The 140,548-nt window shown below is 44.8% G+C and overlaps 1 protein-coding gene across 1 annotated transcript; it reads right to left on the reverse strand.

Moving 5' to 3' along the window:
• Positions 1–11,733: 11,733 nt before the first annotated feature.
• LOC147625810 (chaperone protein dnaJ 15-like) lies at positions 11,734–97,314 on the reverse strand. Its single transcript, XM_086817379.1, has 11 exons — positions 96,750–97,314; positions 64,767–64,890; positions 64,583–64,665; positions 64,127–64,238; positions 63,916–64,020; positions 54,407–54,457; positions 54,218–54,307; positions 27,165–27,273; positions 26,924–27,072; positions 26,734–26,787; positions 11,734–12,289 (listed from the first exon to the last, which is right to left on the reverse strand). Exons 1-11 carry the CDS (start codon positions 96,926–96,928, stop codon positions 12,080–12,082), a joined length of 1,266 nt encoding a protein of 421 aa, XP_086673505.1. The 5' UTR covers positions 96,929–97,314; the 3' UTR covers positions 11,734–12,079.
• Between the last annotated feature and the right edge of the window lie 43,234 nt (positions 97,315–140,548).

Below are 140,548 nucleotides of genomic sequence, written 5' to 3' on the forward strand. Positions count from 1 at the left end.
AGAATAGGGAAACTCTCTACTAGACTGCCTGATATAAGAACCCTAGCCAACTAAAATAGCCCTAGCCATTGACACATGTCCGAACTCCCCTGAACCGCCCGACTCCCGCCTAGTCCCACTGGTGTCCTGACACAAGATCTCTATACCTCCTTTTCTTAGGGAGGGTCTCATCCACCTCATTCATGAGGGTGGTGGTGATAAGACTAATGTTGCCCACAATGGAGGCCTATCACATTGCTTGGGACTGCATACAAAATTCTTGCCAAGACAGTAAGCACGAGATTGTAGCCAATGTTACAAATAGTCATGCATGACACACAAAACAAACTCCTCCAAGGAACAAGCATTTTTTATAACATCTTTTCCTTTTGGGAGGTGGTAGAGTGGTCCAAGGCAAGTAATCAGCCTTTGGCAATTTTGCTACTTGAATTTGAGAAAGCCTATGATAGGGTGGATTGGAACTTCTCAAAGGGTAATCCCGCACGCATGGCATTTTCTCAAGATTAGATTAGAGGTGTCTCTTGCCTTTATAGTGAGGCTCACATCACTACGTTCTCTTGTAGAGGTTGAGGTTAGCGCTTCCACATTTCTCGCTCCGTATGGCACGACTGCCGCTTAGCTCCACAATTGTATCTCGTTGTTGCGGAAAATTTGAGCATTTTCCTTTTCTCCAATGCTAGAGTATCTGGATTAAGATTTCCACTATGCACAAAGGAGGAGATTTTGGAATCTAAGTTATCTAATGATAAAGCAATGTTTCTTGAGGCATCTTACTCGTGTCTTTTCTCATTTCACAATGCCTTGGAAGAGTTTTGTCTAGCAGCAACCAAAGGCCTTTATAAATTAGCATGTCATCGGATTTTGGGTCACTTGAGAGGATTGATTGGGGCACAAATGTTGGCTTCACATTGATTGAGAGACGACACACTACCAGATATCGTGGATGCCATGTCTAGATAGACATTAACCTGCCCAACAGGTTGCCCCAGTACTCTTGAGCATAAAGAGAATCTCCTTCATTGGAGCTCCAAGAAGCTCGATCTAACATCTAGAGCCATGATGGTAAACCATGTGTTGCTTGCCACAGCTTGGTATGTCACTTCTTGTTGGTGTTATGTATAGTAGATGCATTCGATAGTTCCATAGGGTGATCCACAAGTTCTTATGGTCAAGACTTGAAGGCACATTAGATACCATGGCCAGAGTTTCTTGGGGAACTATTATCCTTCCCAATGAAGGGGGATTGGACATCATCGATCTAGAAATCCAATGCAAAGCTCTTCTTTGCAAGTAGGTGGAGCATTCCTTTGTCCTAGAAGGATTTCTTCAAGTACCATTTTCTTACATGTGTTTGTGAGAGCGGTGATTGGAGGCACGGCACAAGTTTTATTTTCTCTAAGGTAGATTACCATCCCCCATCCTTCCACTGGTTTTTTCCATTATCCAGGCTATGCGGATATTTTTATGTCATAGAGCCCCAAGCTCAATAGATGAGGTTTACAAGAAACCCATTATGTGGAACGACCTTATCATAGATGATCTTGGCAGAGCCCTAGGTAGAGTAGGGTATATACAGTGGTGGCCAAGCTTGGTGAGATACACAATGCAACAGTACTAACTGGAAGAATTTTATGAGTCTTGCAGATGATGAGAGAGAGGCGTCTACCTAGCATCTCAAAGGGAGTCACCGAAAGATTACAGGCTGCGTCATAATACTAGTCCTGCAAATGTGATTAGTACATCACATAAAGACAAAGAGAAAGTGGTTGAGCCCCTAAGTATGCCTGGCATTTCTGCAAGGCATTCTCATGTTGGTGGACAGTCTAGTGGCTCAGAGATGAGCCTTGATGAGGATCTTGGGATACCAGCTATGAGAACACCTGGTGTAAAGAAGGCTATGGAAGCCATGAATGCAAAGCTGCGAAAATCTGGGAGAGTGAAGAATTTTGTGCAGAGGTTTACCTATGATGGTTATGTGGCACATCACTATGGATACATCGCAAAAGTTGTATAGGTTGTAGAGCCCACATACATTGATGAGGCTGTTGGAAATGCGTGTTGGGAGAAAGCTATGGATGAGGAAATGAATGCACTATATGGAAATGAGACTTGGGATTTAGTGCAATTGCCTGAAGGTAAGAAAGCCATTGGATGCAAGTGGGTGTACAAAGTAAAACATAACAGTGATGGAAGCATAAGCAGGTACAAGGCTAGATTGGGAGCCAAAGGATATGCACAGACATATGGCATTGATTATGAGGAAACTTTCAACCCAGTTGCCAAGATGGCAACAGTGAGAGTTGTGATAGCAGTGGCTGCGTCAAAGCAATAGTCTTTACATCAGATGGATGTAAAGAATGCATTCTTGCATGGGGATTTGCAAGAAGAGGTGTAAATGTTGCAGCCACCTGGTTACGAGGATGTGAGTCACCCCGAGCATGTTTGCAGGTTGAAGAAAGCCTTGTATGGCTTAAAACAAGCACCAAGAGCATGGTCTGACAAGATTTCTGAATATCTTATCACTATTGGCTTTCATGTAGCCAATGCAAATTTCTCGCTGTATGTGAGACACAGTGATAGAGGGGTTGTGCTTGTTGTCATCTATGTAGATGACATGATCATTACTGGGGACCATGATGCAGAGATCTTTGATGTAAAGATCTTGCTTAGACAGAAGTTTGAGATGAAGGATCTGGGGGAGCTCAGATATTTCTTGGGCATTGAGGTGATTAGGTCACCACATGGTATTGGATTACTGCAGAGACAGTATGGCTTGGACATGTTGTCCAAGTATGGTATGACATGCTATAAGCCTATCTCAGTGCCATTGGACATATTATCCAAGTATGGTATGACATGTTGTCCAAGTATGGTATGACATGCTGTAAGCCTATCTCAATGCCATTGGATCAGAATGGCAAGTTGAGTGTAGATTCAGGAGAGATTTTGGAGGATCCTACTATGTATAGGCGCATAGTAGGAAGCTTGATCTACATGACGATCACCAGGCCAGATTTGAGCTATGTTGTTGGGTTGGTGAGTCAGTTTATGCAGGTTTCTCGGAAGCCGTATTTGGATGCATTGAGACGCATACTGAGGTATGTGAGGTCTACTTTGCATTGTGGACTATTCTATGAAACTGGAACAGAGATATGTGTACATGGATACACAGATGCTGATTGGGCTAGTAGTATCTCAGATAGAAGATCTACTAGTGGCTTCATGGTTTCTTTGGGGAGTGCTGCTGCTGTGACTTGGAGCAGCAAGAAGCAGCCTACGGTTGCTCTATCCAGTACTACAGAGGCCGAGTACAGAGGTACTGCTATGGCAGCATGTGAAGTAGCTTGGTTGAGAAAGCTACTTACAGATTTGGGTCTATCAGTGGATAGACAAGTTGTCATTTTCTATGACAACATTAGCAGTATACAGTTGGCCAGGAACCCAGTTTTTCATGCTCGCATGAAGCATATAGACGTCCACTACCATTTTGTCAGAGAGAAGGTTTTGGTAGGAGCCACAGATTCAGGGCTTCGCTTGGTGTACATGAGATGGAGTTGAGCTCGAGGGGGAGTGTTGAGATATCGAGCTCATCTAGTGAGGCGGTGGACACTGATGACCCACCTGGGGGATAGGCCCCACACTTACACCACTGGCATGGTTGGTGAGATCATGGGTGATATGCGGCCAGTGGGATGACAGGCTGTGTGACAGCCATTCTAGAGACTGGCATAGTTATAGCACCAGCTCATTTAGTTGGGTTCTTACTATAGAGAACCCTAGTATGTATTTGGTTGAATACTTTTTCATATTGTGTGTACTCGTATCTTTGTATATGGTGTGTTGAGTGTTGTGTGAAGAAGAAGAAGATTTTCAGCCTCTCACCTTGTGTGTTCTCTTTTAGGGTTTTGTGAGTGTGTGTGTGTGCTTGCAAGAGCTCAAGCTCTCTTCTCCCTTGCATCTTTTCAGTTTGTGCATTAAGGCTTCTATATTCAATTGACTTGGAGCTCCCATAACAACAACAGGGAACAACCTATCACTCCTAGACTCACATTATCTATACATGAAGTACTTCACTCTAGGGTTTAAAACATGGTGCTTGTGTGCGTCTTATTCATCTTTTGCGAGAATCGATTGCAAAATCATTGATGTCTTTTTGTTATTACAAAGAGTATTGTATGTTGCTTTTCTACCATCAAGGTTTTTAAACTTTTCTCACTCTTCATCTCTATGAGCTTTACATCATAGTTTGCCATTTGCCATCTGGCACAAGGTCCCCCTTGACTTTTGGAACCACACATAAAATAAGTAGAAGCCACATGCCTTGAGAAAGAAGACCGAATGAAGATAAGACTCTTTGATATAGAATGACATATATGTTGTTTGAATTAATTTTCCTTAGAACATAGAAGTTAATTGTCTTAAAGGGAAGAAGCTAATTGCTTTGCTTGACATGAAACTTCTCAAGTGTGTACTTTGGATAACATATGTCTACATTTTAATTGCTTTGCTTGACATGAAACTTCTAAAGTGTTTACTCTAGATAACATAAGTCTACATTTTGTATAGTAAGCTTGTAGATACCCAAATCCTTTGTGCTCCTTTCCACTCCCTTAAGCAATGATACATTATCTTAGATGGAGTTGGGCATCTAGGATAAAAGGGATCCATGCCATAAATATATCTGCAATGGTTGGTGCCGAGAGAAGTAGGAAATCTAGCTTCTGATATACGAGTGCAAGAGTGTCTACCAAAATCTCTTTTGAATGGGGGGTAATGTCATACGCCTCCCACAGCAGTGAGGTCTAACTGTGGGAACTCTCTCAGTTTGTCCAAGCATGAGTAGCTTGGCGTTATTCATAGTGTAGTTGGAGAAATGTATGGTTCTCATAGGGTTAGTCACATCAGTTCATTTCGACTCACTAGGGTCCCAATGTAGATATCGAACATGTTAGCACACCATAGGTATTCAATCATGGAGCTATGGAGGATGTAATCTCTCCATGATTGTGGGTTGTGAAGAAGAGAGAGAAGAAAGCTTGAGCACACAATGAAGAGCGAATTGGGCAAATACAAGATGATTGTATTATGTTTGAGATGAACAAGCCACCAAGTACAATATCCTTTTATAGGCATCAAACCCTATCTTTTTGACTCTAACTGAGAGGTAGTTCACACCTATAGTGTTCACACCAAGTTGTGCCCATATCCCTAATGTCACATGGTATTTTAGTGTATTTTCAACTCTAGTTAATGTTATTATCCTTGGCTACTATAATGTCAATGCTAGCTCTAGTTATTGTTTACAATGCTATTTATGATGTGACCATCCTAGTGCTTATAGGTCTTACTCATGGTGGTTTACAATGCGCGTTATGATGACAAATGCTAGACATCTAGTTATGATTACATTTCACCTAGAATAGAGGGGTGACCATACGTGGGTTGGCCTTCGTTGGTTTAGGAAGCCACCTATGACTTTTATAACATCAAGGCTTTTCAACAATTCTAAAAAGTCCAAAAGATTCAAATTTTAGGGAACAACCCGAGCAAAGAACCCTTGACTCAACATATAAACTGAATAACGGGAGAATCCTCCCTCAATGGCCAAAATGCTAATGAAGATCTTTTTGATGTAGATCATAATAAAGGGAGAATCCCCTCTCAATGACCAAAATGTTGATGAAGATCTTTTTGATGTAGCTCATAATGTCGATGTAGCTCTTGATCTTCTTTATGTCATTGTAGAGATGTAGCCCTTGGTCTTCTTCATTCTTTATTTCATCGTGTAATGAAATCCATGTATGCAAAGATGGATCATGTTCTTAATGTGTTCATGAAGCCTAACATGATGATGATGCATATCCCTTTCAGATGATAATGCATTAAATTTGCTTAAAGGGGTCTTAGCCTTATCAATGGCCAGTGTCTTGCCCTTCTATAATTGATTTATGATCATGATTTATGAGTTACATGAAGCACTCAAGCTCAAAATCCCTTTGTCCCAAACAATGCTAATACAAATTTATACTTGATTTTGGATTAACAAATTGACCCTTCAAATCAAGGGAAAAAATTGATTTGATGCTTTACAAAGGTTTAGCAAAACTTGAATGTGAGATATGAACCACTAATGGCCCTAAAAACCTCATATGATTAGTACTAATCAAGTTATTAGTAAAAGTAAATTTTTATTAATTGTGTAAAAAATACCATGATTTGTAGAGTAGTGTCGGAGGGAGAAATCAAGGGGCTTTTTCATGATGAAGCTTTGGAAAGCTATAACAAGTCCCCAAATGGTGGCATTGAATCCTTAATAGTCTAAAAATATTACGATTAGTATTGATTAAACATTGATTAGTAGAGATAATTGATTGTTTGTAGTGCATAAGAAGAGGTTGCCTTGGAGTGTAAAATTGAATCACCAAATGATGGGGCTTTTGCAAAGTAAGCATAAACCAAGTAATAACAGCTCCCATTAATGAGTTTTAAACTCATACACATAAGATTAACAACTCTTAATTAAGGTTAATCTCATCTTTATCAAAAATGCTAATGTTTGAGTGTCCATGCTTGAATCAACTGTTGTAGACCTCTAATAAAAAATTGGATTGCACCGGCATGTTTGCCACCATCGAAAACTCCCAAAGCCGAGCAAAATTAGGCCGGTTTGCATCCATTGACGTGCTACATTGATTTTTTTCCAAAATGTTACGTTTTGCTAATCGTTTGCTCAACTTGGTGTGAACACTCTAGGTGTGAACTACCCCTTAGTTAGAGTCAAAAGATAGGCTTTGATACTTATAAAAGGATATTGTACTTGGTGACTTATTCATCTCAAACATAATACAATCATTTTGTATTTGCCTAATTTGCTCTTCATTGTTGTGCTCAAGCTTCCTTCTTCTCTCTTCTTCAGACTCCACAATTATGGAGAGATTTCATCCTCCATAGCTCCATGATTGATCATAGCCCAGATCTATGCTCTTTCATCTTGATTAGCTTCAACTTATCATTCACACTAACGTGGATAATCTTTTTTTCTACCCTTTTTGACAACATGGTCATCTCCTTCTCTACCCATGGGAAGTGGAGGATGTATATCTCCCTCCACACACTATGATTAGCCAAGCCACAATGTGAAGCACCTCCACCACTCTAGGCACATCCCCTAGAAACTTCAAGTGGTTGGATTTGCGCATGGTCGCTCCCTATAGATCTACTGAACCATACGTCCGTATCCCCAAGTCACATGGTATTTTGGTGTATTTCTAACAGATAGGGCATCCACCATATAGCCATAAGTGGCATGAGTAACCATAAGTGGGAAAGGGTTAGTAAACCAACGCTTCCCAGAGCAACCCACTACTCTCATTGGATAGATCACAGAGTCCGATGTAATCACTTGTACATCACATCTCTCCCTTTGCCATCTAGACTGAATGGAGTAGAAGGCAACATTCCTCCTTTGAATTTTGGGATCCCAAAACTTGAAGGAGCATGCTCGTCCTAGAAAAAACTCCCAACCACAAGTGATAATACTTATGTAAAAATATACCAATGATCTAGTGGGTTAGGTATAGTTGCATCAATCTATGCCACTCCATGGTCTATCAACTGAACCACTAGATGAGGACTCTCCTGGTCCACTCAAAGACTGTGATTGCTGACTTGTATTCTGTGCAACCACATTTCCACTCACATCAGCCCCAACAACTTCTTTTTCAGCAGCATACCAGCAGCTCATCTCATCAAAAACAACATCCTTGCTTACCCTCAACTCACGTGTAGCAGGGTTATAACACCTGTATCCCTTCTGCTCAAGGGAATACCAAATAAACCCACATTTTTCAGCTTTTGGATCCAGCTTAGTTCTCAGCTCATCTAGCACATGCACATATGCAATGCATCCAAAGACTTTCAGATGAGACAAATCAGGTTTTCTTCTCTGGAGTTCCATCATGTATGGGCTGCAGTTGGAGTCCTGTTCATGATGTAAACTGCTGTAGAAACAGCCTCAGTCCAATAGCTATGCGGCATATTCTTCTCTCCCATCAATGCTCGCGCAATCTCAGCAATGTGCCTCTTTTTCCGCTCAGCAACTCCATTTTGCTGCGAAGTGTATATGCATGTAAACTGTCTCCAAATACCATTCTTCTTCAAAAATTCAAAGAACTCATTGGAGAAGTACTCTCCCCCTCCATCTGACCTTAGGCACTTTACATATGTTCCTCTTTGCTTTTCAACGATAACTCTGAAATTCTGAAAATGAGTGAACACCTCACCCTTCTCCTTCATGAAGTATACCCACACTTTCCTTGTGTGGTCATCAATAAATGTCACATAATACCTGTAGCCTCCCATAGACATGGTCTTCGTAGGACCCCATACATCTGAATGCACAACATCTAGTGCATTTTTGCTCACATTTCTGTCACGTGAAAATACATGCTTTATTTGCTTTCCAAATTGACATGCTTCACATATTTTCTGCATACCTTCAACTTTAAACTTTGACAGCCCTATCACAATTCCTTTAGTCTACATAGACTTCATTCTCTGCACATTCACATGTCCAATTCTTTTATGCCAAATGTCTGTGTGCAACAATTCCTGAACCATTTACAAACATCGCAGCACTCACTTCAGGCATGTTTACATTCATTGTAAACATTGTGTCCACTCCGTTATCTTTTGCAACAACCAACCTGCACTTGTCTTTAAAGTCTTCAACATAACAACCATCAAAATTCAACCGAACCTGCAAACCCAGCTCAATCATCTGGCCAACTAAAACCAGATTCTTTGTTATGTTCGAAACATGAAGTACATCTCCAAGGTACTTCACTTTGCCATCCTGCATAGACAATGACACATCTCCAACATGGACAATTGGATGAGCAGTGTCATCCCCTGTTTCCACAAAACCTGGTCTTTCAAGGTTTTTCATCTCCTTGAACCACTCCCCATGACTTCTCATGTGATTCGAAGCACCTGAATCAACGTACCATATATCATCTTTATGTGCTGCTTCAACATTTTCAGACATGGCATTAACGACATGCTGCATAACAAATAACCTTTCATTATCCTCATTGTTTCTGTTCAAGGATGCATAGTTATTTTGGTGAAATTTTCCATTTTGCATGTCAGCCTGCTTCTTATAACAATCTGCCTGCACATGTCGAGGCTTACCACAATAAAAGCATCCACGTGTATCATTATACTACCTTTGACAATTTCCACGACCTCTTTGACTCCTGCCTCTGAATTAGCCTCTTCCACCTACGTGTTGTGAATTCTGAGACTGTTGTTGCTGCTGCTGGCCATAATTCTGATTACCTGTTCGGCCACCTCCTTGGCCGCGTCCACGACCTCCTCTACCTCGTCCTCTTCCTGAACTTGTGTAAAAGCCTGTTGCTCTGAACTGTTTTTGTTTTGTGAAGACTGTTGGTCTTTACCCAAGCTCTTCTCTTCTATAATCAACAGACACCAAATCTGTGAAATTGGGAATGTTTTCCTAAGTCTGAATAGACGTCTTGGATGCCTTGTATTGTGGCCCGAGACCACGTAGACAGACTTCCAACTTATCATCATCATCTACTGAAAAGCCAATAGATGCAAGGGATTCCACAATACCCTTTATCTTCAATGCATAGTTATTCACAGACACTCTTTTTCTCCACAATATGAAGTTCATTCTTCAACTGTATCTTGCGTGCCTTGGTATTCGTTTCATAGAGTTTTACCAAGGTGTCCCACGTCTCCTTGGGAGACTTGGCATCCTGTATGTGCCCAATCATGGTGTCATGTATACTGATAGAGAGCCAATACATAACTTTTCTGGCTCCTTGGTTCCAATCCTTGAAGTCTTTCACATCTGCAGCAGTCGAATTGATCTCCGGTATCTCCGGTACCTCTTCATGCTCACCTTCTATGTAGTCCCAATAACCCTTTCCCATCAAGAAATTCGTCAACCTAATCTCCAAGCATGGAAGTTGTTCTTATCAAGCTTCCCAGCAACAATCTGATTTATGCCATCATTTGACATCTTGTCAGACACACAAATTTACCAAAAACAACACTTTGGTTTGTCTTGCACAAACTGCTGTATTTTTTGCAGCGGTATTGTAGTAGACTCAAATGTCACAACCAGTAACCTCAATGTGCATACATACACCCAATGACAACTGTTGACCTCCTTGCAGTACACACAATGTCTGCACAACCAATCTGTCTTCCTGCAGTTCTTAAAACAGAGTTCTGCATAGAAACAATGACTTACCCACAGTGCTCGAAATCGCCTGCTTTTTGAAAAACGGAGATCCTAACACGCCGAAAACGCGTTTTTGGCCCGAAAAATATCGTCATAGTTGCCCTGTAGCTTTACTCCCGCAAAAAAAGCTCCTTAATCAAAGATCTTTTGTTGGTGCCTCCCGTAGAGCTCTCGAACAAGGATGTAGTCGTCGCCAACACAAATAAGAAAGAGTAGATGAAGCTCTTACTCTCGTACTGCTTCATGTGTTTCTCTTGCTTGCAGCTCAACCCTTAGCATGAACCAGGCTCTGATACCATGAGAAGATGCAGGGAAAAAAAGAGCTTAAGCTCTTGCAAACACACTCATAAAACCCTTAAAAAAATTACACACGATGAGAGGCTGAAAATCTTCTTCTTCATACAACACTCAACACACCATATACAAAGATAAGAGTACACACAATATGAAAAAGTATTCAACCAAATACATACTAGGGTTCTCTATAGTGTGAACCCAACTAAATGAGCTGGCGCTATAACTATTCCAGTCTCCACAAAGGCTGTCATACAACCTGTCATCCCACTGGCCATGATCTCACCAACCATGCCAGTGGTGTACGTGTGGAGCCTATCCCCCAAGCAAGTCATCAGTGTCCACCACCTCACTAGATGAGCTCGATATCTCAACACAAACTATCATTGATTCTTTTCCACATCCCTTCAATAGACATAACCATTACGTACCCATGGCACCGTAGCACAACATAGATATTCAGTGATTGCCATGTCTATCAATGAGGGGTTTATGAGATGGAGGAACTAATGCAAATATGGTGCATATAGTGATTTCATGGGTTTGTGAGCAATGATGGTTAGGATAGTATGCAAAAAAATGATTGTAAGAGAAATGCAGCTATGGTGGAGATCATCTGCGCATTCAAGCGATTTGGCAAACCGATGCATCTAAACCTTACAACCCTTATGGCGATCTAAGCTAGCATGTGAAAGTGGGCTACCTTGTAAGTTCGCAATAGCAAAAAAGAGTAGCCGAGACTTCATAGTTGGGAAGAGTACTCAAGACAATTTCATATTAGATTTCAAATAATTTCATTGGATGACAATAAGCATATATTCAGAAGATGTGCAGTGATCTACACTATCCAAGAGGACCTGTACCTTAGTGTTGGGGTGGGAGGGATTGGGAAGCATAAGCATTTTCTCTTCATCTTTCACAGAGCCAAAAATATGGTGAAAATTGCCAAAATTTACACTTTTTTTGCATTTTTTCCAATCAGCTAACGATCTCAACCGACCATTTTGAATTTCCAATTGGCCGAAGTTAAGCTGAGGCACACCTTTCCCGAAAACTGTTGTACCTTGGTGTAGTGTTATGTTTGCCAACAAGAATGATGCCATGATTTTGTATACTGATGGGTTATCACATGTAGCTCTTTGTCAAAAGGAATGGCAATGATTCTGTATACTGAAGGGTTACCATGTAGCTCTTTGTCAAAAGGAATGGCAATGATTTAGCATGATACATTGATCCTTGGGTAGCCGGTGTTGTCCTAGTATCTAAGTACATTAATAGTCTTTACAAAACCCCACCAATTTATAGAGTGATTACTTGATACCTTTAAATCAAATCCTTTTTCTTTTAATCAATATTTCTCATCAATACATGCCAGTTGAAAGATTGTGGCTCCAGCATCCACCGGCAACATGATGTAAGGTGAGTGCTTTGTTAAACTTGGTTCTTCCAAAATATCTGCCAAGAATAAAGCAGTCTTGGAAAAGTAAAGATACATGCATAGTAAATGCATCATTAGGTCTTCTTTTCAGCTTTAAAAGTGAACCACTTCTTCTTATGTGATCTTTCTTTGTCTGAATGCATCTCTTCTTTGTACAACGGAGAATCTCCTTTTGTGTCCTCGTTTGAAAGCTTCATGTTAGTACTGCTCATGCTTCTTTTCAGAAGCGAAGAGCACGAAAAAGACGACTGAACCATATCCCGTTGTTTCAGCAGCTCGTCAAGCTGCAAACAAGCACATGTGAGAGAACTAAGTAAGATAAATAGTAGATACTGTTAGAACATGACATTAACCTTAAACAACTGGAAAATCCACTACTTTTACCAGCCCTAATGAGTGTACAGTGAGGACTTACAGCAGCAGTTTCCAGCAGTGTGCTCTCTCTGAAGCCACCCAAAAAGGTGCCTGGATAAGATCTCACATGGAATGCCCCCCAAGTCAAGTCTGAGGAAGCAGGCTCCCTCAATCTCAACTGGAAGGCAAGCTGTGAGCTTCATTACCTGCAGAGCTAAAACAAGGACCATTGAGACAGGACAAGCGCTGGCAGTCCACTCGTCGAGGACAGTCCATTGAGAGCTATCGTACTGGATAGAGCATCATCAGGTGCACCTGAGTGATTAATAGGACCAAAAGACAAGTGCATTAATCTAATGGAAGACTCTAGTCATGGGCTAATGGGGAACATGTTGTCAAGGGCTAGCACCACAAATAGAGCATCATAAAGTATGGCCTACCCATGACAGAATGAAGAACCCAGGTAACAGCATGGCACATTTGGTGCAACATGCCACAGATCATCGAGGCCATCCCTCCAACAAAGATGGTGAGCAGAATTTGGACCTGTCATTCATTGGTGGTGCTAGGAGTGGATACAGGGTGACAAGCAGCACTTGAGAATCAAAGGGTGATCTTAAGAACCTGGGACACTGACGGAAGGGACGACTGCTTGGAACGGAGGGACGCCAAAACGGGACGACGGACAGGCGACGGGAACGGCAGGGGACGAACGGACGTCCCCTAAGAGGCGTTTCTCACAGGGGACGGCGACGGGGACGCCTCAGGAACAGGGAAGCCGGTGGGGGACAGTTCTGTGAGGGGACGGCAAGGAGCCGTTTGCATGTTTTTCTGCCGTTGCGCCCGCCGTTTATAGCCGTTGCAGTCGCATTTCCAGCTGTTTCCAGCCGCCGCTTGCTTGGGCCTTGGCCCTTGAGCCTTTGAGGCTTGGCCCTCTCTCTCTCTCTCTTGCCCTTGAGGCTTGCCTCTCTCTCTTGCCTATCTATATAAGAACAAGCCTCTACAAGGCTACAAGCACACACAACTCTCAAGCTTTCAAGCTTCTTCTAGCTTCCAACTTCCAAGTTCCAAGCCTCTCACACAAGGCCCCCGGGCTGCCGCCCTACTATCTAGACTCTCTCTCTCTCTCTCTCTCTCTCTCTCTCAAGCCTCTTGAGTCTTGAGTCTTCCAACTTCCAAGCCTCTAGGCTCTAGGCCTCTCTCTCTCTCTCTCTCTCTCTCTCTCTCTCTCATTCCTCAAGGCTCAAGAGTCAAGCCATCTTCAACCATGGCATCCTCCTCACGTGCCGGGACTTCCCGTAGAAGGACAACGGGATGGATATGGTGGGAGGAGGTTAACTACACCCCATCCGCTCTTGGAGGCGGTTCTCGGCCATGGGTATGCAAGCTTTGCCCGTACCGGCGAACGGGTGGCGCCAAAAAAGTGCGAGCCCACCTCTTGCATGAGAGTGGGCATGAGGTGAAGTTTTGCACGAATATCACGCCCGAGAAGAGACGGGAACTTCTTGACAAGCTTAGCGTCTACGAGGCGGTCGAAGCGACAAGAAGGACACCACGAGTGGCCGTGGATCCCGCGACGATGGGGAGAGGAACTCAAGCCTCTACAATGGAGCCATGTGGTGGATCGGGATCATGCACACCATCACCTTCACCATCAAGTCGGAACCACGACGCCGGCACCCTCCATCTCCACGGCCTCTCAACCATTACGTGGCCCACGACGACAATCTACACTTGGGGAGAATTGGAACCTCAAGTTGAAGGAGAAGGTGGATATGGCGGTGGCCCGCTTCTTCCACGACCACATTGCCTTTCAAGCGGCTAGGTAAGTGCAATCGATCATTGCCAATTCATCATTCATGTTTTCATCATCCTAGTCCCCTTCTCATTAGTAAATTACTTTCTTGAATAGGTCGGAATACTTCAAGGTCATAGTTAAGAAGATTAGGGAGTATGGCTCAATCTATACGCCCCCCTCATCTGAGAGCTTGCGCACTACATTGCTCGAGAAGGAGAAGCGCATTGTAGAGCAAGCGGCCGACAACACAAAGCGGCAATGGGAGAGGAACGGAGTCTCCCTCATTGTGGATGGACGGAGTGACACCCGCAAGAGGAGTATTCACGGCATGGTTACATATTCCCGCGGAGAGATGTACTTCATCTCATCTCATGATGCATCCAGCACTGGGAAGAGCCCGGATGTGCTTGCGGCGGAGTGGGCTACCACCATGGAGATCGTTGGCCCCGAGCATGTAGTGGGCTTTGTTGCGGATGGGGAGCCTTCCAATAGGGCGGCGGGAGCTATTCTCCAAGGTATGTATGGACATGTCACGGTGTCCTTTTGTATGGCTCATTGCCTAAACAACCTCCTCAAGGACATCCGAGCATTACCATGGATCAACCCGCTCATTGAGGAGGCCAACACCATGGTCTCCTTTGTCCTCAACCACCAAAGACTTCGGCCTGAGTTCAACAAGAGGTCCTGTCTCTCTCTCCTCAAATATTCCGACACCCGGTTTGCCTACAACTTTCTCATGTTGGGCCGGTTGAAGGATTGTAGTGGTGCTTTGAGGGGGCTTTTCCTTAGCGACGAGTTTGTCGCCATGCAAGAGTCCCATACAAACACTGGCCAAGAGTGTAGGCTACGGGCGGATGACACCTCTTGGTGGGAGCGTGTGAAGACCACAGATGCTATGGTGAGGCCCGTAGTCCACCTATTGAGGATTGTAGACGCTATGCAACCATGCATAGGCAAGGTCTACGAGGCCATGGATCGCATGATAGAGAAGTTAAAAGACTTCATGCCTGACGAAGACAGATACGCATGCCTTGTGTCTAGGAAGGTGGAATTCCTACTACTCTCCATTGCATGCAGCAGCTTATGTAGTGGACCCAGAATTCCAAGGCAACAAGCAGGAGAGCGACCGGGAGGTGAGCGCTGGATGGAGGATCATCTTGTGCCTGATGCATCGGTTAGGCGCAAGATCAGGGACCAGCTTTCGATGTACAGGTCATTTCATGGCTCCTATGGCTATCATGATGCACAGGTTGACCGCTCCAAAGTTGGTGCTGCTCTATGGTGGGAGGACTTTGGTTCAAATGGACCGGAGCTGCAGCAGCTTGCCATCCGCATACTTAGCCAGGCCGTCAACTCCTCTTGCTTGGAGCAACTTTGGAGTACCTACAGCCACATTGCCTCTAGGAAGAGGAACCGACTCGGGGTAGAGCGTGCCAATGACCTTGTCTTCGTCAGCGCGAACTTGCGAATGCTTTGCAAGAGCGTGACCAAGAAGACAGATTCCTTCACCGAGTGGGAGATGAGTCAACAAGAAGAGCAACAAGAGGATGAGGTGCAAGAGCAGCATGGCAGTGAGGATGAGACTGAGGATGAGCTTGATGCTTCTTTGACACAAGCTACCCATGACCATGAGGTGAGCACTTCACATGGATGATCATTCATGGATCATGATTCATGGGCCTTACTACTTAGCTCTAGCCTCTAGCCTCTAGTCTTCAGCACTTTTTTGTCATTGACTCATTTGAGTCCGTCCATGTGTTCTGCCTCCTTACGGCTTAGTCCTGACTCGTGACTCTTGAGTCATGACTCATTTTGTATCTACTTAATTATTAATATGACTCAAAAGCTTACCATTTTAGTGTAAATTTGTGCTCATTTCGATGTACTTCCAAAGTAGAATAAGTGTAGAGTAGAAAATTTTAAAAAAAAAGTATTTTTTTAGTGCCGTTCCCTCCCCCGTCCCCGTTCCCTACTTATGGCCGTCCCCCGTCCCGTCCCCATCCCCGTCACCGTCCCCCGTCCCTTGTGACTATGCAAGTTCCACGTGAGTAGAGACCCCCAGGGAGTCAGCACTGGTGCTCTGGCTCAAGCCTCACACATGGATGGTGTGACACACCTGCACACTAGCAAAACCCAGGCTAGGCAGCCCGCCATCAAGGATGAGTTGCCCAAAGTCATTGAACGGGGTAGTGGACAAGCCAGACAGGCAGTGGGGCAGAGCTGGTCAAGCAGGCCGACCAGCAAAGGAGGGGGGGGGTGGGGTGGGCGCTAAATTGCACTATAAATAGGCCCCTCCCTCCTTCCCTCGTTCAATCAATTAGGCCTCCTCCTTCAACTAGGGCAGCTAGAGAGGGCGCGATCTTTCAGCTGGCCGCTCTTAGAGGGAGTTAACATCGGGGCAAGCCTTGTGTGTGTGTATGTGTGTGTGTGTGTGTGGGGGGGAGAGAGAGAGAGAGAGAGAGAGAGAGAGAGAGAGAGAGAGAGAGAGATCAACCACACTGGAGGCCCTCCGTGCCATGATGGGTGCTCCAAGCCCGTAGCAAGGAATGCCCTGGTTCCACATGTGGAGAAATGTTGCACGCCTCTACTGAATCCTATCGGAATTGCCCCAATAGGGCGCCCCCATCTAATAGAATGTGCAACGGAAGAAGGGAAAGTGGAAACACAGGAGAGAGAGTGAGAGAGAGAGATGGAGAGGAAACACAGGTGAGAACCTGCTCTCAATATCATCATCCAAAGGAATACAGGTCCCGAGCAAGAGGGGAGAAAACCTCGTATGTGAGGTACTGCAGCAAACAATGCTAAGCAAGCAGTGAGAAATGAGGGAGGCAAGCCAGCTATATATATGCCCATATGACGACTAGGGAATAAATCCTCCACGACTGGGAAAAATACCTAAGACTGCATAAAATGGGGAATAATATGGGAAATCATATGTGAGGGGTGACCAGCCCCTCTAGCTAACATGGTCAGCCCTAGAGGGTAAAATAGGACACCAAACAAGAAGCCAGCAAGAAGGCGATGATGTCTTTAACACCATCTCCCTCGAAGAGTGTGATGTCCAACCGTCCATAGGCCAAACAATGCATGGGGGGGGGGGGCTTGTGTACAAGAACCGTCGATAGCCTTGTGGCATCTGGCACGCCAAATATGCAAGGCGAAGATGCTAATGATGAGCTCCCAACACTGATACTTGGGAAGTGTCGAAGCTGGAGGGCAAGGCCAATGCCATCCTCCCCCGCCTCAGTCACCCAGGCCACTGCCCCACGTGACGAAATGAAGGGTGTTGGCCTTGGAATTGAATAGACAGAGGATCTGCCACAATCTGTTGTGCCTGTGAACAGACCCAAAGGCAGTGTTTCAGAGCCCTCTGTGGCACCCACACCAACTGCATAGTGCGGGCTTCCCTGCAACAACCAGCCAAGTACAGACTGTGAGGCTGTGGTGAGCTAGGAGCCACAAGAAGAGGGTCATCTTTCACAACCGAGAGCTCTCCCACAACCGCCGAGAGAAAACCCCCATCGAAGTGCTGTTGTGAAATGCGACGACCCGTCTCGCCGTCTACCAAAAAAAGGCGATGCCACGTAACTTCAGTTTGCTGTGGGGATCTTGCTGCTACCACTCACTGGGATCCTGCATAACTTTGGTTTTGCTGAGGGGGTCTCGCTACTACCACCTGCCGCCGGGATCCCGCTAGCGCCAGCCAAGCGGCAATTCTCCCAAAGCCACAGACATCATGAAGGGTTGTCTGCAACTTTGAAAGGATAGGGATCAATGTGCCATCGTGGGTCATGGAAACTGTTGGGTTAGGCTTACCCCTAATATGCAGGACATGGGGGCAAAAAACAGCACAGAGAAATGAAATGATATATTAACGTCTCTAAGAGGCCATAATGGCCTATGAGACCAAAACTGAGAGTACATGTGAAGTTGGTGTCTCATCAAAGAGAAAAACCAAATGCAACTGAAAAGTACAATAAACTGACTGTCTTACAGTTATAAGAACTATAAGTAAGACTCCTAGATGATATGAGTAGAAAATACTGGAAAATGTATATCAAGTAGATCCATGTATGCTGATCAGTTGAAGTGCTGCCCTCTCCTGAGATCAAATATCTCTGCCATGGGGCTGTCTAGAATGGAGAGGTCGTAGAAGCGAGGTAGGTGCCTCCGATGCTGAGCAATAATGACTCTGATCTGGTGATGGTGAGGATGTCGTGGTCGGGATCCTGGTGGGCATGGCCGACGAGCATGACATAAGACGACTGCTCTATCAATGGTGACTCCCTGGGAGCGTGGTTGGTGCCCTGATGGCCCGATGGAGGAGGTATCAGGAGAAGCGTGGGCTGGGCTACTGGTGCTGGTGCTGGTGCTGGTGCTGGTGCTGGTGCTGGTGCCGGTGCCGGTGCCGGTGCCGGTGCCGGTGCCGGTGCCAAAGAAATTTATCAGGATCCTCTGTCTAGGTGCATCATCGCTCGGTCTCCTGTCTACCAAGAGGGTCTCTCTGTGTCTCCTGAGCTCAAGTAGGAACAATCCCAAGCATCTCTGATCCTCAAACTCCATGACCCTACGTAACGGCCCAAAACCCTCTCGGAAGAGGCAGTGATATCTCCCTCGGATCTCATAATATAATGTACATCGGCAAATGTAGTGCTCCTCTGTCTCTGCCTCTTGGTAGCATAGCTGACAAATGCAGTCATCCGAGATCTAATGCACATATCACCCTATCTCAATCCGCAGCTGGTGTGATGAGGTCCGGATCTGTCCAATGGCACAATGTATCCCATGTGATAGGTGTACATCCATGTACGCCGGGCGGGTGATAAAATCATATGGTGAGAGGTGTAGAAAATGGCTCTTGTCATGAGCCATTTTCATGCCTAAGGGCTCAAGGGGACTAGTCCATGTCATCTTTGTGTCCACTATGACGATATCCATCCTAATCACGCAGTTCTTCTCTGAGCGGGTGAGATCCAAAAATGGACAATCCAAGCTGTACTGAAAGGGTGGTAGTGCCTCTATCCGCAAACCATGTAGGTCAAACCATGATCTCATCTAAGCATACGAGCAATGAGTATCTCCATCCTCTACCAACTGTATGGATGAGGTCAATGCCAATCGGGAGTACCTCTACTGAGGGAGCTCCCATAACCGCTGTAAAAAGATAATTGCCTGGAATAGGGCCTCGGTCACTACTGGTGCGGCACCCAGCTTAGCCCGAACAATCTCATGTGGTACCGATGATTTTCTCCAAATCATGTGGGCAATCATCATAATCAGTGGCCTCTCCATTTGCCAACATCCCTCATCCGTCCCTCTCTAAGATCTGTGATGTATGTTGGGCCCCCAAATTGGAGCTCCGTACAAGAGGGTCAGTGTGACAAGTGCAGCAAATAGCCACAATTTGGTGCGCGGCTCTTGAAACTGTATGTGTGCACACTGCCTCTCAAGTGCCCCCAAGGGTACATGCCCTCCAGCTAATCTAGCTGATGCTGCCTCCTTCAGGGAGAAATACGGTCCACTGAAAGTAACTCCCAAGTAGACATATGACCTGACGTACTCAACCGCCTCCCCTCGGAAAGTGAACTGAGGCTCTATCTTGTCACCCATGCATGTGTGGTGTTAAACACCATAACCTTGGTTTTCCAAAGGTTCACTGTCAGATCTCTATCCGCACAGAATGCCTGTAATGCATCCAGATGTCTATGTAATACCTCCGGAGAGTCTGAGATTAGAACAATATCATCAGCATATAACAAGATGGGTATCAACCATAGTCACATGGGACACGAAATGGGGACGGGGAACGGGGATGGAAAAGATTGAGAATGCCATTCCCTGTGACTATAGAGTGACATGGGACGGGAATGGGAACGGGAAGATGCTGCCATCCCCAACATTCCCAAGTCTAAAAATGACCATTCCCTGTGACTATGGTATCAACACCCCTGCCAAGCATGCCCCTGGGCCTCCCAATCTGTCTACATAACCAGAGACCACATCAATGTGCAGTCCAAAGAGGGTGGGTGATAGCGGGCATCCCTACTTCACTCCTATCATGATGGTCACCATATCGGACAGTCTGCTTGGAGCTCGGACTCTACCTGTCACAGACTCATACAAAGCATATATCCCCCACTGCATATCCTCAGGTACCCCAATGTCATGCAATCTGTGCATAAGCATGGCACATGGTACGGTATCCAAGGCTTTGCAGAAGCCCACAAAGCAGTCGTATATCCTTCTCTTCTGTGCCTTGCCCTCTTCAATAAGTGCCCGAAGTGTCAGTATGTGATCCAAGCTAGTAAATCCTCTCCTAAAGCCGGCATGTCCTCCTTGTGCTCGATGACCATGCCTCTCTGCCTAGCGGCTCAGCTCCGACTCCAATATAGAGCCATATAGTTTGGCCAAGTAATCACCAATCATGATCATCCTATAGTTGCGTGGTACCATGGAGTCCCCACTCTTAAAGAGTGGTACAATGATATGCTCTGTCCAGCTTGCCGGGAAACCCTCACAAATGGTACGATTAAACACACGTATATTCGGAGCCAAAGTATCGCGCGCATATGAGAAGTGCTCTCCAACTAGCCCATCATGATCCTATGCCTTTCCATTCTGTATCCTGTCTATCGCATCTAGCACCATCCCCATAGTAAAAAAGGTGCTGCTAGCCGGTCTAGCTCCCAGTGGAGGGGGGGTGGGGGGTTGTCCTGGTGCATCATATAGCTCTCTAGCATAAGCATGCCATGCCTCACGTGCAGTAATCAGAGTACCAGGTTGTCTCTCCTGTAACTTCTTCCACGCCCTCTTGTTGTCCTTCCCCAAGAAGAGTTGGTAGATCTCCTCCTCTAACTTTGCCAGGTAGGCTCGTTTCTTCCTCCACACAAGGCGCCGAAAGATCATCCTGGCATGTCTATGCGTGAGTCACAATGGCAATCTCACACTCTAGTTGTGCCCGTTTCTCACGACACTCATCATCATACCAACTGTTTTGTGGGGCAGTGCTACGAGGGGGTTGGGGGGGGGGGATGGAAGGGATCATAGTGCAAGGAAACGCATATGAGGCGGATGCATATAGTATACCTACCAATCCTCTCGTAATCTCATCCAGAGGGCTATGCAGGTCTAAAGCAAAACAAGCCATTAGATATTGCATCTCGGTAAACCCCAACTGTCTCACGTGTACACTGATATCTCAAGTACCTAGGTAGATGAGTGGCTGGCCCATCTCTCGAGGATCTACCTACTAGTGTGAAACTCGGGTATGCACGATCGGCTGCTATGCCAATGGGCCGACTGGAAATCGTGAAACCCCGCACATCAGGTATCAATAAAGGAGATCCCATCGAGTAGTCCACTGTGCTCGCTCCCCCTTTAGAGTTCCAGTGTGTGAGAGCATCTGATCCCTGCCATCTCGATAGGCCATTGTATATGACCAACCCATGCGCACTCCCGAGTGTGAGAAAATGCCTACCATAATCTGTAATCTCCCCCTCATCCTGTGCTGATCTCTGCAACCCTACATTCTCTGCCGTGATCTCTCGGTACATAGCCTCCTGAGTAACATACAACTCTGTGTGCTCTATGCCTGTACGTGCATTAACATCTCCCAATAGTAATATGTCTCCCATGCTGGAAAACCTCATGATATCATCATATAGTGGCGTATAGGGCGACTCTCTTGATGGTGCAAACCTGGAGTGGACTGGGGGAAAGTAGCATACCGCCACATATCGCTCGCGGAGTTCCTCTCCGCATACTAGGACCCACATGTACCTCGCATCTGCATCTTTATGTACCACATGTATTTTGTCACGAAGTTCCTCCCTGAAAAGTATGGCCACTCCTCCAGATCCTCTGGTACCTACTGTGAGTGGCTGAGGGTGGAACACTGATTCCCATCTCTAACCCCCCATGTCAAGAAGCCTCTTGTTTGTGCACTGATGGGTCTCCGTATACATAGCAATATCACAGTGTCTGAAAGTATCCTCAAAGTATCCTGCATCTGTTCTAAGGGCTCCATTGCAATTCCACACCGTGAATCGCACGGTCTCATAGGCCACGCACCGTCAAGCGGGCCTCCTCTCCGTAATGATGACTCAACCATCTCTGTATACCGCCCATTTCCCCTCTTTCCTTTTCTCCCTTAAGGGCCATCCTTTTGGAGAGGAAGGCCTTTTCTTCTCCAAGTCACCAAACCTGATGATCAATATCTTCGCCCCGGTTTCATCTTTGCCTACTCGCCATGCTCCAATAATGGGTACATTAGTGGCTCCAATTTTTGTTGCAAGAGCTTTTGCATCCTCTTGGGGATTTTCCTTATGTTCCCAACCAACTACACGACATGTAAGGCACGTGCCCGTCTCTTGGCTTCCTCTTCCAATGTAGCATTCATCACCTCTACTTTATTGACTAGTGTATCCTTCTGCTTTTTTACTACTTCAATCCATGGGCTGACTTCTTCAATTTGTTTCTTTGTGGCACTGGCAATTTCAGCCCATGAATGCATTTCCTTCTCACCGGCAGCCACTTTTGCCTTACATGATTCCAAAGTGTTTTGCATTTCTGTGATGTCTTTTTCGCAGTCAGCCATACATGTCTTCAAGGTGCCTTCGTACAATGCGACCGTTGTGCCAATCTCCCGGAGCATGTCATCCTTCCATTTCTGCATCTCTTTTTTCATTTCCGTGTGCATCAAGGCTTGGGCAGATTCCATCTCAACCCGTACTTGGGCTTGCATTTCTCCCTTCAATTGGACATATACCTCTTCCTTCAGCGTTTCGTATATCACTTTCTTTTGGGCATGCATTTGCTCAGTCCATTCCTTTCCAAGCTCCTATCGCATGGTGCTCATCTTTGTCCTTATGTGCAACTGTATCTCCTCATAAAGAGCCTCATCTCGGCGGGCCATCTTTGCAAGCCTTCGTGAGCTAGGGGACATGATCCCTTCCCTCAATCTTCTTTGTGGCGGTAGGCATTTGGTGCCTTCATGGGGGTGTGAAAGATTGTTTCACCATCATGTTCTCCCTCTTGGGATTGAGACATGTTTCCCCCTAGTTGCTACCTTGGGGGCCTGAGCAAGGGTGGGCGGGAAAAGGGAGGCGGCTGCCTATGCAAAGAGCAGAGCAGAGAGGCGCGCACAGAACAGACAAGCGAACGCACAAAGCAAGCAGGCACGCTGCAAGCAAGGGGGTGCGCACAGAGCAGAGCAAAGAGGCAGACAGAGGCACGTAGGTGCGCACAAAGCAGAGAGGCGGACTACGTCATGGGTGCGCAAAAATGAAATGAAATGAAATGTTATATTAACATCTTCAAAAGGCCATAATGACCTATGAGACCAAAAAGTTACATCATGGTGGATCTAATACAATGTCTGGATAAAAAACCAGAAAATGAAAAATAAAGATGATACTACTGGCACAAAGCAGAGAGAGAGAGAGAGAGAGAGAGAGAGAGAGAGAGATTAAGCATCTACTAAAGACCCAATGGGCCAATGAGACCAAAGTGATACAATAATGTCCATGGCATATCTCATCATGGAATGGAAAATAAAACAAAAAGAAAACATAAACATAGCTATCTCACAGGGGTGATACAAAACTGTCCATGGAAACTCAACATGGAATACTAAGAACATAGAGAGAGAGAAATGAAATGAAATGTTACATTAAGCAGATCTGCAATGTTCTCATGTGTAGGACAATAAATCAAACAGATCTCCCATGCATGTAGCCTCTCTAACATAGGGATAATCTATCTCTATGTGCTTGGTGTGATTCTGTGCTACGGCCATAGCACTCACTCTATCATTGAGAATGGGAGTGGGTGTTCGTTGACTCCCACGAAGATCTGCCATCAATCTCCTCAACATACGCACTCAATTGTAGTAGTGAAAGCTTCCCTATGCTTCAGATGAAGATGTAGCCACAATAGGTTGCTTTTGCTCTGCCATGATATGGATGAGCTTCCAAGGATACGGTGTCCTTTAACACCGGGTGTTCAAGGACAAAAAGCCCTTCAATATAGAAGGTAAAAGTGCCCCTTATAAGCCCATGTTCACACCTAGCACTACCGCTATGAGTTTTCCTACAAAACTAACTACCCTTACCGTTGGGGGAGAGGGGTAGTCCTCGTCAAATATGATGCAACTAGGTAGCAAGCGGCCAAAGTTCCCAACTGTGTAAGCCATCTGGGGCAATCCCCTGTGCATGGCAAAGACCACCAAGGAGGAGACAACATGCCACAAGAAGAAGAAAACTACCCATTCTGGACCGAGTGGGGAGGCTAAGGAGGTTGCCACTCCGGTGGAATGGCGGAGTCGATGGTGAGGCTCCACAAGGGGTTGGGGGGGGGGTGGGGGGGCGCTCTGAAATGGAGCCAAGAGCCCACTGTTTGGGCAGGACCCTGGGCAGAGGCAGCCCCATGCTATGTGCGAGTGTGCTCCTTGGTAATGACCAAGGGGAGGCAAGTAAGAGCATTCCCCCTGCCAAAGATGCTCCTCACAAGAAATCTGCTCTTGAAAGAGTGAGGGGCGAAGGGCCTCCCAAAAGAGGCTGGTGGCAAACTTGTCACCAAAAGATGGGCTAATCTTGCAGAGAGGAGCCGTTGAAGAACCACCTGATCCCGGGCAAAATTGTCCTCCACAGGAAGGGGTTCCGGCTCATGAAGGAAGTAATTCCTTGGTTCTCCTCTTGGCTGAAGGCCACGGACACAGGGACAATGAGCTTCCCTAGAAGGGCTCAGCTCTGGGTCGCAGGATCGATGATGCCAAGACCTCCCCTGTGAGGGGGCCAAACAATGATTTGCCTGTGCAATTGAACTTTGAAGGCAGGAATCAATAGAAGACAGCCAACATTTGGAAATAGCAGCATCTTCCACTTCTTCTAACTAAGCATTGATCTCTTTCTACTTCCAAAAAGCCTTTTCTACATGTTGTATAATTTGGCTTGCGCTCTTGGAGTTAATGCAAGTATAGTACTTGTGTGTACTTGTGTATGATTGTGTTTTGCAAGTCTTCCTTGTATTTCTCTATCTGTTAACACTTACATAGCACCAAGAGGTCTTCATTTGGTATCAAAGAGCCAAGGGTTCTTGTAAAATTTTCTTTTCCAAACAACCTGTGTGTGTTGTCTACCTGATTAGGGTTCAGCCCATGGAATCAAGAGAGCATAATTAGGGTTTGAGGTAAGTTACTTCTGGGCTTCTTTGCTGATTTCCAAGCTTGTACGCTTTCCTCATGCTAACAGATTAGCAGATGCCTTGGCTTGTATGCTGTCTGCCCCACATAGCCAGATAGCAGTCTTTTGGCAACACAAGTTGCAAAAACAATAAAAGAATTGGGATAGTACAAATCCAGGGACACAACACCAACACCAAAAGGGAAAGGATAATTCCAACAAAGGAGCTGTTAAGGCCACAGTAGGTAAAGACAGGCAAGAGGATAAAGTTTCCAGCCATGTATGTTCACATCCATAAGAGGTGCTTGGTGGAGAGTCTTCAACATCATTGGCGGCTTCTTCAACTAGCGTGGCACCAACAAGAACAGGTCAGTTGATGTGTCTTTCACCAGAGGCAGAAGCAGGTTTCATGAATGCTGATAAGGCAATGGCCACAGTTTTTCCTTCAATCTATCAAAGTTTCTTTCTATTTCCTTGAATATGTTCGACAGGTTGGTGTCCATCGTGAGGACTGAGCATTGAGCATATAGTTGGTGGAAGTTGGTATGACCATACATGGCCAAGGAAGTGCAGGTGGATAAAGGTTCAAGTCAAGTCGGTAATGAGGGGTGTCGTCTACCCTTTTGTCTCTTTTATCTCACAAGTGTGTTGGATTTGGCAAAGAGGGGTTTAGTGATCCATCTGAGCAGATATTCTGGTGGCTTAACATGTTTTCGTGACTTTGGAAGGGGTCTATTAATATTGTTCTCATCAGAATTCTCATCAAGTGCCAATTATTCATCAGGAGGTGCTAGACCACTGGTAGGTACTTCATCAAGAGGTGCTTGATTGCAAATTTTGTCAGAAGATACATTTGCAAGTTCTTGTGTTAATAAGGTGAGCACAGACACAAAGTAATCTGACAAAGCTTCGAACATCTAGTACCTTGAGTGAGACAGAATTGGATTTTTTCAGTTCTTGTGAGTGGCACCCGTAACAGCAGAGGACAACTAGAACTCTAGTGGGGAGAATGCAACACACCTGCAAGCTAGCAAAGCCCAGGCCAGGTAGTAGCCTTCGTGAGGAAGGGGATTCCAAATTCCAATAGGTGTTGGCAAGGTAGCAGACTGGCTAGACAGGCAACCGGGCAGGCCACAACACAGTTGCGAAGGCTAGACAGGCATCTAGGCAGGCCAAACAAGGTAGCCAAGCAAGTCCAGTACAAGTCCAAGGGAAGCCCCAATTTCTAGTCCTGGGCTGGTCCAGCAGGCCAACCAGCAGGGGGGGGGGGGGGGGGGGTGGGGAAGGCTCCCTCCATGGCTGGCTGCTCTCAGAGGGAGACTAAAAAGAAAACATGCATTGTTCACCCCATACAAATAGCAAAACATTAACTTTGATTATCAAAAAGAGAACGTACTTCCTGTTTCTCTTGTGTATATTTGTTCGTGACAGCTTGGAAACGAGCTAGCACCTGCTATTCCAAGCACATATTCAAAAGCCAAATCAATGTGGGTCAAACAAGCACAACATCACTTCACCACAAAAGCCCACTCTGGCCCTCAAGAGGTGACAATATTAAAAGAACAGGGAGAAACTTGAATTCGCACTTCTTTATATTCTGCCTCGAATTCGTGTAGCACATTTTGCTTCCTCAGCATTTGTGCTTCCACCTCTTTGAGTTTTTCCTTTGAATCTATGAAATCTTGTGCACAGATAGCCTCAATGGTGTAGCTGGCACTCTTGAAGAAGTTGTCACCTGATTTAAGAAGCAAAAAATGCCTTGAATAAGCTCAAGACATAACAAATTCAAGATCCAAAAGAACAAATACAACAGGCTAGAAGAAGTACCGTATACAGCAAAGATATGTGTCCCTCCTCTTAGAGTTAAAACCTCACATGGTTGAAGACCTTCCAGCTTTTTGAAAAAAGCAGCATCTGGGTCTTTTGCCATGGCCATCTGCACAACATTGGTAGTTTGTTAGTAAAAAAATAGTGGTGGGCTCGTGCACCTCTCTCTCTCTCTCTCTCTCTCTCTCTCTCTCTCTCTGGGGGGAGCACCACTTCAGCACAGCAGAGGCAGGGTCAGGACACAGCCGCATCCACATCCAATGGGGTCACTCTTGAGCGTGCCTCTCAGCTATGTTGAGACAGACGCCCTAGACCTTGGGGTATCCGTAGCAAATCCAGATGGCATGGGAAGATTAGAGAGATCATCACAAATTACCAGCAGATACCCACCCGATGGATCCGGGTAACTACAAGACTGTGATGGTAGGCCACACATTGGCCAAACTTTATGGGTCGGTCATTGAGCATGAGCTCAGTAAATTGGCAGATATCTCTGGATTCAGAGCTACTGTGGGCGGGCTGATTTCTGCTGAAACCACTCCACTCTTGATCATATCTTCACACTCAGGAGTCTCATAGAGGAGGCGAAGGCACAGAGACGTAGATTATAATGCTGCTTTGTGGATTTCCTCAAGGCATTTGACAATATGCCTTGCGACAAACTTATGCAGAGATTGCAGACACTTGGGGTACCATCAGAGATGATACGGGGGATTGTTGCTTTGTATGAGAGAGTTGTGGGTCGTGTGCGATGCCCACGCGGACTATCAGAGGAGCTTGCTAGCACTATTGGTGTTAAGCAAGGATGTCCATTATCTCCCACCTTGTTTGGATTATACATTGATGAGCTAGCAGATTTTGTGGGCAAGGGGGGGGGGGGGGGGGGGGCGCAGTGGATCATCTTTGGGAGATCTATATGTAGCTTTGATGCTTTACGCAAACGATGTAGTACTTGTCTCGGATACATAGCAAGGGTTACAGCGGCACGTGGATGCCTTGGGAGAGTTTTGTAATCAGAGGGGCCTGACGGTCAATCTTGATAAAACCAAGGTTATGATTTTCAATACCACGAAGCAAGGGCGAGAGACCACCCACATCATATACCAAAACAGATTTGATAAAGAGCTTGGATCTCACTGTAGACGTGTGGATGTAGTGACTTCGTATGTATATTTGGGTGTCACGTTTACTAGCCTAGCGGGGAGGTTCTCCATGAGACAGGCAGCTCAGGACGGTAGCCAGAGGGTATGCAACTTTAGCTTTACTTGAGAGGCAATGTCACCAGGCGCATTTTCAAGAACCCCGTACAAAGGGATGGCTTTTTCATACCATGGTCACACCAGCCTTGATGTATGCATCCCCCATCTGGGCTCCAGGACTATCAGCAAGCGGATGGCGAGGTTTAGAGCACCCACAAACACTTATGTTCTCACGGATGATTCATAGTAAAACCTCGACGCCACATGAGATAGTTTTGGCAAAGTTTGCATCTTCGCCCATGCTAGTGGAGGCACTCTTTCAGACAATGACATTTATTCAGCGAGTTAGGCACATGCCCCCAGATAGATTACCGAGACAGGCCCTAGAGTCATCAGAGCGAGTAGCAACATCAAGGCGACAGCCATGGTAAGCAGAGGTTTTACAGTGGTTTTCACTCATGGGATGAGTATGGACAGGCTCCCTCCGTTTCAGTATGATGAGGACCATCCGACCATGAGACTCTCCCGTGTGGAGAGGAACCGATTGATACGTCACAATTTGATACAGCTATACACACATCATAAATGGATTGATCCTCCACAGCCTCTTCCTGTGAAGAGGCAGCCCTACCACGATCATTTCTTACAGCTCACAGAGGATGGGTTTATGCAAAGACCGGGGTACATGGATGTATATATGTCTCATGCCATGCGCACTACTATTGGGCAGCTTTGGGCATCTTCACACACTCTAGAGATAGAGGCAGAGAGAGCTATAGGAGCCCCGAGGGAGACGTATCTGCAAATTGTGCCACAGAGGTGGAGACAGAGGAGCATTATGTTTGCCATTGCCCAGTATACTATGAGATTCGGGGGAGATACCACTGTCTTTTCAAGGAGGGATTTGGTCCACTCGGCAGAGTTACGCAGTTTCATGATCAGAGATGCTTGGGGGGATTTTTGATGGAGTTACGACGTCATAGAGAGTGGCTATTACAGCAGCTCCCACAGCAGAGGGATACTACATCTCAGACACGGATCACTACCTTCTTCCAGCCACTTAGTGGTGGGACATCCTCCACAGCTCCTTCGGTCCAAACCCGGGTCACTCGGAGACGCACTATCTCTACATCTACTAGTAGAGGAGTGACATCAGCCCGAGCGAGAGAGCTACGATCCAAGAGACGTCCCCACTCACCTGGCCCTCGCTCCCCAGGTCTCCACCAGACACAGATTGATGAGGTCTTGAGGAGACATAGCAGAGAGAACAAACCCCAGATTGATCTAGCACAGATTGGGAGATATCTTGCCCCTAACACGATGTATGACATCCTACACCCAGTCATTGGCACCGATTGGAGCTAGATGCTTTATTGGATGTATTTACCCCCCCGCCTCCCACCCACCCCACAGTAGTTAACCAGAGCCCTGTATGTGATTTATCTCCACATTATAGAGTACTTTGTACTTTTTTTTCTTTTGTATCCATTTGATGTCCATTGAGCCATGATGATGATGTACACAGGTTTTGTCTCATAGGCCGTTTTTTGGCCTTTAGAAGACGTTAATAAAATCTCTCTCTCTCTCTCTCTCTCTCTCTCTCTCTCTCTCTCTCTCTCTCAGAATCACACACGAGTAAAAAAGAGAAAGGAATATGCTGAAACCATTGACAAATCACTCAGAATCACACACAAGCTGAGTTGGACTGATGTAAAAGAAGCTATACTATCAGCGGCACACTCACTATTGGGCAAAAAGAGTAAGAAGAGATGCATCAAAGGGCTGCCACACAATAAATGGTTCGATGAAGAATGTAAGGAAGCCAGGCTGAAGCTTAAACAAATGCAAAATGGTGATGAACGTATGGAAGCTGAAAGGCATTTTCACGCACTCACCCGTAAAAAAAGGAGGAAATACCTGTTGGATAAAGAGTGGGAGGATGCAACTGAATTTGCCAAAAATCCAAGAGGTACATGGAGAGGCACCAAAGGGAAGAAAACTGATATAATGGGAGATTTCACTGAGGATGAAATGCTCCAATATGTCAAAAAAGTGTACACACACCCGCATGCTCCACCCATGGTCACAACCACAGTCCACCTCCATGATGAGGCATTTTTCTCATTAGAAGATGTGAAGGAAGGTTTAAAGAAAATGGCTAATGGAAAGGCCGCTGATACACTACACCTCAATGCTGAGCTAATCAAATGGACAGAAGAGAACACACAAAAATGTATTGCCCACCTACTGAATGATGCAATTGTTAATTGTTTTCCGCCAGATTGGCAAGAGAACTGGATTAAACCTATATATAAAGGAGGAGATCGAAACCAGCTTACCAACTATAGAACCATAATGGTTGGATCCACTATGGCGAAGCTATTTAGCACAATAGTTGAGAGCAAACTCAGTTTGTGGACAAAAATGCACAAAAAAAGAGCCATTGGACAAGCTGGTTTCCGAAAAGACCACAATACTGCGGATCATCTGGTCAGTGAAGAAGACAATGCTCAGAAATACATAAGCATGCCTATTCCCGCCAATGCAAGGAGAGGTCTTGCACTTATCCGGACTATGTCACACACTCGAGATTGAAAAAGGAGCATGGAGCAATATCCCAAAAGAGAAAAGACTATGCAAAGTATGCACTTTGGGAGCAATGGAGACGGAGGAACATGTCCTTTTAACATGCCCACAATATGACCACATAAGAAAGGACTTTAGTACCATTCTAGAAGGATATCATGACTTGGTGGATCTGCTCACACATGCCAAGCTTGCTGCTGTAGGCATTTATATCACCAAGATTCTTAAACATCATGGCTACCTTACAGCACAATGCGACCATACGACAAGCTCCATATCACTCCCATGAAGGGAGAAGGCTTTGTATTTCCCTCCAATGAAGGGAGGAGGCTTTGTTTTTTTTTTTTGTTTCTTACAGCTTTGTAATAATTTCGTGGAGGTCCCATGGGCCGTTTATCGGCTCCCAGAGGACGATAATACATTCTTCTTCTTCTTCTCTCTTATAGGCCCATTGGGTCTTTAGTAGACGCTTAATATATCTTTCTTTCTTTCTTCTGTTTTTTCCCCTTTTCTTCCTTTTGATTTTGCATCAACTTTTGCCCAGCCACCCTATCATTACCCTAAACCACACTATGTGGTGCTGACTCATGCAAGCGCTCATTAGCTGCAAGATGGCGACTTCCCACCCCATCACACGCAATAGCAAAAGAAACAGAGTGTATGGTAAACTAAAGAAAATGATTCATAAACTGGATACCCACATTACAGAACCCCAAACATTAATTGGCTCCAATAGTGAAGGAGGGCTTACAAATGGTTAAGGAAGGTTTCCTACAGCAACAAGGCTTTTGGGCCTTAAAAACGAATTACAAAAACAAGCAGAGGAAATGGCAGCATCATGCAAAGACGCTTGGCTATCGAAGCTAGGAAAGCTCCAAGATGATTTTATGGAGTTGCAAGCTTCCATTGCAGAGAATGCAAAAGAGGAAGGGGACAGGCAGCAGCCTTGGCCTTGGAGGTGGAGGTGGAGGTGGAGCAACTAAAAGAAGTGAATGCAAGGCAAAATGATTTAGAACTCGCAAAGAAAGCCCTTATATCTGAAAATGCAACGCAACCTGAAAGTGGGTTGAAGGGGAAAAAAGGGAGCTTGATGATACTTTAAAGAGGTGTAGGTGACTAAGAAAAATAAGTGATCCCTACCCCCATGACAGCGACGTTGGTAGAGGACAAACGCCAACAAGCAAAGGCCTTGAATGTGAGGGATTCTAGGCTCCCCAAAGGGACATTGCAAGGCATTATGCAAGTAAATGGGCATCATGGGAACTCCCTTTGTCGATGCATGGTGAAACGGGAAGGACTAGACTAGGGAACAGCCCCCTTCTTCTCAAGTTCAAGGATCAAGAATCAAGGGCAGCTTTCCTAGGGAAGAGGGTGGCCCTCCACACCACCAAGACTTATTTGGGCTATGACCTTCACAATAGGGTTATCATTACAAAGAGTCGCCCCACATAATGACGGGCCCGGGTCTATGAGACAACATGCATGCTTCATATGGCTACTTTGTTGGATTATATCATCTCCAGAGGGTCTACATCATCTTTTTCATGCTTGTATTGGCCATTTATGAGGCCCTGCATTGGCATATCTTAGCAAAGGTTATTCATCATTTTTCTACCATTTTTTGGTATTTTTAGGCATTTTATGCTACTGCCATGCTATCGGCCTACTACAACTGGCCAACCAACATCCTGAGGGAGTATATAAGGGCTGGCTCCCTTTCCCTCAATTCATCTCATTTTTCAGCATTGAGTTGAGGTCATTAGCAGCTGCTACTGCTTCTCACCATTGTACAGCACCTACGGGCTTCCCTCATGCTCAGATTTCAGTAACAAACATCAGTTTCCACATTTACAGGTCTTGTACCTGGGCCTACATCTATGTTTTATATTTGCTTCACTTTCTTTCATGGTATCAGAGCAAAACGCTGACCTGTGAGCAGAAGAAATCTGCGTTTTCTGTTTTGGCGCAGAGGCTTGGACAGTTTGCTGCGTTTTCTGCAGATTTCAGCGTAAAAGGTGCTGCTTTTTCATCCGGGAGCAAAGGCTTCCTCAAGAGTGCTACGTTTTCTTCATCTAACACTTGGGACTGTTGTATTTCTGAATTTTCAGCAAAGATTGCTGATTTTTTTGATTGTTGAAGCCCTCTTCCACGTGTTGAGGACAAGGAACTACACCTTGGAGAGATCTTCTTCCTCTCCTTTCAGTTTTCAACCCTCCCTCCCTTTCTTCTTGCTGTGCACAGCCTAAGAGGAGGACTTGCTGATTTTTTTCAACCCCTTTCTTCAGAGAAGGTTTCTTGTCAGAGGACATGGCTTCACGAGATTTCTCTACTGCTACTACTCCTCCTGTTGATTCTCCAGCACCATCACAGCCTGGATCCCCTGCTCCCACCCACATGTGGTTCCTATTCCCAATCTTTCCTCTCTGAGTTTCTCTCATCCAGGTCTTGCTCCCACCCCTACCCACATACCATCCTACAATCCTCCCCAAGTCAGTGACTCCATGAAGCTTACCGCAACCAACTATCATACTTGGTCTTTCTACACTCAGTTGTTGCTAGAAGGAGCCGATGTGTGGATGGCTATCTCCACACCTCACTTGGTGGACCCTGCTTTGAGAAGCATATTGGATGCTCGGGCTCGTCTTATCATCATCCACCATTGCATGACTCCATCCCCATACAGGCATAGTTTGTCTCCTCCCGGAGTAATGCTCATAAGATGTGGACAAAGATCCAGAGGAGGTATGGGAGAGTTTCGACAGTGAAGATTGCCAAATTGGAGTCCGATCTGGAGAAGCTTACCATCACTGAGTCAGATAACCTCATTGAGAAGATTGGAGAGTTTTCCTGTATCAAGCTGCAACTTGAGGAATACGGGAGCACCATCAACAATCCCATCCATAAACTTCTTGGTAAGTTGCTTGCTTCCTTTGATTCTTTCAGGGATAATATTTATTTCCGTGATCCTCTCCTCCCTTTTGAGGAAGTCGTGAGTTATCTCCACGACAAGTGCATGCTTCACGGAAAAGGCAAGTCGGAGTCTGCTTTTGTTGCCTCTGACAAGGGCAAAGGCAAAGACGGAAAAGGGAACTCCAACAACAACAACAACAAAAACAAAGGCAAAGACAAGGGTAAATAGGATTCTAAGGAATCCAAGGACAAAAGCAATGAATGTGATTATTGTGGCAAGATAGGTCATACTGAGGCTCGCTGCTTTGCTCGTCGTGATGATTCTTGAGGAGCAAAAGCCAAGTATAAAGCCCAGGATGCTTCTAAAGCATCTGACAAGGACAACACCAAAGTTGAAGGCACAGTTTTAGAGGAGGGATCTGCCAAAGTTGCATACATGGCAGTCACAGATTCATCCACTTCTTCAAAGAATTCATTCCTCGTGATCACAGATATGACTTCTCCTGAAGAGGTTAGTGTCACACCTGAAACGCTGGAATGGGTAGGTGATAGTGGTGCTTCTGCCCACATGACCAATCAAGCCCATATCTTGGAGGACTACCAAACTATCTCTTCTTCAGTTCGTATCGGCGACAACTCTTCGCTTCATGTCACCGGTGTTGGTAATTTTTCTTTGGGTTCCTCTCCCACCTTACATGATGTTCTCCATGTACCACGAATTTCCAAAAATCTATTTTCAGTATACAAAGCTTCTCAGAAGGGACTTGGTGTGTACTTTGATGATGAGGTCATCGAAGTAATCGACAGGAAGACTCTCTCGATTGTTGCCAATGGAGTCCATGATGGGGGTCTCTACAAGATCACCAATTTCTCTTCCAAGATCCCTCACACTGATTCCCATATTCATCAGCTTTTCTCACCCGTGTTGGCTTTGGTTTCTGAGGCAGATACTTCTTTGTGGCATTCTCGCTTCGGTCATGTACCGATTGTTGCCTTACAGAAGTTCCATTCTAAGCAGGTTGTCAGCGGACTACCTCAGCTCAGGTCTCTCTCACACATCTGCTCATCCTGCATGATGGGCAAGCATCATCGAGATGCATTTCCAAAGGAGGCCACTCATCGAGCAACCCGAAGACTGGAGCTAATACATGCAGATCTTGCAGGACCTATGGAGGTTGTGTCTCTTGGCAAGGCTCGATATTTTCTTCTTCTTGTGGATGATTTCACTCGCAAAGTTTGGGTATGTTTTCTGGCTCGCAAGTCAGATGCTTTTGTCAGTTTCAAGACTTGGATCGCGATGGTGCAAAATCAGTCCGGGGGTAGAGTATCATTCCTCCGGACTGATAATGGTGGCGAGTTTGTACCATTTGATGACTTCCTTGCTTCGAAGGGCATTCATCAACAAACTACAGTTCCTTACACTCCTCAGCAGAATGGAGTTGTGGAACGAAAAGAACCTGACCGTCAAAGAGATGGCTCGTGCTTTGTTGCATCATGCAAGTCTCCCTCCTGCTTTCTGGGGGGTGAAGCTGTGGCTACCTCAGTTTATCTCATTAACCGCTCTCTCACAAAAGCGGTTTAAGGGGATGACTTCGGAGGAGGCCTTTACAGGACACAAGCCTTCTGTATCTCATCTTCGTGTTTTCGACTGTGTTGCTTATGTGCATGTCCCAGATAAGAAAAGGACCACACTCGCCCCAAAGTCAGGATGATCTTCACAGGCTACAGTCTGAGAGCCAAAGGGTACAACTTTTGGGATCCGGAGGTTGATGACATCATCATTTCCCTTGATACTCAATTTGATGAGAGCTTGTTTGGCATTGATTCCTCTCCGCCTGATGCATCTTCCGACTTTCTCGATGATCCATTCTCGACAAATGCTAGTGATCTTTTACCTCTGCAACGTCCAGCTCCTCCTCCTCCCCCTGCTACAAGCCCGGTGCCAGCTAATCCTTTACAGTCACCCGTTCCCATTGCATCAGCTTGTGCAGCTCCCAGCCCCTCTACGAGTCCTACTTTGACTCTAGGATTACTCTCACCAGTGCTTACCTCATCACCACTTCCAGCAGCATCGAATGAGTCCTCTACTGTAGCTCGATCCTCTTCTTCACGCTTTGAGAGGAAGGCTGGCCTACCTCGGTGGGTTTAGCAACTCTTTAGAGATTCTAGTCTCACTAATGCACAGCTCCATAACCAAATCTCAACCACCACCCTTGGCCCTCACCGTTCATCTCAGAATTCCACGTCTCATCACACAGTGAGACTACCCGGCACTGAACGGGTGTTGGCCGTATAGGGAGTCGGGAATCCCTTATCAGATTTAACACACAATACTTTACTGAAATCTGAAATTCACTTACTTGTGGATGGCAGAAGGAAATCCAATACCCATGTGTGCAGTTACTTGAGAGAAACACCAGTTGTAGCCACTTGAAGACGGAAGACGCCGCCTATGGAAAGGAAGTGCAACCTCTTGCCAATAAGGGAGATGGAGGAGCCACCTTAGTAGAGGTAAAGTCTTGTTGTAGGAACACAGCTACCAACAGAAGGAATAGCACCCATACATGTAGGGTATGGTCGCCTGAGGGAGAAGAAGTAATGTCTCGCTGACTGGCTGCTGTGCACAGCCACTTGTGCGCAGCCGCCTACTGTGCTGTGGGCAACCTGGCGCAGTCTGCTGAAGAAAGGATGCGATGCTAGCTGGAGGTGGCCCACGATGGCCTGCAAGAGGAACAGGCAGCGCAGCCAGCAGGTATACTGTCGCCTGTAGGAGCAGAGGCAGCACGCTGAAGTTAGGAGCAGCCGCCTCTGTGCTGCTGTAGTGGCCTGGCTGCAGTGTACAGCCGCCTGGCTGTGACCGGAAGAGGAGATGGCCTAGCAGCCGGCTGTAGCAGAGCTGAAGCGTAGGTGGCAGCCGCCTCTGTGTAGGTAAAGCAGCCTGAAGCGTGTTCAGCCGTCAGCAACGATGGAGGGGATGGCCCCACTTGAGAGCATGCGCCGGCTGTATGCAGTAGCACAGCCCCCTTTGCACAAGGTTCAGCCGTCAACAGCAAGCGATGGAGCGTAGGGTGATGGAGGCGCACAAAATTCTTCTGTTTAAGGTGATCGTAAAGCTTTTCTTATTAAGGATGGAGAGGGAGTAAACAATAAGTGCTGGCTGGCTCCCCACGCTTGCATGTGGGCGGCCAGCTCTAAGGGGGTGTGGGTAGGTGACCATGCACCCACCCCCACACATACTTAAGTGGGGCTCCCCACCTTGGCCCCTAAGTGGGTGCCCAAAGGGGGTGCCCACTTTTAAGTGTGTGTGAACATTTAACCTTAAAAAACAAAGGGTTAGGATATGAAACATTAAAACAACATGTGCAATATACTTACCACCTGTTCACATGCACCAAAACTGGTCAGAAGACAGAGCAGACTTCACGACTCACTGGCAGACGTCCCGCTCAGTAAGTAACACGTCAAGCAGGCAAACACAAAAATACAAGTCATGCGAAAACAATTTCAAACATGCAGAACATGTGTGCATGTGCAAAGAGTAACATGGACATATCTCCCGTTCATGGAACAAGTACAAAATATCTGTCGGCACAAAACTGGCACGACGTAAAACATAAAAACCTCGTCTTCCTATGGAGTTACAGTCCCATAGATAAGAGACAGTTCCAGGCACAAGTTTCCCTATGGTGTGACAGTCCCATAGGCAAAACACGGCACGAATATTGGCTCTTCCATGGCGTGACAATCCCATGGGTCGAACACAGTCCAGGTCATACACGGGTGGCACCAGTCTGGCTCGCGTCCATACGACACCATCCTGCTAACACACAGGTGGCACCAGTCTGGCTCCCGTCCATGTCAGCAAAATACTGGCCTCTTCACATGAGACACCGGCCTCGCCTCAAGTGAACGAGACGCAAAATCTGGAGATGGACCAAATGGTCGGCCAATTGGTGACATCCCCCCGGGCTTCTAAAGAGTTGTCCTCAACTGTAAAGCCTCAAGATATGCCTGCAACAATTGTGGGTAATCAACAAAACAATCCTCATTTACCCACTTGGCATCAATAGGCAGATAATTCTTAAACTTCACAAGGTATCTCTTGGAAAGCTTTCCTGCTGGTAGCTTTGTCTCCTTGTGAAAAACAATCTGTTCTGGTTGGAGGATCTCCTCAAGCTCTTCAATTTCTGGCGGATCTTCGATGACGGGCTCGTCAGGATCTGGCCCCACATATTTCCGAAAGAGTCTCACATGAAAAGCATTGTGAATCTTCCAGTGACTAGGTAAAGCAAGCCTCTATGACACTTCCTTGTGAATCACCTTGAAGGGTCCATAATAGCGAGGAGAAAGCTTAGGATATGATCCTTCTCGTCCTGGCCTCTTCCGAAGCCGAGCCTTCTCAAATTTCAGCAAAACCCAATCACCTTCTTTGACTTCCATGTCCCTTCTGTCAGCAACCATTTTATGCTTATCTTGAGATCTTGCAATGGCTGTCCGGACCTGACCAAAGGCAACATCGAAGTCACGAACATATTCATCAGCTGCAAAAATCTCATCCTTGGTACGAAGGATGGATGGCAATACCACTCTGCCATAAATAATCTCAAACGAAGCCTTCCCGTGGAAGCATGGATCGTATTGTTGTAGGCAAACTCAACAAGTGGAAGATACTTCTCCCATGCACTCTTTTGATCTGCCACATAACACTTCAATAAATCCAACACAGCAGAATTTGCAGCTTCACTTTGGCCATCCGTTTGGGGATGATAAGCTGATGAAAACTCAAGTTTAGTACCCATATTATCAAATAAAGCCCTCCAAAAGAGGCTTGTAGTCCTGGGATCTCTATCCCCAACAATGGATTTAGGCATACCATGATGCTTGAAAATATTAGCAAGAAAAAGCTTTACCATATAATCAGCTTTAATGGTTTTCTTGACGGGCAAGAAATGAGCTTGCTTGCTAAACCTGTCCACAATGGTCCAAATAGCATCATTCCCATGCTGGGATCTAGGCAAGTCCATAATAAAATCCATAGTAATACTTTCCCAATGTTGCGAGGGAATAGGCAATGGCTGAAGCAAACCTGGAGGTTTTTGCCTGTCAAATTTCACCTTTTGGCAAGTAATACATGCACGTACATAAGCCTCAATGTCTTTACGCATGCTCGGCCAAAAGAAATATCTCTGAATCATTCGTGTAGTAGGCAGAATACCTCTATGACCAGCATATGGTGGAGCGTGACATTCGTCCATAACCTTTGGACGTAAATCCTTCACCACACAACATAGGCAATTATCCTTCATAAGATAACCCTCCTTGATAACATAAGAGGCATGTGAATGACCAACCATCAAATCAGTCCATATATGGCAAAAATCAGCATCCAAATGATACAAATCTCTCATAGCAAATAAGTCTCCATGAGAGGCCACTGAGACTGCAGCTACATAAGGCCTCTTGGATAGTGCATCGGCCACCACATTTTTCTTTCCTGGTGAATTACAGCCAAGAGCTCTTTCTCATAGATATCCATATGAAGCTCGGCATCATGCAAACGACGGCTCTCGTATGCAACTGCATGCCCTTCTTGATTTAGAACAGCTCCAATACAATCACCACAAGCATCACACTCAACCACGAATGACTTGTGCAAGTCAGGAACAATCAATAATGGACCACATATAATAGCATGCTTGAGCTGCAAGAAAGCATCATGTTCCTTTGAAGTCCATTTGAAAGTGATTTTCTTCTTTGTGAGATCATGTAGAGGAGTGGCAATCATGGCGAAATGCCTTATGAAACGCCTGTAATACGAACATAATCCCAGGAAACTACGTACTTGATGTACGTTTTGCAATTCGGGCCAATTGCGAATGGTCTCTATCTTTGCAAGATGCATTGTAACTCCATCTTTGGATACAATATGACCCAAATAATGAATCTCTGAAAGGAAAAACTCACTTTTCTTGGCATTAATGAAAAGTTTGTGCTTCCGCAATTCTTCGAACACTGTGACCAAATGAGTTCTGTGTTCCTGCTCATTCTTGGAGAAAACCAAGATATCATCAAAGAATACTCCTGTGAATTTGCGATGGGATCAGAATATCCTATCCATCATAGGATTAAAAGTAGCAGGAGCATTGGTGAGACCAATAGACATTACCAAAAATTCATATAATCCGAAGACTGTCTTGAATGCAGTTTTATGGACATCTTGTGGAACCACACGTATTTGGTGATAACCACTCTTTAAATCAAGTCTGCTAAAACAAGCTGAACCATCAAGCTTATCCAAGATATCATCAATTCGCGGAATTGGGAATCTGTTCTTGATGGTAAGCTTGTTCAAAGCTCTATAGTCCACACACATACGGAATGATCCGTCCTTCTTTTGAACAAGAAGCACAAGAGAGCAGTAAGGTGAGGAACTGGGCTGAAGCAAACCTTTCTCTAAAAGCTCGTTTACCTGCTTCATGATTTCTTCTTGTTGTGCAGCACTCACTCGGTATGCGGGTTTGTTAGGAGGAGAACTACCTGGCACAAGATCTATGCGATGATCTTCGGGCCTTTGGGGAGGTAATTCACCTGGCAATGAATCAGCAAAACAGTCGTTGAATGCATAAAGAAAATTCAACCTATCATTAGACATAGCATCCACATTCTGATGATTTGGCACAAGGCTATCACGAACAAAAACCAAGTACGCTGAAAGACTCTTTTTCATTGCTTTATTAATTTGGATGTGTGATACAAGTGGGATGGAATCCCCTTCTATGCTAGCATCAATAAAATGCATGCGGCCTTTATTAATAAAAGAAATCATATTGGACTTGTAGTCTTTGCGGGGCTCAAGCCTATGGTGCCACGGCTTGCCCAACAATACATCACATCCATTCAGTGGAGCAACTAGGAAATGTTCATTATCAAGGTAGCCCTGGATGTGTATGCGCAACTTCCCTATCAATGGGGTAACCTGCACCTCTTTACCAATAAATGCAGCTTCGGCTTCAATCTGAGGTCCCATGTTCTCAACCTCAATACCCATTTGCATAGAGATGAAGTTATCGGCTGCAAAGTCATCAAACATGAATAAGGCGGACTGATCCTTGATTTTCCCCCAAGCCTTGCAAACCATTCGCTCTTTTGCATCATGACTTGTATTGCCTTGCACATCAGGAACTGCATGAACATTAGCCTTGGTGTGCTTATCCTCGTGCTTTGGTTTGCGGTCAGGGCACTGTCTAAACATGTGCTCTTTGCTACCACAAGAAAAACATTTTCCATCCTTAGCATATTGCTCTCTTTGCTCCAGAGTTAAGCCGAATTTGTTCTTCCTTGGGCCCTGATCTTTAGATGTATTATTTTCAGCTTTACCACCTTTGTAGGTCTCCTAGAAGTTCTTTTTAGGTGGCTGTCCACCCTTTTGCAGATTTGGGACAGCCTTGTCTTTCCCTTTTGAACCTCCTTGATCCTGTTAAATCTTGAGCACCAATTGCTCCATAGCAAGAGCAAAAGCTGTGAGTTGTTGCAAAGTATGTTTCGGGTGCAATTCAATGCTCGATCGATATGCTGGTTGCAGTCTAGAACGAAACTTCCTCTTTCTTTCATCCTCAGTGATTTGCATAAAGGGAGTTACTTCCAACAACACTTTCCAGAACTTATTAACATACTGTTGCACGCTTTCATTATCTCTTTGCTCCAACCTGTCCCACTTTTGAGTGAGAGTTTGCTCCGCATTTGGTGGCAAAAACTGAGCATAGAATCTGTCTTTAAATTCCTTCCAAGTGGAGATGGGATCCTTGGTGATCTTTTCAGTGATCCACCGATGAGCACCAGTCCCTTTCAAAAACATGCTAGCATGGCGTACTTTAGACTTTTCAGTAAAGTCCTCATCGCTAAAAGCAATGTCGAACTGTGCCACAAATGCTAACACTTTAGAAGCATCATGTTCACCATGAAAGACATCAAATTTAACAGATTTGTCACCTGCTTTGAATTCCTTGAGCTTTCTGGCATGAGGCTCATGGTCTTCTCTTTTTCTTTTCCCCTTGTCCAACGGGGCAGCCCTATCTGCATGGGCTCCATGGGCCGTCATAGAAATTTCATGAGGCACGGTGGCATGTGCTCCACGAACTTGAAACTCAGATGCATGTGACTTACCTACATAAGACAGTGTCTCTCCATGAGACAACTCAGAAGGCAAAATTTTTCTAGCAGCAGACCTGTCACCCTTACCAAGAGATACATGTCTTGAATGCATGTGACTTTCATGCCCTCCATGAGCACTGGCATACATATATCTGTCAGGCTTAGTGCCTTGTGGAGAAGATGCATGTCGAGAGGTGACTATGCATGTCGAGAGGTGACTGTCACCTCTTCCTTTTGCATAAAAGACTTCAGCCTTTGAGATGTGGGATCTCCATGCTTTAAACGAGGTGGATTTCTGAATTTCAGCTCTCCGTCGTCCCCCTCTTTGATATCACCTTTGCGGAGGAGGTAGGCAAGTGCCAACTCCCTTGGTTTCTTGCCCACTTCCCGTGCCATGGACTCAAAAGTTACATCTACCATTGCATCAGCCTTCCTAGCTTCAATAGCACTTTGCACATGGGGATCTTCATGCAAAAACTTTAACTCTTGCTCTTAAGCCTGCAAAAGTTTTCTCATATGTTCCATTTCAGCCCTCATAGCATCAGGCTCTTGTTCAAGCATGACTGTCTTTCCTGGAGACAGTTGACCCTTTGATTCACTATCATTAACCCTTTCAAGGGGCTTGTGTCTTCCTCGCAGCGCATCAGACCCACGAGAGACACTAGATGCCTTGGCTGTCCATTGTGTTTAAAGTGTGCTAAAAGCGAGATGTCCAGTACACAGGTTCGTTTCCCCACTAGGAAGAGGAAAACAACCGTGCTCTGATACCAATGAAACCGATCCCGTCAAGTGGGAAGACTCCGTTGGACACCCACACGCTTAATAGCACAACTTTAAAACCACAATTTGAAATGGACAACTTAATACAACTTGAAATTGAAATGAAAATAAAATGGAAAGATGTGTTAAAAGTCATCTCCTGTCTAGATTTATACACCGAGGCCTTTGTTGTGGGTGTGCCCGCCCTTCTGAGGTGTTTTATCATTTTTCCCCACTCTCCGTATTTTTCCCCTATTTTTCCCATTTTTTCTGAGGCCTTGGGAGGGCTGCCAGAGGGTGCCAGGAGCAATCCAGTGCTGGCCGACCATGGTTGTTTCTCGTACGCGTACGAACCTGTTCGTACGGTACAGTTCGCACGATATGATACCGTACGAATTTGTACGATATCGTACGGTACGATATGCAAGATCTGCCCATTTTTAGCCGTTGCGCCACCGCCGACTGCGCCGTTTCTTTCGCAGTTTTGTAGCCGTTTAATCGCCGTCGTTGTAGCCGTTTGCTGGCCGTTTTGGGCATGCTTTGTGGCCCCCGTGTTTGCTTGGCCCATTGGACATGCTTATAAAATGCCCACCCCCTAAGCTTCTCTCAAAGCTCTAGCCTCTCATTACTCAAGTGAGTCGTGACCATCAAGCCCCCCCCTCTCTTGAGTCTTGCTCAAGTGACCATCAAGCCCCCCCTCTCTCTCTCTCTCTCTCTCTCTCTCAACTTTCAAGCCACTCTCTCCCCCATAGGCCCTCTCTCAAGCCTCTCTCTCTCTCAAGCCTTTAGGCTCTCTCTCTCTCAAGAGTCAAGACTCAAGCCTCACTCTCTCATTTTCTCAAGCCTCTCTCTCTCTCTCTCTCTCTCTCTCTCTCTCTCTCTCAAGCCTATCCATCTCTTGAATCTTCTAACTTCTCTCTCTCTTACAATGACAAGGGAGAAGAATGAAGCCTTCAATGTGCATGCTATCCATGTAGAGAAAGCCGATGGAAAGTCCAAGTCATATAGGTGGACTTGTAAGTATTGTGGCAAACAATACACAAGTGGAGTTACTAGGCTTCTCCAACATGTTGGAAAGGTGGAGGGGCAAGTTGCGCCATGCAAGGAAGTCCCCCTTGCTATATCCGATGAGATCTACAACAAGATCAAGGGTGGATTGGGTGCTCACTATGATAGTGGTAGAAGCTCAAGGACGGATGATGAGGTCATTTCCCCGCCTTGTGATACATCCTCCATCGGTGCCACCTCCATCGGTGCCGCCTCCGCCTCCTCAAAGAGACAAAGGCTTGAGTCTCCCATGAGGCAAGCCACTCTAGCCCAAGCCACCGAGGGGTTCTCTTCTTCTCTATCACATCTCCGAGAACGGAGACAGCTAGCGGATATAGAGATTGCACGCACCATTATTGAGTGCAATCTCTCATTCCATGTGCTCAAGGTAGATCAATGGAAGTCAATGGTGAAAGCCATTGCAAATGTGGGCCCTCATTTTCTTTAGGCAGGGAGGAGATTGGAGGACTCTCCGCAACGGATACTGGGGAGTGGATTCTCGATAGTGGTGCTTCCAGGCACATGACTCCTTCCCGTTCCGGTTTACAGAATCTCTGCAGGCTTTCTGGTCATATTCTTACTGGGGATACGTCCACTATCCTAGTTCACAGTGAGGGCAGGCTGGAGATAGTTTCCGATGGCAGAGGGGAGAAGCATTCTTCCCAGGTGTTGTATGTTCTAGCACTTGGTTTTCATTTGTTGTCAGTGCATCAGGTTTGCAAGACTGGCGTACGCGTGGAGTTTGATGAGCATTTTGTTGCTCTCCGGGACAAAGCAACAGGCCAAGTGGTTTGGGAAGGCGGAGTGGAGAATGAAGTTTACAGGCTTTCAGCACTCTCTCTCCCAAGTCCTCAAGATTGTGATGAGTGGCAGTCTGGTAATGGCCACTTGTGTGTGGATACGCTGCAGGTGTGGGCTTTCCGGGACCATGTGGTGGATAGCCTGCCAGTAGATGGCAGCAGTTGGCAGGAACTTTCCAGTACTGATGTTGGTAGTTCTTGTGTTCGTGAGTCAGAGGAAGCTGAACAGGTCACTTATGCTCTGATGTCTCGTAGTGTTCAGGACATATAACCTCCAGTAGATGAGGATGTTCTTTCCACGGGGACCTTTCGGAAAGCCAGGCAGGTGACAGGTGCTTACTTGCAGAAGGAGGTGGTTTCTCCAGGCTTTGTGGTTCCGGATTCAAAGGGGGTGGTTGACAGGTTTCATCAGGTTTCCACGACTTGCTTGTGCACCATAACAGGTGTTGATCCTTGTGAGCAGTGTGATGTCTCTGTGACTCAGAAGCTAGATGGTTCATTGATCTGGTTGATGGACACCAGATTGGACGGGAGCTTCCTGATGAGGCAGTTGAGCTCATGGTTGCAGATGTCTCTTTGGGAGGCAGGATTGTGTTTCCTGTGGTTTCTGCGGCATGCGAAGGATCATGGACTCTTTTACACAGGAGGGGGATTGTTGGATGGAGTCCAACTCCGCGGTTGGAGTGACTCAGTTTGGGGAGGAGATCCGGACACGAGGAGATCTACTTATGGCCCAGGAGCAATTTTACGGAGCAGAAGGAGGTTACATTGCAGGTTTGGGCTTCCACTGGAGGAACCCATGGTCATCCAGAGGCACTTTGTTCGTGAACAGATCGTTGCTGATGACATCCTGCTAGAGTTCTGTCGTCGACGGAGGACAGTACGGTGGACCTCTTCACGAAGTCGCTATCTCAGGATTTGCTCAGGCGGCACCCCAGCTCCGAGTGGTTGGTTACACAGCCAGGAGCTGAGAGGGGGTGTTAGAAGTCATCTCCTGTCTAGATTTATACACCAGGGCCTTTGTTGTGGGTGTGCCCGCCCTTATGAGGTGTTTTATCATTTTTCCCCACTCTCCGTATTTTTCCCCTATTTTTCCCATTTTTTCTGAGGCTTGGGAGGGCTGCCAGAGGGTGCCAGGAGCAATCCAGTGCTGGCCGACTGCATGTTCATCAGTCGTGGACCATTGGGCTGCTGGACGACTGGATTTCATCGGTCGTGGGCACCTGTTTGCTGGCCGACTGCATTTATGCAGTCGTGGGACCTATTCAGCAGTCGTGGGCACTTTATCTGCTGGCCGACTGCCCTCCCAGGGATGTATATATAGGCCCCCATCCCCCATACCTTATTTGTATCATTTCTCGGGATCTTCTTGTGTATATAGAGCAGAGTTACACTCCTACATCTCTCTCTCTCTTGTGCTGTTTTTCTGCCTACGTTTTTGCTCGTGTTCCCAGATTTGGTCATCATCTCCACTGCGTATTCTGACAAGATGGACACCAGCACTGGGGCCGGAACGGGCCAACCCCCCCTCAATATATGATATATTTATTGGGAGTATTTAACAAATACAATGCTCCATGGGCTCCAAGAACCAGATGATGTCCATGTACATATGAAAACAGTACCAAACAAATAGGCTTGAAGTCGAAATTCGATGTAGATGCTCGAAGCAAAACGACCACTAGTGTGGTCCAATCTCTACGGTCCTGTGCTTTCACTGGAATCTGCGGAGAGCGCCTCATTGGTGTTCCAAGACCACACACGAAAAGGCGCTCTCGTACTAACGCCTGGCTCTCCCGATCTCAGCACCTTTGGACCGAGGTTCTCCAATAGAGCTTGGACTACCCGGCACTAAACGGGTGTTGGCCTTATAGGGAGTCGGGAATCCCTTATCAGATTTAACACACATTACTTTACTGAAATCTGAAATTCACTTACTTGTGGATGGCAGAAGGAAATCCAATACCCATGTGTGCAGTTACTTGAGAGAAACACCAGTTGTAGCCACTTGAAGACGGAAGACGCCGCCTATGGAAAGGAAGTGCAACCTCTTGCCAATAAGGGAGATGGAGGAGCCACCTTAGTAGAGGTAAAGTCTTGTTGTAGGAACACAGCTACCAACAGAAGGAATAGCACCCGTACATGTAGGGAACAGTCGCCTGAGGGAGAAGAAGTAATGTCTCGCTGACTGGCTGCTGTGCACAGCCACTTGTGCGCAGCCGCCTACTGTGCTGTGGGCAACCTGGCGCAGTCTGCTGAAGAAAGGATGCGATGCTAGCTGGAGGTGGCCCACGATGGCCTGCAAGAGGAACATGCAGCGCAGCCAGCAGGTATACTGTCGCCTGTAGGAGCAGAGGCAGCACGCTGAAGTTAGGAGCAGCCGCCTCTGTGCTGCTGTAGTGGCCTGGCTGCAGTGTACAGCCGCCTGGCTGTGACCGGAAGAGGAGATGGCCTAGCAGCCGGCTGTAGCAGAGCTGAAGCGTAGGTGGCAGCCGCCTCTGTGTAGGTAAAGCAGCCTGAAGCGTGTTCAGCCGTCAGCAACGATGGAGGGGATGGCCCCACTTGAGAGCATGCGCCGGCTGTATGCAGTAGCACAGCCCCCTTTGCACAAGGTTCAGCCGTCAACAGCAAGCGATGGAGCGTAGGGTGATGGAGGCGCACAAAATTCTTCTGTTTAAGGTGATCGTAAAGCTTTTCTTATTAAGGATGGAGAGGGAGTAAACAATAAGTGCTGGCTGGCTCCCCACGCTTGCATGTGGGCGGCCAGCTCTAAGGGGGTGTGGGTAGGTGACCATGCACCCACCCCCACACATACTTAAGTGGGGCTCCCCACCTTGGCCCCTAAGTGGGTGCCCAAAGGGGGTGCCCACTTTTAAGTGTGTGTGAACATTTAACCTTAAAAAACAAAGGGTTAGGATATGAAACATTAAAACAACATGTGCAATATACTTACCACCTGTTCACATGCACCAAAACTGGTCAGAAGACAGAGCAGACTTCACGACTCACTGGCAGACGTCCCGCTCAGTAAGTAACACGTCAAGCAGGCAAACACAAAAATACAAGTCATGCGAAAACAATTTCAAACATGCAGAACATGTGTGCATGTGCAAAGAGTAACATGGACATATCTCCCGTTCATGGAACAAGTACAAAATATCTGTCGGCACAAAACTGGCACGACGTAAAACATAAAAACCTCGTCTTCCTATGGAGTTACAGTCCCATAGATAAGAGACAGTTCCAGGCACAAGTTTCCCTATGGTGTGACAGTCCCATAGGCAAAACACGGCACGAATACTGGCTCTTCCATGGCGTGACAATCCCATGGGTCGAACACAGTCCAGGTCATACACGGGTGGCACCAGTCTGGCTCTTGTCCATACGACACCATCCTGCTAACACACGGGTGGCACCAGTCTGGCTCCCGTCCATGTCAGCAAAATACTGGCCTCTTCACATGAGACACCGGCTTGGCCTCAAGTGAACGAGACGCAAAATCTGGAGATGGACCAAATGGTCGGCCAATTGGTGACAAAGGCATTGTACATGCTCGTGATGGTGGATGATTTTTCCAGATATACTTGGGTTTTCTTTCTAAAGACGAAGGATGAGGCTTTTCAACACTTCTGTGATTGGAGAGTTGAGGTGGAAAAAGAGACCGGTCGTTTGGTCAAGGCTCTCAGGACTGACAGAGGAGGTGAGTTCACATCCAAGGAGTTTCAACAATATTGCAAAACACATGGCATTCGGAGACAGCATACTACATCATGTACTCCATCTCACAGAATGGAGTTGCAAAGAGGAAGAATAGGACCATTATGGAGATGGCCCGTGCTATGCTTGAGCATTCTTCATTACCTCGACGTTTCTGGGTTGAGGCGGCTTCGACTGCTATCTACATTCAGAACAGGTCTCCTAATACTACTCTTCTCGATAAAACTCCATATGAGGCTTTCCATGGTGAGAAGCCCTCCGTTGTTCATTTCCGGATATTTGGGTGTTCGACGTATGTTCATGTGCCTAAGGAGCATTGCTCCAAGTTGGACTCGAAGTCTCAACGCATGACTTTTCTCGGATACAGCACTGTAACCAAGGCATATCGTCTTTATGATCCTTTGGCCGGCAAAGTTGTTGTGAGCCGTGATGTGGTGTTTGTTGAGACTCCTACATCTTCAAAGGGGGGTGGTGAGCTTCTTCTTCCTCCACCTCCATCTCCGCCTTCTCCTCCTCCTCCTCCCGCTGCTTCTGTTCCGCCTCCAGCTGTGGATTCTCAGTCAGATGATGATGACTCTGCTCCTCCTCCGGCGAGTTCGAGCAGATATGTGCTTGGATGGTATTATCAGACAGTTCGTGATTCTGGGTTAAGTGAGCTTCCTTCAGCTCCTCCGCCTGGTTCTCTCCGGCGTTCTTCCAGAGTTACAGGGAAACAAATTCATGAGGGCAACATGTTTGTTAATTATGCTCTTATGTCCTCTATCATTAATGGTCCTTTTGATCCCACTTCTATGGACGAGGCTCTTTCACATGATCCTTGGCGTCGTGCTATGCAGGCAAAGCTGGATGCTATCGAACGGAATGGCACTTGGATTTTGGTGTCTAGGCCACTACAGCATAAGGTGATTGGTGTGCGTTGGATCTTCAAATCGAAGTTCCGAGCTGATGGAAGCTTGGACAAGCACAGAAGCTCGGCCTGCGCCGTTCTCATGTAGATTCAAACCTTTATATCCTCCTTGAGAGGGGGTTGATGTTATCATTGTGGTCTATGTTGATGACCTCATCTTTACAGGTTCTTATTCTGTTAGGATCCGTTCTGTCATGGATGCTTTGGAGACGGAGTTTGAGATGACGAATCTCGGCCTTCTGCATTATTTTCTCGGCTTTGAGATTTGGCAGACCTCGAAGGGCATTTTCTTCTCTCAACAGAAGTACACACGGGAGATTCTCGACAGATTTCAGATGACTGGGTGCAGACCAGTATCTTCTCCCATGGATATTAGTGAGAAGCTTTCTCTACTTGATGCTTCTCCGGGGATTGATCAAGGACAGTATCGGGTTCTCGTCGGTTGTTTGGTTTCGTTGACCTACTCCCAATTGGACATATATCTCGCAGTCAGTTTATTGAGTTCTTTCTCATCCAAACCCCGTTAGCAGCATTTGCGGTGTGCTCTCAGAGTTCTTCGGTATTTGCGTGGCACTCTGGACTTTGGCATCTTCTATGGCCAAGGATGCACTCTTGTTGGATGGTTTGATTCAGATTGGGCTGGAGATCCAGATACTCGGCGTTCGACCACTAGTTGTGTTTTTACACTCGGTTCTGGAGCCCTTTCATGGATGATGTGAGAAAACCAGAATTAGGGTTTAGAGTTCATTCATGGGAGACATACACAGAGAAGCAAGGGAGAGAGAGAGATAGAGTTGTGGGGATAAGTCAACTCATGAAAAGCATGAGTGTGTGACTCCCCTATCACACATGTATATTGCACTAGTACACATAGTGCACTTAGTACATTAAAAGTACTAAGTGTACTATGTACTATAACTTATGGGCTTGTACACACTATAAGGGTGGGCATTATGCCTTTACCCCAACAACCTCCCACTTAAAGGCAAAGTGCCCTTAAGTAAAGGAAAAGAAAAATCAGCATGTACATGATAATATACAAGGCCATATCAAGGCTGAAAATGGCCTCATCCAATGCCCATCAAGTGTCTGCAATGAGCAAACCGCTCCGGAGGCAAACTCTTCGTCAACAGATCAGCCGGGTTGTCATCCGTGTGAATCTTAACAAGCTGAATTTGCTTGTTCTCTATCACCTCTCTGATGAAGTGATACTTCACATCCACATGCTTCGTCTTTGCATGAAAAACAGGGTTCTTTGCCAACTGAATGGCACTCTGACTGTCACAATGCAACAATGGAATATCCCCTGTATAGCCCAAATCAACCACTAACCGAGATAGCCATAATGCCTCTTTGCAAGCCTCTGTGGCTGCAATATACTCGGCCTCTGTAGTAGATAAGGCTATGCACTTCTGCATCCTGGATATCCATGACACAGCACCTCCTGTGAATGTAAACACATAACCGGTAGTAGACTTCCGGTTATCTGGATGACCGGCATAATCCGAATCCGTGTAACCATGCACTAATGCATCCTGTTTGCCAAAGCAAATGCACATATCCTGTGTGCCCTTCAGGTATCTCATGACACCTTTCACTGCTTCCCAATGCTTCTTGCCAGGGTTGGCCATGTATCTAGAAACCACTCCCACTGCAAATGCAATGTCCGGCCTAGTAGCAACCATGGCATACGGTTAGGTTAGAGTATTCATGGGAGACATACACAGAGAAGCAAGGGAGAGAGAGAGAGAGAGAGAGTTGTGGGGATAAGTCAACTCATGAGGCATGAGTGTGTGACTCCCCTATCACACATGTATATTGCACTAGTACACATAGTGCACTTAGTACATTAAAAGTACTAAGTGTACTATGTACTATAACTTATGGGCTTGTACACACTATAAGGGTGGGCATTATGCCTTTACCCCAACAATGGAGCAGTAAAAAGCAGCCTACTGTGGCGCTTTCCTCTATAGAGGCGGGTACCGTGCGGTTTGTTATGCTGCATGTGAGGCAATATGGTTGCGGAGATTATTGGAGGAGCTCAGCTGTCCTCCTACTGGATCTACTCTTCTTTGGTGTGACAATCAGAGTTGCATCGCCATCGCCAAGAACCCTATGTTTCATGCTCGTACGAAACACATTGAGATACAATATCACTATGTTCGTGAACGGGTTCTTGCTGGAGATTTGCATTTGGAGTATTGTCCTTCAACGGAGGATGCTGCAGATTTGTTCACCAAGCTGGTTTCTCAGGCTTCCTTGGCTCCTCATCTTCGGCTTCTCGGAGTTTGTTCAGTATCTGGTGCTGAGAGGGGGTGTTAGCACATTCATCCCCAGTTTCTGCCCATTTTTGGTGCCCATTTGGTCCCTTTTGTATGGCCCTTGATTGTGGGTTGGCCACCCCTTTTTTCCATATTTTTCAAGGATTTTTCCCACCTGTTTTGGTATTTTACCAATCTGGCCAGCACATATGCTCCAGTCGGCCAGCATATTCATTCCCAGTCGGCCAGCATACCTCACCTATAAATAGGTGGTGCTGGCCTCTCATTTCTCATTCAGTCTTGTACATATTTTGCTCCCTCGCTTACGAGACTTCTAGTGTCTCTTGCTTGGGACTGTTTTGATTCAGTATATTCAACATAGTTGCTCCATATCTCTCTCTCTCTCCTGCACCCTCTATTCAGCACACTCTAGTGCCACTTTGCTTTCGCTCTGTGCACTCTTTCACTGCACATCTCCACCACCCCTACCCAACCCCCCCATATCCACTTTCACTCACACTCATTTTCACCGTGACCTTGATACTGTTTTATTAAGACCACTTATCTGGTCGCCTAACCGATCTTGATCTCACAAGCCCCATCTCCATTCTGACAGCCAAGCTCTCCTCTACCAATCAAGTCATCCCAGGCACACCACTTCACCTCTTGCAGAAAAAGGCACACAGGAGATCTCTGCACGTGAAATGCAGAGAACTTTCTGTCACCTCACCCATCTTAGCCAAACGTGGGGCAGAAGTGTACCAACTCTTCTTGAGTGAAGACAGCTCAGATGCATGGCACATTCTGGAGGGAAAGAAACCACCCACAGCCACCCACATTCTGGAGGGAAAGAAACCACCCACAGCCATCACAGAGCCTCTCACTTGGGAAACCTATGCACGAAAAACTTTATGGCGTGCCAGATCAGCCCATATCACTACTACATATGCCCTCTCGCACATCAAGCATCCTTTTCAACACCACCAATGTCACTCGGGCCCTATTGCAGAGACATTATGGTCGGACCAAAGATTACGAGGACCTTCGTCCTCAACACTTTGCACATGGACATCACATCTTGGCCGGACCAAAGATCATGAGGACCTTCGTCCTCAACACTTTGCAGATGGACATCACATCTTGGTCCCCATTCTTGCAGATCTTTTTAATAGGGCCTTCAGTGAAGGCCTTCACCCCTCCTAGACCACCGAGACCATTGTCCCCATCCATAAAGCAGGAGACCCTATAGACTCAAATAACTACAGGACCATTATGATAGGCAACACCATGTCCAAGATCTATGCCGCGGTCTTGAAGGTCAAGATCAGTTTTATAGCAGAAAGGCAGGGGCAAAGAGCTACAAGACAGGCAGGTTTTAGGAGGAACTACTCTACTTTATAGCGTGCCAAATCAGCCCATACCGCAACTACATATGCCCTCTTGCACATCATCCTTTTCAACACCACCAATGTCACTCGGGCCCTATTGTAGAGGCATAATGGTCGGACCAAAGATTATGAGGACCTTCGTGCTCAACACTTTGCACATGGACATCACATCTTGGTCCCCATTCTTGCAGATCTTTTTAATAGGGCCTTCTGTGAAGGCCTTCACCCCTCCTAGACCACCAAAACCATTGTCCCCATCCATAAAGCAAGAGACCCCATAGACTCAAATAACTACAGGACCATTATGATAGGCCACACCATGGCCAAGATCTATGCAGCGGTCTTAAAGGTCGAGATCAGTTTTATGGCAGAAAGGCAGCGGCAAAGACCTACAAGACAGGCAGGTTTAAGGAGGAACTACTCTACTTTGAATCATATCTTCACTCTTGGAGGCTGGAGTCATCATTCAAGAGGCAAGGGCACAGAGGAAAAAGGTATACGGTTGTTTTGTGGATTTTCGGAAAGCTTTTAATTCTGTCCTTCGACACTGCCTTCTAGAACACTTCATGAGCTTCATTTCCCAGCTTACATGATACGAGGGGTGATGGCCCTATACAAGACGGTGACTGGAAGAGTTCAAGCACAACTTCAGGGAGGGGTTCGGGCCCTTGTCACAGGTGATGCATTACAAAGATCAAAGATGCCTGGAACTATACCTACAAGAGCTGAGGTACCACAGAGACAGACTATCAAGGCAACAGCCCAAGACGCGGGATACTATACAGACATCTATCACTGACTTCTTTGGCCCCCACCCGAGACTCGAGAGCCCTAGCAGCCGCATGTACGAGACCCGCCGGGACACATGGACTAGGACAAAGCTAGACACCCCCATGGAGTGAGCACCCCCCAAACCCACAGCAAGTTAGCACCATGCACCCGGGGAGTCCTTCAAAAGAGAGGATAGTTTCTCCAGAGAGCTAGACGGCCCGGCCTCGGCGACCCAGGCCCTCCACTCGCCAGCTCCAGATCCAGGACTAGCTTCACATTGAGAGGCAGCCCCACAGGTGGTGGATATTGAGGCCAAGTACACAGTTCGTGAGGAAGACATCACAATATGAGTCCCAACACATGAATTTCTTTTGCTGCCTACTTTTTTGTACACAAGGGGAGCCACGGCAAGGAGGGCTCAGGAGGCATGTGGCACGAAGGGATAACACCGCCCGCATAATATAACTACCTCATTTACACAAAAGCAGAAAAAACAGGAAGATTGTGTGCATGTAGATAGAGACACCATAAGAAATGCATGGGCCCCAACTGACCGCATTTACTGACGTATCCATTCGATAAACTTGAAAATGAAGAAAGTACATCCCTGCACATGTGATGTTTCCAGTTTTGACGCTATCCTCCTGCAGAAGACATAATTACTCCCGGGATTAAAATTATGAAATTTGCACAGTAATCTCTTAGCAGAGCACTGATACCATCAAGTAACATGGCAACAATACCTGTAAAGAAAGCTCTAGTCCACCAGTATCTTCCTGGTCGAAATACAAAAGCTGAACACATCCAAAGATTATATTATTGATATGAGAAGCTTAATTTTATGAAAATAACTAAAAGGCCTGTCTAAGCTTTCCTAAGCTTATACATATGAAAAGCACTACCACTCATTGCACAAGTAGCAGTACTCACAGTGATCACTGTGCAGGTGGGGGATTGATCACTGGCGGGTGGAGTGGATAGTGAGGGGGGGGAGACTCCTAAGGAAGGAGGGGACGTGATTGGGGCTGGATGTGGTGTCCTCCCGCCGAGACGAGGTGTGTGGTTGGGGAAGTGAAGTCCCTGGATGGAGAAGCAAAAGTGTTGGCCCTCTGTGTGAGGCAACCATGGGTATAATGATCCTTAGAGCCCGGACAGTAGCGGCAAGATGGTAGCAGGGGGCATTTGATTTGGTAGTGACCATACTCGATACATCTGCATCAGAGGACTGGCCGTGTGCAGGGTGGAGGCAGACGAGGTGGGCAATTTATGGGGGTTACCACTACGGTGGCTGAGAGGTGGAAGTGTTGACGATGAGAGAGAGGCTTGTTGGGTGTAGGTGGCTGCTGTCATTGGCTGGTAGACGAGTGTAGGGGCCTACCAAGTGACTGACAATTGTGGTTGCTGGTGGAAACGGCTACTGTTGTTGGTGTAACCGGCCAAACCCCTTCAAGTAATAGCAGACTTTGTCCTCTCATGACCACCCTTCTCACAAAAGTTGCAGTATCTCCTTCTTCTCATACACTCTTGTGGAGTGTTTTCTTCTTGCTGAGCTTTTGGAGCTTAAGAGCTTCTAGCTCACGCTTGAGATGATCTTCTTCATTGTGGGCCTTCTCAAGCTTGAGGGCTTCCAAGTCCATTTAGAGTTTGGCCACCAGGTCATTGGCAATGGTGATGGACCCCCCCTCTGTTGCCGTCACCTTCAAACAAAAGGCATGTATTTTTTTTTTTTCCGAGAAAAGATCCTTTCATTAGTTATATAAAAAACGCCCGTAGGGCTACAAAAGATCTCTCCTGCTCATAAGAGAGACAAAACAGTGAATACAGCATGGCAGCCCGGGAGACTCTCCCTAGGTGCTGCAAAATACAAGCATCAATACCAAGAACTGAGAGGCTAAATCATACAATAGGGGGGGGGAAGAGCCAAACAGGTGGCCTGTAGTGCCAACGGGGGGATCCCGTGTGTAAGGTGTAGAAAGGGCCACAGCGCCAAGTGGTGTGAAAGGCCTGGCGCCGTAAGATCGCCTCATCCGAGTCTCCCCGGATGCGGTCGTACTGTCCTCGCAGGGTGTGGATCAACTCCTGCCAAATCCCCCGTACAGTCTCTACTGGTGGCTCCAATCTCCCCTCAAAGGCCGTAAAGCACCGGGCCCTCCAGGTGAACCAGATGGTGAGGCTGCTGAGGAGCTCCCATCGTAAATCCCTCTCCTGTGTCCAGCTGGCGGACGAGAAATCCGGTGCCGAAACCAGGCGAGGCTGGCCCCTAATAAATCTGATGGCCTGACTGCCCTGCTCCATCTCACAGCCCATAGCAGGCCCTGACGAAGTCGATCAAGTAGCGGCACCCCACGTAAACATACCCTATGGAGAGAGAAGGGCCAGAATACGCAGCATCCGCAGCCAAATCTGCTGCGCCTGAGGGCAATCCCAAAGGCAATGTCTTTGTGTCTCCATAGGGTGGCCGCATCGGACGCAGGTCGCCGGAAGACCATTGTAAACAAGCCAAGTGCCAACTGCTGAGCCCCTGTGGGCGACCAGCCACCACTGAAAAGTCGAGATCCTGCGGGCCTGTCGACTAGCCCAGAGCCGAGCCCAAAAATCCTCCAGGAACTCCTGTGAGAGTCCCTGTAGTCGCCAATGCCCCGCTGCCGCTGGAGAGACCGTCGTCCTCGCCGTCAAAATATGCCGCCCCAGCCGAACAGTATACTGGAAAAAGGTGATCTCTGTGGCCTCAAGGGATGCATAAGGATCATGCCACTCGTACTCCCCGGGGTCCCACTGTAGCCGGGCCAAGGGGCGCGCTGCATATGCCCATATGCGCCAATCTAGGAGCACATCAGCAGGGTCGGGGTCAATATGCCACTTCCGAGAAGCGGCGGCCACTACCCGAATCCTCTGAAAGGTGCACTCTGCAACCAAAGGCGACTCCACCTCCACTCTCTGGAGTCTGCCCTCATCCTGAATCTCATAGTAGAGGCAACTGCCATCCTCAGTGCAAGTTCTGACAGCAATCAGGATCTCCAACTGTGTAAAGGCTCCCATCCACCGTGGGGCCACTGGCTCGAGAGGCGTGAACCACTCCTCTGTGAGTGCCTCCTGAATATCATCCCTCATAATCAACCCCCCTCTGAAGTGACTCGGCATCCCAAATACCGCACTGCTGTGCCTGGAGGAATCCATCTAAAACCGGGATCCGGGCTCCATGCCGGAGTGGGAGCACTACTGATCCAAAAGGCCACTGTCTTGCGCCAATTGATCAATGCTCCCGAAGCTGCACTAAAAACCTGGAGCGACTGCTCTGCCCGAAGAAGATTGGCCTCTTGGCCATGCAAAAATAAGCCCGTGTCGTCTGCAAACTCAGCATCAAGCAGGTCCTCCCCCCGGACTGGGAGCTGAAGTCCTCTCAAACCGACCTCCTCTGCCGTCAAATACATGCTCATAGCCTCCGCAAAGAAGAGAAAAAGAAAAGGGGCGAGGGGACACCCCTGACGGACTGATCTGGTCAGCTCAAAACTCGGCCTCCGTTCTCCTGCAATCAACACCTAGCTGCGAGCTGTGGAATACAGAGCCGCCACCCCTCTGATCCATCCTGGCTCAAAGCCCAGGGGAAGCATAGTGCCCTCTAAGAAACCCCAATCAACTCTATCGTATGCCTTCTCAAAATCGAGAAGCATCACGACCAAGTCCTCGCCAAGAAATCTAGCTCGGGCCGTCGCCTCCCAGAAAGTAAAGATGTTGTCAAGGATACTGCGCTCCTTGACAAATCCTGTCTGAGTAGCATGAATCAACTCCCCCAGGAACGGCTGGATCCTCAAACTCAAGGCCTTTGCTAAGACCTTGTAGACAGTATTGAGGATCGTAATAGGCCTCCAATGCCGAATATCATCTGATACTCCCTCCCCCTTGGGGATAAGATAGATCAAGCCCTCTGAAAAGCTCTGCGGCATCACCCCAGTGTCCAAAACATGCTGGAAGCCCCTGCGGAGGCCTGGCCCCAAAAGGTCCCAATAGCGCATAAAAAAGGCCGGCGTCAGTCCGTCCTCCCCTGGGCAACTATGTCGCGGCAGGACCCTCAAGGCCTCGGCAAGCTCAATCTCTGACAGAGGCGCACCTAGAACTGTACGCATACGGTCTGTGACCCTCCTCTGCACATGGGCCCACACAGTCTGTCTGCAAACATCTCGATCCTCAGTGGCTGGCTCCGCTGAAAGCAGGTCTCTATAGAATGCAGTGCCCATGGCTCTGATCTCCCCGAGCTCAGTAGCTACCGATCCATCCGGTCTACCAAGCTGGCGGACTCCTGCTCGCGCATGACGGGGCCCAGTGATCTCAAAAAACTCTCCAGTCACTCTATCACCAAGCTGCGTCCACTGAGCGGCCTGACGACGATAGTAAAACTCATGTCTCTGCTCCTCTACCTCTCGAACCTCCTGACGTGCCTGGCTCAGCTGGGACGCCACCCACTCACATGCAGGCTGCTGCTCCTGAAGGCGCTGTAGCGAAGCAAGGCTGCGTCTCAGCCGATGCTCCCGCTCGCGAATCTCTCCCAACCGTGTCAAAGCTGCAGCGTGCAGAAAAGAGCTAAGATCGATGAGTCCCTGGGCACACTGGCCCGCTGCATCCTGGTCAGATCACTGACTATCATGCCAGATCCTCTCAATGTCCTCAGCGAGACTGGGATCTGTAAGTACCCTCTCTGGGATCCTCAACTGCAAGCTGGGCTCCCGTGTCCTCTCCTCCAATGTCAAGATAACTGGCGCATGATCTGAAAATGAGGTGCCAGCGAGAACGCCGACGGAGCCCCCTCGCTCTCCTAACCAGTCGCCCACATAAAAGCGATCAATCCGTGATAGATTAGTCCCTCCCTGCCGGCGATCCGACCAAGAGAAACTAAGACTGTCCTGAGACCGGGAGAAAGCCCCATGCTGCCATGCATTAGTGATCCTCAGTGACATGCAAAACCGGTCCCAAGCTGCAAGCTCCGTGCCGTGCACTGTAACATGACTGCCTCCCACCCTATCTGCCGGGTCCTCAAGCATGTTGAAGTCTCCCCCGACACACCAATGTGCGGCCTCTGGCAATGCATCCGTAACCTGGGTCCAGAACTCTACTCTGGCACTAGCATGATTGGGCGCATAGACGTTGAGCACGCCCAATAGCTCATCATGCATCCTCAGAATGACATACTGTGCTCTACCAGGCACAATGATCCCTCGATCCACAATGGCTTGCCGCCATACATCTGCAATGACCATGTATACTCCTCCCTGTCCACCCAAAGGACCAAACCCTGCAGACCAAAAAGTGTCCCATCTACCAGGCATCACCGAACCATATCTCCGGATCCTGCTCTCACCCAAGTGGTGCTCCTGCATCATCAAAATATCAATGCTGCCACCAACCAGGCATCTCTGAAGCTCCTGCCTCAAGCAACCACGATAGCGTATAAAATGTGCTCCGCCAAGGCCCTGTACATTCCATGAGATGATCCTCATGGATGCCCTGCCGAGGTGGATGCTGTCTCAGCCGTACGGCGGGCCTTCGCAAGCGGCTTGGATGAAGAGTAGTCCCCATCCGAGCGGCTGCGAATCTGCCCACCCGGTGTGCTGCAAGAATCCCGGATCAGGCGCCAGTGGCTGTGGCCCATGGCGACTGCCTCTCGCTCTGACAAAGCAACCTCGTGTATACACACATATCCAGGGTTGCGTGCTAAGTCTGCCACTATGCGAACGACCAAATGCCGAATCCCTGAGGTATCCACACTCCCGGGATCCAAGAAAAAATGAGCCAACTCCCAAAGTCGGCCTATCACATCTGTCACCTCCAGATCGCTCATGTGATGAGAAAACTCAACTGCCTGAGTCTTCAAAGTGCTGAGAGCGAGCTCTAGAGTCCACTCCCGGTCGCAAGGGCCACATAGAGGGAACGAGAAGACCACCGCTGAGTCTAGTGCCTCCTCCCCGCGGGCCGGAGGTATCACTACATGAACTCGGATGGGTGCTGGCTCATGGGGGCCCTCTGCTCCAAAAAGCCGTGTGAAGGTATAATCAAAAGCCTCCGAGCGTTGTCTAATGCCAAGGCGACTCAGCCGACTGCGGATAGATGAAATCTGTGAAGCCCTAATCGGCATAGGTCTCCTCTGTGATGCTCGAGCGAGGTCAGTGCTCAGCGCTCTCCGGACTGCAGGTGAACTCCAGGGAACTGCCAGGGCCTCCCGAGAAGGTGAGGCGGGCGGAGGGGGAGGAGGGGAAGGCGAGGGGGGTGGAGAGGGAGCCGCTGCCGAAACCGGAGCGGAGACGGGAGGAGGCGATGGTGGAAGCGAGGCGGTGGGAGGGGACGGGGGTGGGGGGGGTGAAGGAGGGGATGCTGGCATCTCCTGGTCCTCAGTCGTCGCCGCGGGAGTCTCCTCTTGGAGGGGAGAAAAGCTGTTCCTCACGGGAACCCAGTGAGGCTGACACTGTGGCTGCTGCTGCAACGGTCTCTGGGCGTGCTGCTGTGGCTGTCTCCCTCGGCGGCGCCCCTGTCCAGGCTGCCACTCCGAGGCCTCTGTGGCCTGAGCAGGTGTCCCGGAGGCAGCCTGCCGAGCCGAATCTGTGGGCGGGCCATCAGTAGCCTGCTGCTGTGGTGAGGGTCGGGGTCTCCTACGAGGGCAAGCCTTGGCCAGATGGCCGACCTGCCTGCAAATGAAGCACTGATTCGGGAGCCCCGAGAACTCCACTCTCTGATCTATCCATCCCCCCCTATCCTAGGTAGCTGAATGACCTTAGGAAGGGAGGAGATGTCAGACACCAACACTCTGACCGAAGGTAGCCCAGCTGCTCTGGCCACCACTGAAGCAGTTGAGGGGCAAGTCTCTAGTACCGAGCCCACCAATGCTCCGAGCCTGGGGAGGAGCGGAAGATACTCCCGACGGAGTCCAAGGAAGCAAACTGTAACATGAAAAAGGCGCTCTCCCTGCTCCGCCGCTGCTGGGTCAAATCCATGCTGCCAAGGTCTGAAGAAAGCTCGAGCACCCCTGATGTCAAGGGGACTCACGGCAAGGACCTTGGCAACACTCTGGGCGGCCTCGAACTCGATCTGGTAATGTCCACGGCCCAATAGCTGTACATCCAGGATCTTGCCCACATCTGCAAGAAGGCGGGCCTGAAGAAGATCCCGGATCTCCCCTCTGCTGGGGTGAGTGCCGACTATACGGCAGATGGTGGAATGTGCCTGGAGGCGTTCCACCTCTGCGGCGAGGCTCGCTTCCTCTTCTGGCGAAAGAGAAAGCCTGATGGGGGTATCCTCAGGGGCGGTCGAGGGGGCTGCAGAAGAGTCCCTCTGAGGTGGGGCGGGAGGAGCTTGCATCAGAGTCTGAAGCTGTGGCGAAGGCGGAGCGAATGCGATACCTACAAGAACCGAGCTGCACACGAAGGGCGGAGAGGGAAGGCGGGAGGATAAAAAAAGAAGGATCCCCAGGGGGCGGAAAAAAACAGCAAGAAGGGGGGGGGGGGGGCGGGAGCAGTGCGAAAGGAGAGGCGGTGGGGGGAGAGAGGGCTGGCGGAGGGGGGGGGGACGGGGCGCTGACGAGGGGAGGGGGCGCGAAGGCGAACTGATGAAGGAGGGGGGGGGGGCGCTTCAGCGCGAGAGAGGGAGAGAAAGCGAGGAGAAGGGGGGGGGGGCGCGATGGCGAGAAGAAGGGGGGGGCGCATAAGCGCTGGCAGGCGGGGGGGGGGGGGGGGCAGGGCGCGAGGGAGGGATCGCGAGGGACGAGCAGCGCGAGCAGGGGGGGTGACGGCGGGAGCTTCAGCGAGCCAAAAGTCCAATCGGTAAAAGGCATGTATTTTCAAAGATGACCTTCTTGAAACTCCCATAAGGTGACACCTGGCTTGATGCTCTCCAAGATCTTTTGTTGAGTGGTTTGAGGAAGATCCTGGTTCACACATTGACGCACCATGAAGTCACCGGGATGGGCGCCTAGGCACACAAGCCACCAGAACCATTGCCCATATCATGAGCTCTGAGACTATTTCACCATGAAGCAACTTCAAGTTGTGGAGTTCGTGCAACACCCACTCCTCATGATTAGTTGGACAGAAGGTCCTGGAGAAGGTGTCACGCAGGACTGTCCAGTTTGGCGAAATGGTTCACTAGAAACTGACTCAACCATTTGTCAGCTAACCCCCCCTCCAAGGTGGAAGGAAAGAGTACCACATAGGCATCCTCCTTGTCCAACCCTCTGCCTCTGCACGCTTGCGAGGCCGGACAAGGTCGTCGGTGTTCTTTGTGGTGGTTTCCTTTAAGGTTGGCAGCACAATCGCCAGGGGTTCAGATTTGCATTGACCATGGGTGGTGGAGGCAAGGGTAAGGATGGAGGAGGGACAAAGTTGAGATTAGGTTTCCTACGACTGCAACAACAAACTGACAAGGGGCTTTTCAGTTGACTTAATGACCCAACCCAAGAGCGTGTGTTGGGCATGCAACACTAGACTCTAGAACTCACGAGGAACTCCTGATTGTCAAGAGTTCCCCACCAAGATCGCCAAATTTTAGTGTACCTGTAGCGCACCTTGCTACCCAGCACACTAGGGTTTATGACACAAGACGATGTCACAAGTTGATATGCCTCCAGGAGTTGCTACTTGACTAGGAAGACGTGCGGCTACACTGCCCCACTCCACTATGCACTCACACAACTCTAGCAAGACACTATGCTTATCATACGCCCAAGATTAGACAGTGACATGGGAGACGGACAATCTGCAAGACGACTCAAGAGACAGTACTGAACATTAAATTCATTGAAGTCTCTCTCTGGCAATCCCAGAGTTACATGTTTATACAAGTGGTTGTACCCCAGTAGGTGCACCGTTTGGCACTAAGAAAGGCGTGATTACTGCATGATTGAGTAAGGCGTGATTGCTGTGCGATTGAGTAAGGCGTGATTATTGTGCGGTTGCTGCTTATTGCCGATTTGATGGCACCATCCATGCAAGTTGCTCTGGAATGCACCGCTGATCCAAATAAAAGTGCCAGAAGTAGGTAGCCAATGGAGAGGGTGCTGGATGCCACTTTTTCAGCTGAACACTTTTCAGGTGGACACTTGTCAGCCGAACACTCGTCAGCTGGACGCTAGTCAACCAAACGCTTTTCAGGTGGACACCTTGTTAGCTGAACACTTTTCAAGTGGACACTTGTCAGCCGAACATTTGTCAGCTAGACACTTTTCAGGTGGACACTTGTCAGCTGGACACAAGTGTCAGTCGAACACTTGTCAAATGGACGCTTGTCAGCGGAATAATTGTCAGCCAAAATCTCGTCAGATGGACATTTGTCAAGGCAGTCCAGCAGGCTAAAACCCTCCTCCCCCTAGGCCCCTCCCCCCTCCCCAGACCCCCACCCGTAGTGATCCCCCTACTCCTCCCTCCCCTCTTCATTCCCATCGCCCTATGCAACACCTAATCCTTTCCGGTGAAAACAGCCTGGCTCTGTGCGGCGACGCCTGATTCACCACCACAACTGCATGACAGCAATACAATAAAAGTATGGAAATTTCTTTAAATACACTCATCCTTGAATTTTTTTACAGATGCTGAAAAGATAGTTTCAAATTGCCAACCCCTCTATCCAAACCGATGCCTTTTGAATAGGAGATGGAAGAGCTCACATAGAAGTAGAGTCGCTGTATCCCAACAGCTCACATTCTACAGAACAGTAAGAAAAAGACTTCCACAAAGAGAGCATGCAAGCTAGTTCAGCCCTTGGACTAAGCCACATTAAGGACATGCTTCAATCCATAAATAGACATAGTTCATCGACACTAGATCAAAGCACATCCAATAGACATGTATATGCATGACTTATTTGGTGGTGCCGCAGTACATCATAGGTTCTTGCCAAGACCCCACCCTCTTGTGATTTTGGAAAGACCATGTTACAGTTTCCAGCCCTGCAGTCAGATGGGCATACATCACAGACATCCAAGGGCCTCAAGAATTCCCTTTTGCTTTCCAAGCTCTTTTTCACATAGTGTGTGCCCTTATTTGAAAATGGCTGTAACATGCAAAGGGCATGGAATGCCTACAGCATTTGTTAATAAGTTCAAATGGTGGGCATGCATTATAGAAAAGTTGAGTCACTTATCAGATTAACTAATCCCTTAGCTTGATTACATAGAACACTGTCACTAGCATATTCACAATACGACACGTGACACATCATCGTCCATAAAAGGTCTAGAAGAGCATGCAAAAAATTCTGTTGAGCTTTGACTTGCCTTGAATTTGCTTTGTGCTGTGGATGTGACCCTAACTACAATTCCAGCTTCAGCCTGTGCATCTGAGATAGTTATTCCAAAAAAGTGAGCACCCTGTTTCTCAACCTGCCATCAATCGCCAAGTCACACAAGCAACATGCAGCAGGCCTGAGTTGCAAATTAAAGAGAATTACCCAACATAAAGGCTGCTGAGAGAGAGAAATTTCCCCACCCTGTCATGTACAGACCGACCCAAAGGCAATGGCCGTATTGTAACCGTGCCATTGATAGCTTCCTCCAAAACGCTAGTTGAAATTGTGGTTTTGATTGGAACTCCAAGTTTGCTTGGTTACAGTAAAGCGCACAGAAAGAAATATAAAATCAGCAAAGCATGAATTTCGTATTCTTACACTCTTGTTCGTTCCTTTCAGACATGTTTCCTCAAAATTGAGCTGCTAGAACTCAAGAAAATTCTAGTCAAAGCATCAATGGGCCCTTGCCTGACTGACTATTGTACTACACTGCCCAGCATGGAGAAGGTAGAACCCCGACACCATGATACATACATACATATGTTGTATGTGTGTGCCTACGCTTACGTGCCTGTGTACGTGTGTGCAGCTCGCGCATGCACATTCATGTGTGGTACGTACACATATAACCCTAGAGAGTTAATACATAAATACACCTGAAGAGGGCTGCAAACATTGTGTTTACAGTCCCTAAATTCGACAGGTCCAATTCCATATCGAAGCCTTCACTTGCAACCCCCTGCATGTATCAAAATAGTAGGCATTCAAAATGGTGTTGAAACAAAAGAGGAGAATCAAGGAAGAGAAAAACCAAAATGATTAAAGCCTGGTCTATAATACCAGAAAACCAGCTATATCATATTGTTTGCGCTTCTCTGGATCTGAAAGAATGCTGTAAGAGTAAGCCACTTCCTTAAATAATTCAGCTGCCTCTGGATTGTTCGCATTTTTGTCGGGGTGATACCTGCAAACCACAAAGGTTTCACAATAAGAAAATAAATGTAGAGCTTTTACAAGGAGCTTAGATATCAGCAAGACTGCAGAGGAAGAAGACACCTTCCTGTGACCTTGTTGAACATGCCAAGTAACAGTTTATACAACATTGGCCACACGAGAAAACAAAGGTGTCCTCAAGTCAAGCTCCAAGGTGTAGAGGGGTCAAATTCCCATGAGTTGTTATTCTGGTTGTAATTAAGTTTGAAGAAGGAAGAAGAGAGAAGATGTGTCTGTGAATTTATCCCATGTGCACATGAGTGTAAAGGTGCCTAAAGGGCCCTCCACTTGTATAAAAAGGGGTTGTGTCTCCTCTGTTTGTGATCTCTTTTGGTATTAGGCTTTCTTCTTAGTTTCTAGGTTTCTTTCATGCAATTCCTAGTTTTGGTTAGAGCGGTTAGAGCAGCTCCTAGCATTTAATGTTCTTCACATTGCATATATTCATGGATCTACAGTATATGTTTTTGACATTTTGGATATTAACTATCTGGTTTTAGGCGTGGATGTAATAATTTTTTATCAAATCTCCATGGTTCTTTCTATGGTGGCGACTTGTGGTGGCCAATTCTACATTCTTTGTGGTGGTGGCCAGTTCTGTGTGTGTGAAAATGGTTTTTTGTCCAGCCCTAAAAAGGGATTTTTTTGGATTTGTTAGGCTTTATTTCATGTTTTTTTGGGTCTTGCTGCTGGCCGACAGCCCCTGGCCTCACCTACCAGCAGCCCCGCATATTACATATAGTTTTGCCTCATCACCACATCATTATGTACCACTTCATTGCCCCTATCAAGTACCATATGTGCTGTTGCTGCTCCTGCCATCGCTTACACTCCGTCTGCTTCATCATCTACGCCTGTCAGCTCCAGCATATCAGCGTTTTACTTCTGTTCATGGGACAGCAGCCCTCTCTGCTACACAGAGCGCGCCAGCGTTTTACTTCTGCTCATGGGACAGCAGCCCTCTCTGCTACACAGAGCACACCAGCGTTTTATCTTCAGTTCATGGGGACAGCAGCCCTATCTGTTATACAGTGCACACCAGCGTTTTATCTTCAGTTCATGGGGACAGCAGCCCTCTCTGCTACATAGAGTACATCATCGTTTTTTCTACAGTTTATCTTGGGGCAGCCGCCCTCTCTGCTCACCGTCTCACCTCATCGGGACGGCAGCCCTCTCTGCTTATCTTCATGCATAGTGCACTCATTACTTCCATTAATAGCATAGTTGTCACGGTACGAAAATACGATACGGTACGGTACGGTACCGTACGGGAATATTCGGTACGATATGAAATTTTGGGATACGGTACGATAAAATACGGTTTTTATTTTTTACACTTACAAGCTATGGAGCTTCAAGCTTGAATGTGAGGGAAGGTTGGGAGGGGAGGAGTCTACAGTGCTTGAGAAACCAGTACATGGATATGTGTCTCTCCCGGTTGTAGAAAATCAAAAATTTACAAAGGTATTTGCTTCAATTTCTTTTGGGATCTGATAGGAGGTACATTCATTAATTGAGCAGGTACAGGTGCCAAATTGCTCAATTTTTGAGCAAAATTGGCAAAATTGGGTGACATTGGTCACAATCAGGATCAATTTGCAAGAAATTGGATGTCAAAATTTGGGGCTTTTGATGTAATTGTGCAATTAAGCAGTCACACATGCTGTATGATGTGAGAAATCGCACATTCGGGCAAAATTGCAGCAAATTGATGTGGATCTCCCAATTGTCTCCAAAAAAGAACCTGGATGGGTAATGCAATACCAAAGGTCTCCCAGTGTAGCGTTTATGACTAAGGGACCGTCCTTGCACAAATACGAGGAGTGCATCTAGGGTGATAAGTTTAGGGACTCCTCTCTAGATCAAAATGGCCATGTCCAAATGTTCTCCCTTGTGCATAACTTGAGAATCTAATTGTCTAGCCTACCTATACCAGGGATCCCCAAGTGATGTAGCAAGATTCTCTCATCCTACCAATCAAGTGTACACTACCAGTCTACCTCGCCAGATTTTTTAGGTCTCTCCACAACCCCATATGGAATACTGAGTGGACACGAAAGTTGCGAAGTATTGCGAGCATTTGGGATCTTCGTAAAGCAGGGTTTCTATTTTTTTTAAGCATTTGGAAATTTTTTTCAAGGGAAAAAAAAGTTTTTGGGGGGGGGGGGGGGGGGGGGGGGGGGGGGGGGGGGGGGGGGAAAAAAAAAAACCTAACTCGTACCGTACGATATCGTACGAATTCGTACGGTATCGTACCGTACGACTCGTACGTACGAATAGGTTCGTACGCGTACGAGAAACAACTATGATTAATAGATACACTTCTTCTTCAATTAAAATAAGTTTTGTTTGTAGCCAATGCCATAGTATATTAGCTAATGCAGGACCATCGTTAGTTCCATCAAATGTTACTCTTCTTGTTGCATTATAGGAGGTCTTGTTCCTAGTAATGAAGCAACGGAACCTTTTGATAAGTCTCAAACATTTAGCCAGTGACATACCTAGATAAACTCCACTCATCATTTCCCTTGTTAATTCTTTCAAAGGAGTCCTATTCCTAGTAATCTCACAGTGAATTCTTTAGCTATGCGATAGAATTAGGCAATATAAAAACTCCACAAAAAGCTAAAGTACATACATTAATCCATAAAGTACACCACATGAGAGCCCCTCCTATTCATACAAAAGACCTAATCCTTAGTCCTTACACATATAGGAACAATACACAATACAAATCCGTGACCACCCACATCCAGATCAACCATATCGGTATCCACAGATGGATGACCGCCATGCTATTGACCCTCAGGGTTCTTGGAATCTTCTGAGGTAATGGTAACGAATCAAATTCAAGTGCAAGATGAAGATGAGTACCTAACCAAAACCGACTCGTCTTGCTCACGTCAGCAGTATATTGTCTGGTGGCCTTGCTATAGGCACCGCTCTCATCCCCTTGCTATGTGCAGGCTGTAGAGAAATATCAAGAAAAACCTCCTCGAAAGCTTGGGAGAAAGCCTCTTCAAAAAGGCTCCTTCTTCAACTATTGTTGTGTCTCTTCCCATGCAGACGCAAGAGAAAGAGAGAGATGGAAAAAACTAGAAGCTGTATAGCAAAGGCTTCCCTCCATCATCTAGTGGAAGCTTGCCGTCTTCATCCATGCCTTCTTACTCCCCCCGTTGTCCAATCGGGACGGCAACCCTCTCTGCTCCTCACCTCTCACTAAGGGTATTGCAACACCCTTGTCACCAGAGCTTGCACCACTTTCACCACTTGGGATGGCACCCCTCTCTGCTCCTCACCACCACTCAGGTATTGCAACACCCTCGTCACCAGAGCCTACACCACTCGGGACGGCAACCCTCTCTGCTCTTCATCACCCCTCAGGTACCGCAACACCCTTGTCACCAAAGTCTGCATCACTTCACCTTCCGCTGCCCACTACCACCTCGGAGTGCCTCTGCATCCACCGACGCGAGCCTTCGACACCAACCACCTCACGGAGTGCCTTTGCCTCACATCGATGCGAGCCTTCGTCATCGACCGTGCTTCAACTCCGACATCGTCTTTGCTTCTGCATTGGTCTTCTACTCAGAGTCTCCTCTCATCAGAGGGCCTCTTGTACATATTTTCACTCACCATCATATATACACTCACTCACCCATTTCATGCTGTGTTGTTTTGCTCTGATCTCTCGTACATCTGGTCCTTTCGTCCTTTTGCCCTCACACTATGTTCCACTTCTTCTACCTCGACACTTTCTTCGACATCTTTTTGTCTCTCGTGATTCACCAAGAACGGTGAATCGATTAGTGGTTGCCAATCTGTAGCCACCTTGGCTGCCCATGAATTTGGCTGGCCAAGAGTACGTGAGTGCTTACGTGCGGCTAACCAAAAGTATATTGACAGCCAATGCGACCAACCAAAAGCTAGTGCTATAGGTGACTAGCAAAAGTAGTAATCTCTAACTTGTCTCTCCGCTGTAATAAAGGTAGAGTCACCTATCACATCTTGGACTGGCGCATTGTGGCACCTGCTATGCATGGACCAATCACCTACTTGCAAATGCCCTAACTGAAGGTGGCGTTAGTTCAAGATTAGATTCCGTACCATTGATGGTGGTACTCTCAATTTAGGTGGCCCCTTAGACCAGGTGAAAGGCCAAGTATGCACTCTGTGACGGAACATGTTGTGCCAAGTGTCCAAAGAGTCACTAGTACAAGAGAATCCTTAGCAGCATTCTCACACACACAGGCACGAACTGCTTTATTTAAGCCCTAGTTCACACGCACGTAAGAGCTAGTTTACACAAACCACCTAGCACTGTTTATTTACTAACCCATTGTACATTTTCACTACCAAGAGGGCTCTGCGATCATTCATGACCCTCTCACTAACAAGATCCTATGGCAAGGCATGGCCTCTACAAACTCACAGCTCTTTACTCTCACACAAGTACCTGCACATACGATCTTTGGCATGCTAGATTTGGACATTTTCATTTGGAGGCCTTGCGGAAGGCTTTTTGGAAGCAATTGGTGGATGGGTTGGAACATTGGAGTCTTCCTCAAAAACTTGGGGCGGAGACAATTGCTACTACTGTTTACATTCTCAATCAGTCCCCTACTACTGTTGTTCCAAGGCAGACCCTGATGGGAGAAGGAACCTGAATTAGGGTTTAGAGTTCATTCATGGGAGACATACACAGAGAAGCAAGGGAGAGAGAGAGAGAGAGAGTTGTGGGGATAAGTCAACTCATGAAAAGCATGAGAGTGTGACTCCCCTATCACACATGTATATTGCACTAGTACACATAGTGCACTTAGTACATTAAAAGTACTAAGTGTACTATGTACTATAACTTATGGGCTTGTACACACTATAAGGGTGGGCATAACGCCTTTACCCCAACAACCTCCCACTTAAAGGCAAAGTGCCCTTAAGTAAAGGAAAAGAAAAAATCAGCATGTACATGATAATATACAAGGCCATATCAAGGCTGAAAATGGCCTCATCCAATGCCCATCAAGTGTCTGCAATGAGCAAACCGCTCCGGAGGCAAACTCTTCGTCAACAGATCAGCCGGGTTGTCATCCGTATGAATCTTAACAAGCTGAATTTGCTTGTTCTCTATCACCTCTCTGATGAAGTGATACTTCACATCCACATGCTTCGTCTTTGCATGAAAGACAGGGTTCTTTGCCAATTGGATGGCACTCTGACTGTCACAATGCAACAATGGAATATCCCCTGTATAACCCAAATCAACCACTAACCGAGATAGCCATAATGCCTCCTTGCAAGCCTCTGTGGCTGCAATATACTCGGCCTCTGTAGTAGATAAGGCTGTGCACTTCTGCATCCTGGATATCCATGACACAGCACCTCCTGTGAATGTAAAGACATAACCGGTAGTAGACTTCCGGTTATCTGGATGACCGGCATAATCCGAATCCGTGTAACCATGCACTAATGCATCCTGTTTGCCAAAGCAAATGCACAAATCCTGTGTGCCCTTCAGGTATCTCATGACACCTTTCACTGCTTCCCAATGCTTCTTGCCAGGGTTGGCCATGTATCTAGAAACCACTCCCACTGCAAATGCAATGTCCGGCCTAGTAGCAACCATGGCATACATGAGACTGCCACAAGCTGAAGCATACGGAATCTTGGCCATATCAGCCCTGTCTCTATCTGACTGTGGGCTGTCCATAGCACTGAGTTTCACATATGGAGGCAAAGGAGTACTAGCTTTCTTCCCCCCGTCCATATTGAACCTCTGCAAGACTTTGCCAATGTATTCCTTCTGAGACAAATACAACACATGCTGATTTCTGTCCCGAAGTATCCGCATACCCAAGATGTGATTAGCATCACCCAAATCCTTCATATCAAAGGTTTGATGCAGCCTCTGCTTCAAAGCATCCATCTCTTTACGAGATTTCCCGGCAATCAACATATCATCAACATACAAAATGAGAATCAATAGACTGCCATCCAAAGCTTTCTTGGTGTACAAGCAGTGATCTATGTCACTTCTCCTGAATTTCTGTGATTTCATGAATGTATCAAATTTATGATACCATTCTCGTGGTGCCTGTTTTAGCCCATAAAGACTCTTTTTCAGCTTGCATACAAGCTTCTCCTTTCCACTCACTGCATAACCCTCTGGCTGCTGCATATATATCTCCTCATGGAGATCACCGTGAAGAAAAGCAGTCTTCACATCCATCTGAATCAAGTCCAGATCATCATGCGCAACCAAAGCCAACACAGCTCTAAGTGTGGTCATTTTGACCACTGGAGAGAAGATCTCATCAAAGTCCACACCATATTCCTGCTTGAAGCCCTTAGCCACTAATCTGGCTTTGTATCTTGGCTTTGCATCTGGTGCAACTTTGAGCCTGTATACCCACTTGCATGGCAAAACCTTCTTGCCTGCAGGCAAAGGCACCAACTTCCAAGTTCCATTTTTATGCAGAGAATCCATCTCTGACTTCATGGCACGCTCCCATAGAGCCTTGTCTGCCCTCTGTAAAGCCTCTTTGTAACATGAGGGCTCCCCACAGTCAGTTAGCATCAAATAGTCAACCCCTGGAACAAACCTGTCAGGGACTCTGGAGGGTCTAGTGGACCTCCGTACCCAATGACCATCATTTGCAGGTTGCTGTCCAGCCTGCATATCACCCATTGGTGGCTCCTGTTCCATGCTATAAGGCTGAAAAATCATGCCCGGTATATCCTCCAACTGTGGTATATCCATAGGGATATCTTCTGCCATATCTGGCTGTCCATTTGGACCATTTTCAGCACCATTTAAGGGCTGGTTTTCCTGCTGTAATGGCTGATTTACAGCCCTTTGTTGTTGTCCATGATGTCCATCATCATCAAAGATGACTCTGCCAGGCTCCTGTTGCCTTGCAGGCTCCTTATACATGCATGTTTCATCAAAAATGACATCATTGCTGCGTATGATCTTTCTATTTATGGGATCCCAAAGTCTATACCCCATTTCACCTTTGTCACCATATCCTAGGAATATGCATTTATGAGACTTAGGATCAAGTTTGGTGCGCATTTCCCTGCGTATGTGCACGTACGCAACGCAACCAAACACTCTCAAGTGCTTGTATGACGGAGGCTTCCCTGTCCATACTTCTTCTGGCACTTTCCCACCAAGCCTCGTATTAGGTGACCTGTTTATAAGGTGAACGGCTGTCATAACAGCTTCAGCCCAAAAACCATGAGGTAATGCAGCATGTGACAACATAGAACGGACCTTCTCCTGTATGGTCCTGTTCATCCTCTCTGCTGTCCCGTTTTGTGGAGGATCATAAGGAGTAGAAAGCTCCCTCTTGATGCCTTTAGCATCACAAAAGTCCTGAAACTGTTTGGACATGTACTCTCCACCATTGTCGGAACGCAAAGCCTTCAGTGTTTTGCCAGTTTGATTCTCAACATGAGCAACAAACTTCTGAAACACTGAGAATGTATCACTCTTCAAGCGAAGAGGATAGACCCACACCTTGCGTGTGGCATCATCAATAAAAGACACAAAGTATTTTGCTCCTCCCAAAGAAAGCTGAGGCATCTCACATACATCTGTATGCACAAGCTCTAACTGAGCATCTTTCTGTCCAAGAGCTTTCTTGTGGGGGCACTGTAGTTGCCTACCATATATACAATGCTCACAAAACTGAAAACTTGAAAACTTTAGAGAAGGCAAGTAACCCAAACGAGACAATTGCTCCATTCCCTTGACACTCATGTGTCCCAACCGGCTATGCCACATAGAAATTTCCGGCAGCTCGGTTGCATTTACATTAGCATGGTGACAAACACCTGCATGCATGAAATAAAGAGTGTCCACTTTAGAGCCTCTGGCAACAACCAGTGAGCCCTTACTAATCTTCCACTTTCCACTACCAAATGTGGTAACATAATCAGCATCATCAAGCTGTCCAGTAGAAAGCAGATTCTTCTTGATCTCAGGCACATGCCTGACATCATGGAGCATAAGCTGTGAGCCATCTGAAAATACAAGCCTCACATCACCTCTGCCAAGAATTTTGCATGCATGGTTATCACCCAAATAAACCACTCCTTCATTGCCAGCAGTATACCTGACAAACAAGTCTCTGCAACCTGTGACATGAAAGGAGGCACCTGAATCAATGATCCATGAGTGCATACCATGACCACCTGTAAGAAGTGAATGGGCATCAAGTGAAGACGTAAAGAGGACCTCATCCTCACTGCCACCTGCATGTGACACATTGATTTCTTCGATCTTGACTCCACTTTTGCCCTTTGGCTTTACATCTTTGGCTTCATCCTTCTCTTTTTCTTTGCCTTTTCCCTTTTCTTTCTGATCATTTTTCCATTTGTAGCATTGCTTTTTAATGTGTCCCTTCTTGCCACAATAATGGCATTCTAAATCCTTTTTGGAGCGAGACTTGCTCCTTCCCCTTTCTTGGCTTTTCCCCCTTTGCTGGGATCTCCCACGTGCATTCATTGCATTGGACTTTCCAACAGAGTTGTTCTTCCTGTTCATCTCTTCTTGAAGAAGAGCACCCTCAACATCTGCATATGACAGCATAGCATGCGAATTACTAGTGGCTGTCCTGAATGTGTCCCAACTCTCTGGCAAAGTGCATAACAAAAAAGTGGCTTTGAACTCATCGTCCATTGCCAACTTTTGATTGATGACCTGGCTGACAATACCATTAAACTCATTGAGATGGGCTGTCATAGATGCCCCTTCCTTCATCTGAAGGCCTATGAGTTTCTTCAACCAATACACTTTGCTTGAGGCACTTTGTTGGGCATACAAGTCCTGCAATCTCTGCCACATTCCCCAAGCTGTCTTCTCTTCACGAATGCTGAAAAGTAATGAGTCTGACACAGACAACATGATAGTAGATCTTGCCAGCTCATCCATATCTTCCCACTCTTCAGCTGTAAGAGAAGCGGGCATCACACCCCTTTCTTTGATAGGCTTGTGCTGCTTTTTCTGGAGCAACACATTGTAGCACTGGGTTTGCCAAATATCATAATTATGCGAGCCTTCAAGCTTCTTGATATGAAGCAATGAAGAGCTCTCACCTGTGGTTGCCATAGCAAAATACAACCTTTAATGCCTGACTCCCTGCAAATGTGCAAACACTGCACCAAAAGGTGTGCAAACACTGCACCCAGAGCACACAAAGTGCTCACAAATGTTCTCCCAAGCTTTATCTCCCACTGCGGAAGCAAGAATGCAACTTTTCTCCCACTTTTTGTGATGAAAACACCAAAATCTGGTTGCTGCAGATTTTGGACAGCACCTTAAATGTGCTCTTTTGCCTCTCCAAAGTACTGTACAGCAGTACCAAGTGCTCACCAATGATGTACCAAACCTGTACCGGCAATTTCAGCAGCTGAATTTGAACCTTTTGATCACTCAAAACAGTGTACAGCCATGCCAAAACATGCACAAAGCTGTGCCAAATCTGTACCAGCAGGTACAATAGCAATAAATGCTCTCCTGGCTGTCCAAATGAGTAAAAATCAGACTTTTACAGTCTCGAACACTGCATAAAACAGTCCCGAACAGAAATTGGGCAAAAGCCCCTTGACTGCAAGCTGATTTTTGAGGATTCAAGGCATAAATGTCTTGCCTGCTGCTTTGCCAAGCTCAACAAGCATACAAACTTGAAAAGCCCTTTGATTTAAGATCAATTTCTGATCATACATGGTACATTGACGCACATGAAGGCATCCAAAGTGTTCACAATGCTTCCCCCTGGCCACATATACATCAAATACATGAAAGCCCCTTGATTCACAGGCACATTGAGTGCTTCACAGGCATCAACACATTATCCACAGCATCAAATGGTATTGCCTGCATGCAAATCGATCCAATCGGCACAAAAGCCCCTTGATTTGCACTGCAGTTTGTTGCAATTTTGCCCAAATGTGCGATTTCTCACATCATACAGCATGTATGAATGCTTAATTGCACAATTACATCAAAAGCCCCAAATTTCAACATCCAATTTCCTGCAAATTAATCCTGATTGTGACCAATGTCACCCGATTTTGCGAATTTTGCTCAAAATTGAGCAATTGGGTACCTGTATCCTGCTCAATTAATTGAATTGATAAAAAATTCCCAAAATTGAAGCAAAATACCTCTGATTTTTTTGATTTTCGGGCTGAATTTGAAAAAGGGCAATTGATGCTGTTGCAGTTGCAAGATTTGTTGATTGTTGATGCTTCCTGTGTGTGTTGATTTCTGATCCTTGCAGGTGAAAAGGGGGGGCACTGTTCTGTTGCTGCTGCACCACGAGTCTCTTCCAAAAAAAAAGAAGTCGGGCTGCCTCTTTCCTGCTGTACTGGCTGTGCTGACACGTGTTTGTATGACAGAAGGCGCTTGGCTGGTTACGCACGACCTGGGCAGATACGGGATGCTCTGGCTGATTGCGTACGTGCTGATTTGCTGTCCCGTAGGGCTCCTGTGCAGCCCGTGTGGCTGCTGCTGCTGCTGCTGGGCAGCCCCTGCGCTGCCTAGTTGGGCAGCGTGGCTGCCTACTGGCAGCGTGGCAGCCCACGTGGCTGCCTAATGGCAGCGTGGCAGTCCACGTGGCTGCCTTATGGGCTGCAGGCGACGTGAACAGGGCAAGGCGACCAGCATAAACGACCAGTTATTGGTGACCAGCAAAACGACCAGCAGCTGTGCATACACAGGCGACCAGCAAAACGACCAGCTCTATGGAGGGCTCACAGAAATCAGCAATTGAATGACGGAGCAGCTCACAAATCAGATTAGGGCAAGCAAAACAGGTGCAGTAGAATATGAGCATGGTGCAGCCATCATGAAGGTGCAAGAGGGAGGGAACCTATGCTCTGATACCAGTTGATGGGAGAAGGAACCTGAATTAGGGTTTAGAGTTCATTCATGGGAGACATACACAGAGAAGCAAGGGAGAGAGAGAGAGAGAGAGTTGTGGGGATAAGTCAACTCATGAAAAGCATGAGAGTGTGACTCCCCTATCACACATGTATATTGCACTAGTACACATAGTGCACTTAGTACATTAAAAGTACTAAGTGTACTATGTACTATAACTTATGGGCTTGTACACACTATAAGGGTGGGCATAACGCCTTTACCCCAACAGACCCCCTTACAGTCTTGACTAGGAAGAAAACCCTTAGTTTCACACTTTCAAGTTTTTGGATCAGATACATTTGTTCATGTACCTGCTGGTGACAAGGGGAAGCTGGATGCTAAGTCCAAGCACCATATTTTGGTTGGTTACAGCTCAGAATCCAAAGGTTATCGACTCTACAATCTTGCAACTTCAAAGATCATCATTAGCAAAGATGTGGTGGTTGATGAGACTTCATCTTCCACTGCAGAGGGGGTTTCTTCATCATCAAGGGCTCATTTTACTCAACCTCTCCTTGGTTCCTTGTTGGATCCTCCTATTCCTCTTCCTCGACTTGAACAGGCACGTCCTCCAACACCTCGGGTGGAGGAATCATCCAACAATGACCAGGAGGAGAAGATTTCGATGAATGCTCCACAACACGCTACATCTCAGGAGCAGGGTTCAACTTCTGAGGGATCTCGTATTCCCAATTGGTTGTATCAGACATTGCGGGACTCAAAAGTAACACAATTGCCTTCACCTACAGCAAGGAATTCCCATTGATTGGAGCGGTTGCGTGTACCATGACATCACCATAAGAGAACCTATGCGTCAATTATGCATTGATGTCACGCATCCAGAAGGACTCAGAACCTACTCATGTTGGGGAGACGCTCTCCAAACCAACTTGGAAGCAGAGCTTGACTCTATTGAACGGAATCAAACTTGGGAGCTGGTTCCTAGATGGCAAAGCGAAAGGTGATTGGTGTCAAATGGGTCTATAAGACCAAGTACAGATCAGATGGGACTCTAGATAAGCACAAGGCCAAGCTTGTGGCCAAAGGCTATTCTCAAAAAGCTAGCATGGATTTTGATGATACTTGTGCACCCACTGCTCGGATGGCGATCATACGTACGGTTCTTGCTCTTGCTGCGCACTCTCATTGGCCCATCTTCCAAATGGATGTCAAGTCGGTATTCCTCAACGGGGAGCTAAAGAAGGAAGTTTATGTGAAACAACCCCCAGGATTTCAAGTTTCTAGCTCCAACGGTATGGTCTATAGGCTGAAAAAGGCCTTGTATGGTTTGAAACAAGCCCCAAGGCTTGGTATGAGAAAATTGATGCATTCTTTCACCAAAAGGGTTTCAAGCGGTCGACAGTTGATCCAAATCTCTACATCTTTCCTAAGAAAGTGTTGTATACTCTTATCATTCTCCATGTGGACGACATGATCATCACAAGCAACCATACAACGCACATTGCTCAAAAAAAGGCTTCCCTCAATAAGGAATTTGAGATGAAAGATCTCACGTTGCTTCACTTTTTTCTTGGATTGGAGATTTTTCAACGCTTAGATAGCATATTCATTTCTCACTACGATATGTTACAGAGCTGTTAGAGGCTTTTAGGGTGACAGAATGCAAGCCCATCACCTCCCCCATGGATCCCAGCATCAAACTATCCTCTTCAGGATCCGCTCCAATAGCAAATACACTTCTGTACAAGAAATTGGTTGGTTCCTAGATTTAGTTGCTTAACATACGTGCATTTGTGGTGGGAACTCTCAGTGCTTTCATGCAAGCACCTTTGGACGTTCACTGGCACACAGCACTCCACATGTTGCGGTACCTGTAAGGTACCAAGGATTTTGGTATTGGAGATCAAGGTAGCAACACACACATAGATGCAGCAAGCAAGGAGAGAGAGATAGAGGTGAAGTGACATGATAAGGTCACTTACACGCACTCATAAAAGTGCGTATATACGCTCGGGGGAAAAAACCTCCTAAAGAGGAAAAAAGTGCCCCCATCCAATGTTAGCCTGCGTTTATACATCAATACCATATAAATGGCTACAATTTCCTCCCTATAGTGATGATGTGAACATGTACAAGCATCATGTGGCTGATCAATCCCTAAATGGCAATAAGTCCAAAGCTTTGCGAAAAGCTTCGAGCTTCTCTCGTGAGAGACCCTTCATGAACATATATGCCACATTGTCGTATGTAAAGACATAAGCCACCCTAATCTTTCCCGTAACAAGCCTCTCCCTGACATAATGATAATGCACCTCAATGTGCTTTGTGTGAGCATGAAACACTAGGTTCCTTGCAAAACGTCTAATGCACTCTGGGTGTTAATGAAGAGGGAGGTGGGAGACTGTTGTCCAACACCAAGCTCTACCAAAAGGCATCTAAGCCATACACACTCCATAGTCATTGTAAAAGCTACCCACTAATCACCAAGATGAGAGCAAAAGCCACTAGTGGATACTCGCGTGTCATAACATCCAACCCAATTGGAATCACTGAAAGCATGCAGCTAAATGTCACCCTCCTTAACATAGAATAAGGCTTGTAAGTATCTAAATACTCGCTTTTGGCAGCTTGCCAATGCTTACTTCTAGGAGTAAGCATAAACCCGCTCAACTAGGGAACCCCAAATTGAATGTCTGGCCTTATATTACATAGATAGATGAGACACCCAACAACCTGCTAATAAAGTGGTGCATCAAATGGTTCACTTGCATGTTGGAGACTAAGCCTAGTACCTGTCTCTATTGGTGTAGCAACAGGCTTACAATCTTCAAGACCAAACCGTGTAAGCGACCTTTGTATGTACTTTGACTGTAACATCATAATACCATCATCACGCCTACTGATAAAGTGGTGCATCAAATGGTTCACTTGCATCTTGGAGACTAAAGATCTGTGAGCTGAAATTCGAGCTAATTTTCAACCAATATGGACTGATTTGCAACACCTTGTTAAGGATTCATTTGCTCCACATATACCTGCCACGCATTGTACAAAGGTAGGAGTGTATCAAAGATATCCTCTGAACATACAGCTGTTTTTTGCATAAAAGCATGGACTAAACTGAGTTCTCAACAAAGACAACTTCTCTACTCACTAAAATCCACTTTGTGGCCCGATGGCAGTCTATACCCTTTGCTTTCTGAGTTGTATCCCACAAAAATGTATTTTACCACCTTATCATCCAGCTTATTGCGTTGTTTCTCAAATCTCACACAAATCACCATCAAATCCACATCTTTTTCATGGAAAACCATTAATGAAGATAATGGGCAATGGGTTATGTGTAGATTAGAGGCAAAACGATGGAAAAAGTCAAGGGATGGCTCCCCGGCGCAGCGGTGCCAAAAATGTTATGACTCACCCTAACCCTCCTTGAAACACAGCCTCGCACATGAGGGGGCTTCTTCCGCTGTCAGCTACCGAAGTTTCGGTGCGCAGAGGGGACAGAGGGATCTCACAGTTGGTATCAGAGCGGAAATTGTCTAAATTTTTAATAGAAAACTGGGAAAGAAATGTTTTTCACTTGTTAATACTATGAGAATGAACTTTAAAAAGCACATAAGTGTAACACGTAACTGCCTCCAACCAAAAAACATTGAGGCGAATGCCAACCTTTAACCATGCAACCTGCCATCTCCATGAGAGATCTATTCTTCCTCTCAACCACACCATTTTACCGAGATGTTCGAGGCATTGTGCATTGATGTTTTATGTCTCTTTCAACCATATATACATGAAACTCCTTTGATATATACTCCTCCCCTCGATCTATACTAAGCGTGCCAATTTTACATTTAGACAATTTTCAACCATTAAAACAATGTGTTTGAAGCATATAAAAGCTTTCAACGGATACACCCAAGTATACCTGTAGTCATCAATAAAAATCACAAAGTAGAGATATCCCCCAATTGATGGTGTCCTCATAAGACCACATACATCACTATGTATAAGCTATAATTTCTGGATAGCCCTAACTCATCTATCTTTCATGAATGATACCCGTTTAATCTTGCCCAAAATGCACTCCTCGAATACATGTTTGACAAGGGCCTCAAGCTTTGGCAACTCTGACACCATCTCTTGCCTTTTAAAGCGCAACAAACTGCCAAAATTCAAGTGACCAAAGCGAGCATGCCATAGCTCCACATCACTCATAGCACATGTGGCAGTAACTGAATAATTATGTGCCAATCTCTCATACCTATCCAACATATAAAGCCCATAGCTTAGACTAGCAGATACCACAATGGTGTCTCCATCACTCCGATCATGAATTGTACACCTGTCATCAATAGATCTGACCACTAGACTTACCCTAGCAATGACAAAAACAAGTTCTTTTTAATGTTTGGCACAAACAAGACTTTTGAGAGAGTGATGCCCTACCATTTGAAACAATGAGAATAACCTTACTAACTACTTTTAATGGATATGAGAAGTCGTTTGCACATGTGACAATTCCTCCTTGAGGAGTAGACTCAAGGGAGGAAAATAAATCATGCTGAGAAGTAATGTGCTTACTAGCACCGCTATCAAAGTACTCAAGAAAGAACTCTTGCTTATTAAGTTGCTTATGCATACAACTAGGCTTTGCTCTCATACAAAATGCCTCATGGCCTCACCTTTAAATAGGTGAACAAGTGGACCTCAAGTCCATTCACACTCACACCCTTCTCTCACCCTTCTACTCAACCTTAGTCTCTTAATACCCCCCCTCAATACCAACTATGGAAGGATGGAATAGGTGGTATTGGACATAAGATGCCTTTATAACATTAGGCGTACAAGGCTTGAATATAGGTGTGGTTATCTAGGATTTACAAAAGTGTTCCTAGAGCCTTAGAGGCTATTACATTGATGCCATCTAAGTCTTTATTTGTTTGTCGTCGATGAAGATGTACACCTCAATGATGGTGCACCCCACTCTTTGTGTTTGCTTGGCTTCTTGTAGATGACATGCTTCAGAGACACATGCCATTGCTTCCACCATATGCATTCCACCTTGACCATTCTCACACAATGATCATGACAAGGCTGCCACCCTTGCTTAAGTGGTTTGCTTTTAGATGGTCCTCCAACATGCTTTATGCTTCCTTGAATACCATATCTCCTCCATGGGTAGTGAGGTAGATTTAAATGGGGAAGGGAAAGGGAGGGTCTTACCACTTGCCTTATGCATTGGTCAAGGGCAGTGTCTACTCCATAATTACAATAGCTTTTATGCATGTTAGCTAAATTGATACCCTTTAGGGTTTGAAGTTACAAGCTTAATGAGTAATTGGTTGAGGTAAATACTCAAACAAATAAGGATTATCATCTTTGGCTCAAGAAGGAGAGGACATGGCTCATAATGTTGCCAATGCCTCTTACAAAAGTAATGCCAAAAGATGCTTAAAATCATGACAACCAATAAGGTAAAGCACTTAGGGATGCTATGCTTAACCTTACGACTCATCTTAGATGATGAAAGTGCAGAATATGCAGCGGAATGACATGCCTTGGGCTTGGGAAACGAGAACATATGGCTTATGGCATGCCTATGCCTCTTACAAACAAGAGCCTCAAGAGTAATACACATAAACATTGTAAATGAACACTTAGTGTACATGTGTTCAAGTTTAAAACCCATCAAAAATCTGAGTTTAATGAAGAATTCTTCCACCTCTTTAGCTTATGAGATGAAAACAGTTGATTCATGGTTGCACCATTTCTTTGGAAGAAGCGGTTTGTCGATGAAGACTTGAAATGTAGCACTTATGGTGTGTGCCCGGCCTCCATGTTGATGAAGAAGAGCCTCCGTAATGTAGATGACCTCCTCCTTTGATGATTAAGACCACCTTAGTGTTTAGCAACACTTTAGTTGATGATTAATATCACCATTAGTGTGTATAAAACACAATTAGTGCTAAAAAGCACATTTTTAGTGTCAAATAACACTTATTTTGGTGATTAACTCACCATTAGTGTTTAATAACACTATGAGTGTTTAAAAACACTTTAAGATAACCTTTCTTTGCTGGATTAACAGAGTGATTAGTGTTAAACAACACAATTAGTGCTTAGAAGCACACTTTAATCACTTTGAAAGCTTAAAACTTGATGTCGGTGTTGAAGCTTGACGGGTATGAGGTTTATGGCTACCTCATGTAGATGGAAAATACTTCAAAATCAAGATTAGGACCAGCAATACTAATGCACTCTCACACTTGAGTGATTAGTGGAAGGGAGAGATGAGAGAACAAAACCCAAAAAACTCAAGCTTTAATGGAAAGCTTGAGTGAAAATGAGAGAGACGCCTGGTTTTTCTTCTCCTGCCGGCGCATCCGTGGACGAAATAAGCTCAGATTTGAGCTGTAGAGTGTAGACTCAATGGGCTACCATAGCCCTCAAAGTGGCTTTGCTTATTGTGGTCTACAGCCAAGCAATGGCTGTACGACCAGCGCAGCAGGCAGAAAACGCAGGCGAGCTACTTCGTGGGCAATGCCGTCGCAGCGCCAGCAGCTATCATGAAATTAGCCGTACGAACTGCAACGCCCGGTGCTGCTCTTCAACTTTCATGAGGGATTCGTGGAGTATTGAGCTCTCTACACGCCTGTGGAAGGCCTCCAAGGGCTGTAGGTTGAGCTCCACACAAAGGAGATGAGCAAAAAGTGGATAATTTTGACCTATTCTCTACACCACAAAGTTTGAACTCACCTAGGCTCTGATACCATGATGAGAAAACGTGGTGCTCATGATAGATCAAGTGTGTGGAGGAGAGGGACTCACAAAATACAAGAAAGAACTCTTGCTTATTAAGTTGCTTATGCATACAACTAGGCTTTGCTCTCATACAAAATGCCTCATGGCCTCACCTTTAAATAGGTGAACAAGTGGACCTCAAGTCCATTCACACTCACACCCTTCTCTCACCCTTCTACTCAACCTTAGTCTCTTAATATCAACACCCCTGAAGCTTGCGTTTTTGCACTCAACAGTCCCTGCAGTTTAACGCAGCACATCAACAGTCTTATTCAGCAGTCCCAGCAGTTTAACGCAGCACCACAGTCCTTACAGCCCTCAAGCACAGCCACCTGTACCCTAAACGCAGCAGTTCAGATCTTCAGCCCATAGGCGCCTGCATACAGCACCCTGCCAGGCCCAAGTACAGCAGGTTCCCTCTGCATTTGAGCATAGATCACAGCCAGTAAGTATTCTGGACAGTTTAGTCCTGCGTTTGCAGTTCTACAGCAGTTTTATATTGCGTTTCAGTCCTACAGCCCGCGTTTTCAGTCTTGCATCAGTTCTACAGCAGTACCCCGCCTTCTGTGCATCATCCATACATGCAGCAATCATCTGGTGAAGGTCACATATCATTCATAAGCATTTTCAGCATATTTACATAGCTTAGAACAGTCCACCGCAGTCCTTTCTCAACCTCAGGTGTGCAAGCCTTCCTCATGCCCTTGGGAAGAGTGCATAGGCTCGAGATCAGTTCATTGAGGTGTTTCTACAGCCATGTACAGTTCAACCAGGCTTCCGATCCTCCGAGATCTTGTGTTTGGCTTATCTACATTCCACAGTCATTCTCTCTAAAGTAATAAAGCAAATACTATCTCGTTATCGGCATAGGGGGCCCTTCAGTGGGTAATTCGGGACCCAATCTAGTGTACAGTTCTCATATATCTCTCTCTCATCTCTTTAAAGTTTGAAGTATTAAGACTCCACGAGCGTTGGAAGCATTCCAAAACCTCAAGGTGGCTTTATCAGAAGCACCTTGTTTAGCACTTGCCTCATGGGACGAACCATTTCAAGTGATCACCGATGCGAGTAACATCGCAATTGGAGGTGTTTTACAACAGAATGGTCATCCAGTAGCTTATATGTCTTGTAAGTTCCTACCCGCCGAGAAGAACTACTCAATTTATGATCGTGAACTCCTGGCAGTGATACAGGCCTTGAAACACTGGAAACATTTCCTGTATGGCCGTGACTTCGAGGTTCGCACTAATCATCAGGCATTACGCTGGATTCAGACAATGCCAAGTGCACAGTGGAGTGATCGACAACACCGCTAGAGTCAGATATTCCAACAGTTCGGTGGTATGATTGAGTACCTTCCAAGAAAGGCCAATCCAATGGCCGACGCTTTGAGCAGGAAGGAACAAGTGTCTACGATTCAGACCACTAGAATTGATCTTGTTGTTGGTATAGGACTAGAGGACATGAAGCACACGTACGCGGATTTCGAGGAATTCGGTACACAGTGGGAACAGGCATTGGATGCCACAGGACCATGCCATTTTCTGATACGCGATGGTTAGCTTTTCTACAAAGGCCGACTATGTGTCATGAAGTCATTCAGGACAACTCTTCTCCATGATGCCCATGACGCCATTACAGGTGGTCATAGGGGCATGAATTCGACTCTGGAGAAATTAGAACGGCAATACTATTGGCCAAAGATGAGGCGTGATGTGTTTACATATGTACAACGCTGTGACATTTGTCAAAAGGTGAAAGCTCCTCGTGGAAAGAAGATAGGGTTGTTACAGCCCTTGCCAATTCCTGAGGGTCCTTTCCAGGACATTTCGATGGACTTTGTCACAAATCTGCCTCCCAGTCCGAGTAAGCATAATACACAGTGCTTAACTATTGTTGATAGGTTTAGCAAATTTGTTATGCTTATTCCTTGCAAGGCCAATGTGACCGCCGAGGATGTTGCCCAGTTGTTCATTCGGCATTGGTACCCGATTGGCAGGATTCCTAGAACAATAGTGTCAGACCGAGATGCCAAGTTTACCAGTCATTTTTGGAGGACATTGTTTGATAATTTTGGTACTAAGTTGAATTTTTCCAGTGCATTCCACCCACAGACAGACGGCCAGACAGAGATATACAACCAGTTGGCCTTTGATGTACTGAAGTGTTATGTCCACGATCAGCAAGGTAAGTGGGAATCGTATTTGCCTTTAGTTCAAGCTGTTTTGAATGACCCTTTTTCTTCAGCTATTGGCAGGACTCCATATGAGGCAGTGTTTGGAAGACCTTTCGAGTCATTGTTAACCAGAACTTCGTCTTCAGTACCAGAGGCGAACAGAGTGACGGAGTCTTACCAAGAGATCTTACAGTCAGTAAAAGACAGATTGGATAAAGCGTAAGAGGCCTACACTCGACATGCCAATAAAGACCGAAGGTATATGAAGTTTTCGGAAGGAGATTGGGTTTATCTTCGGATTATGAAGCAAAAAAGACTGAAACAGGTGGGCAAGCGATGCCCAAAGTTGTCTTTCAGGAGCTTCGGACCTTTTCCCATCCGGAAAAAGATTAATGAGGTGTCTATGCAGTTAAAGCTACCTCCGAGTTGGACTATGCACGATGTATTTCATGTCAGTTGGTTAAAGCCATATGCAGGTCCAACCCCTTCAGAGGTCAAAGACGAAGCAGAACCAGACATTGTGGATGAAGCAGAAGTTATGGTTCCAGAACATATCCTTTTGCACCGTTTCAAGCATGGCTCAGGCCGAAGACTACGACAATTCCTCGCGAAGTTTCAGGACCGAGGAACTCATGAAGCGGTATGGCTCGACAAAGAGTTTTTCGAAGACTATCCAACGTTATTGATGGATTATTTGGAGGCTATGAAACTTCCGTCAAGTTAACCAAAAGGGGATGTCACGTGCATCCCGCACTTGGATGCCACGTAGACATTTCTGTACAGAAGGTGCAGGACCTAGGATGGTGAACTAGTCCCATGTGAGCCCAGTCCGGGATGAGTCAGCCAGGGATCCATCTCAGTCGTCCGAGGTCAGGTGTGCATTGTCCTGCACATGAGTCTAAGGTCAGGTGTGCACTGTCCTGCACATGAATCAGTGCCAGTCCGCGCTGTGAGTCTCCCTCTGGAATGATGTCAATGACTCTGTGTATCTGGTATGGTACCGGATGCCAGATCACTGAGTAGTAGTTAGTGTTTAGGACAAGGGGCCAGCCCATAGGTCTACCCCAAGTCATAGTGTGGGCATGGGGATGGTGTGAAACCACCCCCATGAGGGCCAGGAAGGCCCTGGCTGTACCCACCAGCCATGGGTAGGCCATGGGGGGGCTGTAGGACAGCCCCAGGGGTAGCCGACTGCTTATCCAGCTCTTGGAGAGGTTTAAGGCAAGTATGGGGCAGCCCATACAGGCTGCCCAGCCTCCAAAACAGGGGGCATTCAGTGCCCAGCCTCCTATGCAGCAGGCGCCTAAGTGCCCAACCCTATCTCCCATGTGCGCAAGTGCCCAGCCAAGCAACAAAGTGATGCATAGCATTTAATAGTATTTATTGCTGTATTTTCTGGTCGTGGGAGCATTTAATGCTGGCCGATTGCTATAGTACTGGCCGACTGCTCATGAGTGGGTAGTATAAATAGCATTGTCCACAATCCCAGAAAGAAAATCAAGACAACAAGTATAAAATTTCACTATGATGTTTACAATAACATCTTTGTTCATATTGAGAGAGGGTGCTAAGCAAAGGGGTGAAGGATTCAGGTCAAGGGCAAGGTATTCCCAGCCAAGAAAAGGTCCAAGATTGCTGTATTTTCTTTCAAATTTTCTCATCATTCTAATAAAGCAAATACACCATCCGTGGTGGGGGCCCTACAGAGGGTAATTGGGACCCACAGTGTGTGTGTGTGTGTGTGTGTGTGTGTGTGTGTGTGTGTGTAGCTTCTCGCCTGGAATCTTCTCGCTTCTCGCCTGCGACCTGCTCGCTTCTGGCCTGCGACCTGCGTAAGTTCTGGCCTGCGACCTGCGACCTCCTAGCTTCTCACCTGCGTACAGTTTGCCTGCGTAAGCTTCTTGTGTGTGTGTCCTGATTTCAACGCGCGACCTGATTGCCTCTTCATATACGACTTGCGACCTCCTCTCTGCATCTTCCATCTTCTTCCTTGCGACCCGTTTCTTAGCTTCCTGTGCTTTGTGTCTGCTTATTGTAACCAGTCGATTTCTGCCTTTTGTTTCTCCTCTCTGTACATCACCTTCTCAGTCTGTGTGTGTGTGTGTGTGAGTGTGTGTGTGTGTGAGAGAGAGAGAGAGAGAGAGAGAACATCATGGCTTCTCCTACAAAATATTATGCTCATAAAAAACAAAAGCAGGCCGTGGATCAGAACGACCCTGTGCATGAGACGCCCGAGGCTGGGCTGATTTATGAGGTAATGCATGAAGGATTTTAGGATACACGCAAGAATTGGAAAGATCCTGTTCCTATGGTGGGGCTTGCAGTGGATGTGGATGAAATCATAGATCCCATTCGAGAATATGCGAAGCATGCTGTGATTATCTTTTTTCCAGGCAGGATGCCCGTTGCTGCTGATGTCGGGAATTGGTTAACACGGACATTGGGTGGTTGTTTTGTTCGCAAAGTCCACTATGTGGCAAGAGGTTTCTTTGAGGTCATTATGGTGGATGAGCACCATAAACAAACGCTTTTAGAGCACTCCCCTCTCTTCTATGGACAACAGATGGTTCATGTATTGCCATGGTCCCCCACCAGAGACTATCAGGCTTTGATTAAGCATCGCTGTCCTGTTTGGGTAGAAGTGGTGGACTTCCCCCAATGTTTGGCCTCCTTGTTACCTAAAATTGCAACATCTCTAGGAAAGGTTGTATGCCCTCCTAGACCAAATGGCAACTCAAATCGATTCTGTATTTTATGGGACACAGATCAGCCCACTCCGGAATCTTATGCTGTTACCATAAATAACGTTTCCATGGGGAGTGCATTTTTCACATTTACATATTCAGATCATGTACCCTTATGGCTCAGAGTTCATCTGCATGACATGCCCGATGACAGATTGCCACTTCGAAGGTTGAGCATGATGCATTCAAAGCACTGATACTTGAGGCCTGTCAGCCACTCTTTCCTCAATCTTTCATTGACTTGGATTATGCATGGACAGCTTTTATTGCTCGCATGCAATCAGTCATCCGTGATTATGGTAAACAGTATCTGAAAGGTTGGAGACAGACTGTTGCTTATGCTAAGCAAACATGCCAATCGTTGATTGAGCTTAGTCATCTTCGCTCTCTAACTTTGGCTGAAGCCACTTCTTTATGTCAAGCTCGTCACTGTATTCAGGTAAATGATCATCGAAAGCTTGTCAAATGAGAGATACGGGCACGACAACAGGCGCTTTTGGACAAAGGCTGCTCTTCCAAAAAAAATTTCAAGAGTTTACATTCCAGCTGCATCTATATGTCGCACTTTAATTTCAGATGACACGTGGACCTCCACCCGAGCACAATTGGCTGCGACTTGTGTTGCCCATTTCTCCTCTCAATTTGATGAGGATGATTCTCACGCCATGGAAGTGTATGATGCACGTCATCAGTTATTACAGCATGTATCCCCCATCCTTTCTGCTACTCAAGCGCAACAACTAGAAACAAAATTCTCTGAACAAGAACTGTCTGATGCAATCAGGTCTTGTGGCCGATGGAAAGCTCAAGGATGGGATGGCCTTACAGTTGAATTTTTTCTTGCATATTGGGACACCCTCAAATTACCTTTGCTGCGTATGGTAAACATTGCCTGGGAGACAAGGCAAATGCCAGCTTCCTGGAAAAAAGGATTAGTGAAGCTGTTGCCTAAAAAACACTTATGTCAGTCTTTGGCAGACTGGAGACCTATTACCCTTATGCCGGTGATATACAAGATTATCAGTAAAATGGTTGTCGATCGCATTAAGGGTTACTTGAATGATGGACTTCATTCTGCACAGTATGGATTTATTCCTCGCAGGCACATTGAATATGCTTATATTGGCATTGAATATGCCAAATACACGCAGCAGGATGTCTTATTATTGCAAGTGGATATTGCTAAGGCTTTTGATACTATTAAATGGGGGTTCATTCAAGAAACCATGCGTGCTCTGGGATTTGGAGAAAAAATGCAGAATATCATTTACTGGCTTTATGCTGATAGTCAGGCGGCTTGTATATTGTCAGGAGATCTCTCAGAATCATGGACTTTGCATCGTTCAGTTAGGCAGGGATGCCCTTTAAGTGCTCTTTTGTATGCTATAGCGACGCATCCCATGCTTCTTTATATGGATCATTTGGTTGATACTGGCAGTCTTCATGGATTGGACATTCAAAATAGACGTCAGTTGGTTGCTCAAGCTTATGCTGACGATTCTTTTTTTCTTCCTCGCAATACACATCAGGATCTCTCTACTTTGATGCAGGCTCTTTCTTTGTTTGCACTTGCGGCTGGCCTACAAATCAATTTTCAGAAATCTAAATTGCTGCCTTTGCATTCAAAACAGTGGCATAATTTGCTATGGCCAGGGGAAATAGTTCACTCCACTCATTTGATTCGGCATTTGGGATATCCTTTGGGATGGACAGTCACTCGCCGTCAACAAACAGATTGGGTCTTGGCAAAGCTCAAAAAAAAGTTGGAATACTGGAAACTTGCAACATGGCCTTTGCATGTTCGTTTACGGATTCTCCAATCCATCTTGGTTGCCTATATTCAGTTCTACCTTCCTCTCATCAGGTTTTCTCAGGGGGAGCTGAAATTATTTATGTCCACCATCTTGGAGATATTTTGGAGATCGAAGCAGGGGAAAAAGAGTGTACGTTTGCTTTCGGCAAATCGTTTGTGTACCCCTAAAATGCATGGAGGCTTGAATATCCTTAATTTACAGGTGCATATTCTTGCCCACAGAGGTAAACTGATGCTTCAATTTCTGGAAGGCACTCAGCCTTGGACAGCGATGATCCGTCATTTATTACTTCATCTGACGACTTCGGCTTTTGGCCATTGGCAACCTACTCATTGGGAATTTATTCTTGGTTACATTACTGGCAAAATTAAGGACTGTCCTCTCATTTCTGGCTTACTTGCTGATTGGAAGCTTGTCCTTTCAAATTTAAAATGGAATGGTCGTGACTCCTTACAAGGCAACTCTCTCCGCACTAAGAGCATCCATTGGTCCAAAGCATTTTCAATTCCCCTGGACGTGCAAGAACCCCGGCGTTCATATTTTCTCCACTCAAAGGGTGTTACCTCTGTGGGAGATGTCATCCATCCTGATGGCTCCCCCTTTCTTTTCCACAGGCTGCTGCACATTATGGCTTGGGACCTCACTATCGTCGTCTTTGGCGTGATATAATTCAGATGCTTCAGCCTTTTTTGCCGATTCCACTGTTGGAAATTCGAGATCGCCTAACAGGATTGGACTATCTCCTCTTTTGATTCTTCATGCCATCCCTTGAGACTATCTGATATTACAATTGCTGGTCTGTATAAACATTTGTTACCATTGCCTTGGGTTTCTGAACGGGCAAATCTCTTCTGGCATATGCATCGGTCGTCTTTGTGGTGGAAAAGACGATTGCGATGTCTTTGGCATTCGAAGCTTCCTCTTCGACAACAGCTTTTTTTGTGGCGCGTTCTTTTGGCTGTTATTCCCTTAGGACAGTTTCTGGCACGCAGACATATATCCTCATCCACTTGCCATAGATGCTCTGCTTCCAGGGAGACAGTCATTCATATTTTCTGGAACTGTCCTTCTTCTCGTCAGTTTTTTCTTCCTATCATCCAGCTTCTGCGGGCTAGATTTCCAAATATGAAATTTGGAAAGTTTTTCTGGCTATTTGGTCTTCATTTGCCCAGACCAGAATTCACTCTTTTCTTCTCATGGGTGCGCTACTGGGCTTTATGGACACTATGGAAAGTTCGCAACCATGGAGTTTTCGGTGATGCGGCTTTTTCTTTCTTTCGGTACTCCCTGCATCAATCTTTCTTCGATTGCATGCAGGTTGACCAAATAGATCATGATGTATATTTGTCTTATATTGACATCTTCAGTTGATGTACTTTGAGACTATCTACTTTGGATAGTCATCTTGTAAATCTAATATACTTATGATTCCACACAAAAAAAAAAAAAGTAATTGGGACCCAATACTGTGTCCTCTCCATCTCTCCCTCTCTCTCTCTCTATTTTTTGCACATCTCCTTTCAGTTTGTGCGTTAATTTCCATCGCGAAAAGAGTGCTGAATTTTGAGTATTGAAGTTACCGATTCTTCTCCGAAGCTTCCGCATATTACATCCAAGCATTAAAAATCTAGCAAGACAAGGTCATCTTTGGTGTAGCAAAGACTATGGACAAGATCTGTTCCGAGTTCATTGTTCGAGGTTTTGGGACGTGATGTGTTCACAGTCCACTGTTGGGGGATAATGGGCACAATGTGTCCAGTAGCTCATCATCTTATTCTTGGAGTTCACTGCGCACTGGTGTGGGAATTCGGAGCCAAGCAAAGCTCTTTGTTGTTCATGGTGGCATTTGTTAGAAGTCATCTCCTGTCTATATTTATACACCAGGGCCTCTGTTGTGGGTGTGCCCGCCTTGTATAAGGTGTTTTATCATTTTTCCACTCCCCGTATTTTTTCCCATTTTTTCTAGTGGTGGGGAGGGTTGCCAGAGGGTGGCTGGAGCAGTCCAGTGGCTGGCCGACTGTCCCAACAGCAGTCCAGTGGCTGGCCGACTGCACACAGGTGATGCGTAGGCCTCTGGACTGCTGGCCGACTACATTCACACAGTCGTGGGCATTTTTCTGCTGGCCGACTGCATTTATGCAGTCGTGGACTTGTACAGTGCTGGCCGACCGCTCTCCCAAGGGCATATAAATAGGCCCCTTGCCCCCACCACTTCCTCATTCAAGTTTCTCGGGATCTTGTGTATAGAGAAGAGTTTACACACCTATCTCTCTGTGTTTCTTGTGCTGTTTATTTTCTGCAGTCTACTTGCTCTTGTCTACCCAAGTTTGGTTATCATTTCCGCTGCATATTCTGACATGGTATTAGAGCCCTAGGCTCGAGATAGATCTTGGGAGTTTTTTTGAGCAAGAGGGGGAGCGTTAGGCTGCTGATTGGTGGACTGTTTTGGGCTGTACGGGAAGAGAAGGTGCAAGGGGAAGGCGGGCTAAGGGGCTGGATAGCCACTTGCAGGTTTACATTTTTTTTTCCCCACCCACCCACCCTTTCAGGTTACTCTCCACGATGGCAGATTTACTAGAGATGGCTGAGAAGCACGTGAAGATTCCGACTCTCCCCACATTCCCAGTGGATCGTCAGCTGGACGGGTCCAATTACGGCATCTGGAAGGTCATGATGGAGTCGGTGCTGGAGTCATATGACCTTGCTGATTTTATCATCATCGGGGTTCCACGGCCGGAAGCTGAGGAAGGGGAGTTACTATCGACGAGGAAGGACCGAGAGGCACACGCACACGTGGGATCGTGTCAACGCCAGGGTCCGGTCGTTTATTTTCCTCAATTGCACACCACAAGTGATCAATCATGTGAAGCACATGACGCTGGCGAGAGGCATATGGGAGCACTTGGCTTCTTTGTATAACAGGGTATCACCCATGAAACGGATCTCCTTGGAAGTGCAGATGCAGGTTATGAACCCTGCAAAGTCCTCGACGATGCGAGAACACATTAACAAGCTACAGGCCCTTCAGCAGGAAGTCCTACAAGCTGGGAAAGAGATATCATCTGAAGACATGGCCATCACTTTGCTGTCCCACTTGCCTGGTCAGTATTCTGCTTTCTATTCCTCGTTGATTACGAGTGGCAGGCTCAGCACCATAACCTAGGAGGAGCTTGTGCCAATGGTCTTGGACCAGGAGGAACGTTTCACGAACCCTCCTCACAGCGAAGGTTCGGAGGCCTTAACTGGCCAACGGTCGAAAGGCCGGAGTAACAAGGGCAAAGGAAAGGCTTCACCGGAGAAGTCTTCTGAGAAGAAGCCTGATTCAGAACGAGAGAAGCTGAAGGCCGAAAGATCTTGTAATGATTGTGGCGAGAAAGGCCACTACTGGAGGAAGTGCCCTAAGCGGACAGGGAAGAGTGCTGATTCCTCAGCCTCAGCTGCAAAGACTACGGCATTTGTGCACTTAGAGATGGTGGACTCCGATGCTTCATCATCTTCGAGCGAGGAGACAGTTGGCTTCACCGCTAAGGATACCCGGGAATGGATTCTCGGCAGTGGTGCTTCCAGGCACAAGACTCCATCCCGTGACTTCTTTCTGGATCTGAAACGGCAGTCAGGTCGTATCTTTATTGGCGATAACTCCACTATTCCGATACATAGTGAGGGCCGGATGGAGATTATTCCCGACGACAAGGAGGGCAAGCATGCTTCCCGTGTTCTTTATGTCCTTGCTCTGGGTTTTCATCTTCTGTCAGTGCATGAGGTATGCAAGATTGGCTTTCAGGTGGAATTTGAGGAGCATTCAGTTGCTCTAAGGGACCGTGAGACTGGCCAAGTTGTTTGGGAAGGCGGTGTGGAGAATGGTATCTACAAGCTCTCTGCACTCTCCACATTGACAGGTTCTCAGGTCGGAGATTTGTGGCACTTTCGTTTTGGCCACTTAAATGTGGATGCTTTGAGGCGCGCCTTTCGGGACCAGATGGTGGTTGGCTTGCAAGATGTTGGTAGTAGGCAAGGACGTTGCAGTTCTTGCATACGTGGTAAGCAACACAGGGAATCCTTTCCGAAGCACGCTTCCAGGCGGGCTTCAAAACCATTGGAGTTGATTCACACTGACTTGTGTGGACCTCAGCAGATACCATCTTTGGGAGGATCTCTCTATTTTATGCTGCTTGTTGATGATTGTACCAGATTCACGTGGGTCTACTTTCTTTCCCAGAAGGACCAGGCTTTTGCTCGGTTCAAGGATTGGCACGTGATGGTGGAGAAAGAGTATGGATATCAGGTTAAGACTCTCAGGGCTGATAAAGGAGGTGAATTCTCCTCGACTGTATTTTTCAGATTTTGTGCAGATCATGGCATCAAAAGGGAATTGGCCAATAGCGGATCGCCTTCGGAGAATGGAGTTGTTGAACGCAAGAACAGGACTGTGGTGGAGATGGCGAGGACCATGCTGGAGCATCGTGATCTTCCTCGTCCACTTTGGGGTGAGGCTGTGGCAACGGCTGTCCATACCATTAACTGATCTTCGACGATTTCAGTACCCCATATGACTCCATTTGAGGCATATTTTGGCAGGAAACCCGATGTCTCGCACTTTCGTGTCTTTGGGAGTGACGCGTATGTACATATTCCGAAGAAGCAGAGGGGGAAGCTTGACTTCAAGTCCCCGCAAGCTGTATTTGTGGGGTATAACTCTCTTTCCAAGGGATACAGGTTGTATGATCCAGATAGGAATGAGATTGTTGTCAGCCGGGATGTGGTCTTTGATGAGCATGTTCCAGCATCCACTGTCGAGGAGCCGCCACTTCTTGGAGATCCGGAGGAGTCTGATGATGATTCCCAGCCTATCATTCCAGTTGATCCACCTCAGTCATCACAGGAGGTTGAGCCAGTAGCTAGAGTAGAGCCCCCGCGACCACAGGAGGCTCCACGATCTGTTCGAGTACCTAGGTGGTTGTTAGACACCCTTCGGGAGTCGGGTGTCACGGAGCTACCCTCCGAGTGGACCACAGAGGACGGCCCTCGAAGATCACATCGAGTCCGAGATAAAAGCAACACGGCGGAGCTTCTTCAGGTGAACTATGCTTTGATGTCTCGTATCATGCGGGATAAAGAGCCCACTTCCGTAAAGGAAGCCCTTTCACAGGATACTTGGAGGAAAGCCATACAGGTGGAACTTGATGCCATCGAGAAGAACCACACTTGGGAGTTAGGACCGAGGCCGTCGAAGCGGTCTGTCATTGTGTCAAATGGGTCTTTAAGACCAAATACGCGTCTGATGGGTCGGTGGACAAACACAAAGCCAGGCTTGTGACTAAAGGTTATGCTCAGCGGCGGCCAGGCATCGACTACGAGATACCTTTGCACCAACAGCACGGATGTCCACGATTCGGACCGTTCTTGCCCTTGCTTCTTCTCAGAGGTGGCCCGTGTATCAAATGGATGTAAAATCTACGTTCCTTAATGGTGACCTGCAAGAGGAGGTGTACGTTGAGCAGCCTCCAAGCTTTATTGTTCCAAGATCGGAAGGGATGGTTTACAGGTTACGTAAGGCCTTGTATGGTCTTAAGCAGGCTCCCAGGACTTGGAATCAGAAGATTGATTCCTTCTTTATTCGGACTGGATTTCAGAGATCGGTTGCAGATCCGAACCTGTATCTCTTTCGGGAACGCGGCATGGTCACGCTTATCATCCTTTATGTGGATGATCTCATTCTCACCGGCGGTCATGTGGAGCACATTGGAGTGACGAAGGCTGCCTTGTCAAAGGAGTTTGAGATGACCGACTTAGGCTTACTCCACTTCTTTTTGGGATTGGAGATCTGGCAGACCCAGAGAGGGTTTTTCGTCTCTCAGCAGCGGTATGTTCATGAGTTGCTTGAGGCCTTTGGGATGGAGAACTGCAAGCCTATTACCTCGCCAATGGACCCGAACACAAAGTTAACCATTACAAATCCTTGTGAGCCAGTTGATGCCTCACAGTACCGGAAGTTGGTTGGTTCATTGATCTGGTTACTGAACACCAGATTGGACTTGAGCTTCTCCGTGGGGCTGTTGAGCTCTTTTATGCAGACGCCATTGAAGTCTCATTGGGACGCAAGATTGCGGATCTTGCGGTATCTGCAGAGTACGAAGGATCTGGGACTCTTTTACACAGGAGGGAATGGAGTCAAGCTCCAAGGTTGGAGTGACTCAAATTTTTAAATGGAGCATTAAATAAATATGTCCATGAAGAAAAAAGCCTTAGACTTTTGAGAAGTCTTGGCTCTAAGGCTATATAAAAATATACTTGCACTCATGATTGTGGCGAGACATGAATTGTATCATTGAGCACACTTTGTGGTCTTTCATTTGTGCTTAATCTTTATTCTTTAGGTTGATTATTAATGGGTATATTTATTTTAAATACTCCTTAGATTTGTGTGTAATGCGGAACTATAAGTCTCAAAAAAAGCTTAAGAGGACTACCAATAAGCATCATCAACAAATGGATCTTAAGAAGAGCTAGTGGACTCTTCTTAAGCTTGAAAAGACGAAGCTCAAAGGGCATCAAAGATCAATCATGAAGCCTTTAATCTGAAGCTACCTCGAGATTGAAGGATTCACAATGCATTTCATATGAGGAGAAGCAATAAGTGATCTTGCAACCAAAGCAATTTCTTTCCCGAAAGCATCAACAAACAAGAGATGGAAATTTTGATCACAACTTTCTTGTAAAGTTCAAAAGTTATCTTACTACATATGCAAAGTGGGTAAAAAATACATCCATCACTTTAAGAAGTCTGAGTTGATGTCCGCTAATTAAAAAGCCCCAAAGAGGGGGATCTCTTGTGCAGTATACAAAGCACTCAATGCATAGCATACATGTGTGATCAATCATGCATAGCATGCTATCTTGCACTGTGCAAAAGCTAATTGTTCTAATTTATCGAGGTGGTCAAGTAAATAGATCTTTAGTGGGTCCAACCCTTGAGACACCCCCCAACAAAATTCTTCTACGTCCTTGAACCTCTAGTTGCCCACTACCTTCCTTCTCATGAATTTCTGTTGTGTCTGCCCCCTCCCTCTTCGCTTTCTTCCCTAAATCTTTTGTTGCTCCACTATTCATTCCATCTTCTCTTTTTCTCCTCACATTTTGCCTATCTTCTTAGGCTGCTTTCTTTCTATTTATGACCATCCAAAGAGCATAATCAGAAGGCAAGATGTTTACATGCCATTGAGGGTATCCGTGGATCTCTTTAAGAATGCCATGCTCATTTTGGCAGAGTTCAATCACACTCTGAGCCATTTGGGACAAAATTCAAACACAAGCACAGTTCTACTAGAGAGGACATGCCGCCAGGTCTAGAAATGTTTGATGGTTGTATACAGTGACCAGAGAAGAGCTGAAAATACTTACTTGAGCGCAAGCTTTCTGTAGGCAGACTTGATTTGCTCATCGGAGGCGTCTTTAGGCACTCCAAGAACTTCATAAGGATCCCTTCTTGTAGGGGAGGAAGCGCCGACTTCAGAAGGATCCTTTCCTACGCGCGAGGAGGCGGCATTGGTGGCCTTCGAGGCTCTTGGGGTGCCAGGCATGCTTCCACCTGAACTTGGAAGTTAAGAAAACCACTAATCGTAATGCCTTTGCAGAAAAACCTAGCCCTAATGGCTTTACAGAAAGCCTTAACCGTACGCAAGCCCTAAACCTGACTGTTTGGCAGAAAGCCCTAACCCTAACGGTTTGGGAGAAAACCCTAACCCGAACAGAAAACCATCGAGCAGCCTAACACTGCTCGCTTTCAGAAAGCTCAGATTGCTGCAAACCCTAAATCCTAGCAGCATGATTCCAGCTCATCTCACATCCTCTTCTTCTTCATCTACGACAAGGAGACAAATATGAAGTTTGGCGGGTGTTTTGATGAATCAAAAAAAAAGGGGCGCAGAGAAAGGTACCTGAGCCCCCCTCGAATCAAAAATCGAATGAGCATTTTTTTTCTTATGATTTATTTATTTATTTTGTGTATTTTTGTAATTTTATAATATGCCACAACTCACCATTTTTTGTTCTTCTCAAAGCAATCAAAGTAAAGCTCATGTTCAAAAGTATAGCACTAAACATATTAGATAAATGCCTACTTATAACTCAATTAGTATTTTTGTCACTTTTTTTAAAAAAAAGAGCATTTTTTTAAGGGCAATGCCAAATTTCAATCGGGATTTTCAAATTTCGACTGGAAATAGTACATTACGTACTGAGTTTTCTGAGCACTTCACCTCACAATCTTGGTCAGGGGGAGAGAAATCCAACACTAGCTCATACCTTCAAAGTTCAAACCCATCCCTCTTATCGCCTAACTACAACTACAAGCCTAGGGGCTTATGTAGTGTTCATTTAGACAAGATCATGTGTTTTTAAGTTGATGTCACCGAGCCCTTGCTTGAGCCCACACTACCCTAAGCGTTTCAACTCCAACACCCAAAACATAGGGTGTGCCCTTGCAAATCACACCACGTTGGTTGGACGTGATCTATCTATCATTGTAATCTCTCTTTTTTTTTACGAGACTTGTTATTAGGTGCAAGAGTAAGGTGTAAGCGGTTTTAATGTTCTACTACCATTCCAACTAAGATCTGATTTTGGTAAAAAGAATTTTATTATAGCTTGGTCTACAGTATGCAACTTTGAACATTGCAATCTTGTATAAATTTGTGTCAATATGTCACATCAAACATTATACAATATTGATTATAAGGACTTTCTAACACTTTCTTTTGTCAAATCCCAATAACTCTTCACCAATTCAAGATAAGAAATGACAAGCTCTTTGTGCTGACAAAATCAATTCTTTTGTGTAAGATTACATTAGCTTGGGTTATAATTATCCTAAGGTTTTTTTAGCTGTAATAGGCCTCATAATGACTTGGATGATTAATCAAATCAATAAGATATTAAAATGTGTTTAACGGTTAAAAGAAAGCTATTTTCTTTCAACAATTTAAAATTAGAAAGATAACACTCCTCCATTTGCATGATCCTCATTATTAAAGAGTCTACACGAAGCATGGATGCACTTTCTCAACATGAAATAGGACAAAGTTAAAAGTTTGCATCTTGCTACACCCAAAAAAGATCACATCTTGCTACACCCAAAAAAGGGTTAAATTTTCAATACAAAGGGCTTCTTAAACAAAAGCCACAAAGATAATCCATTCATAGATCTATTTTATATCTCTCTCCTTGAATGAGGCTCCAAATTACTAAGGAAAAGAATATTGCATATGTATGCACAAGCAGAATCATAGATTAGAAACATACACATTTATAAAAAGTACTCACAACCTCAAAATTTACAATAAGAACAATGTAATATCCATGTCATACACACCATTATTATCACATGACAAATGATGAAATAAGAATGTACACAACTCAATTTAAACCACATCATAGTCTCTACATGACATCCTCATGGGGTGGATAATATCACATAAATAATAATGCTCATAGATACACAAAGAGCTCTAGCCATTTAACAAATCTCACGTGTTCACATAGAGTGTTTGCACTAACACCTAGCATAAATGAACACAAAAAATATTCCCACAATGCATCCACCTATTAAATGGTTTTGTACAAAGGGAAAAGTATTCTCCCACCACAATTCCGTGTACCACAATATTAGTGGGCCAAAGGTTGCACCTAGGTCTCCCTATCTAGTGGTAAATATGGTAACCTATCTTGTCACAGTTCTATATAAGTGTGGAGATCTCATTGCAATGGATTGCCCATGGGAACTATCACAGTAGAGAGCCCTTATTCACCATCACTTCGACATAAGTATGGGGATCTCATAGTACTGGATTACCCTTGGAATCTACCATAGTCGAGAGAGCCTCTTGTCCACCAAAATGGAGAAAATAATATGCATGATGACCCTGTATAGGGCTCTCTACCGTAGTAGAGAGCCCTTTTCAGTGGAGAAAACAATATGCATGACGAAATACATAAATATCACCATTAATTTACACCATACTCACAAAAAATCAAGCATTGTGGAGTGGCTACTACTCTTGAGTGGGGAGAGTTGCAGCCCAGTAGGATCATAGATTCTAGAGAAAGGCAACTCCGTAATAGAATTCTTATAGAACATCTAGTACAATGGAAGGATTATCCTAAAGAGGAAGCAACTTGGGAAGATGAAGCTACACTCTTAAAAGATTACCCTGAATTCATGAGACGAGATGAGGACATCTCGAATTCTTTAAGGGGGGAAGAATGTAACATGCCCATCTTCAATGATAACATGCCCATCTTCAATAATAACATATGTCCATCAAATGGACATATGTTATTATTGAAGATGGGCATGTTATCATTGAAGATGGGCATGTCGAATTCTTTAAGGGGGGAAGACTGTAACATGCCCATCTTCAATGATAACATGCCCATCTTCAATAATAACATATGTCCATTTGATGGATAAATTTATAGTCTTTTTATGATGTAAAAATCATCAATTTTAATAATTGAGCTATTTACACTTGGAATATTAAAAAATTGAGTCCAAATTTAGAATCTGCACGTGATTTCACCCTAACACAAGATTTCGTAGCACTCAAAACAGACACCAGATCAAGCCTCTACATAATTTTTAGTTATTTTCAATTAAAATATGGTAAACTTCATACCTTAATAAATGCATGACTGGGTGTGCGATTGATGAACGGTCTGCACCCCCACAACTAGGGAGACACCCCGCACCTGCATGACGTATCGGCACACATATCGAGGTCAGCGTCCCAAAAAGGGTCCGTTCACATACCGCGGCACCCGTACAATAGTTGCGTAAGGACCAAAGGCCGACCGCCCTAGCATACGGTCCACACTAGCCGACATGTGGACACCTATGCGGCCACTATCCTGGAAGGTACATGTGCACCTCATCTTTTGCTTGTGTACATGTACCATTCTTTTCCCTAGACCCATGCAGCCACAGACTGGCGTTCTTTCATTGTACACTGTCCTTTATACCTCGCTTTTCTCTCCCTTTCCCTACACCCATACCCTGTACCAGCTCCTATATATACCCTCCCCTAGCACACCCATGGTCAACACCCTGACACCCTGTGCTGTCTATACCCGACATTTTGTGCAGAGATTGTACCTCTGACAATCGTACCCGACACTTTGTGCGGGACTGTACCCGAAAGCCCTCTGCAGCCCCTCTCCCAGCAAGCCTTTTGCCCATCTCCAAGTAAGCTCTACATAATTTTTTTTTTCATTATATCACCCTTGTGTTGAGTAGAGGGTGTCCTTAGCTGTGCTTTCCCCCCCTCCCCCCCCGGTGTGAATAGACTTAAGGGAGAACTCCCTCTCTCTCCCCATAGGTGCAGCCTTTTGCCCTGAATTCCGGTTTAAGGACACCTTTCTCCCCCCCATTTGGGTGACTTTAGTAAGGGCTATTTGGCTCTTAGAGGTGGTTCCCACACGTAGAAGTTTTATGCTTATAAAGTGAACAAATGAACTCCGAATTGTGATCCGACTGAAGCGTTGAGTTACGAGAAAGTGAATAGAATGGCTCCTTCTCGAAGACGCCAAAGTACCACCTCAAGAAGCATGCACAACAACGACCCTAGAGAGAATGCCTCGGCTCTCCCTTTGGGAATTTCACAAGGAACTAATGGCCAGGTTAGCTTAATAATTGTTTTTTAAAAGTTTTTATGATTGACTTTCACTGTTAACATTAATTATGTAAGAAAGAAGTTGCTACTTTTTCTTGCTTTGCAAAAATTACCAAAATTCTTGTGAGGAAATGATGTTGTCTCTTGTATCCTATGGTTTAGTTAAGAAATTGTGTTGATATCTTGGTTAAGTTAAAAGTACAGGTACATCTTCTCCCTACCTTAATGCCGACCCTGTTTCCGTGCTGTGTAGTCGGGCGACGACGTTAGCGGGGCCTAGAGTCGGCGGCCTAAGGTATCCCTCCCACCATTGGGAAGATGAGATTCGTCAATTTAGGCAAGTATTATGATGCTGCCTAGTTTTACGGGCCCAGTCTAGTGCAGTGAATAAGCTTACCCTAGCATGTCGACATCCCTCTGAGGAGCGGGAGGATCAAGCGATGAAGCCTGAGAGGGTGACAGCAGGCCGGGTTGAGTCCTTGCAGCTGCCAACGACGAGGTGTATGGTCCCGTATGGATTGCCCAGTCTATAGAGGCTAGAAGGCCGAATTCTAAATCATCGACAGGAATAAGAGAGCTTGGATCTAGCTACCAATAATTTTGAACATTATATCTTTTTTTTTTTAATCCCTTGTTTGTTAGTGGTGTGGTATCATTATTAAAAGGCTGTTTAAACGAACAATGTGTAAGGTCATTAATTAATGAACTTTTCTATATATGTCACACAGTGTGGTAGGAGTAATTAGAAAACAAAATTGATGTGTGAGTTGGGTGGAAAGTGGGAGGATGGAATGCCCTGACGGCACCATCCTATGGATGGGTAGACCCGATTAGTCGAGTAGCTTTCCAACATATTAATTGAAAGTTATACATTAGGTAAGCAGGTTCCTTAGGCAACTCTACTCTAGAGGACTAGGTCAACGGCTGTGCCTTGCATAGATGGGGAAAAAAGCGTTGTTTCTAATAATCAAGAATAGAGGTTGCCCGATTTAAGATTAGTTACTTTATGAGTGATTTGATTTTAAGATTAGTTACTTTAAGATTAGTTACTTTATGAGTGATTTGATTTTAAGATTAGTTATTTTATGAGTGATTTGATTTTAAGATTAGTTATTTTATGAGTGATTTGATTTTAAGAGTCACTTAGAAGACCACACTCCCCCTCTGGGGGATAGAACTAGGTCTTATCTATTAATCGTATCCTTGTATCTTTACATGGTCAAGGTGTCGACGAGTAGGAAATTTTTCTCAAGTTACTTAGTAGACTATCTTATGGTTTCCCCTATTTAGGAAGGGGGAACCTTACAAATTGGTATCAGAGCTGATCTTAGTTCCTAGAACTTGTTATTTAAGGTTGTTTTAGAATGTAAGTTCTACCTAACATAATGCTGATTGATAAAATACCTTACTAGAACAATTTGAATTGGTGATTCAATGATTGTAGAAAGAGGAAGATGCTTACTCGAGATTCCTAGTCTTCCAGTGCATCTTCCAAACGGCTTGTCACTCTTCAAATTTCGAATTTCGTGATACAATGGTACAGATACTCAAGAGGTTGTCCCTTCCTCAACCCTCTCATATCCAAAGAGTGTGGGGTAGAGATCACTTTTGGAATCGTGGGCTGAGGTACTTTTTCATCCAAGCAGATAGAATTGGGAACCTCACCACCAATTTAAAGCGGATTCATTGGTTCGAGAAGCTGAAGATGGTCTGCTTATTCTGGTTCGTGGTGGGTACTTCCAGAACCGACAGTTATGTGACCATAGAAGGGAACCGTATACCACATAACTGCTGGATATATGACTAAGTAATGCAGGTCTTACCAGCCGAGACAGATTAGCCGTTATGGAATGCAACACAATCTCGAGTCTACCGCCCCCACCACAATCTTCTGTGTCTTAGAAACCACGGTGGAAACCCCATATTTCACTTTGTGGACCACTCAAGTCTTTTGTCTTAGTTGAGCCTAGGATTCTCTTTTATGATGGATAAGACTAATTACATTAGTTGTAAATAAAGCTTGTCCTTGTAAATATTTAAGAAATAAAATGCTTTCAAAGTTTTACTTTTAAAATCATGAGCGTAGTGTAATGTATGAATCTCGTAATCTTAAAATTTAATCTTGTAATGATGGCCAAGACAATTAGCCTCCTCTCCCCAATGCGCTATACACAGATACCCATCCTACTCAAAAAAATGCAACCTCCCTCCTTTAAGGGGAAAGATTCAAAAATAGAGAAGGATGCGAAGGTATGGATTGAAGCAATGGATGATTATTTCTCAGAGTTGCCGGTACCAGAGCAGCAAACCAGTCCATGCTTGCACGATTTCGCCTCACCGGAGATGCTAAACTCTCGTGGAAGCAATGGTGCCATGACAAGGGGGTCATCAAACACTCCCAAACATGGGAAGAATACTACTCCAAGTTCATCACTCTCCGGAAGTATGCCCCAACCATGACTACCTCCCAACAAATAACCCATTTTTGCCAAGGTCTGAATGAACCTTTGGACCCCGCCTTGAAGCAATGAGGCCAAGCACATTGCAAGATGCTCTCATATGAGTAAAACCTCTTGTGAAAGATCTAAAGTTTGGCAAAGCTAAGCCTAAGAAGAGTTCTTACCCAAAGCAAACCCTAAAGATCAGTCTTACAAGAAGCCCCAACAAAATACTCCCTACTACAACCGAGGTTAGCAAACCAACTCATTTGTTTCCCGCTCGTATGCTACTTCTTTTAGAGAAGCCCTTTTGTGTTTTGAATGCAATGACTCGGGACACTTTAAGGTCAATTGCCCCAAGCTAGCATCATCTTTTCCGCAAGGCAGTCGAGCAAATCAAGGCCTTGGAACCCCCATCCACCAAGGTGCAAGAGGTGGTGGACATGGCAGGTGTCGCAGAGCAGTTACCCGCGCAGCCTGTGCTATAAATGAAGAACCAACTTTGGACATAGCTAAAGAAGAGCATGCCACCATCCATGTGACGGTAGAACATCAAGGTCCAAATCAACAATTTGGTGTTATTTAAACCCTAGCCACATCATGGTAAGCCATTCCAGGTTCTGATTGATTATGGGAGTACCCATAATCAATGGGGCCAAGCTTTTCTCAAAGATAGACTTAAGATCTAGCTACTATCATATCAAAGTCAAAGAAGCAGATATACCCAAGACAGCTTTCAATACGTGTGATGGCCCACTATGAGTTTACTATAATGTCATTCGGTTAACCAATGCTCCTACAACTTTCAACCGCCTAATGCAAGATATATTCCGTCCCTAATTGGATGAATTTGTACTTGTCTTCTTTGATGACGTCTTAGTCTACTCCAAGTCGGTGGAAGAGCATGAGGAGCATGTGCGCATAGTTTTGCAATTGTTGCGGAGACATAAACTCTATTCTAAGACGAGCAAATGTACCTTCTTCACTCATCAGATTGAGTATCTTGGATTCATTGTCTCCAAAGATGGTATCTCAGTAGATCTTGCCAAAGTCAAGGATATACTGGAATGGCCACCCCCTAAATCAGTTCGTGAAGTTCATGGATTTTTGGGAATCACAGGATGGTACATGATTTTTATTAAAGATTATGCCCTAGTAGCTGCACCCTTGAGTGACGGATCTTCTTAAGAAGGATTGAAAAATAGTATGGTTGCCAATCCATCAAGTCAGCTTTGATAAGCTCAAAGCCATCATTACCTCAGCAGTAGTCCTGAAACTTCCTAATTTCACCAGAGAATTTGAGGTGGTTATTGATGCTAGTAGCCTAGCACTTGGTGGTGTCTTAGGCCAAGAAGGAAGACCGATGGCTTATACTTCTTGCAAGCTGAAACAATATGAAGTCAATTATGCCACCCATGATTTGGAACTCTTAGTTGTTATTCATTGCCTCAAGTTACGGAGACATTATCTCTTGGGGTGCAAATTCCAGCTTGTTATTGACCACAAGAGTCTGAAGTGGATCTTCACCCAGCCTAACCTCAACATGAGGCAGAGAAGATAGATTGAAATCCTACAAGAATATGACTTCGACATTAAATTTTGCCGTGGGAAGGATAATGTGGTAGCTAATGCACTCAGCCGCGCAAATCTTTCTTAAGTGCAATTTCTATGCCAAATGATCCCATTCTGATCAAGGTGAAAGAAGTGTCGATTCATGACCCATGATGGGTGCCTCTACTTTAATCACAGGCTATGTGTTCCTAGGGATCTTTCCCTAAAGAAAATCCTCCATGAAGCTCATGATAGCCCCGTTTGCTGGCAGGGCACCCAGGCTATGTAAAAACCTTGAATGTTATAAGGAGGAGCTATCATCGGGCGGCGGGCTTGAAAAAAGATGTCCTTTGGTACTTGAAGCAACATCTCTCATGTCAAAGGATTAAAGCTGAAAGAGTCAAGATGCCTAGGAAGCTTCAACCTTTGGATATCCCCCAAATGAAGTGGGAATGCATTAGTATGGATTTTGTCACAAGTCTCCCCATTGTACAAGGAGGATATGATTCCATTCTAGTGGTGGTGGACTTGCTTACCAAAGTAGCTCATCTTATACTAGCAAAGAAAACCTTCAAAGCTTGTGATGTTTCCCGATTATTCATCAAGGAGATCTTCAAACTTCATGGTCTACCAAAGAGGATAGTCAGTGACCGGGATTCTGACTTCACTTCGAAGTTCTAGCAATCTGTACTTGGGTACTCAACGTTGCTTTAGTATAGCTTATCATCCAGAGACCGATGGCCAGACTGAGAGACAACCAAATAATGGAAGACATTCTCAGAGCATATTGTGGATGGGAGCCAAGAAGATGGATTCAATACCTTCCTCTGGTAGAATTCGCGTATAATACATCTTATCATCAGAGCATAGGAATGTCACCATTCAAAGCACTCTATGGGTAGGAATGCTTATCTCCTCTAAATTTCTATGATTCGACCTCAAGAGTTGAGGCATCCAAAAAAATGCTCGAAGAGATGGAGGAACAGACCAAAGCCATCTAGAAAGACATTAAAGCTGCTCAAGATCGACAAAAGCATTATGCCGACACAAGGAGGTTTGAAATGATCTTCAAGGAAGGAGACAAAGTTCTTCTATGAGTGTGACACAAGCGTAGCTCTCTGTCACTTGGGAAATATAAGAAGCTCATCCCAAGATACTGTGGATCCTATACAGTCATCAAATGTCTGGGCATAAGTGCTTATAAGTTACCGCTTCCAGCCCATATTAAGGTCCATAATGTATTTCATGTAAGTTTGTTAAAGCCTTATGTATCGAGTCTCAGTCATATTCTTGATGATGAGAAAGTTGTAATCCCAACTCAAGGAGTCCTTGAGTTGCAGCCTAGTAGAATCATAGATTATAGAGAAAGGCAACTCCGTAATATAATTCTTATAGAACATCTAGTACAATGGAAAGATTATCCTGAAGAGGATGCAACTTGGGAAGATGAAGCTACACTCATAAAAGATTACCCCAAATTCATGATGACGAGATGAGGACATCTCGATTTCTTTAAGGGGGGAAGGATGTAACATGCCCATCTTCAATAATAATATATGCACGTTTGATGGATGAATTTATGATCTTTTATGATGTAAAAATCATCAATTTTAATAATTGAGCTATTTCCACTTCAAATCTTAAAATTTTGAGCCCAAATTTAGAATATGCATGCAATTTTATCCTAATATAGGATTTTACAATAGTCAAAACAGACACCAGATCAAGTCTCTACGTAATTTTTTGTTATTTTCAATTAAAATACGGTAAACTTTAGACCTTGATAAATGCATGACTGGGTGTCCGATTGATGAACGGATCGCCGAAAAAATTTTTGCAGCCTCCAAACGCATTGGCACACATCGAGATCGGCGTCCCAAAAAGGGGTCCTCGCCCCAAAAAGATGTCGTTCACATACCCGTCACATAAGGACCAAAGGCCAACCACCCTAGCGTACGGTCCACACTGGCCAACATGTGGACACCTATGGGCTGCCACTAACCCGGAAGGTACATGCATACCTCATCTTTTGCCCGCGTATAGGCATCATTTCTTTCCCCAAACCCATGCAGCCACAGACCGACGTACTTTCACCATACACCGTGCTTTGTACCCCACTTTCCTCTCCCTTTCCCTGCACCCGTACCTCGTACCAGCTATTATATATACCTCCCAACACCCCCATGGTTTGACACCCTGACACACCCAATGTTGCTCGTACCCGACATTTTGTGTAGAGACTGTACCTGACATTTTGTGTAGAGACTGTACCTGACATTTTGTGCAGAGACTGTACCTGACAGTGCATACTTGACACTATGTGTGGGACTGTACCCGACAACCCTATGCAGCCCCTCTTCTAGCAAGCCTTTTTAGCCCATCTCCAAGTAAGCTTTGTAGAATTTTCTTTTCATTATCTCACCCTTGTGTTGAGTAGAGGGTGTCCTTAGTTGCTCAATCTCTCTCTCTCTCTCTCTCTCTCTCTCTCTCTCTCTCCCCCCCAGTGTGAATAGACTTAAGGGAGAACTCCCCCTCTCTCCTTGGAGGGGCAGCCTTTTGCCCCAAATTCCAGTTTAAGGACACCTCCCCCCTCCCCCCCCCCCCAAATTTCCGTGACTGCTCTTTGGCTTTTAGAGGTGGTTCCCACCTAGGAGTTTTATGCTCATAAAGTGAGCAAACGAACTCCGAATCGTGATCCAACTGAAGCGTTGAGTTTGCAATGACGTGGGCTACGAGAAGGTGAATAGAATGGCTCCTCCTCACAGATGCCAAAGTACCACCTCGAGAATTATGAACAACAATGAACCTAGATAGAATGCCTTAGATACGGCCCCAACTCTCCCTTTGGGAATTCCACAAGGAACTAATGGCCAGGCTAGCTTAATCATCGTTTAAAAAATAATAATTGACTTTCACTGTTAACATTAATTATGTAAGAAAGAAGTTGCTACTTTTCCTTGCTTTGAAAAAAACACCAAAATTCTTGTGAAATCGTTGCTTTCACGAGGAAATGATATTGTCTCTTGTATCCTATGGCTTAATTAAGCAATTGTGTTGATATCTTGATTAAGTTAAAAGTATAGGTACATCTTCTCCCTGCCTTAATGAGGTTGACTCCCGTTTTCGTGGTGTGTAGCTGGGTGACGATGTTAGTGAGACCCGGAGTGGGCCCAAGGTATCCCTCCTACCATTAGGAAGATGAGATTCACCGGTTTAGGCAAGTATTATGATGCTGCCTAGTTTTGCAGGCCTAGGCTAATGCGGTGAATAAGCCCACCCTAGCATATAGACATCCCTCTCTGAGAAATGGGAGGATCAAGCGATGGATCCTTAGAGGGCGACATGCTGGATTGAGTCCTCGCCAGATGGCGACGCGATGAGGTACATGGTTCTGTAGGGATTGCCCAGTCTAAAGAGGCTGGAAGGCTGAATTATAGATCATCACAGCAGAATAAAGTAAAGGAATAAGAGAGCCTAGATTTGGCTTACCGATAATTTTGAACATCATATCTTAGTGGCTGTTTGAACGAACAATGTGTAAGGTCATTAATTAAGGAACTTGTCTATATATGTCGCATAACGTGGTAGAACTAATTAGAAAAAAAAAATGATGCATGAGTTGGGTGGAAAGTGGGAGGATGGAATGCCCTGATGACACCATCCTATGGACGGGTGAACCCGATTAGTTGGGTAGCTTTCCACCCAACTCATGCATCATTTTTAGGTAAGTAGGTTCCTAGGCAACTCTACTCTAGAGGACTAGGTCAACGGTTATGCCTTGCATAGATGGGGAAAAAAGCAATGTTTTTAGGAATCAAGAATAGGGGTTGCCCAATTTAAGGTCAGCCACTCTGTGAGTGATTTGATTTTAAGAGTCACTTACAAGACAACGCTCCCCCTGTGGGATAGAACTAGGTCTTGCCTATTAATCATATCCTTGTATCTTTACATGGTCAAGGTGTCGACGAGTAGGAAATTTTTCTCGAGTTAGACTTAGTAGACTATCTTATGGTTTCCCTTGTTTAGGAAGGGGGGAACCTTACAAGTGGTAAGACCTCTCCAAATCAATGTCCACATTAGTGTATGTATTTTTGCATCAAGATGAAGTGGAAGGTGGAAGCAAGAAGCACATGCATAAGCTATTAAAACATGGGTGGCAGCCATGTGTTAGTCTATGTGGTAGCTGGACTAAGGAAGCTAGCATGATTGGAAGGAGACATGTATACATGAAGCGTGTCTACCACAAGAAAGGATTGGAGAAGCACGAAGATGCAACCAATGAGGCCAATGTAGTAAACAATGATACATCCAAATCCCACTTGAAGATTGTCATTTGAAAGAAGATATTTTGGTCAAAGCGAAGGAGAAGCGAAGGAGCAACAAGGGTGGTGCATGAAGCCACTATGGAAGAGATGGTACTAAAGATGTCATTAAGGTTGAGGGGAGTTTTGTAAGTTCCTGACATGTCGAGCAACTCTTCTAGTTGAGGAGTGAAGCATGTTTGCTAGAATTTGGAGTGAATAACATTTCTCTATAACTCATCACTTTTGTAAAAGCCAAACATATAAAGGCTACCTACCTTGTCATCTATCATATGGTTGAGAGGGGGTCATTTTGTTCTTGTATGTCCAATGCTCACCTTGCTCCATGCTTGGCATTGTCCCGTGGTGACATTGAGAGGGGGTGCTGAAATATATGATGTACAAGTGATAAAGGGTGAGATAATAGGTCATGTAAGTGTGAACACACCCCAAAATAAAGTGGGCATATGGGTGGAAAACGGATCTAGGTTTAGCGTAACCCTGGTCCTTAGTGAACCCTATATAAAGGGCATGAGGCCTCACTTTTTGTAACACAACACAAGTAATACAACACTGGAAGGTGAAGGTCAAAAGCCAACTTTAGGGTGGCTGAAATAAAAGGTAATATAGAAGCTTTCTATACATCTTGTCTTATTGCTCTCGCTCATATATGTTGCTCTATCTTGCCATTAACTATTGCTTTTGTTGTGCATACTCTCCATAATTTTGACAATTTTTGCATATAACTTAAGGTTTCTCAACTTCTAAAGACCTTTCCTTACATAGATGTCGCGTGCTTATAATCCTTATAAGAGACAAAGAAGTCATCAAAAAATGCAAGGATGAGGAAATCACCTAAGTACTCATGATATACATTGTTCATGAGGCACATAAATGTTATTAGAGCATTAGTTAGTCCAAAAGGAAAGACTATAAACTCATAATGTCCATACCTCATCCATAATATAGTCTTAAAGATGTCCGTGACTTTTTCCTTATTTGATAATATCTAGATCTAAGATCAATCTTGGAGAAAACTGTAGCTTTGGAAGGTCATTATCTATTTTTAAAGTCCTTTTTGGTCTATAAGCAGCCTTAAAGCCCCATCATTATTATTTTGAAAAAGAGCACGTGAACCCCAAGGTGAAAAACTGGGTCTAATGAATCCCTTCTAGAAAAGGTCATCTCAACCTCTTTAATTCAATAGGAAATCATCTAGAAATGTGTCAAGAGGTCTAGGAGAGGAGGTATTCCAAAGAAATCATTCAAAAACATGTCAAGAGGTCTGGGAGGAGGTATTCCTTGTGAAATCATCCAAAAACATGTCAAGAGGTCTACGAGGGTGTGTTCATGGGTAGAAACATTTCAAGAGGTCTAGGAGGGGGTATTCCTAGCAAATAATCTGAAAACATGTTTGCATATTCCTCTAATAGTCTCTTCGCCTAAAGAGGGTTCTCTTCCTTTTTCGGGGTCTTGTCTTTAACAAACATTATGGAGGTTTCACATTCTTCATGTATTCTCGATTGATTCCACAAATTAAATTCATGGCATAAATCTCTAGTGCAAAGAACTTAGTCTTCTCACCAACAAGTTCATCTACTTAGTTTGGATATTGATGAAGAGATACCTTCCTATATTCATAATATATAACACCTTTGGTCTTAGATAACCAATCCATTCCAAAATATACAATTTTGCTTATACCAATATTGAAAACTTGAAATTCATAGGATGAATGAGAATATTCTAGCTTGAAGTTGAGGGACTTGAACACACCACACAAGTAGAAGTTTTTCTACCATTGGCTAGCTCAAACAACATGCTAGTAGAAGTTTGAGAGTTATGACTAGTAGAATGATCACATATAAGATGTTTGTTCATTTTAATCACATGAATAACAAGATACAAGTCCGCTTACTTGTTTACCATGCACAGAACCATCAAGAACTCTACCTCCTCCTGCAGGAATAGAATCACCCTACAATTCACCTTTGAAACCTTTTCTTGCCCATTCTTGCCAAGCTTTGAGATGATGGTTGCCATCCCAAATAATAAACATCATCCCAACCATGTGTTGCCATCCTTCTGTCTACTCTAGGACCATATCAAACTCCCCGAAAAATGATAAGTCGGGGCTAGCTGCACTTTGACGATCGAATGGAATGGGCTCTTTGGTTGGGGAAACTCTTCGAGATAATGAGAAAATTTGGCATGTAAAATTCCATGCATTCAATGGTCTAAATTAGGGTAGGTTCTCCTACGAGACAAGGCTTTGTAGAGCTCCAATTCTGAAAGAGACAGGTTGGTGGATGAACATATTCTCGTTCTTGCTCAAACCAAGAACACTCAAATATATGAAGTAAAATTGCTTGCATGAAAGATAAGACTTCTTCTTGGATTCTCTATCTATAAAATTTAAACACACACAACATAGTTCGTCTTTCACATGCACATCGTATTTTTCTAATGTGTGCATCATCCTCGTGCAATTTGATCTAAAAACTTCATGCTTGTGCTCTAGCATTTGCACTTCTTCTACCACCCTAGCTTTCATTTTCAAAGCGGCCTTAAATTGTTTTGCCACTTCCTCTAATATCGACGTGTGATACCTAATTCTTATGCAGTGCCAATGGCATAAGTGCAAAAGCTATCACCTAAGCAGGCCATCAATGTCCGCACCACTAGTTGAGCTCGATATTTCAACACTCCTCCTTAAGCTCAACTCCACACACTACACTCTAAGTAAGCTCCTAAGCCTGGGGAGCTTCTCTGTATCGAATACTTTCACAAAGATGTCAACTATCTGATCCTCTGTGTTGAATATACCAAATCCACATCTCCTACTAGAACTTTCTCCCTCACAAAGTGATAATGCACCTCAATGTGCCTCATCCTAGCATGATAGACTCAGTTATTAGGTAGTTGTATGCTACTCATGTTGTCTCATAATAAAATTTGCTTCTCTTCCCTCCATCAATTGGGACAACAATGACAAATGCATGGAGGATTTCTTTCTTTTTCTTCTTCTTCTTCTTCTTCTCTCTCTCTCTCTCTCTCTCTCTCTCTCTCTCTCTGTCTCTCTGTCTCTCTCTCTCTCTCTCTCTCTCTCTCTGTCTCTCTGTCTCTCTGTCTCTCTCTCTCTCTCTCTCTCTATGGAGGAAGGGAATATATTTGGAATCCGCTTACCCAATTCTAAAAAAGCGCTCGCTAGAAAATGCTCACCAAAAAATCCCTCGAGTGATGTGAGGGTATGCTTCTCTTGTTCTAATGGAGAGATAGTGCTTCTAGGCCCATTTCCAAGAGCTAAGGACTAAGATGTAGCTATTTAATGCCTTGGTCACTCCACAGCAGTGATGTATGGAGCACCCTTTTGGGCACCTAATCTTACAGAGCGGGCAAATGGCTGAAGATAGAGAGGCCTTAGGTCATGATGCTCTCCTATATGATACGCAGCAAACCATCGGTCCCACATGCTATTATCCTAGTAGAGTTTGCTGCAGCATTCATGGTAGTAGAGGCACTCTTCTAGATAGTCATATACATTCACATGATTAGTGTTATGGCCCCCTAGAGACTCTCCCTAAGCTCACCCTACAGTCCTCCCAGCAAGTAGCAGTAGATGGACACAAGTCATGGTATAGCCGAGTATGCACCTGGTGCACGAGGCAGGGACTGAGGATGGATCACCTTCCCCCACTCTAGTATGACATGGAATCCTGATTCATCAAGCTCTCTCTAGATGATATAAGCCAGGTGATCATATATGATTTATTGGGTATATACATACAGGATACCTGGATCACAACATATGAGCCACTCTCGCACAAACAACAATACTACATGGATACTTTCATGAGGCTTACAGAGGATGGTTTCTTACTGAGGGCCATATATCTTAACATATACATGCCATGTGAATTGCATTGGGCAAGTTGTGGGTGTCATCACACTGCCTAAGGATAGAGATAGGGAGAGCCATGTAGATACCTCCTAAGGAAGAGGATATGCACTATGTGCTAGTAGGAGGTTCAAGGGAGACATCAGTAATTATGCTCGACATGAGAAATAGAGGGACGTGGAGACGTCTCCACACGTTCACCACCACATTCCTCCACCCATTTCATTACTCAATCATGAGCCCAACAAGGTTGAGTGCCTCGTCATGGCCACCTGGTGTTCCATTGGAGGCCCCATTTTGACCAGTTATGCCATGTCCCCCATGGTTCCTCATATGATGCCCTCATCATGGGCACAATGTCCCGAACTAGGGAGGTTGCTATTCCCACCTACACAATTTGGTAGGGCTCCCCATATGTAGCCACCTTACTTCCATCATCAGCTCGCACGGGTGCCCTCTTTGATGTAATCCATCTCTTGTAATGACAAAAATGTTGATTTTCACATTATTTTGATGCATACACAATGATAGGACATATACAAGATGCCAACACTCTAGTAGTTGCATGGCAAAACTTGGTCCAAATGTTCTAGAGACCAACACAAATACAAGGAAACTGTAGCTAAAACAAGAGGTGCATACTGCAGAGAAGAAAACAAGTCTAGAGGTGCATAATGAGTATGCTTTAAAGATCAAGGGAATTGTTGAATCCCTTAGGTCTATCAATTTATTAATACATGTAAGGTTCCTCCCTCTAAAAATGGGAGAAACACTTAAGATAGTCCGCTAAGTCTTATCTTGGGAAAAATTTCCTATTCATCGACACCTTGACCCTGTAGAGATTCAAGGATACGATTCATAGGTATGACCTAGCTCTATCCCGCAGGGGGAGCGTGATTTTCTAAACATCAAATCACCCATAGGGCAATTGATCAAAAATTGGGCAACTACTAGACTTGATTTCTAGAGACAACGCTTTTTTCCTCATCTTATGCAAGGCACAGCCGCTGACCTAGTCTTCTAGAATAGAGTTGCCCAAGAACCTAACTATCTAACGTAGGGCTTTCACTTAATTTGTTGGAAAGCTACCCGACTAATCGGGTCCACCCGTCCGTAGGATGGTGCCGTCAGGGCATTCCATCCTCCCACTTTCCACCCTACTCACGCATCAATTTGTTTTCTAATTAATACTACCACACTGTTTGACATAAATAAACATATTCCTTAATTAGGGCCCTTCTTCACAAGGTTCGTTAAAACAGCCTTCTTACACAATACCATCATACCAAAGACAAGATGCAATTATATAAAAAGTTTATATATGAATCCATTTCCATACAAGCCAATCCGGCTCTCTTATTCTTATTCTGCCGATGATCTAGAATTCGCCCTTCCAGCCTCTATATGCTGGGCAAAACCCTACGGGACCATACATCTCATCGTCGGCCGCTGGCGAGGACTCAAGCCGGCTTGTCGCCCTCTCAGGTTCCATCGCATGATCCTCCCGCCCCTCAGAGGTATGAGGGATACCTTGGGCCATTCTCGGGCTTTCCGCACTAGCCTGGGCCCTCAGAACTAGGCAGCCTCATAATCTCTCGCCTCAATCGGCGATCCTTATTCTCCCAAAGGTATGAGGGATACCTTGGGCCATTCCCGGGCTTTGCTAATGATGCCGCCCGGCTACACAAGCACGGAACGGAGTTAGCGTTGAAGCCAAAAGAAATCTTGAATTCCAAAGATAACAACTTCAATGCAATTTTCTAAGTATAGCATTCACAATTCATGAAGATAGCAATTTCAACGCAATTTTTTGAAAACAACATCACATAATTCGTAATTTCATATAATTTTTATGTCCTCATTTTAAAAGAAAAAGACACCATTCATTAATACTAATTTAAGGAAAAATCTCTTCTTTTGAAAATTAACCAAGCTAACCTGGCCACCGTTTCCTTAAGGAACTTGAAAAGGGAGGACTGGAGCCGCATTGGGCGCATCTCCCTCCATTTCGTTGTTACGTGCGCCTCTTGAAGCAATATTTTTCCGTCTCCGGGATGAGGCCATCTTAGGCGTCGCCTTGTAGAGCTCGCTGCTGCGATCGAAACGCTTCAGTCGGATCTGAATTCCGAGCTCGTTTGCTCACCATATGAGCAAAAGAATATGGCGCACGAACCCTCGCTTGAGCCAAAAATCCCTTACTAAAGTCTACGCAAATGGGGGGGGGGGAATTGTGAGATGTCCTTAAGGCCAAAGGCAAAAACGTAGAGAGGGCTGGGAGGGGTTGCTGCAAGCCTCTCTGTAAGTCTATTCACACGGGGAGGAGAAGAGTTAAGGACACTGGCTTCTAGCAAGAGGGGGATGGAGGAAATTTGGCTTATCTGAAAAGAGCCAAATGAGGGGGTGTGAGAGGGGTGGCTGCAAGGGCGGCTGTACTTGCAGCAAGTACGCTACACAGGGACGAACAGCGGTACGGACGGTGGTACAACAGGGCATACGCTACACAGAAGTGCGTGCCCGACTGAGGAGCACCCCGAGGGTTTATATAGCTGAGGGGTGAGGGTACGGGCGCTGCGCAAAGCAGGGACGAAAGGATGGTGTACCTTCAAAGGCTATGGATCAGTGGCCTGCATGGGTCTACGGGAAAGGTACGGTGTCGGTTGTCTGGGAAAGGAGTGGTACGCATGTACCTTATCCGGTCTGGTCCACCTAAGGGTGCGCGTGGACCATACAGTGGGCGACCGTCCTTTGGTTCTTGGGCGGCCATTGTACGGGCGCCCTAGTAAGTGTGTACGGACCAAATTTTGGGACGGGGTACCCAAATTTGGGGTGCCTGCCTCGATTTGCGTGCCGGACCGCCCCGGGGGCGAAATTTTTTTTTTGTCCGGGAGGTTCTCCTTGTCGCAAGGGTTCAGACCATTCGTCAATCGGACGTGTAGTCGTGCATTTATTAAGGTTTAAAGGTCGCCGTTTTTTAACTAAAATGATTAAAATTAGCGTATAGGCTTGATGCGGTGTCCGTTTTGGATGCTGTAAAATCCTATATTAGGGTGAAATCGTGCGCAGATTCCAAATTTGGGCTCAAAATTTGAAGATTCTAAGTAGAAATGACTCAAATAATAAAATCATTGATATTTATACCATAAAAACTCATAATTACATGGACATTTCTTTATTAGTGAAGATGGATACGTTACATCCTTCCTCCCTTAAAGAAATCGAGATGTCCTCATCTCGTCATGAATTGGGGATAATCCTTTAAGAGTGTAGCTTCATCTTCCCAAGTTGCATCCTCTTCAGGGTAATCTTTCCACTGAACTAGATGTGCCGTGACAAGGAAGTCACCGAGCATTCTCAAACGTGGGAAGACATCAAGCAGGCAGTGAAGGAAAGATATCTTCCTCCATCCCATGAATCCATAAAGATGAATGAGTTCTTTAGTCTTAGACAGTGCAGCTTAACTCTTGAGGACTACTATTCCAAATTCATTACCCTTCGGAAGTATGCCCCAGCTATGACTACTTCCCAGCAAGTAGCTCGTTTCTGCCAAGGGCTAAATGAACCCCTAGATTCCCGCCTTGAAGCAATGAGGCCAAGCACATTACAGGATGCTCTCATACGAGCTAAGCCCCTTGTGAAAGAAATGAAGGCTAACAAACCGAAGAATCAAAAGAGATCTTACCTTGAGGCAATGAGGCCAAGCACATTACAGGATGCTCTCATACGAGCTAAGCCCCTTGTGAAAGAAATGAAGGCTAACAAACCGAAGAATCAAAAGAGATCTTACCTTGAGGCAAACCTTAGAGATCAACCCTACAAGAAACCTCAACAGAATTTTCCCTACTACAACAGAGGGCGACAAGGCAACTCTTTTGCCCCCCGCTCGTATACTGCTTCTTCCAGAGAAGGCCCTCTGTGTTTTGAGTGCAATGAGCCGGGACACTTTAGAGCCGACTGTCCCAAGATGGCAACATCCTTCCCCCAAGGTAACAGAGGAAATCAAGGCCGTGGAACCCCTACCCACCAAGGTGCAAGAGGTAGTGGTCGTGGGGGCAGAGGCCGCGGAGGAACAATTGCTAGAACTGCCTGTGTTATAAGTGAAGAACCAACCTTGGAATCGGCTGAAGAAGAGCGCGCCACCGTCCATGCGGCAGTAGAACACCAAGGTCCGAATAAACAATTTGGTGTAATCCAAGCCCCCGCCACTCACATCACGGTAAGCCATTTCAGCTTTTGATTGATTGTGGCAGTACCCATTCATTCCTTTCTCCTAGGTGCTTGCAAAAATTAAACTTGAGTCAAAAATCAGCTAGAAAAATGATTGTAGAGTTAGCCAGTGGGAAAGAAGTAGTATCTCGCCACTCTATAGGAAACCTTGAGGGTAATGAGCAAACTCATGGTCACTTTAGAGTCTTGCCACTAGGAATTTATGATGGAATCCTTGGGATGGATTGGTTAATTGCAAACAAAGCTAGCATTCATTGTAACCAGGGGAGTATCACTTTTGAAAATGAGCATGGCCAAGTAATATCTGTTCAGGGAATCACAGGAAAACCTCAGTCTAGGGTAGTCAAGGCAAAACATCTTCTCAAGGGGACACGTAAGGGTCAGCAAGTTTTCTTAGTCAAACTCAACAAAGTCATTGAACCTAGTATGGAGACAGAACCCTCTTGGCTCCAAGAATTCTCTGACATCTTCCCTGACGAGCTTACAGGGTTACCGCCTCCTCGAGAAGTCGACCATGAAATCGAGGTGATCCCTGGAGCCCAACCCGTCTCAAAAACTCCCTATGAAATGTCCCTTCCTGAAGCCATTGAACTTAAGGAGCAACTTTCCCAACTCATTGAACAAGGATTTGTACGCCCCAGTAGCTCTCCGTGGGGAGCACCTGTTCTTTTCCAAAAAAAGAAGGACAGGACTCTCCGCCTCTGCATAGATTATCGAGGGCTAAATCAAGTCACTGTCAAGAATAAGTATCCTATCCCTCGCATCGATGAACTTCTTGACAGGCTTCATGGGACCAAAGTCTTCTCAAAAATAGATTTGAGGTCTGGTTACTATCAAATCAAAGTCAAGGAAGCAGATATACCCAAAACAGCCTTTAATACCCATTATGGCCACTATGAGTTTACTGTAATGTCATTCGGGTTAACCAATGCTCCTGCAACCTTCAACCGCCTAATGCAAGATATATTCCGCCTGTACTTGGATGAGTTTGTGCTTGTTTTCTTTGATGACATCCTAATCTACTCCAAATCAATGGAAGAGCATGAGGAGCATGTGCGTAGAGTTTTGCAATTGCTGCGCAGACACAAACTCTATGCCAAGAAGAGCAAATGTACCTTCTTTACTCATCAAATTGAGTATCTTGGGTTCATCGTCTCCAAAGATGGCATCTCAGTAGACCCCGCCAAGGTCAAGGATATTCTAGAATGGCCACCCCCTAAATCAATTCGTGAAGTTCGTGGATTCTTGGGAATCACGGGTTGATATAGGATTTTTATCAAAGATTATTCCTTGGTAGCTGCACCCTTGACAGATCTTCTTAAGAAGGATTGCAAAATAGTGTGGCTGCCAATCCATCAAAACAGCTTTGATCAGCTGAAAGTCATTATTACTTCTGCCCCAGTCTTAAAGCTTCCTGATTTCTCCAAGGAATTTGAAGTGGTTACCGATGCTAGTAGTCTAGCACTTGGTGGTGTCTTAGGCCAAGAAGGAAGACCAGTCGCTTATACTTCCCGCAAGCTGAAGCAATATGAGGCAAACTATGCCACCCATGATTTGGAACTCTTAGCAGTTGTTCATTGCCTCAAATTATGGAGACATTATCTCTTGGGAGGCAAATTCCAGCTTGTAACTGACCACAAAAGTCTAAAGTGGATCTTCACCCAGCCTCAACATGCGGCAAAGGAGATGGATTGAAATTCTACAAGAATATGATTTCGACATCAAATTCCGCCCTAGGAAAGATAATGTGGTAGCTGATGCACTTAGCCGCAAATCTTTCTTGAATGCAATTTCAATGCCAAATAATCCCATACTGGGCAAGGTGGAAGAAGTCTCACCTCATGACCCAGATTATCAAAGGATGATAAAGTTAGTAGAAGAAGGGGGACATTCAGAGAAAGAGAAAAATCTAATCAAGGGATACTCCACTCATGAAGGAAGCCTCTACTTCAATCACAGGCTATGTATCCCTAAGGACCCTGCTTTAAAGAAACTAATCCTCCATGAAGCTCATGATAGCCCTACTGCAGGACACCCAGGTTATGCAAAAACATTAAATGCGGTAAGAAGGAGCTTTCATTGGGCAGGCTTGAAGAATGATGTGCTTCGGTACTTGAAACAATGTCTCTCATGCCAAAGGATCAAGGCTGAAAGGGTCAAGATGCCTGGAAAGCTTCAACCCTTAGATATTCCACAAATGAAGTGGGAATGCATTAGTATGGATTTTGTCACAAGTCTCCCCACTGTTCAAGGAGGATATGACTCCATTCTAGTAGTAGTGGACTTACTTACCAAAGTAGCTCACCTTATACCAGCAAAAAAGACCTTCAAAGCTTCTGATGTTGCTCGAATATTCATCAAGGAAGTCCTCAAACTTCATGGTCTCCCAAAAAGGATAGTAAGTGATCGGGATTCTGACTTCACCTCAAAATTCTGGTAGTCTTTATTTCAAGCTCTGGGGACTCAACTTTGCTTTAGCACAGCTTATCATCCAAAGACCGATGGCCAGACTGAGAGAGTCAATCAAGTAATTGAAGACATTCTCAGAGCATACTGTGGACGGGAACCCAGAAGGTGGATTCAATACCTTCCTCTGGTAGAATTCACCTACAATGCATCTTATCATCAAAGCATAGGAATGTCACCATTCAAGGCACTCTATGGGCAAGAATGCCTGTCTCCTCTAAATTTCTCTGATCCAACCATAAGAGTTGAGGCATCTAGGAAAATGCTCGAAGAAATGGAGGAACAAACCAAGGCTATCCAAAAGGATATTAAAGCTGCCCAAGATCGACAAAAGCATTATGCTGACAACAAGAGGTCTGAAAGGATCTTCAAGGAAGGAGACAAAGTTCTTCTACGGGTGCGACCCAAACGAAGTTCTCTATCACTTGGGAAATATAAGAAGCTCAGCCCTAGGTATTGTGGTCCTTATACAGTTATCAAATGTCTAGGTAAAAGTGCCTATAAACTCCAACTCCCAGCCCATATCAAAGTCCATAATGTATTTCATGTAAGTTTATTGAAACCATATGTCCCCAGTCTCGATCATATTCTTGATGATGAACAAGTTGTAATCCCTACTCAAGGAGTCCTTGAATTACAGCCCAGTAGCATCATAGATTCTAGGGAAAGGCAACTCCGAAATAGAACTCTTGAACCCCATCTATAGTCACCGAGGTGTCGGCCCTGGGGGTACCGACGAACCAAAATAAGCGGATCATCTTCAGCTTCTCAATCCAACGAATCCGCTTAAGGTCGATGGTAAGGTTCCCAATCTGATCTGCTCAGATGATGAAGTATCTTGGCCCACGACTCCAGAAATCTCTACCGCTTAAGGTCGGTGGTAAGGTTCCCAATCTGATCTGCTCAGATGATGAAGTATCTCGGCCCACGACTCCAGAAATCTCTACCCCATCCTCTCTGAATACGAGAGAAATGAGGGAGGGATATCTTCTCTAATATCTGCACCATGGTGTCGCGAAACTCGAAATTCGAGGAGTGACTAGCAGTCTCGAAGATGCATTGGAAAACTAGAAATTTGGAGTAGGCATCTTCCTCTTCCTACAATCATTCAAACATCAATTTAACTTATTTGTTTAAGTAGGATATCTTTTCTAATTAGCATTACGTTAGGTAAAACATTTATTACAAAACAGTCCTTAAACTGCAATTCCTAGGAGCCAAACTTGCTCTGATACCAATTGTAAGGTTCCTCCCTCTAAAAATGGGAGAAACACTTAAGATAGTCCGCTAAGTCTTATCTTGAGAAAAATTTCCTATTCATCGACACCTTGACCCTGTAGAGATTCAAGGATACGATTCATAGGTATGACCTAGCTCTATCCCGCAGGGGGAGCGTGATTTTCTAAACATCAAATCACCCATAGGGCAATTGATCAAAAATTGGGCAACTACTAGACTTGATTTCTAGAGACAACGCTTTTTTCCTCATCTTATGCAAGGCACAGCCGCCGCAGCCGCCGCCGCCGCTGACCTAGTCTTCTAGAATAGAGTTGCCCAAGAACCTAACTATCTAACGTAGGGCTTTCACTTAATTTGTTGGAAAGCTACCCGACTAATCGGGTCCACCCGTCCGTAGGATGGTGCCGTCAGGGCATTCCATCCTCCCACTTTCCACCCTACTCACGCATCAATTTGTTTTCTAATTAATACTACCACACTGTTTGACATAAATAAACATATTCCTTAATTAGGGCCCTTCTTCACAAGGTTCATTAGAACAACCTTCTTACACAATACCATCGTACCAAAGACAAGATGCAATTATATAAAAAGTTTATACATGAATCCATTTCCATACAAGCCAATCCGGCTCTCTTATTCTTATTCTGCCGATGATCTAGAATTCGGCCTTCCAGCCTCTATATGCTGGGCAAAACCCTACGGGACCATACACCTCATCGTCGACCGCTGGCGAGGACTCAAGCCGGCCTGTCGCCCTCTCAGGCTCCATCGCTTGATCCTCCCGCCCCTCAGAGGGATGTCTGCACACTAGGGTGGGCTTATTTACCGCACTCGCCTGGGCCCTCAGAACTAGGCAGCCTCATAATCTCTCGCCTCAATCGGCGATCCTTATTCTCCCAAAGGTATGAGGGATACCTTGGGCCATTCCCGGGCTTTGCTAATGACGCCGCCCGGCTACACAAGCACGGAACGGAGTTAGCGTTGAAGCCAAAAGAAATCTTGAATTCCAAAGATAACAACTTCAATGCAATTTTCTAAGTATAGCATTCACAATTCATGAAGATAGCAATTTCAACGCAATTTATCGAAAACAACATCACATAATTCGTAATTTCATATAATTTTTATGTCCTCATTTTAAAAGAAAAAGACACCATTCATTAATACTAATTTAAGAAAAAATCTCTTCTTTTGAAAATTAACCAAGCTAACCTAGCCACCGTTTCCTTGAGGGACTTGAAAAGGGAGGACTGGAGCCGCATTGGGCGCATCTCCCTCCATCTCGTTGTTACGTGCGTCTCTTGAGGCAATATTTTGCCATCTCCGAGACGAGGCCATCTTAGGCGTCGCCTTGTAGAGCTCGCTGCTGCTGCGATCGAAACGCTTCAGTCGGATTTGAATTCCGAGCTCGTTTGCTCACCGTATGAGCAAAAGAATATGGCGCACGAACCCTCGCTTGAGCCAAAAATCCCTTACTAAAGTCTACGCAAATGGGGGGGGGGGGAATTGTGAGATGTCCTTAAGGCCAAAGGCAAAAACGTGGAGAGGGCTGGGAGGGGTTGCTGCAAGCCTCTCTGTAAGTCTATTCACACGGGGGGGAGAAGAGTTAAGGACACTGGCTTCTAGCAAGAGGGGGATGGAGGAAATTTGGCTTATCTGAAAAGAGCCAAATGAGGGGGTGTGAGAGGGGTGGCTGCAAGGGCGGCTGTACTTGCAGCAAGTACGCTACACAGGGACGAACAGCGGTACGGACGGCGGTACAACATGGCATACGCTACACAGAAGTGCGTGCCGACTGAGGAGCATCCCGGGGGTTTATATTGCTGAGGGGTGAGGGTACGGGCGCTGCGCAAAGCAGGGACAAAAGGACGGTGTACCTTCAAAGGCTATGGGTCTACGGGAAAGGTACGGTGTCGCGGTTGTTTGGGAAAGGAGTGGTACGCATGTACCTTATCCGGTCTGGGTGTCCACCTAAGGGTGCGCGTGGACCATACAGTGGGCGGCCGTCCTTTGGTTCTTGGGCGGCCATTGTACGGGCGCCCTAGTAAGTGTGTACGGACCAAATTTTGGGGCGGGGCACCCAAATTTGGGGTGCCCTCGATTTGCGTGCCGGACCGCCCCCCGGGGGGCAAAATTTTTTTTTTGGTCCGAGAGGTTCTCCTGGTCGCAGGGGTTCAGACCGTTCGTCAAATCGGACGTGCGGTCGTGCATTTATTAAGGTTTAAAGGTCGCCGTTTTTTAACTAAAATGATTAAAATTAGCGTATAGGCTTGATCCGGTGTCCGTTTTGGATACTGTAAAATCCTATATTAGGGTAAAATCGCGCGCAGATTCCAAATTTGGGCTCAGAATTTGAAGATTCTAAGTAGAAATTACTCAAATAATAAAATCATTGATATTTATACCATAAAAACTCATAATTACATGGACATTTCTTTATTAGTGAAGATGGATACGTTACAATACAAGATGATGCTTTAGTGAGTGTTTGTCTTAATGGGCTTGGCAAAGATTGCAAGCCATTTAAGACCTCCATTATAGTCAAAGAGAGCGTTCCTAACTTTTAGAAATTAGTATCTATGCTAATCATAGAAAGAAAAGTCTCTGGGTGAGGACTCTTCTTCATAAAGCAAGAACATATTAGAACAAGCCTTCTACTCCAATTCAGGTAGAGGCAAACGTAGAAGCTGTGGTCCAGGGCCGCCAAGGTGGTGGCCAACATGGAAACCAAAATTATGGATAACAACAGTCTGATCGCATAGCAACAGTCATATGTAGGTGGAAGAGGCCAATCTAGAGGTAGGGGGCAGAGGGGCCGAGGTGGTTGGCAAAGAAATCAGAGTAAAGTGCAAATAGCATAGAGTGCTATTATTGTGGCTGACTAGGGCACATGGCAAAGGACTACTTTAAAAAGAAAAATGACATTTAAAGTGAAAAGTTACAGCAAGGAAACTATACTTCATCAGTTGGTGACTATAGAAAAGAGCAACTGTTGATACAACACATGCAGCAAGGCAACTATACATCATCTAGTAAATAGGGTGGTGATGATAGAAAAGAGCAACTATTTGTGATACAGTATATATTTAGTTCCACAACAAAAGATGTGTCAGGATCTAAAGACATATGATATGTGGATTTTGACACCTCTAACCACATGAACAGTCATGTGGTGAGTGCTTTAGAGATATGCAAAAAATGGAAAACTAGGTTATGTAGAAACATGCGATGATACTACACATCCCATTGTGCATGTTGGTAAAGTGTCATCTGTTAGACAGATGGTTGAGCGTAGGGTCTACAAAGTGATATTTAATCCTCAAGGATGACTTCCAAAATTAGTGTTGCTTGATTGCAAAAGGTAACAAAAATGGCAGGATGTTTACTTTGGATGTGAACATGCATGAGGTAAAGGCATCCATGTTTGCGCATGGAACATGTGTCTTGTGTAAATATGACATATGGCACAAATACATTGGTCATGTGAATATACAATAGCTAAAGTCTATGCAGGCCCAAAATATTGTTGTAGGTTTGCCAAAGTTTAAGGTTGATGGTATGCATAAAGTATGTGAAGCATGCCAACTTGGTAAGCAAGCCAAAAATACTTTCCCACATGAAAAACATAGTGCAAGCCATTAGATGTCATACATTCAGATGTATGGGGACCAACCAAGACTGTAACAATTGCAGGTTACAAGTATTATGTTACATTCATTGATGATCACGCTAGAAAAGTGTGGGTTTATTTTATGAAGGAGAAAAGTGAGGTGTTTGCTCACTTTCAAAGATTTAAAGTCTTGGCGGAGAAGGAAAAAGCCATACAAATGCCTGAGATCAAATGGTGGGGAAGAGTATTTCTCCAATGAGTGATTTCTTAAGAAAGCATGAAATCAAGAGACAGTTGTTGAAATATGCAAGTGAATGTGTGTGTGCGGGAACAAGCCCTTAGCAAGAGACTGTAAAAGGGAGTCTGTAATTAAGTGGGTAGCAATGAAAAGGTGAGAGGAATCTATTGATGAGAGAATCAAGGGTAGAATGAGTGAATCAAGGGTAGAATGAGTGAATGAGTGAATCAAGGGTAGAATGAGTGAATATAGGGGTGTGGAAAGATTCTAGGAAAAGGTGCCCCTAGATGTATGGGGGGTGGCACAAATCAAGGAAAAATTAGTGGGATCAGATGCTTGGCATCTTGTAGATGTAAAATCTATAAATTGAGGCATTGGCCTAATGAGAAATTTTTGGTTTTTGAGTATCCATTCCTACATTAAGCTAGTAGATTAATTTCTCACTAATCTCATCTTAACCATCATCTAATCCCTTGCTAATTATGTTGATTCTTGCATCATTTAATCCACCATAGCTCATCACATTGCTACAAATTTAACATGTTATTAGAGCCAAGCTTAGGATTCATCTGTTTTTTGAGCCTAATTACCTTGGTAATCACCTTGCTAATCATGATTAAGATTTAAACCTCTTTTTAGTCTTTTTTTCAACCATCCTCTGTACCCCCAGCTGGTGGAGGAGCTCCCTCTCCCTCCAGCCTTAAAAATAGGCTAAAAGCTTTTAGCCTCATCTAGCTACAACCCCTACGCTTCAGACTAGTGCATCAGTTTGTAAAATTACCGCGAGGAGCAGCCGAGAATCGCCGATTTGTAGGCACCTTTTTCTGGAAGAAAAACCTAGATCCTCTACGAGAATAATTGCTATTGATGCTCTTGAAAGGATCTGAGCTCATTTGAACTCTAAGGTACCAGATCTGGCCTCCCCGTACACTCTATTTTTTACACACAAAACAAGGGATTATTTTACTAGTCAGTGATTAGTTAGCACTAATGACTATATTTTGGTGTAATTGATGGTTCAAATTCACCATTGGGTATCTGATACAGATCTTTATCACTTTAGATTGCAATTCGGAGATGGTTTGATATCCCAACCATTTAGTACAAATCAGTTACCCTTGGCTTTATGTAATTTTTGGTGAATTCATGCTGATAAACTTGTTGTAATCATATGATTGGTTTGATTTACAAGCTCGAGTATACATCTCCTTGGAAAATTTTCAATTTGAAGAGTCAAGGAATAATGGGCATGTCTTGTATATCCCTATATCCCAAAGGTCTCAAAGTTACTGCTGTGTATAAATTTTGCTCTCATGTCGTGGATCGCGCTAGTCATTTATGATGGCAGGCATAGCTATAATATAGTTCTCGGCATGGCACTTACGAATCCATCTACATATAATTGTTTCCATTCAGTTTACAAATATAAGAGCACAATAAAGTAGTAAGTAGTCTTTCTAGAATGTTACGCATCTAAACACAACATGCTTAGTAGCTTTGATAACAGCAGGTTTTGAAGTTACCACACCTTGTTTTTTTAGGAACCCCACCATTTTCTCAAATAACTTCCCAAAAAATACAGTTTCTTGAGATTAGTGTGGTCCTCTTGAAATGTATTTAGGAAGACTATTTTGTACTTATCTATTATTTCTACAAGGGCAACCATACCTTGTGCTCCAATCTCATGGCATATGACTTCTCTTCTTAGCCAATCTCTGAATAAACTTGCATTTGCTACATTGCCTTGAAATTGTTATTCGTAAAAAATACAATGCTTTGTATATATCAAGAAAATAGGGGAAGTAATTAATACTTACTTTTAGGGATTTGTAAGTCCTTGAGCCTCTGTGAATCTCCATCAATCAAAATATCTAAAATCATTACTTTTTAGTCATTTAGCAATGAGCTAGATGCTAAGCTATACAGTCTATCCTCTGTCAAACAATCTAGTTTCTCATCCCAATCTACTTACACTAGTTGTCTGTATAGCAGCACAACCCCAATATTAAACCACAACATTAAAACTATAATATGTCGTTCCTACCAAAAAGGCAAAGAGGAAAGAGTGTAGGCTTTTTTACTAAAAGAAACCTTCTCCTTGTGCAGGGTTTGCAATCACGGCCAGTCGTGTAGTAGCATGTCTCCACTTTCTCTTATCTTTATAAATGCCAGTTCTCCATTTGTCTTCGAACTCATTTGCAGGTAAGATATCTACTAGGGCGTAAATATCTCGGGTAGCTAAAAGGTACTCATCCTATTATTTTCACATAGGTTACTACATTATTTTGACAATATATAAATGTTAAATCATATATTACAAATTTTAGAAGATAGAAGATTGTACATGGAATACTATTTGGGATAGTTCTGAAACCTCATAGTTGTATGAGGATGGGCAATTCTTTTTTTTCTACATCAAGGCATACTTCTCCATCCATGCCTTGTTCATCGCTCTTGTGTGCTTCATAACTGTTTCTTTATTTACTAATCCAAGCGCCCTAATGAGGCACACTTTGTCCACAAGAGATGAAGAAATATAGCCCACTTCATTTTATGACAAAAAAATTATGAGTTATGAAGAAATATAGAACATACTACACTTGGACCTTCCCAAGTCAAAGAGGTTTAAGACATATATTCTCATAATGTGTACATTCCCTTATGTGATGTGTTTAAGCGATCTATGACTATGAGAACTTTCCCCTCACTATCCTCATTGAATTCAATAAGGATAGCGTAACACATGGATGTCTTGATACAACATTCTTGAATGCTACAGTTAGTATGAATCTAATTAGTCCCAAAACTATTTTAAAAAACAAAAAAGTTAGAAATTTAAGATGACTCACATTTACTAATCTCCTCCATCCATGCCACAATGCGATGATTGCTATCCCACACAAAAACATCTCGTTGGACATAAATGCTCACTCCATGTCTTTGATCACATTCTCGTAATTTTCAATATGTCATTCTATGCACTAACATCATCTTGCAATACTTCTCTAACAGGATTGTGGGATGAGGAGAAAGCAAACGATTATGCATCGATTGGCAACATAACCATTTGTGTAGAATTCCCTTGCCATCTTCTTGTACCTAAATTGCACTCTTCGTATATCAAACTAAGGCTGAAGATATTGAAGATGATGAGAGGGCACAAGACATCATCATGCTTCATCTTGATGAGGCTCTCATTCACCATGTGGACCAGCTTCCGACTGCAAAGGAGAAATGGGATGAGCTTGATAAGCTATGGTAAGAATTCCAAGATCTCACGTAAAATTGAAATTTTCAGCTTGGAACTCAAAGAGGGAGATGGCATTGGAGCCTTCATCTCTCACTTGAAGGACCTTATGGCTCAACTTGCATCAGTGAATGCGAGAATGGATGAAGATGATGCAGTGGCTATTTTGCTAAAAGCAGTCAAGAAGGTGTATCCCACCTTAGTCACCACCCTGAAGAACATACTTAATCCCACCCTTGAAGGAGTCTTGTCTTGATGAAGAAAAGAGGCCAAAGGGAGGAACTGAATCTTCAAATGCAACAACTTCATCGAATATCGAACAAGCTTTGTTACATCAAGTGATCAAAGTAAGATGTGCCCATTACAAAAAGGTGGGTCATTTGGTAAATAATTGTTGGATCAAATATCCCAACAAAATGAAATGTAACAAGTGTAAACAAATGGGACATATCACTTCTAAATGTCCTAACAAAGAGTCAGAGGCTGACTTTGTATCAGCCTCTAACTCCACTGAGAAATTGTTTTAAATCTCAATGTAACCACACCTATATTCCTAACCTTGTACGCCTAATGTTATAAAGGCATCCTATGTCCACTACCACCTATTCCAATTTCTTTCATAGTTGGTATTGAGGGGGGGTATTAAGAGACTAAGGTTATGTAAAAGGGAAGGAGAAGGGTGTGTGTGTAGGGACTTAAGGTCCACTAGCTCATCTATTTAAAGGTGAAGCTAGGAGGCATTTTGTATTGAGCAAGAAGCCTAGTTGTATTTTGAGTAACTTAATAAGCAAGATATTTTCTTGTATTTTGTGAGTCTCTCTCCTTCGCACAATGATCTAGCAGCACCACAAAATCTTATCAGGTGTGGGCGCTGCGCAAAGCAAGGTCGAAAGGACGGTGTGCCAGCAAAGGCTGTAGATCAATGGCCTACATGGCTTTGGGGGAAAGGTACGGTGGTGGTTAACAGGGAAAGGAGTCGTACGCATGTACCTTATCTGGTCAGAGGCAGCATGGGTGTCCACGTAGCAGTGCGTGTGGACCACACAGTGGACGGCCGACCTTTGGTTCTTGTGTGGCCATCGTACGGGCACCCTGGTAAGTGTTTACGGTCTCTTTTTGGGGGCGGGGTCTCCAAATTTGGTGCACCGACCTCGATTTGCGTACCGGACCGTCGGGGGGGGGATTTTTTTTTGAGATGTTCCCCTGGTCATTGGGGTGCAGAACGTTTGTCGACCGGATGCCCGGTCGTGCATTTATTAAGGTTTAAAGGTCATCGCTTTTTAACTAAAAATAACCAAAATTTACATATAAGCTTGATCTGGTGTCCGTTTTGGATGCTATAAAATCCTATATTAGGGTAAAATCACATGCAAATTCCAAATTTAGGCTTGGATTTTGAAGATTCTAAGTAGAAATGGCTCATTTAATAAAATCATTGATTTTTATACCATAAAAACTCATAAATTCATCTATTACATGGACATTTCTTTATTAGTGAAGATGGGTATGTTACATCCTTACCCCTTAAATCTCCTCATGAATTGGGAATAATCCTTTAAGAGTGTAGCTTCATCTTCCCAAGTTGCATCCTCTTCAGGATAATCTCTCCACTATACTAGATGTTCTACAAGAGTTCTATTTCGGTAGAATCTATGATCCTACTGAAATGTAATTCAAGGACTCCTTGAGTAGGGATTACTTTGGTCCTTAGTCCACTCTTCATCTTATGTGAGCATTTACTCATTTTTGGAGGGTTTTTCTTTTATTCTTTAATTTATCTCCTCCCTACATTTGGATTAGTCTTATTGGTCCATAAGAACCTAAATCCAAAATTTTCAAAAAATTTGGACCCTTAGGCTTAGGTCTTTTGTGCACATTTTAATTTATTTCTAATGCACCTTAGGAATTTCTTTTTAAACTTCTGTTTCAGGGAAATTTATTTTAATGAGAAGGGATATTTTTCCATCCAAAGATAGCTAAAAACTAAATTACCTCTCTCTTTAGAACATTTTCTCTCTCTCTAGGCCAAAACAGGTAGAAACAAGATCTTTTATTATTCTGAAAAGGGGATTGATTTTTATAGGGGGAAGAAATTGGACATCTTGAGGGGCTAGGGAGGAATCTTACATCCTCTCCCACTTGAAAAACGCGAGATATCCTCATCTCGCAAATTGGGGGTAATCCTCCATCAGTTCGGCTTCTTTCTCCTATAGGTGGCGTCTTCAAACGGATAGAACTTCCATTTGACTAATAATTGTCTTAGAATTCTGTTCCTGAGAACCTTCTCTTAAACATCAAGGATTTTTTTCAGGTTGGAGATCCATCCTGGAGATCCATCCACCCTTGGTTTGAAGAAGTTAAGAGTTCATTATTAATTACATGATTCGGGCTCGGTACATACTTCTTAAGTAGGCTGACATGAAATACATTATGTACTTTGAGATAAGGAGGCAGAAGAAGTTCATAGGCTAAGTCACCTACTTTCTTTGTAATCAGATATGGCCCACAATATCTGGGGGATAACTTCTTGTACTTCCCAAGAGATAGAGAACTTCTTTTGGGGCGTACTTGAATGAAGACCATATTTACTTCTTCGAATTTTCTATCTGACCTCTTCTTATCTGCATACTGCTTCTGTCTATCCTGGTGGGTAGCTTTTATATCCTTGCGGATTGATTGCATCTGTTGCTCCATATCGTCAAGCATCTGTCTGGACATCTCAACCCTAATCAATGGGTCGAACCAAGTTAATGGTGTTAGGCAATCTTGTCCATACAGAGCTTTGAAAGGGCTCATCCCAATACTTCGGTGATAAGAGGCATTGTAGGCAAATTCGACTAGGTGCAGATAGCTTAGCCACTTCTTAGGTTCCCTGCCACCACAACATGACCGAAGTATATCTTCGATTACTTGGTTCACCCTTTCTGTTTGACCATCGATCTCGGGGTGGTAAGCTGTGCTAAGATCCAAGAAAGTTCCTACTACTTTGAAGAATGCAGTCCAGAATCTTAACGTGAATTTGGGATCTCGATCACTTACTATTCTCTTGGGTAGGCCATGCAATCTGAAGATTTCCTTGAGGAACACTCTGGCCACATCCACTGCAGTATAGGTTTCTTTTACTGGAATAAAATGGGCAACTTTGGTTAGTCTATCAACTACCACAAAGATGGAGTTGTAACCTGATTGCAATGAAGATAGTCCAGTATTAAAATCCATACTAATATATTCCCACTTCATCTGGGGGATGTCTAATGGATGTAACTTCCCAGGCATTTTCACTCTTTCGGCTTTGACTTTCTGACATATCATGCATTGACGTACATGATTAAGTACATTCTTTTTTAGTCCAGGGCAAAAGAAGCTTTTCTTTACAGACATGTAGGTCTTGATGAAACCTGGATGTCCTACTATGAGGCTATCATGGGCTTCATTCAGAATTTAACCCTTAGTTCCCTTATCATTGGGAATACATAGCCTACTATTATAATACATAATTCCTTCATCCAGGCTGTACCCTTGAACTCGGTTCAACTCCCTTGAGGAGTTTTTCTTTCCTGCATAAGTAGGGTAGCAATAGGACCAAAGAATCTATCCTGCATGATCTTCTCTCTTGCTTCATTAATCAATGGATTTGACACCACTGTGATTGCAAGAAGCAAGGAGGCTTTTCTGCTTAGGGCATCTCCTACCACGTTTTTTTTGCCTGGGCGGTACTTGATTTCAAAAATCAAGTTCCTGCAGGGTTTGCATCCACCTTCTTTGGGCATGTTGAGATCATTCTGAGTGAAGATCCATTTTAAGCTCTGATGATCTGTCATCAAAGTGAATCTTTGATCTAGTAGGTAATGTCTTCACAACTTCAGGGCATAGACTACTGAAAGTAGCTCCAGGTCGTGGGGGACATCATAATTTCTCTCATGCGTTCTGAGTTTTCGGGATTCATAGGCCACTGCATGAACTTCCTGCGTGAGCGCACCTCCTAGGCCAAAACCACTAGCATCAATAATTTACTACCTCAAAGGGTAGAGAGAAATTTGGCAACTTCAGGACGGGATTGGTTACCAAGGCGGTCTTCAGCTTATCAAAAGCACTCTGACACCTGGCAGACCATTCAAATGGGGTATTCTTCTTAAGAAGATTAGTCAGGGGGAAGCTATGAGGGCATACTTAGGTATGAAAATTCTATACCAACAAGTTAATCCCAAGAATCCCCTGACTTCTTTCACTGTCTTTAGTTCTGGCCAATCTATGACTACTTGGATTTTTGTGGAATCTGGAGAAATTCCGTCTTTAGATACCAAAAAGCCCAAGTATTCCACATGGTCGATAGAGAAAGTGCATTTGCTCTTTTTTGCAAAGAGTTGGTGCTTCCTTAGAATCTCAAGAACTTTACGAACATGAGCTTCATGGTTAGCTGCATTCTTTGAATAAATCAGAATATCATCAAAGAAAACAAGAACAAAATCATCCAAGTATTCTCTGAGAATATCCTGCATTAGGCGATTGAATGTAGCTGGGACATTTGTCAATCCAAACGACATGACAATAAATTCATAGTGCCCATAGCGAGTATTGATGGCTATCTTCGGGATATCTTGATCATTAATCCTGATCTGGTAATACCCTGATTTGAGATCTATCTTTGTGAAGATTTGGGCTCGATTTAGCCTGTCCACAAGCTCATCAATTCTGGGGATAGGATACTTATTCTTAACTGTCAGCATTCTTAACTGTCAGCATTCTTGACTGTCAGCTGATTGAGACCTCTATAATCCACACAGAGTCTTAACATTCCATCCTTCTTTTTCTGAAGAGAACTAGTGCTCCCCAAGGTGAAACATTGGGTCTTACAAACCCTTGTTCTGACAGTTACCTAAGTTGTTCCTTGAGTTCAATGGCTTGGACTGGCATTTTGTATGTGCGCTGGGCTATTGGCTGAGCTCCAGGGATCAATTCTATCTCATGATCTACTTCCCGAATTGGAGGCATCTCAGTTAGCTTTGCTGGGAATAAATCATCATACTCACTTAACCATTCTGGTTCTTTAGCCTTTAACTTTGTGTCTACCAGATTCATTTTGATAACATAAATGAGCTGCTTCTTTCTAAGTCCTTTCAATAACCTAGAAGCTTTTACTAACTGGGGATTCAAAAATTCCAGTTCCTTGAACTTTGTTCTCGTGAATGTCGTGGGAGGAAATGGGAGGAAATGGGAGCAAGCCCAAAGCTTTGCGGAAAGCTTCGAACTTCTCACGAGGAAGCGCCTTTGTGAAAAGATCGGTGTGAAAAGATTGGCGAGGTTGTCCTGTGTTAGCACATAGGCCAAGCTGATCTCTCCTAAGAAAATGAGGACTTTTGACTATCTAATGCTTAATCAAATTATGCAACTATATTTCCAACTTTGAATACGATGTTCCAACAAAAGAACTTGAAATGAAATTCCTTCATTTACTAGGAGATATTAGCCACTAAAGGTAAACAAATACCTTTTTTTTTTACTGTTTACAGGGTGCCTGAGTGGACAAAACTGGGCACTCTGATCTTGCAACCACCCTTGTATGTACCAGGGATAAAGAAGAATCTATTGTCTATCTCTGCACTTGCTAGACTTGGACTTGTCATCAAATTTGTGGATGACAGATGTACTGTTCATGATTTGACTTTTGGTGATACGATTATTGTATCTGGCACCTTGTTTCGTGGGCTGTATAGGCTCAATTCTTATGACAAGTGTGTGGAAGATTCAGCAAATGCAGTTTCTTATGAAAAGGCAGTTTCAGATGCAAAACTATGGCATGCTCGTTTTGGTCATCTGAACTTTACTAGTTTTGCTGCGTTTGCAGAAATTTGATATGGTTGCTTCATTGCCCCCTCTTGAGGCGCCATTGAAACATGTTTGTGAAGGCTGTATTTTGGGCAAAATGTAGCGTTCTGCATTTCCAAAGGATGGTTCTGTGCGGGCCACTCGCAAATTGCAACTTGTACATAGTGATGTATGTGGGCCTATGCAAACTCTGTCATTTGGTAAACACTTGTACTTCGTGACTTTCATTGATGATTACTCGAGGCATGCATGGGTATATCTACTGAAGGCAAAGTCCGAAGTGTTTTTGTGCTTCAAATAGTTTTTTCTTATGGTTGAAAATGTATCCAATTGTACTGTGGGCACCCTCCGTTCTGATCGAGGGGGGGAGTACTTGTCTAAAGAGTTTGATGCATTTCTGGCTAGTCGTGGGATAAAACACCAATGTACAGTGCCGTATACCCCTAAGCAAAATGGTGTTGCTGAGAAAAAAAACAGGTCACTTATGGAGATGGCACGATGTATGGTCAAGAGCCAAGCTTTGCCACATGCGTTTTGGCTTGAGGCTGTCATGTGTGCTGCATATGTACTCAACAGGTGTCCCACTAAGGCCTTGCAGTCTATTACTCCATACGAAGCTTGGCATGGCAGGAAGCCTTCTATTGGTCACTTGCGTGTCTTTGGTTGCTTGGCCTATGCTTTAGTGCCGGTGCAACAACGCAGAAAATTGGATCATAAGGCTGTCAAATGCATTTTTGTTGGTTACAGTGAATGTTAGCTTGATTTTTGTGGAGCCAATCCATTCCAAGGATTCCGTTGAAAACTCCCAAAGGTAAGATGAACTGGCAGTCAGTTACATTCTTGTCTAGATTAAATTGAGTACGATCTGTCTCATGGTGAGTGAAAAGAATCTTCCCACTGGCCAATTCAACTTGCATAGGTTTCCCCTGATTTCTGTTCTTCTAAGACTAGCTTACACAAGCACCTTGGGGAAATAAATGAATGAGTACTGCCTGAATCAAGCAAAAGCTTAAATGGCTTACCCTTATACTCAGCTAGAGCATGGATGACAGAGAATTGACAATTTGGCCCTTGGTTTTTAATTGGGGCATAAATCTGACCTCTTTCCTCTTCCACTACTTCTGCTATCGTAACTGCTCTGGCTGTTTTGCAGGTTGGGGTGGAACTCTTTCTCTTTGGTTACCTGAGTTCTGGGAGGGAGTTCTGAGATTACTCTGAACAGAGGCAGATGGTTGAGCTGGATGTTAGAATTAGGGTTGCAAGAAAGCACACAAAGCTTGGAGAAGAAGGAGCAAGAATGCACACAACACAAAGTGTATTAGATTGTGTCAATGTACAAAAGATAAGTTAGCCCTAGAAGGATGGGCGTATATACAAGCTGGGGGAAAAAACCTCCTAAAGAGGGAAAAAGTACCCCGGCGGTACACATCACTGTCTATATATATATGGCAACAAATCCCCCCTGGGAGTGATGGTGTGAACGAGAGCTGGCACTCATGTATAGGGGAGTGCCATGCCCGAAGTAGATCAGTCCACAAAGGGGAGCAAGCCCACTAGGGACTAGTGTACTTGTAATGGTGTATCTATGAAAAAATAAATTGGATCACTCTAAGTATGGAAAGATCATTTGTTTATCATTTCATCATATTTTTGATTAATTTTGATTAATTAGACTTATTTATATTAATTTAAGTTATATTAGGTTAATTTAAGGAAAAGTGTGTTTTCTATTATTTGCTTGATCTCATTTTAAGTACCTTGCCCCCCAAAATTGTCTCTCCAAGCATTGTCCCAGTCCAGCATAAACTGGATAAAACTGGACACCCTGATCTTGCAACAACCCACAAAGCATCTGAAAGTGTGAAAGCGCTGCCATTTGCAGCAATAAGCATAATTTTACCAATGCTCTTCACTGGGTAAAAAGCATTATTGGTACATGTGACAGTATTCCCATTAGGGACAGCCTCAAGAGAAGTGAACATATCACGATGCGAGGTAATGTACTTTGTAGCACCACTGTCAAAATACCATACATGAGAGTCAACAAAAACTACCAAACATGCATCATGTACAGATGGGTCATATTGGCAATACACGCTAAACGCCCATTCTGTATCTTGCACAACATTTACAGAATCTGCATTTGTAGAAGCATCCGCTATTGTGGCTGCATTTGACTCTTTTTTCTTTGCCTCTTTAGCCTTTAGCTTAGGGCAATTCTTAATGACATGATCATTTGCCTTACAATAGTTGCACCTGATCTTTTTCTTGCCTTTATCAAGAGCCTTCTCAGACTTATTGTTGCTACCTGTGGAAGGAGAAGAAGTTGCAGGCCTACTAATAGGAGAAGAAACAGTGGAAGGGGCTGCCTTACCACTTCTTCTCTGCTGCTGAGCAGCAATAAATGCTTGATCAACTGCACGCTGCCTGGCCCTGTTTTTCCTAGACTGCGCTTCTTGCAAGAGCTTGTTGACTAAAGTATCATACTTGATAGCATCAGGTCTGTCCTCAGTAAGAAGTCTCCACGTGGAAGCAAAAGTCTGATATGTCTCAGGTAAAGCATCAAGAACAGTCTGCACAAGAGAATGATCAGGAATAATCTCACCTGCAGAAATCAACTGTTCTTTGAGATCTTTAATCTCAGCAAGAAAAACATTCATGTCATCATCTTCTTGCATAATCTTCAATTCTAGCTCTTTACGCAGGTAAGCGATTTTTGCCTCGTTATGACCTGCATACAAACCAGCTAGAATATCCCAAGCCTGTTTTGCTGTTTTAGCTAAACGAATATGTGGGGTGATGTTACGTTTGACAGAAAGTGCAATCAAGGCATGAGCCTGCACATCTTTACCATCCCAACGAGCTAGTTCAGCAGTGGGTAAAACAGTAGCAACAGTAGAGCTGCTAGAACCTGCAACATCCTCAACAGATCCTACATCCACAGAACCTGGATGTACATCCATACCCTACACAATGTTCCACACTCCTTTTGCAACCAAAACATGCTGCATCATGTATGCCCAAAGTGGGTAGTTGCTGTCTCCATCCAATTTGTCATCAGCAGATAACATGCGAAATACATCATTACTGTTATCAGCCATGGCCACTGACTGAAACTGATGCAAAAGCTACCTGTAATGAAGCAAATACTGAACAGAAAACAACTCGTGCTATGTAGCACGGTCCACAATAGAGTACGTATGCCTGTTTTGCAGAAAACTGCACTGTCGAAATTTCTGCAGAAAATGATGAAAACACATGTGCAGAGCTTGAAATGCAAAAACGGAGCCCGAAACGACCTCAGATGCGATTTCTGAGAACACTAAGGCCTACGGGCATATTTGCAGAGTATAGGGACCTGAAAGCGCTCGTGAAAGCTCACCTCAATCGGAGAACGTGAGTCGGAGGGTGCTGGCGACGTCTGCTCTGATACCAATTGTTGGAATTAGGGTTGCAGGAAAGCACACAAAGCTTGGAGAAGAAGGAGCAAGAATGCACACAACAGAGTGTATTAGATTGTGTCAATGTACAAAAGATAAGTTAGCCCTAGAAGGATGGGCGTATATACAAGTCGGGGAAAAAACCTCCTAAAGAGGAAAAAAGTGCCCCGGCGGTCCTAAGTGTGTTCACACACATCACTGCCTATATATATATGGCAACACTGGAGTCCTCTTGGGATTGCCCTGATTTTGGCGAGACGGACCTTGATTTGACTGATACGAAGGGGCTGGTTTCTACACTATGGGTCCTTGACCTCCCTGTCCTCTTGACATGATGGCAGGAGTCGGTCAGTCTTTAAGATGGTGGACAGAAACCCTGACACCCAAAACACCTGTTCTCACTTCTAAGCTCATCTCCCTTTGAATCCTTGAAAAAGGTGGGACTCCTGAGAAAGTGTTTTGAGGGAAGGGTCTTCCTTCACTTCTGAATCTCCCAGCATCTTGATTCTGATTAGGGCCTTGCTGCCTCTTTGGGGGTGGAAAGTTTGAAGCATTTCACGGGATTTGGAACCTTTTAAAGTTTGAGGGTGCAGGCTTTGGCGGGACCTTAACAACAAATGCTTTGGCAAAGTCCTTTGCCATTCCGATAACTTCTGCCACCATTGAGACTGGTTTGGCATTTTTCACTAAAGTGTCCAATGGCTCGTTCATCCTTCAAATGAATCTGGCCATCAGCTGCTCTTCATCAGCTGCTCTTCATCCAAAAGTGGAGAATATTTGAGGAGAAGGGAAAATGCCTGATGGTATTCTTCCATCGTCTGGCTATCGTGCTTCAGTTCCAAGAACTCATTTATTTTGGTTTCCAGGAAGCCCGGAGGACAGAACCTCTTTCTGAGGTAAGCTTTAAGATCTGTCTAGGTCTGGGTATTTCGATCGAGACGGTTTGTCTCGCAATGGTTCCTCTATGTGACCCTGGCTATTTCCACAATTTTCAATCTAGCGAGAGCCATCTTGCTCCTTTTGTTATAACCGGTTACATCAAAATACTCTTCCATTGCCTCGATCCATTTTTCCACTACTTCTCCTAACTGTTCCCCTTCACCCATGAAGGGACGAGGTTGGGATCGGTGCAAGGCTTTACGAACGTCCGGATTGAACTCTTCATCATCGGTAAGAGGATCCGGTTTGCCAAGCACGGCCGTGCCTCATGATTCTAACAAAACAAGATATTTGTCAACTTAACTTTGTCATCAGATTTATGACTATTTAATTTTTGAGATTTATTTCTTAAATAATAAATATTCCATCATAATTCTTGAAAACAAGATTCACTCTGATCATTTTATTAATCAATATTCTGCATCTTTTTATGCATAAAAATCAATTTTAATAAGAATAACACTTTTGTAATAAAAAATTCCTTTATGTATCTTTCTATGCATAAAAATCAAATTTAATGAGAATAACACTTTTATAATAAAAAACTTTCCATTATGCATCTTTCTATGCATAGAAATTAAATTTAATAAGAATAACACTTTTATAATAAAAGAATTTCCATTATGCATCTTTCTATGCATAGAAATTAAATTTAATAAGAATAACACTTTTATAATAAACAAATTTCCATTATGCATCTTTCTATGCATAGAAATTAAATTTAATAAGAATAACACTTTTGCAATAAAAAATTCCTTTATGCATCTTTCTATGTATAAAAATCAAATTTAATAATTAATATCAGTGATATCCATGCATATTCATAGGTGAATATGTACATGGAGTAATTAGAGTATTTCTTTTAGACGCAAAATGGTGGGAATTACTCTTTGGAATAACATAAAAACAACCTTTCTTTTCCACAAAATTATGAAAAATTTTGCCATAACCTTCGTTGTATGGCTGACCATTTCTCATTTTTATCATTCTATTTTTAACTTAAATTAACCCAAATTAGACTCATAGAACTCTAATCTACACCATTTTCTAAATTCAAAAGAGTAAACAATAAGAGAGTTTAATTAATCTTTTAGTTAATCTTTCTAGGATTAAGAAAGGTTGGAATGTAAAGAAGAGAAGGGGGTGGCCTTTTCCTCAAAGGCATAGCATTTGAATTTAATTCAATCAACTGTAAAACATGAAAATCAAGAAAACCATAGATTTAAAATTAAACAAGTAAGAAAATTAGCTTACATGGAGCTTGTAAGCTCTCAGTTGGCTTGAGGGATTGAGGGTTCTACTCTTGTTTGAAGCAAGAGTGGCCACCAATTCACTTTGGAGAGAATTAGGCCAAAAATAATTGAATTATTAAGAAATTCAATGTAGATGGCTCAGGACATGAGTAGAGTAAGAGTGCATAAACACTATTAAGCTTTTACAAAGGGGGAGGCTTCTATTTATAGGAAAAAGTGAGCCTCTAACCAAGTAAACTGATTCTAGAATTTTCCAGATCAGTTTGGTCAATTTTTGACCATTTTTGGGTCAGTTCAGCTTACTTTTTGGATCTAGTTTTGAAATAGGAGAAATGAAAATATCTCATTTAATTGATTAAAAATTGGGGGTAATGATGAGAAAAAGGTGCCTACTTCATGAGGGGAGATCCCCACTCAGAGGTGTCAAAATTCAGTTTTTTAATTGTTTTCTTTGGTCCTTAGTCCACTCTTCATCTTATGTGAGCATTTACTCATTTTTGGGGGATTTTTCTTTTATTCTTCAATTTATCTCCTCCATACATTTGGATTAGTCTTATTGGTCCATAAGAACCTTAATCCAAAATTTTCAAAAAATTTGGACTCTTAGACTAAGGTCTTTTGTGCACATTATAATTTATTTCTAATGCACCTTAGGAATTTCTTTTTAAACTTCTGTTTCGGGGGAATTTATTTTAATGAGAAGGGATATTTTTCCATCCAAAGATATTTTAATGAGAAGGGATATTTTTCCATCCAAAGATATCTAAAAACTGAATTACCTCTCTCTAGAACATTTTCTCTCTCTTTAGGCCAAAACAGGTAGAAACAAGATCTTTTATTATTCTGAAAAGGAGATTGATT

The sequence above is a fragment of the Cibotium barometz genome, chromosome 23 (genome assembly GCF_041138505.1).
Source record: "Cibotium barometz isolate CiBa-2024 chromosome 23, ASM4113850v1, whole genome shotgun sequence".
Classification (NCBI taxonomy): Eukaryota; Viridiplantae; Streptophyta; class Polypodiopsida; order Cyatheales; family Cibotiaceae; genus Cibotium; species Cibotium barometz.

Bases quoted from the DNA above. Each gene is read 5' to 3' on its own strand.
- LOC147625810 (XM_086817379.1), bottom strand. From the start codon at position 96,928: ATGCCTGGCACCCCAAGAGCCTCGAAGGCCACCAATGCCGCCTCCTCG. The intron at 54,458-63,915 runs GCAAGTCAAAGC...GGATGTGTTCAG, and splicing joins CAGCACAAAGCAAATTCAAG to CTTTTGTATTTCGACCAGGA. The intron at 27,073-27,164 runs GTACTTCTTCTA...TTCTTAAATCAG, and splicing joins ACATATCTTTGCTGTATACG to GTGACAACTTCTTCAAGAGT.